The following is a 144,179-nucleotide window of genomic DNA, read 5'->3' on the forward strand; positions in this document are numbered from 1 at the left end:
AATTAATTTTCAGAATAAAATAAACCGAATAATTTTCAGTCCAATGCGAAAAGCTCCAATGCTAATATTGTAAAGGGCGGTTGAACATTGAGGATTTTGTCCCTTGGCAAACGCTGGCTAGAAAGGCTTAAGGCATTAGGCTTAGCGCAATAGAGGCTATTATCGTGTGGCTAAAGCGCTGATGGAGGTCCGTTATGTGGCGGCAGGTTACGGTTACGTCTATAAAAGAGGTCGGCGTCTTCTTCACAATTTCATTCGGTTTGAGACGCCCCGGCTGCGTGCTTGGTGATTGTGTCTCCGGCCCATATCGTGTGCTTTCGTGACAGAGTATTTCGTTTCTATCGCGCCGGCCGCGGCAAGCTAGCACTCTTAAGCTTATCAATCGCAAGGTCTTGTGCTCGCTTCTGTGTACCGGGACACTGTTACGTGCTGTCTAAGAACTTGGTGCTTCGACGTGGTGCGAAAAGGTATTGTAATTATTCTAAATACGAACTGATAGTTAGTTAAATGTAAGAAAAGAAAAACTTCGAAGACGATTTAATACTTGTTTATGTATTTAACGAAATTAAGTATTTTTTTAACAATTACTTATATTTCTGTTTCCTTAAAAATGAAGCATACTTATTTTACATCTTTGTAAAGTAAGTAAGTAAAAATATGCAAGCGTCTTCTGATTGAATGCAGCCTATATGTTGCTCTAGGCTACGCTGAAGGAATTCGTAAAAGTTTCACAAAAGTTTGTACAGTAGTTTCAAAGGTTAGCGTTTTCGAAAAACATCTATTTATAATTTGTATTTTAGTGTTCAGCTACATTCCCCTTCTCATCTACAATCGGTTTTTTGAAAAATATCTCCAATGTCAGACGTTGACTTTTCAGTTTTATTATAGTACTAGCTGACCCGACGGACATTGTTCTGTTCATTAAAAAAAACTCTTTCGGGTGGAATTTCGTACGACGAAATTTCCTATGAAATTTCAAGTGTCTTCGCTTGGTTCCCGAGATATCGTGATGAGTCAATAGGAGGTTCTCTTTTGTATATAGAATATAGATATTGTATGGATTTAATTGGCGTTTCACATTATCTTCATTGACTTTTTTGTCTAAGGCTGAGATAAAGACTGAGAGATTTCTCAGACTTTATTTACGTAAAACTTAGCTGAGTGTCTTAGCATAAGATCGGTATAATTTTAGCTGTTAAATGAGTATAAAATGAAATCGAAGATTATGCTGCCGGTTAAGTTCTGCTGTTCGGGTTGATTCCAGCGGCCGAATTCCACCACCGGACACTACGTGCAAAGTACCATCCGCACCACATAAACGTCTGGCATTCCACAACCGCGTGTTTCGTTAGAAATTTCTTGCCTCGCACAGCCACTTTGTGGAATTAATTACCGGCTGCGGTTTTCCCGAACAGATACGACTTAGGGACCTTCAAGAAAAAAGCATACTCCCACCTTAAAGGCCGGCAACGCATTTCTTGACACACCTGATGTTGCGGATGTCCATTGGCGGTTGCCTCACCTCTCCCCATTCCGTGAGTCTCTTGCCCGTTTGACCCCTCTTATATAAAAAAAAGTATAGAATAGGTACGGTTTATAGATCTCAGGATAAGAGACGCAGATAAAGTTTATGACAAGAGATAGTTAAGGCGTCGCATTAGACATTAAATTGGAGTGTAGCGCCTTATATTAGAGTGCAGTGATCTCATTCGCACGAACGGCCGTGTCTTTCCGTAAGAGCGATGCGAACAAAGTAAACGCGCATTATTGGTACGAAGATGGTAAAATGATTGCCGTCATTACCGGCGAATTACACGAGTGAGACGCTCCGACCCTTTACCATTATATGCAGTTGCGTGCGTTATTCCGCTCCGATTAATGATTAGCCGTTTTTTATTTTACGTAATCATAGAAAATGGGACTGAATTACCTTGGAAAGGGAAAAACTTAGAAATTCCTTATGCTAGCAATTTTAGCTTAATAAGTCAATTGCTGTCAGTCCCTGCGTTTACAAGCTCCTGTCAAAAGTCTAGCGTAAATCATTCAAATTCAAATATTTTTATTTAAAATAGGATTTAAAATCACTTATTGAAAGTCAAAAACTACCTTACTTACCACTGGAAAAAGTATGCCTCAGGCCTGAGAAGAACGGGCGCAAGAAACTCAGCAGGGTACTTTTTTTAATAAAATTTATTATTTAATAACCGCTCCATCCCAATTTAGAATGTCATTTATGTTATAGTAGCTTTTACCCCACAAACATTTTTTTACAATACGTTTGGATTTCGTACTACATTTGTTTTGCACATTTTCTGGGATCTTGTTGCAAAAGCATAAACATCGCTCCAAAAGACTCACTAACTCGACTTCCCCAAGTAATAGGCATTATAAGTTTATGTTTGTTCGTAAAGATTATGGTTATAATTGTTTCTAGAAAAATCACTTACGTGCCTATGTACATATATAACATTATCAAGAATACATTAAGAGGCAACAGTTAATATATTTATTTCTATAAATTTTGTTCTAAATAATTCTTTAGGACCTAAGTTATAAATATCGCGAAAAGCCTCTTCTGCAGCAAAAAGATGGCATTAATATCGGCAGCATTACCCCATAACAATTTACCATAGAACATAATACTATGAAAATAACAAAAGTAAATTAGTCGCGCCTTGAATTGTATTGAATTCCAAATGTTTCCCGTATAAAAGCCTTATGTTCTAAGTTAGTTTACACAGTGTACACCCGGCTTTAGCATCTAGTTGCATTTAAAAATAGAATTATGTATTTCTGTAACGGCTAACGTGTATCAATAATTATGTCGTTAAAATGCTACTTAACGTGATGGCCACAAAAAGTCAAAATAGTAATTGGAGTTAAAGAATTTCTAAAGCTGACTCTAATTCAGGTTTGAAACTGGTTTTCAAGCAGGGCTCATACAGGATACTTGTTATTTAATTTTTAATTATCACAATGGAGTTAAAACATGGTTTACATTGTTAGGTTATAAGCCTTTGACTCTCAGGACACGGTTTACTTTTATTCTTTTTATCTCTGTTGTATCCTTATGAAATAATTGATTTTCTGTTTTCTCATTTCTTTTATTGAAACTCGTACGCGCTTTTCTATAATAAAAGAATATTAAATTCTGTTAAAATTTGACAATGGTAGTATATGATATCTCAAAAATTTAATCCGACAGGAATTACTTGCATAGATTTCTAAGTTTTTTCTTTATAATCAGAATCGGTATTTAAACACAAATAATATTACAAAAAAAAAAAAACATTCTATACATACAATCTTTACACATTCGCAATACCCGTGGTCAAAATATGCGATACTTTGAGAATGATGCTCTACCGGATTATTCCATATAAACGAATTGTGGGTGTAAATTCACATTTTCACGTTATGTCCTATATTAAAATGCTGGTATCACCAGAGGAATTTCTCTGAGCACTCCCCGTGATATATTCGGTTGAAGAGGAGATGAAGGGAAAAAGACCCAACATCTAAACGCAACGCCTAAGAACCAAGCTAATCGGAGATGACTTGATATTATTCACCTTAACACATTCCACTCTTACCCTAGTTGGCAAGCTTTTTTGAGGCCAATTTGGTCTTCTCTTCCCCGTGAGCATGATCGTCACTCAATATATCGACGTCAAACATGCCAGTACAGGCTCTGGCAATTAGGCCAGAGTTTAATCGAGAAGATACGACAAAGGAAACCTTTTAGCATCAATCGCACACAAGCAAGCAAGCAAGCACTATTCCGAGATTTGCACTGCATAGTATCGATTTCAGAGACAAGTTTGTGCCGGTTCTCTTCCACGCTATCTGCATAGAAATTTATACCACAGCATACCATTGATATGCGGAAGTGTAGAACAGTGTAGGGCATAAAACGCAGCCTTGCGGGACGCCAGCGTTAATAGGTTTTAAATGCGTGACCCATTTGCATAGCTTCTCGATAAGCTAATAGGGAGGGAGCTTTGCAATAATCTTCTTGTACCAAATCCAATTGAAGCCTCTCGGTATGTTTAGACTTAGCCAAGAGAAGAGGAACTTCGAATCAAACGCTTAAGACCGTCGATGTGCGAGACATACAAGAAGATCATCGGCTGAGCGATTACTATGGAAACCGTACTGGCAATCGCAACTCAGCTCGTGCTCCTTCAGGTATCCCAAGGACTGGCGTTTGGTTGATTGATTCAATAGGCAATCTGTAAATAATTGAACTGCATTTGGTTTTTGTGAAATTATGCATTATAACAGAAGTCAGAATCTCATCGAAGCGAGGTTACATATATATTACATACATAATTCGATACCTGAGATCCAAAGAGTAAAAATTCAGAAAAGGGTTCCAAAAGAACTCTTGTTGTTACGAGTATGAAAAGAAAATATTCTAGATTTATGAAAAAATATTGAAAGTAGCAACCAAATTGCATTCACTTATCGACTTGTTTCTCTCTGGTAATGGTGGTTATTATATATGGAACAACCTCTCATACTTATCTTAAGCTTACTGAATTTTAAACTTGTAACACTTGGTTTGCTCTAAGTCATCGTTATCTCTTTAGTCGACTCAAGCTGACTTTCCCAAACGCTACATAGCCCATCGTGACAGCTCAGTCTAATTCGATCCCCACAAAATAAAGTAAGTAATAAGTTGTCAACCCAAATATTTAAAAACACCTAATATAACCATCGTGTTAACAGGTATTTGCACTAGTTATCAGATAAATCAATCTTAACTACATAAACAATTCAGTGTCTTTGACTTGGGCAAAAAGCGATCACATGTGGGCGCACAAACTTGTTGAATTTTTTGCGAGCAATGCACGACGGCCTTGACCGGGTGTTCCGAACAAATCCATTGATCTTGTCAATTATACATTGCTGCTTCGTTATATAATAATTATTATTGTACGAACGATATTATGAGAGTATACAAACTCTCATACCGTGTTGAATCTCTTTGGATTAACCTGATTTTCATCGATTAAAGTAAAGTAAACTAAGCATTTATTCATGACTAAACACATAATATAAATACATAATAAAATTAACGAAATAACAAAATAAAAACATAAAACTCAACATTTTTGGAATTGCAACTAGGATAACCCCAATTCCAACACTGATTTTCAGTAGATACCTACCAAGTCGCCCTGTTGACAGCAGCCAGCACGGTTTCCTAATATTAATCGGGCAAATCTCATTAATAAAGTAATTTAGTATCTTGTTTTCTTTTTTTTTCATATATTTCTTTCGTTTAATATCAACTCTTATAAGACTCCACCTGATGTCAATACCCTCCACCTGCCACTTGTCAAGACAAATTTTTAAATAAAATTATTAAATCAAATCAATCGAAATTTTCTCTGTGTAGAAATATCGAAATTAATGTTATTCTCGAATTTTATATTCTTATTTATTACGTAAGAATAAACGGTATTATTATATGCAGAAACAATGTACAAAATTAATTGTTACAAGGGAAAGCACTTAGCTTTTTAGATTTGTTTTTAAAATGAGATGGTTGCTAAGAATGTTCACGTAAATGTTTCGAACGTCCGTTTATTAGGAACATAGAAAGTGTATGATTCAGCGGTTAGTCATTTTGCATGGAGATATTTAAATTTGGAGTTATCCTTAAAAGGACATTTAGCATAATAAGATTGTCATCTTATGAAGTACATTTTAACTCTCTGAAACATATCTCAATACGAGAAAGACTGATATAAAGTAAAGTGACCCACTTTACTTTATATTTTCAATAAAGTGATCACCATCACGTTACTATAACGTGCCACAGAGTGTAGTTTATCCACTTATTCCAGATTTTTTATAATACTATTCTTATATTGTAAGTCGTATTATGCTAAATTACATGAATCGCTTAAAAATATTCTTCCTTAATTTTAATTGAGAACTCTAACAGTTCTAGATTCATCACATTATCTTATGTGTTTTATTTTTGGGTTTGAATGAATGAATGAAGCCTCTTTTCCAAACAACTTAATGAACTAAATGATAATAATTATATTTCACCTAAGATTTACTATATCTTATAATAATCATGGCTTGCTGGTCCTCCGACATAGGCCTCCTCCAGATCTTTCCACATTTTCCTGTTGTAAGTTGTTCTACTCCACATTTGTCCAGCAATCTTTTTGAAATCATCTTCCCATCGTATCGTTTGTCTCCCTCTATTTCTTTTTCCAAATCTTGGAAACCACTCTATAATGTCTTTTGTCCATTTATCTTGTTTGCTTCTTATCACATGCCCTGTCCAATATTTTTATTATATTGCGTTTAATATAATACAAATATTGAAACATAATCGATAAGTTATTAATATTATAAAGTAGAAACCAGTCAGAATGTAATGGTACAAATCCTGTTTTGGAAGTTCATTGACTGTTGAGATTTTTTTTATAAAAAAGGTGCATATGATGTCAGAAGCGTAGAGACCTTTGTCAAAACATTACCTTCATATTTTATCTAATGTCGGCCATCATTTATTACGAAACGATTTATAATTGGGGATTATATCACGAAAACTTCTATCATTGTTAAAGAGAAATAAATAAAGAAAAAATAATGAATCGAAGGGAATCTTTAGGCTTATTTTCAAATAAGATTTCGAAGAATTTAATTTAAATATATATAAATCTGAAACAAAAAGCAAAAATCAATCTCGTTACAAAAAACCAGCTACAAGTATATTAAAATGCCATTCAGTAATGTCCACACGGTAAAATACCATCTAAATTATTTTTTGAAATATTTATAACTGGCAGAACTATTACTCTCTGATATTTCTTATTAACAACGTAAGTATTCCTTTAGTAACAATAATCTCAGCGTTAGAATAACATGAACGAAAAATAACAGTTACTCTCGCCATTTACAGAACGGTGTTCAATAGAATTCGGGTAAATTTGAAATATAACAACTTTCGTGACACACTCTGCTTGCTGTATCAATTATAAGACGTATCGGAGTGGACAATCACTAAATTGAGATCTGTTATTAGATAGCTGACTAACTGTGCTCGGCACGTGTAATGAGCCTCGGTAAATTTCAAATAAAATCTTGAGACATTACGGAATTGTAAAACGCTTGTGGGTCAGCACGCTAGAGAGGGCACTAGGTCGAGGAAAGTATGAACGCGCGAGTATGGTGCACTGCAATTACATACAATACGATCTCGGTCTCACAATGCTAAACCCATGCTAGAGTTATTATTTTCGTACACGAAAATAATCAGTTACCATTAAGTATACCTATTTCCTGTCGTAACTTTCGCCTGAATAGAATTTAATATTTATTTCATTTGAAAGTAAACCTTTATCATCCAAAAGGTTAATTTATAATACATCAATTAATTTAATTAATAGCTATTTAGATTTATGATTATTAATCATTATCATTATAAATATTTAACATTATTATGTGATAATAATATTGTTAAATAACATAACGTTTTGTTGAGAGGTGTTATTTCTACCTGTGTAAAATTAATCAAATAACGACTTTTTAGGCCTTAATTTAAGTTTTAAAAATGTATCGCAAATAACTTAGTTATGTTACGAAATAAATATTCGAATATAAAAGGTGTAAAAGTGGTTTTAACACTAATAATAATAATATATCTGTTAATTTTCTTATCAGAAAGATCTTAAAACTAATATAGTACATTAGTGATACATTTTTAACAGCTGGTATTTGTGAGGAGCTGGTGCCTGAAGTATTGATATTACAGATCACCAAGAACCCTTAATAAAAGGTAATTAATTGCCAGGGAATATAACAGTTTCATCTAAGTGACATATTTGATCACAATTTGCACAATTAAAATAAACATTTTTTGTCGTTTCTTTCAGAGGCGTTCGTTCGTTTTGACATCTTTTTTCATTTGAATTTTGTTTGGTTATCTATGATGTTGTTTTCTCATGTGTAGGAATCAAATTATTGTTGTTTATTGTGCCATCTTATTATGAAGTTTATATGAGTGCTTTCTAAAGGCTAATGGCTAAGCTAAAGATAGATAAGGAAAATTATAATCAAATTTGATGTCAGTAGTTCTAATTTAGGCTTTGTGGCTCCGGACACTTTTTAAAAACGATTAATCTCACAAAAATTCATATGGAAATTAAAATGGTCTTAATTTGAGGATCAATTCCTAAACCACTGATCGTATCGACATGAAACTACCACCATTCGATGCGAAATCTATCCTAGATGGTTTATGGGTACTTGTTTTTCCTATTCCAATGTTCCTTCATTAATTTATTTCCTTTTAAAATTCGCACAGCGAAGCGGGCGGGAACTGCTAGTTAGCTATATATCTTAATATATATAAATTACGTGACACGTAGTTTGTCCGCGATGGACTCCTAAACTAATGAACGGATTTTAATGGGGATTTCTTCATGAAGTGCATTTAGTCCAATTTGAGAGATAGGATAGTTTTTATTTCGATTTGGGACCCATAATTACTTTTATTTTCAATATTTGTTTTGTATGGGCATTCTTTCTATGAGAAAATTTATTGACGCACGGTTTGACAGTTCTGCTGTGAGACAATTTCATTATTACAACAGAGAGCATATTTTACAAAATAATTATTCATGTTATGAAATATTATTGACAATTCATAAAAAATCTGTATTTTATTTATTATGTACGGTACAACGTCTATAATATACACATAGTTTAGATATATATATAATTTAAATTGGTTAAACTGTGAATATAGGTTTAAAAGAGTAGAAATAAGTTTCTTGCCACTTCTCCGAAGCTTTGGTAACATCTTTGACATTCATAAGTGTCATTAATAAGCGATTAAATATTTTTGCTTTATATCAATAATTGTTAACACAAAAACTATAATCTAAGCATTCCTTTTTGTCTATTTCACCGATCTAGCAGGTGTTGCTCATTTGTTTTATTATGTTCTATTCGCGTCTATTATTTGAGTTCATTATCCTCTTTATAACATCGGCGCGGTTAATGAAACCGTATTATCGGACTACGATTGTACTTGTACCTATACTTTGTATATTTGAGGAAAATAAATAGCAACATTAACATTAGATATATTCAAAAAGATTTTATTTATGGTGCTTTTGTTTTGTTGTATGTTTGTTACCTTATACGTCCGAGTTTCATGGATCCGTATTTACTAATTATGTCAGTAATCACCAACATGTTCACGAAGCATCCTTACACAAATAATGAATTCAAGCTCTAAAGGTTGATGCATCCAATATACGATATTTTATATTTATACAGTTTATTCTTTATTACTTTTTAAGAAATATTTGAAATTTAAAATGCCTTTAACTTTGAACATGATTCATATATTGGATGCCGCACCGTACAAACTAATTTCATATGTTTTTACAGGTGTTAAAACACTCTATTTGATTGAAAAGAGTGGCCATTCAGTTTCTTGTATGTCCTTCTCAAAAGCTTTTCTTAGTAATTTTAAAGAAATATTTATTAAGCCTAATTAAATACAGTTTATTTGACTTTCACTTTCTTTACATGGTATATAGGTAATGGTACAGTCCTTCGTAACAATTACTACTTCTTCGCACTACTTTGGGGTCACTGAAAAGTATAATATAAAAAAGAAATTACTAAAAAAACCGCCTTCAAACATACATGTTCTAACAAGATAAGTAAAAAGTAATAATTAAATTATCTCTACATTTCGATATTGTTGGTATTTACTACCTGAGAACAATATATTTCGTTTTAGCATTACATTGGGTAAATAGTATAAGTTTCATGTATTTTTATATTTAACTTGGCTTTGAAAAGCTGCAGAGATTTGTTTTACTTTTATGTTAACCTTTTTTGGAGTATATATGCACACAAGTTTGTGTTTTTTATTAAGATTTATAGTCTTTAATTATCACAGTTTTGAGAAAATGTTAACAATATAAGTAAACTTAACAGTAACAGTATGATTTAACTTAACTATTTACTTATTATTATACTATCACAAGTAAGTGTAATCACCTACCGTGAAATAAGCCCTATGTCAATAGCTAATTTGTTATCTGATGTTAAAGTAATTATTTCTGAATCTATTATAAAAATAAGTTTTAAATAGTAAAAAAAAGTTGATTTTCGGTGTCAAGGCAGTGCGATGGAATCGTAGTTGCATGCAATGTCCAGCGAGGCATGACGGCTCTAGGGAATGGTGTCATAGATGTTGCCCTCAAAGCCAATGTAACGTATCGTACACGAGCTCAGACCATGACTTGACCGACACAATCACCGAGCATGCCCGCTAGAAAGTTCACATTGATGATATGTAGCACCTCTCATGCCTAATAATTGATTTTGATGTCACTACTCTCCGAGTTTCAATGAACAGGTAACTGATGAAGAGAAAGTGTTTATTTGTAAGTGCTCTACTTTGCATGAGTATGAAAGTAAGGCGAACTTCTTTTATTGATTATAATTGGACGACATTTTTTTGGTGTATGCATTGAAATGCAATTTTACGATCTCGTATCAATAACGGAATACTTTTCCAAATTTTATTTATATACCTAAATTTATGCACGATGTGGAGAACGGATACGCCCCAGCGCTTGCGTAGTTCGGAGTATGGACGTAGAGTTTGTATTACGAAATTCAAAAGATTTGATTGTAAAGAACGTTTGTGTGTAAATATTACTATAACATAAAAGACTTTCTTAATGATACATCAGATTGGGATTGCAGCGACCACTCTTGGGCTAATAAATAATAAATTTTATTCTACGATATAACATTGTAACAATATTTTTATAAAAAAAAGAAGCCCGCTAGTATCGCCCCGAAACACCGCGCTGGGCAGCAATCCACATCTTTGTTGTACGTGGAAGAAAGATATAACACAAAACGAATAATAATAATAGTTAATTGTCTTAAGTCAAGAATGTTGTTTGTTCACGTGTAAAATTGTTCCGATACGGCTCGCAGAGTGACAGCTGATGATCGGCTACAGATTGTATTACAAATATTACATAATTGAACCGGCCACGGCTTGTTTTGTTGTTCATATCGATAAAGTACCACGCCTATTGGCGCCTACCGAATCAAATGTATTTGTTTTGGACGTAGAGACGTGACATGTCAGATAAGGCTGGGAGCTGTCAGTCATGGCTTAACAAAGTTTATTCTCGCAGTAATTTATGGTATACTTTGTAAGGTACTTTGGTTATTTATTGGAGAGCAAACTTCTTTAGATAGGTACGCTAAGTACTTTTATTTTGGCATATTATGACTATAGACTTACTAAATACTGGCGTATAGACAAACAGGGCGTGCGAGAGAGAAGAATGTCTCTAACGGAGATACAAGATAGAAAAGGACAGTGAATTTTTTTTTTATCACACACATAGCAACTATCATTACAGGTATTACCTAATGCGACAGTTACAAACAAACAAGTATAACAAACACAGCAAACAACAAACAAATCTGTAGTTACTGTAACTGATTTTGAATGACAGGTCAGGTTTTGGGTTTTAAAAAGAATCAGGAGCGGCACTGCAAAGTCATGCTCGTCTCGTCCCTTATCGTCATAAAAATAATTATAATTTTAAAAAGTACTTTTTTATAATTATTAGGCGTTCAGGTAGATGCTCTTGGACGTTACGGGTTATCCTGCCTAAAATCGGCAGGCCGTATCAGTCGTCACGCCAGCATTAATGAAGTCATCCGCAGGGCATTTGCCGCTCTTAATATACCAGCTGTTTTTAGAGCCAAATGGTATTTACCTGCCGCGACGGTGTGGGACGTGACTTGCGCCGACACTCTGGCTCCTTCTCATGTCCTAGTTACGTCAGTTGGTGCTGGGGCTTCTGCTTCGATTGGCGAAGACAGCAAGCGTCGCAAATGTGTCGGTCTCAGTGAGTCATACATCTCTGTGCCGTTTGGTGTCGAGACACTTGGCCCGTGGAGCCCAGAGGCGCGGAGAATGTACAAAGTACTATGTTCGCGCCTCAATAAGGCTACTGGAAACCCAAGCGCTGGCATCTATTTCGGTCAACGGATCAGCCTAGCTATCCAACGCGGAAATGCTGACAGTATTCTTGGTACGATTCCCCGTAACAATAGTTTTAATTTTATGTAGTCATAGTATTGTAAATATAATAATAATAATAAACGGAATAAACTTTCTTAATAAGTACATATTTTTGTGAATTCGTTATCTAATAAGACTAGTGAAATACTCGAGACGATTGCATAGCAACGCGTCTTTTCCCCGTAATCTGAAACTCGCCGTGTGGTTAAAGCGAGTGGACGCCGGCCGCATAACGTTTTTATCTGTCATCTGTGTAGTGGACCGTATATTGTGCTCTTTGATTCAATGCTATCTCTGTTATTATTATATCTTATTCGTTTTTATGTAACTTTGCTGGAATGTGACGCGAAGGATAGCTAACGCGTATCGACAGACGACAGTGTAATGACGAGGTGGAAAAAATAAAATGATAGTTATGAACTTTTGGAGTGACAATAACATGTTTTTATGACAATAAGAGACAAGCGTAAGAGCGTCAACTTGAGACATAAGCTGTTAAGTCTCATTTCCCCAGTAATTTCACTAGCTACGGCGCCCTTCAAATCGAAACACAGTAATGTTTACACATTACTGCTTCCCTCCGACTGGTGAACCAACATTATGCATCTATGAATGCGACTGTAGGCTATTTTTTTCTATTTATGAACACTTCAATCAACAAATTTTCATTAGTCCATAGGCCTAGACAAAAACAGATGTATGTAGTAAGGAATGCTAATCTCTATATTCTCATAATTTTAGTATATTGCCTGGCGAAGCGATAACTACAATTATACTAGGCGTACATGAATTGTCCTTCACTCATATCGGTGTCAGGTTTCATATCAAAGAATGCAGGATAGTATGAAAAACCGCAACCATCAGATATAGTTACTAGTTACATAATAATTACTGCATCGTCTCGGTCGGCGACCTCCCCACTAGGACCTGCTTCCTTCTCCTGTCGCCGGGACAATATATCAACTGTCAACGATCTCGCGACGATGTCAATGTCCATACTCATCATTCCTTCTATCAAAGTATTGCAGAACTCAGGAAGTTCTATAAATGTAAGAAATGCGGGATATTTTAATTAAATATAATAATAAACTGTCGACCCGACTGATTTGACTTTGTACTGTCGAAAAGAAAATATAGAAATAAAATAAGGAAGTTATAAATTTGGAACTTATAGGAATGTTGTTTGGAATACATGTGTTAGCAGAAATAACTAACTTAATATATGTTAAACGTTCAAATTCTAGTACACAATAATAAATTTAAAAAAAAATCAGCTCTTTCTTTGAGATTTACTTAATAGATTGTATACGTCGAACCACGTGAATCAATCTGCCAATTGCACTTGATTATAATTTTGTACCATATAATAAAAAAATATTTGACTATTTGTAAGTATCCCATTTATTATAAATGTCATGTCAGAAAACCAACGTAAATAAATCGACGCTGGCCTTCAAATGCTTCTCACAATCCCCAGCAATGGTGGTGTGAAATTGAACCGCATTCATCTAGGTTTACGATTATCCCATAGATGCGCAAAAACGCCATGTCGAGTCATCTTGACGATCTCCGATTGTTTCATACTCTGTGATGGCCATTAACCGACAAACATTATCAAGACGACACTTTCTATCGATTCTATGAAACCTTTTTTTGTAAAAGCAACACAATTTCTAAATTATTTATCACGCTTTTGCAATACCAAAGGAATCACCTTTTTTGTTCAGGAAGTAATCGCTCTTTTAGAAGTAATAACGTCGCGTTATTGTTATTGAAAACCTTCTGGGAATATTAAAGACACAACTAAGGATGGCTAATTGAATGAAACAGTTCTGGAATAAATTTCCTAATATGATAAGAGGCACATGAATACATCCTCAGGATACCCAAAGCTATCAAGCTGTTAAAGCTTAAGAAATTGTATATATTTATAGCAGGCAGTTCAACGATATAAATCAATTCGAGAGAAACCAACACAATATCAAACAATAGATAGATTGAATAATGAATCCCTAGCGCTTAACATAAAATTTTCTCGTACCTCGTTCTTCATTTACCTTCAAAAGACATAAACGCGCGCACTCCGTTAGTGTAATAATATTCAAATAGATGTGGACAATAATTTATTGCTTTACACCTTTTTCCAATAAAAATGAACATTTGAAATAAGCTTTCTAAATAATAATTATTGTTTTATAGGCCCTTAAATTTACTATATATAGGTTTATAATTGAGTGATGGAGTAATCATTCAAAACGAGAGAAGAAATCGATGCAATAGTTTTAATTCGTTTATAGTTTATGTATGTTGTTGAAAACTTTTTTAGGAAAACACTGTATTTTATGAATATTGAATGAGACTGAGCTGTCACGTGCAACGCTCTTTAAGGTAAAATCGGCGCAAGTCGAATAAGGGAGCGTGATTAGTCAGTGAAAAATAAACAATTATATTGATATAATATTGTAAATGAAATTATGAATAAAGCACAAAAAAAAGTTGTATTTCATATTGATAGAATCGAATTGATGTAGTTTTTACTTATGTCGTGTTTTGGATTTTTAACCGAACGCGTGAGCTTGAGTGTATTCAGATGTGACAATATATAAACGACAAGTGCGTAGGTCGTAACACATCACAAACTAAACTACATTTTTCCGTAATATCGCATTCGACTTAAGGATGGAATATTGAACATAAGCACTACAAGTACATCGTTTTCAGAAATAGGTTTGGTGATAGTACTGCCTCGGTGAGACGCTGCACATTACCTACTAGATAGATAGGGACTTAAAATAAAAATTTGTAAAATGATCGATATTACAGTAATAAGTACGCATCATCCGGTTTTATCGCTGGAAGCGCAACTCTCTTCCAGGCAACCCAAATACATACATGATACAATAAATAATTAAAAACAGGTATCTTCATATTAATAAATTGACACCAAGAACAGGCATAAACTTATAATGTCTACAACTTGGTTAAGTCGAGTTAGTAAGTCCCTTGTGGGGCGATTTATATGCTTTTACAACAAGATCCCAGAAAATGTTCAAAAAAAAGTATTACGTTATTCAAAATAATTGTTAAAAACGTTTGTGTGGTAAAGGATACTATAACATAAATGACTTTCTTAATGATACCACAGATTGGGAATGGAGTGACCGCCCTCAGGCTAAATTAAATAATAAGTTTAATTGTACAATATTACTTTGTAAACATATTTTTTCGATGAAAAAAAAAAGCCCGCTGAGTTTGTTGCGCCCGTTCTTCTCAGGTCTGAGGCATTCATTTTGGAATGGTTGGTAGTTTTTGACTTTCAATAAGTGCTGTCACATCCTATTTTGAATAAAAATATTTGAATTTGAATTTGAAAGTCAATATATATTTATGTTAAAGATAAGAAATAAAAAAGTAAATTTTTGAAAAATTATTAACATTATACCTAATTCCATTTGACCGCATACAACGATCACGTCATCTCTGATCGGCTTGATTCTTAAAGAATCAGTTGCGTAGAAACGTGTTTTTTCAGCAACTTATACCGCATATAATTTCACAGGCATTGCTTAGTGGGGTTGTTCGGGTTCAAACCAGAAGTCGAATTCCATCACTGCACTTACGTAGAATGTGAAATGTCATCCGCATCATATTAATGTCTGGTATTCTACAACCACGCGATCTGCCTCGCACAGCCACTTTATGGAATTAATTACCGTCTACAGTTTTCCCGTATACCCTAAGCCATATACTTAGGGATCTTCAAAAACATTCTACCACTGGGAGATTATGGGTACCAAAACGGCGCCTATTTCTGCCGTGAAGCAGTAATGTGTAAGCGTTGCTGTGTTTCGGTCTAAAGGGCGCCGTATCTAGTTAAATTACTGGGCAAATGAGACTTTACATCTTATGTCTCAAGGTGACGAGCACAGTTGCAATGCCGCTCTGAAATTTTGGGGTTTTTCAAGAATCCTGATTGGCACTCCATTGTAATGGGCAGGGCGTATCAATTACCATCAGCTGAACGTTGTGTTCGTCTCGTTCCTTATTTTCATTAAATGAGATACAGCATACTCCTTACTCAAAGGCTAGCAACGCACCTCTTTACCCCTTGTCTTGCAGATGTCCACGTGAGCCTTTTGCCTGCTTGCCCCCTCTTATATAAAAAATATCCACATATAAATTACACTACTCAATATACATATGGTACTACCATTACTGTATAACATCCATATGCCAACAATTCCAGGGTTCAAATAATTGTAACTCAATTTAAAATCCTTAATATACAACAAAAACTTAATAGACATCATTGTGCGCACTAATTTGTAATTACAAGCGTTAAATTCATCGTAATAGCGTGTCGAGGTATCCGTTTGTCAGTTGTTCGCGAAAAGAAACCTAACGGGCCATTGCGCCGGTCACATTGAACATTCTTTTGATTTTAATGTTGGTAACTAAACAGAACACCACTTATCAAGATTACTCAACAACTCTTGGAACAACAAAGCCAATACGCGCTTCGATACATATTGTTATTTTTAACGACTCATATAGCGCAGTGGTTAGTGACTCTGCCCACTTAGCACTTTCCGGGTTCGAATCCTGGTAAATTCTCTCTGGTAGGTTCTCAACAATTCCGCCGGTGGTTAGGGTCACAGAGTGAGAAACTTCCAATATTAAGATTGTTAATATTTTACTTTGGATATTTTGGCGACATTGCCCGACGCCTTCTCAGTAATTTAGACGAACTGATAGTCATAGGTAAGGTGGAGGGCAAAATATCACGGACGATCACCTAGCTGCTGTTTGGACTAGATTAAAACACCCACGGGGCTACCACTAAAGTGGAAGGCTTTAGTGACCAACTTACAAAAACTTTGAAGTAAGGACACGACCTTCAGAAATCAAGAATGCGTGTTTTGTTCTTTTTCAATTTTTGTGACGTGCACCTTTTTTATGGAATAGACAGATAAACGAGTGTACCCTGATTAAATTAAGATTAATAAATTTTACATATCACAACATAATGTAACGGTTGCAATCTTATTTATACAAGTATATGTTATCTTAGACATTATTCGAATACAAAACTGTGACGACTATAAAAAAATTCCATGACTTAATTGGTCATTAAATAATGATCAAAACTATTCATTAACATCTTCATTAGGTTACATATTTGACAGATGCCTAAAAGAAAACGGGAAGTAATAAATATTATAACCAATAATATTACCGTCCAATCAAAGTCTCAATAAAATGCATAACATATATATTATTATATTATAATCGATAGCAGGAACAGCATGCATTTAGAATTTTCTTTAATTAACGCAATAGTTACACAGTTAAAAAAACACTTTTTAAAGCATTAAAACGCGTGTAAATGTAACTGTGATTCTATATTAGATTTTGCGTACAAGTTACATTTAGTGCCTCGGAGGTGGTATTATGGCCGTTATTGCCAAACTTCATAATGATAACTATACTATTTCGACTCATTTCAACCGCAGTCCCCCTGAAACCTGATCTGGAAAGGTAAAGAAACATCGGGTTAGCTATAATAATAATAAAAATTTAACTTTTACGCAAAATCTAATGCAATAACACAGTTATAATCCTTTAAAAAGTGTTTTAATCCCTTAAAAAGTTTTTTATTTAAGCATCTGCAATTAAATTCAAATGCAAACATTTTTATTCAATGTGACATCACTTATAGAAAGACAAAAACTACCACCCATTCCAAAAATAATGCCTCAGAACTGAGAAGAATGGGCGCAATAAATTCAGCGGGCTTTTTTTTCCATCAAAATATGTTTACAAAGTAGTATTGTACAATTAAACTCATTATTTAATAGCCTGAGGGCGGTCGCTCCATTTCCAATCTGTGAAAGCATTAAGAAAGTCATTTATGTTATTAGTAACCTTCTTCACACAAACGTTTTTTAACAATTCTTTTGAATATCGTAATACTTTTGTTTTGAACATTTTCTGGGATCTTGTTGTAAAAGCTAACAATAAACTTATAACAAGTTTATGTTTGTTCCTCGTGTTAACATTATGATTGTCACAGTTTCTAGCAAATTCCTCAACATATAGAACATTATCAAAAATGTATTGAGAAGCAACAGTAAAAATGTGTATTTATTTAAATTTTACTTTTAATGATTCTTTAGGAATAATCATGTTATTACTTGTAGTTATGAAATTTAAAATTTGTGGAACTTATTTTTTGTAAGCAGCGCTTCGCAAAGATAATTTATTCCATAATTCTCTTACAATACCGCAGTTTCCATAATTACATTCACATGCAACCATTATGCGGTAGCAAGACTTCTGCTTATTGGCATCATTCCCATGATTTTATTTCATTAACGGACGAGGCTGCATTTTTCCATAATTATGATAATTACAAATGAGGTATTACGTGTCTATGAAGATAGTTTAATCTAAGGTTTTTCTATTTTATATATTACTAGCTGACCCAGCAAACGTTGTATTGCCGATATTAAAATATACAAAAGTAACTGTTGATCGTAGATGACTGAAAATTTGAAGTTGTATGTATTTTTTAATGCTGACTCATAATCAAATAAAATTTAAACAAAAATATCAAAAAATTATAAAAAAAATTGACATGGACCACCCTTATCATTTAGGGGGATGAAAAATAGATGTTGTCCAATTCTCAGACCTACCCAATATGCACTCAAAATTTCATGAGAATCGGTCAAGCCGTTTCGAAGGAGTTTAACTACAAACAACACGACACGAGAATTTTATATATGAGACTAGCTGCCCGGACAGACTTAGTTCTGTTAAAAGTTAAATAAAAATAAAAATTAAATAAATATAGCATAGTTATTTCCGATCCCTTTATTTATGTCTATTATTATATTCATTTATATAACATGCTGTAAAGGGCTATATTAAATGTACAATGTATTTAAGGTGTGTTAATTGAATAAGAATTAATGCGGTATTGTTTTAAAATCCCGTCGTAAATAAGCCATTATTTCTCGTAAAAAGTAAAGGATTAATAAAATAATTTTTGTGGGTTATTCCTAAGAGATAGACATATACCATAGCGGACTTTATTGTAGACCTTTTAATGTTGTACAATACTGTAGTACATTATTTTGAGCTATCTCGTAGGGTTCAGCCAGCGTTTGTAAGCGCAAAACAATGTTTTCCTTACGACATCACATTAGAAACAGAATTGTATTACAAGTTCTTATTTTCAATTAAATTTACAATTTTGTTTGAATAAATATTATTTCACGTGTAATATCATTTACTTACTTATGAATACAAATCATTTCAATTACAATATATGCAAAGAAAAATACTTAAACGTCAATTACTAATTGACTTACACGAGTAAGTCAAAAAAATGTAAATTTATAATAAAAAACATAGTTATACATATAAAGTAGATGCATCAATCCTAACATACCGTAAATAAAATAAAGGCATTATGCGAGCATTTTATTAGCTATTATATAATATAAAAATTATATAATAACGTTAATTTAAAAAAAAATAAAGAAATAAAAAAAGCAGAATTTCCGGTGAGAGGATCATCCAACAACCACAAGAAGCACCCATTCACGAGCATAAAGGCATCGCCTCCCTCAACCATATTTTAGGGAAGGGAACGACCCGACCCACGTCGCCGCCACAAGCATTAGCATTAAGCGAGCATCACGATGGATGTAACTATCTTGTTCTTGTACCAGAAGTGCGTAAAGATCTCACTCCAAAAAGTATAAAATATAATATATCAACGATAAGGAATTTTGAAATCATATATCAATCGCCATCTGCCAAGCTATGCTGTTGATAAATGAAGTACCTACCGACTGTAGTGCGTCTAAAAATATGGCACGGTCAGTAAAACTAGTCTTATGTTATGTCGGTAGCTGATACATAATTGACGTAATGCAAACAGGTTTATATCAATTCATCTCTGACTCCACACTGGCAAGTTGAGTGATCTATTTTGTTTGGTATTACTGTCATGACATATTCAACAACCGATTAATTTTCACCGACGATAAAGTCGACGAACTGTTCAAGAAAAAAAGGGCGTGAGAAATTCTGTGAGCCTTTGAAGTTATGCTGGTTTTTTGGGTATTAGGAGAACGCAGGAGTTTTTTTTTGCCTGATGTTACTAAAGGAATCACAGAAGCTTAGCTAGAAATAATTTTATTTGTTTATATGCTTATTAGGGTTGCAAACGGTAACGAATGAAACCCTAGTACTAAGAATAAGATGTCTGCAATAGAAGGGCATATGATAATTGCCAGGTATTTTACTTTTGCTACTTTAAGAACAAATAATCTATACCAAGATCGAAGTAAAGTAAAGAGTCTATCAATAGAACATCTTCGTGATAACTAAGCGATACAAAAGGAAAGAGGTGTATGGTACGCTATGTGATAGCACGTATATAATAATTTTATAAGATTATTACAGTCATATAAGAAAGTCGGTCCATCTAAGGATGTAAGGGTAACATATATAATATCGGCCGCGTAATGCTAGAACAGATAAATATATTATAATAAACATTAATCATACTTACGATGCGGTATTACGTCGAACAAAATTTAATTACAATAGGGGCGGGGCATATTATCATGTTATGGTACGCCGTAGGTACAATTATGGGCAGACATTTTCGTACTATAAGCAACTAGACTCCCAATTTCCTACTAAAAGTCATCAAAAAATGTCCGAGTGGCGTGGTATATTCTTCGTATACACATTAAAAGAAACAGACAACAATAAAACATTAATTCAAATTGATACAACATTAATTCAAATGTTCAAAGTCTATTGTATAAAACTCTGCCTAATAGAAGTAGGCAGAGTTTTAGTTCGGACAATTTTTATATTTTATCGTTGTTTATTGTACCAATGTCGACATTGTAATACAAAAAAAAAAACTTAAGCTTTTAAAGTCAACAATCAACAAGTAAATCTTAGAGATTGTAGATCATCAACAGAAAAAAAGTATGCCAAACGTGATATTTTTATATAAAGTACGTTAAGAGTCGCCGAAGCAATAAAGTTCTGTAAATACAAAAAGCATCGCTGACAATAAATAATATCGACAGAGATTTCTAAGCGTGCAAAAAGGTGAGACATTTTTAATATTGTTCGAGTCACGATATAACCACAATATTACGGTGTCAATGTTCTATGAAACCGTAAGTAGACGATTTTCTCATTTACATTTTTTTTTTTTTAAATTTACACAAAAGCTTAGTAAAGGCCAACCGTAAGCATTCACATGCTGAATGAATGAATTTATTTCCATTTAGAGAATGATTCACAGTATCTGACTATTATGTGCTGTAAATGAGGGCTACCATTGTGTGATTCAGATCTTGGTCGATAAATTGGGCTTAGAAGTAGATGTATTGGTAACTAAATTATTGTTTTATTACCCAACGGCCACGAAAACCGATTTTCTGCTTGAATGTAATATGTATGTTAAATAACTGTTATAAATGGTGATGTTTCATATCAATTCCGCTAAATTTAACACTTAATCATGATATATAGCATTTTAAACAGCAATTTCCGCAAAATTAAGCCTAATTCTATTAATTTATTTGAATAAAGCTTAAATTTAGCAAACAATGGTGATGGGGACGCATGGGTTATGTTATGTTTGTTGCATCACTTTACATATCATATTGTTATTGAAATGATTTGTAGGTACAACGATGAAAATGTAAATCTTGATTTAAAAGAGTGGCAATGAGTTTCTTGCTATTTCTTCTCATTAGCTCAACCCTTTACGAAGTAGCAGTAGATTCAATAAGAAGAAAAAAAATTGTGTGTGTTATTTCCGTGACGTATATGAATAAAGTGATTTTGATATGATTTGATATGTATAAATGAAAAATTGTCTGCTTATAAAACAGACAGAAGTAATTATCAACAAACGAAATATAACTATTATTTTGTTCTACCTTCATTAAGAAGTAATGCCTACAATATATTTGTTGTATTTTGGTCCAAGCATTCATAATTTTAATAATATAAATATATGTACTTGGTGGGTTCAACAAATTTACAGTTAAGTTATTATAAATTCAGAAAGTTAAAACTATTTTGAATACAAACCTCTGTAGTCTTTCTAAAATTTTTAAATAAACTTGGTTAAGAAATTAATAACTTTCTGAACTAAATAAGTAATGCTGATGCATTTCGTCAGGGTGAAACGTGATTACCATCACTATATTAAAATATATTACAATCTGCACCATTATATACATTTCTGTTGACTGGTACCAACAAAGATTACGTCGAAGGCGGCAGTCATGTAATGTACCCCTATATAAGGTAAGATACACACGACATCCAAAACTCTTCAAACAGATTACTATCTCTTTATCACTTATGTTCATCTGGTACCAATAAAGACGACCCTTACACAGTCTCATCAAACCCATAAAATAAATCTTACTTGAACTCGACCACAGCGACATCTAACGTGTGTAGTTGTAAATATAAGCCATCCAGAGACACCCAAATAGACTCACAAGATTCCATTATATTTACAGGGAATTCGGTGGAATACTTAAATAACAAATATATATATTTCATAAGGTAGTAGAAAATCATACAACTCGGTAACACTTAAACTTTGATTAGAAATGATAGGGCTATGTGGTATATTATATGGTATATTTTTATATGAGAACACTATGTGCTTATCTTTGTAATGACAGTTAATAAATATTATAATAGTCACTGATATTTGAATATCAATGGACCACTGGAAGAAACACACAGTTTACAGAAATTTTCTTGCCTCTAACATTCAAATATATTTGACACAATATACATACATATAATCCATGATTCTGAAACAAACATCCATAATCACGGGATTCGAATCCGGGACTTCTAGTTCTGTGGGCAGGGTCACTGGACTATATTCTTTTTTTATTTATGGATTATCAAATAAATTGTGGCGAAATCTATTTTTATACTAGTTAACCCGGTAAACGTTGTTTTGCAATATAAATTATATATGTAAACCTTCCTTGAGCTTCAACAAATCTATTACAAAAGATTTCATTGAGATCGGTCGAATAGTTTAGGTTATTAGGGAACATACAAACATACATTCTCTTTTATATATATATATATATATATATATAGCACGCATGCCATCGCTGAAAACCTACTCTAATAGCGCTTGAACTTTTTTATACCCCTCTTCCATAAAAAAGACACTCAACTTTCATCTAACGGAATCGTAATTACTGAAACATTGGATGTCAATTATTAAAATAACTTACCTATATTAACAAGACGGAAGGAACAGGTTAAACGAATGGATATTTATACAACTGACTGGCTTTTAATTTAAGCAAATATTGCATAGATCACCGTAGAAACGAGAAATGTTAATGAAGGTTATATGTGTTTGTGTTACCCAGCGCCGAGGTAACGTTACTCGACGTGGGCATAATACCTATTCCAAGCCGACCCTCTGGTTAAGATAATATGGTCTACGGACCGTTATTTCCTGAGTAGGCGGGTTTTAAGTTGTTTACCTCAGATTCAGACCAATGATGCTCTAATTACCAAACATAAATATGGTAATCGTGAGAGGAATTCCTATTTCAAATTATCAAGCTTAAGACGCGCTTTATAAGATGGTGTGTGAATTTTTATTGTTTACGCAGCTTGATCCGTGGAAGTGCCTACAAATATGGTTAACCCACTTACGAGTGATGCTAAAGCTATTCTTGAGATCAAATACCATGGATATCATATTAATTGTTATATAAATTAAAGCCTTACACATTGCATAATAGATTTCGTAGCCATTTGTTAACCGGCATAAAAAAAGGAGGAGGTTCTCAATTTTTATTTTCTCAGAACTTTTTACTGGGTGATTCGATTTAGATAATTCTTTTTTTATTTGAAAGCTGGTGGTTCCTATGTGGTCCATTGCAATTGCATAAACAGGTGGTCTAAAATATCAATAATCGTAACTAGAATTAGAACTATTAATTAGATTGTATACAAATATGCATTTATTTTTATACTTTTTAGTGCATATAATATCTATTGTTTTGGAATAGTGTTTTTGAAGTTGGTTGACTTTTGTTACTTTTTTTTTAAATTATCGATAAAAAGATGCATACAAATTAAAGTTGTGTTTGTACGAGCGAAAGCTTTTTAGGTATTGTTTTATGCATAATATAAATATATATATCTGTTCACATTAATTTCCGAAACCATATTTTAATTCACAATTAGCTTCATGTAATTTCAGACAAAAGGTACAAGCAAGATTAAAGTAAGAAAAGTTACGGCGAAGTTGCTAGTTTTTTTTTAATAAAAAAGTAGTGAGACGAGAAAAATATTACAGTGAAGGTCAGGATCCTTAATTGAACTGTATTGCAATCAAATTGAGACATAAATAAGGCTTTCCACGGATGATATAAATCTTCCAAAAAGATTGTTTCAAACCCAAAAATCATATTCTCGATATAAAGTTAGATATAATTTGTATAGTAAAGCAAAGCTGTATTTAAATTTGTGTTGGAAACTTTAAATATATTACATTGGTATTCATTATTTGTGTTTAGGTAACAATATAATAATGCATAATTACCACACATTTTATCTAGGGACGGAAAGTTTCGTAGTATCAATGGATATGGTGTTTATCTACAATTAGTTATACAATTAGTAATAGTTAGATACACTTTTGTTGCTTTTTTATTAATTTTATTGTAATTACGGCTGGTAGACCGAATACCAAATAAATAAATAAAAATAAATGTAATTGAAGGCAATTGAATCACGGTACAAGATGTATTGTGCAGATAGTCATATTTGAGATACAATCCGGCGCGATATAGCCTAGATCAGTGATCGGGATGGAGCCTAGGAAGAGCGGGAGGAATGTGCTCGCAAGGTCATTGCGCCCTGCGCGGTCATGCACATGCCTCTCTCCCTCTCTCCGTGCAGCGAGTAGCAACTATAGCCCGCGCCACCAGAGCCGAGCCTCTAGCGCGATCTGCTGCAGATAAAAGGGAAGGTAGCGAGCTAGAATACTCTTTCAAATACAATTTTATTTTACGTTTTATACGCCGAAGCGATTGTGCACGAAGGTCCGCCGCAAGCAATATTGTTCCTCGTTCTAATGCTATTTTCTCAAGGCATAACAAAATGAACACTACGTTCCTACCATTATTTACGACCATTGCCCCAACGTGGAACCAGCAGGGACGATTTATCACGAGCCCTGCGCGCGCCGGAGTTCCTATTATATATTTGATCCGAATAGAAAATGTAGTCTATTTACGTGCCAAAGATTTGAGGACATTATTTTGCTTAAAACGTTGACACATGATCGTATTTTGTCTTTCACATTTAAAGCAAATTTTGTGATTATTCACGACAATGTTCTCTACATTAAGTTCAAATTTAAATATATTTATTCAAAATAGGATACGAAATCACTTTTTAAACGTCAATAACTACCAATTTTTATTACGAATTTTTGAAAAATCCAATAATTCTTGAGACATACGATGTTCAGTCGCATTTGCCCAGTAATTTCACTAGCTTCAGACCGAAACACAATAATGCTTACACATTATTGCTTCACGACAGAAATAGGCGCCGTTCTGGTATCCATTATCTAGCCGGCATCCTGTGCAAAGGAGCCTCCACTGGTGAAATAAAAGCTTTTGTTTTTTATGAAATTTATATTTTTAAACTAAATTTGTAGTACAAATATAATTTTTGTTTTCAATCATATTAATTATTTTTGTCACTTATAAGTAGATAAATAAGGAAGGTTTAGGTTGCAATAAAATTTTATTATCTCATTGAGTTTTTTCTAATTTTTTTGAGCGTTGGAAGCTAAGTGTTCCCAATTCCCCCACTTTCCCCTAATTAACTAAAATTAATTTGGCAAATAAAATCTAAAACGAAAAAACACGAATCTTACTTTAAAGATTCAAATTTTAAAATAGAATGTATATCTCTACGTCAGATCAGATGCAAAAATATAGAGTCTATTTTATGTTAGAATATTTTGCGTAAAATACAAGTGGAGATTTATATGGCAACACTAACAGCACGTCTTGTGGTTGTCTGTGAACTTTGCCCGCTGTAGTTTGCGTTCAAAGACATCCCGATTTATGACTGACATTATTGCATCTATTGCGACTATCATTAAAGTGGGTAATTCATATTTTACTTACCTTAATAATACAGACAGAATTATAGTAATTTATAATTAAATCTCTGGTACTACTAGTCCGATTTGAATAATTCTTTCAGTGTTGGGTAGTCCATTTATCGAGGAAGGCTATAGGCTATGTTTTTTTTTTTCAAAATTAGGGATCCGTAATAAAATTGCTATTTTGTAACACAATCGAAAACCTATTTTTGCGTGCGCTGCAAAAACTATTGACAATAGAACAAAATGATGTACAGGCTATAATATAGGCAATATTTTATTACTTATAAAACTATCACGTGAATTATACTTTATATGGCAAAACAACGTTTGCCGGGTCAGCTAGTGTGTTTATAAATTTACAAGTCTTCTTGAGAATAATGAGCCAATATTATAATAAGAAAAACTGGAAATAAATGTAAAAGTGTAATCATTTTCTTTTAAATATGAAAATTGAACTATAAGTCGTTTATGTGGATAAAAATATCTATTTTAGACACAGGATGAAAGGAAATAATGAAAATTGATTCTTTTGTAAAATAGATTCACAAACATAATTAAATTTTATTATTTATTTACATTTGTAATTAAATAAAAATAATATTGCAATTAAATTTAAATATGAACATATTAAGTTATAATATAATTATTTTCTCTATATTCTAATATTTTTATTTTCCGACATACATCCATAATTCTGATAAATTATTGGCTCAATAAGGTTTGAACAAGACAAGCGTCACATCATAAAATCATCGATTGTCAGAAAGTAGGTAGTACTTAATTATATCCATAAAGTTTTACAGTTAGGTATGTGACAGTTAAGATAACTCAATGCTTTTACATGGAACAGACATTAAAAGAGAATAAAATTATGATAATTTATTGCCAAAAACGTTACAATTCTAATTATAAAACGTGAAAGTGGAATTTTTGCCATTCAATTAAGATAAGATAATAAAATTTGGGATTGAAGCAAGGATATTTATATGAAAACGAACGGATGGGTCACCTGGTGTTAAGTGATCACCGCCGCCCACATACTATTGCAACACCAGAGGAAACACGGAGAGATACGCGATTTTTTGAATTTAAGCTTCTTTTGGCGCGTTAGGGAAAAATCAGATTGAATTTTTTCGATGCGCGCGCACAGCGTCACAAAAATTCGACACCATGACGTTGGCTGGTCAACTAGAATATCTGTATCATACTAACTACTAAGCCTCTTGTAACTCATATGTCTTCTGAACCAATGGACGAGACTTTAATAAATTTCAATTTATACAAGTTTTAAAATACAAAAATTCTCTCTAATTGTATTAAAATAATTTTATTATATCTAATTAAACGTTACGCAACTAAATTATGCGGGATAATAATATTTTCATGGGTAGTATTTAATACCTTATTATTACCATACCAGTGGGAGGTTCCTTTGCACAGGAAGCCGGCTAGATTATGGGTACCACAACGGCGCCTATTTCTGCCGTGAAGCAGTTATGTGTAAACATTACTGTATGTCGGTCTGAAGGGCGCCATAGGTAGTGAAACTACAAGGCAAATGAGACTTAACATCTTATGTCTTAAGGTGACGAGCGCAATTGTAATGCCGCTCAGAATTTTTGGGTTTTTCAAGAATCCTGAGCGGCACGCATTGCAATGGGTAGGGCGTATCAATTACCATCAGCTGAGCGTCCTGCTCGTCTCGTTTTTTATTTTCATTAAAAAAAATATTACAATATTGCTTCTTCTACAAACATAAAATAGCACGAGGAATATTTTTTAAGGATTTTTGTTTTATTGCGCCAAAGAAGATTAACTTCTTGTCCTAAAGTTTTGTTATGCACCTATTCATGATCCTATTTACCTTACATTCTAGAATGTTCCTGTGATATATTTGCGCAATGTAAGTTCAGCTTACAACGTGCTTGCTACTAACGACATCGTGCGGACATTTCCCATTACCGTCGGGTTCAAAGCTTATGTAATGAACTAATAATTTACATTTACAAAATTCTTCACACTTCCTACAATTCCTGACTTTGGTTATAATGTTATATTATTAGCTTCACCTGTATGTATATTTGTTTGTAACCGACTCATTTGGGCCCGATTTTGACCCACTTTAAAGGGTCAGATATAATTCAAATTTGGTAGATTTATCCCACGGACTAGTTAAAAAAGAAGGACTCCACGCCGTGATATTAGCAAGTGAAGCACTTTTATGCTAGTGTGTGTGGGGTTACGGGGTATACCAGTACATAATTTTTTCTCCCTTAAATAATCATATATCCAGAAATACAAAAGTATTTCTGGATATATGATTAAAAAAAGTGTAAGAACAAATGATATAAAAATATCATTTGTTCTTACACTTTTTCACAACGCACGACGGCATTTTTAAAATATTTTGTTGCGACGCAAACTGATCTGTCACAGACGATGTCAAATCTCATAATGGCGGCCGATCGGCTAGTATTAGTGTAAGTATATGCGTGGGGCTATGTATTTACACGTTTACCGGCTTGTTTTGGTGCCTCACTGTTTATGTAAGGTGACACGGAGTCCTTATTTTTTTACTCGTCTGTGATTTATCCATGTATTGTTTATATGTATTCCATTTCCCAATTTGCAAAACAAGATTTTTCTGTATTTATATAATTTTCAATTTCAAAATAATTTTAAATTTTTTAGTTCGGTTTTCTATAAAAAGCGTGTTTTAGTTTTTTTTAACTACTATTTATTATGCTGAGATTTTACCGATTTTGGCGTTACCGATAACTTTGAAAGTTTAATATTTAATAATTTCTTATTCACAGTTATTTTTACCATGCCATGGTAGAAATTTTGTCATTTGTCATTACTTATAACAAAATAGAAACAATATTTTTACCAACAAGCCAAATCTGACAAACACTTGGTTTGTCATATTTCTCAAATCTAAATATCCTATCCCGCAGAGTAAAAAAACAATCAAAACCACTATTTTTCTTATATAATCATTAAAATAATGATAGTCAAAGAAAACCATTAAAGACGCTGAGTTCTTTAGAAATGCATGTATGCAAATACTTACAACAGATTGTCAGTTGGCAGCGAAGAGTCCGTTCTGTTGCTAAGAGCAACATTGTATGTCGTTTGTGTCATTGTCTCCTTATTCAGCCAGGTAAATACTCGAGACTGTCAAGTGGCAACACTATCTCCAGTCACTAGGTACTACGTGGGCTCAAGAATGTGAAAACCTTGTTCAGTGTCGCGTCGCGTGATGTCATTGCAGTAAAACTTACCATTCTTTCAATGGGGCTCCATATTTGTGCCAAATAACTATTGCTATTTCATGAAATTGAAACTTATAAAAGTATTCTGTTTCTATAGCGTCTGTAATACGTCTTAATACATCCAATAACTCAAAACATAAATTAAGGTTAAAAAATTGTCATTGTGGATCCGAACGGAGAGGAAACTTAAAACGATTAAATAAGCTGTTTTAAATATATTTTTGGGTTTCGGCATGGAAAATTTAAATTTAATTATTATCATTGGTTTATAAGTTTAAGCTCTCTCTCGGTTTGATTTAAGCTGAAGCTTTCAGTGCGATAATGCTTCTTAAAAACCTTAAACTAAAGATTATTGTTAGGACCTAAGTTGAAAATACTACTTGATTTGACTCAGCAGTTAAGAATCCGAATACTGATGCAAGTTCAAGTTTTATAATTCTGCATTCTTTTCTCTTCTAAGCTATTCACAGCTTCAGCAACCTAGATTAAACTGCCCACTAGAAGTCAATGAGAATTTTTATCCTCGATCATCTTTTTAACCTTTTAGTGCTCAATATTGTCGTCTGCCATATATCTGACGTTTTAAATATTTATTTGATATTGTACCTAAGAATGGAAACAATAGTTAATTAATTTAATAATAGTTTACCTTGCCACACTTACGCACTTTAAAGTGTGTACAAAGTTATTATGTATTAATAATATATACCGATATCTAGTTATATTATGCATAAATTATCCATACAGCCCAGTGGTTAGTGGCATGACCTGTGCTAGAGGTCTCGGGTTCAAATCTCGGCAAGTGCACATATTTATGTTATGAATATGGATTTTTGTTTCGAAATCATGGATGTATTTATGTATGTTTAAGTATATTAATCGTATATCGTATATATTGTTTTGTCTTGTAAAACAAGATTTCAAAAACCTACCATCAATTGAGCTTGTCCATTGGTGGGTTCTTAAAACAAATCGATGTTCTGTGGTGACATTAATATGAGTTGACCGTAAAGGTAACAATGGTTATTCTAATGAATTCCCAGGATCGGTTATGAGCTTTCTAATCAAGGTAAAGCGGTACTTAAGTGGGACCCGAGCCAAGCGTTATTTGATAAATACGTATTTGAAGAAACTGTTGCTATTGCGCTGCGCCCGAAGCACAACTAGGCTTCGGAAAATAAGCTTATACAAATCAGACCCTGAAACATTGCATGATATTTTAGAATGAGTTAGCATGTTATTATGCTGTAATGGGGTTATTTTTTTTATTAAGACGAAGAGTAAGCGGCAAACAAGCAAACATGGTGTTTTTAGACAAGTTTTGTGGTGAACGTATAGCATTTCGAGCTATGAACACTACTTAATCCTGTTACACATATCCTTAAGTCTTATTTGTAGGTTGCTAATGCTTGCTGTTGGTTATAGTTAACACTGCCGAGCCTTTTGAACTACCACTTTTCTTTGAAGTTAAACAAGTTTTTTGGCATGGCGTGACGCATTTTTTTGGTACTTCTCTCAGAAAAGTTATTCTTATAGCTTGTACTTTTTTGTGTAGGTTCATTTATACAGATTAGTAGTGAATAACGAGGATTGTAAGCATATAAACTGTTTTCCACCTAAGAATTTTGAAAATATTGGCTTTGTTACATAGATGGCGGGCCGGCAGCTGTAAACTCATATCGCTCAAGGTCGCTGGCATTTAGTGTCGCCTTAAAGCAGACCACATCATATACAAACAATTATCTTAATTACAATAAGTAGTTCTAAAGTAAAGGACAATTATAGTGAACATAAAAAAAATAGTCCTTAATTACTTCAGAAAAGTAGAACTGAAACTATCCGCTTCAGTAAAAACGAAAACAAGCATGAAAGTACAAATTATAAATTTAACCTTTTAATTAAAATAATGGAACCTAACCTAACAATAATCATCTTTTTAATCTTCTGGTACAAAATTTTATCGTCTGCCGTTTTGAATCTTTATTTGATATGTGACTAAGAATGTAAACATAATTAATTGGAGTATTTAATTAATAAGAAAAGAAAAGAAAGGAAAAGGGTAATTAATGTTTTAATGTTAAGAGTTTATTCATTACGAATAAAAAGGGAACCTCTCTTAAATACTTTTTTAGTAGAACTCAATTAAACTATAAATATTTTAATTCTCATTATCACATCGCTTTTTAGGGAAATCTAACTAATGTACTTTATTCTGCCAAAGTTGGTACTTCTGTTGTAATAACTATTTAAAACACTATTAAATAAATGATTATTATTTATAATCTATTTGAGTTACAACACTTTAGTACTCGTTTATTTGTACTGTAGTGTTCCGGTTTGTAAGGTGTGGGCGCTAAAATTATAGTACTGAGACATTGCATATAGTACAGTTTGTTAAGTATAGCTTTATTGCACGGGACAATTTCATGCCGTATGCCAGGTCCACATACAAGGAATGACGGCGAATGAAAACGAACTAAAACGGAAGAGTGTGTGTATACGATGTTATATGCTTTACAACATTGCCGCAAAATGTGTATAAAATAAATGTGTTACCAAATTCAAAAGAATTCTAAATAATTGTTAAAGGTTACTATTAGGTAAATGACTTTCTAAATGATACCATAAATTGGACAAAGAGCGACTGCTCTCAGGATTTTAATTAATATAATATATTGTAAAGATATTTCGTAAAAACGAAGGAGACAGACAACTGGCTTTTATGCGCGGCCCGTTCTTCTCAGGTCTAATGCATAAATTTCGAAGGGGTGCTAGTTCATCAATCTTAAGAGCTTGAATTCATTGTTTGTGTATGGATGTGTTGCCAGTGATGACTTACGGTACGCAGGAGAGATTCCCTGTGAGATCGAATCAGAAATGAGGAGATCCGTAGGAGTATCAATGACACCAACATAGCCTAAATGATTGTGAAACTGAAGTGGCAGTGAGCAGGGCATATAGTTCGACGGACAGACAGCCGGTGGGGCAGAAAAGTACTCGAATGGCGACCATGTACTGGAAGACGCAGTGTTGGTAGGCTCCCCACAAGTTGGACTGACGATCTGGAATATGTTGATCTGGAAGATCGCCGGAATATGTTGGATGAGGGCAGCGCAGGACCGATGGTCGTGGAGATCTTTGGGAAATGCCTTTGTCTAGCAGTAGACGTCTTCCGGCTGATGATGATGATGTAAAGATGATTCGTGAACATGATACTCGTTATAACTCATAATTTGTAATTGCATCCATCAAATACAATTGTTCATTACTTATAAATCATTGTATAGGTTGGATGCGATCAATTAAACTTGTAAAAGGTCGGAAGAACATGGAGGCTCTATACAGGCATAGTATTTTGAACATCGCCAATATTTTCTATATTCACAGCTTGATCATTTTACAAAATATTTAAATACAAAGCAAATGATTTGAACAAAATCACTTAAACTTTTCTACTTTGCCCGAGCAGAAAAGTTTAAGTAAGAAAAAAGAGTTAATATTTTAATTTTTCAAAAAGCTAATAATTAGAATTATGCTATCGTAAACATGATAGTTTGAATCATTTCTCTCAATTACGAGTCGAATCTTTATAAATTCCTTATTTACTGCAGCCATTGACACGAATGTCACTTTCGCTGCACTTAAAGCGGCAATAACTAAAATGACAGGACGTGAGGGCGTGAAAGGTGAGTTGTAAAAATTCTCACGCGTTTCGAAAATAATGGCCCAGTTGTGAGATAATTGGGTCACGGCACCTGGCAACCTGTCACTGTCAGTGTCAGCTCACACGCATTGTCTCGTGCGTCGGCGGCGCGCCGGTCCCGTTACACGGTCAAGTTCGGCGCATTATTACGTGAATCGCGAACGCTACTTGGGCTCGTACCACAGACAATATACTAGCGTAAAGACGAACAAAGCGTGCAACAGAGATGAACATCTAAAATATATACACATAAAAGGCGTTTATTTTTTCAAAATTGATTCCTTTAGAATTCTTTTTGATGTCATTTCTAATATACACTGGACCTTCGGAAACAAGTGGCGCTCTGACGTCTCAACGCAACGCCAAGTGATCCAGCCGTTCACAGAGTTCTGTGCGACGAGGAGTCTTTCTCAATAAAGAAAATAATCAACAGATATCAGGTCCTTTTAATACTTATATATATGCAAGCCCTCAGCCAGCCGTAGTCTCGGTAACGCAAGCTTGCGTTTAAATTTGGCAGACGATTTCATGTTTTTTAGCACAGAACTAAGCCTGATCTTCATTACCAGAATTGGCTTACTTCTCCGTTTTTCAAACAGTCGTTTTATATACTATTTATATTTTATATAGGAATCGATAATCGATCAAATTGCGGAGGATGTTAAATGTCTATTGTAATTTGTACTTTACGATAAAATGTGTATAAATCAAAAAAGAAAATCTTACATATGATGAATTTCATTCTCTCCTCGTCTCGTCCCTTATTTTCATAAAAAAAATATATGACTCTATTTCGATAGTAGGACTAAAAACATTGACATTTGTAACACTGAGTCAAATTCATCTATTAAATATTGTTAGTTCATAGTTCTTGCAATAACTAACACTCAATATTATTTCTAGAATAATCCATCGTAACCAAGCAATCTCATAATGAGACTACTACAACGAATGAGTTTATAGACACGGCTTAATTCTCACGCGGAAGAGCCCAGTCTAGCAATCATACCCTTGAAAGCACTTTATAATTATTTAGACTTTGCATACATACCTCGACAAAATTACATAGATAGTTTCCGTTTACTCGCTAAATACTCATTATAGTTCAAATTATATACAAATACGCGGTGAGAAAATCTCAGACTGAGTTTTAACTTCGGTTTAGCATAATGTTAATATTAGCTAACAATGAACTATTTTTATGAAGCACTACACCAACAGTTATATTTAAGATACCAACACTTTTTGCATATAACACAAAAAAAGGGATTGCTTGTAACTAATTCTAGTAGGCTTCATGAGATACATAAAGTCCCAGTCACTGTTCGGGCATTATCTATAAATAAATTTAAATGTTTTTTTAAAAATAGCTCTGTCGTAAATCCTACTAATCCACAGCTGAATATTTAAGTGATTGAACAGCCTGGGATTAGATTTTGATTATTTTATAGCAATAGCAATGACAGTATAATATTGTATATTTTATTAAAAAGAGCGCAAAAAAAGAATGCTGGTTGAGTTTCTTGCCCCACTTATTCTCTCTCAGAGCGGTAGTTTCCAAAGCGGTAGTATTATCTAGTATATGTGTAATGATATCAAAAAGAATTCTAAAGGAATCGATTTTGAGAAAATAAATGCCGTTTATGCCTTTCATATCATTTGATTTAATTATTTCCGCCATAGAAGCTTGGACGAATCAACCAAGAAATAACATGCGAACAATTTTCCCGGATGAAGCCGCAGGCAGGAGCTAGTCATGTAATAATTTACGAATATCACACGCGCTTCAATACAAAAGTATAATAAACAAAACACAATAGAATTGAATGTAATGTTAGTGGGCTACATATCTTCGTACGTGCAAATTATTTGTTCATTTAATTCTGACGATAGAAAGTAACAGGCGACCTGATATTGACAACTCACTTCCTTCAATTATCAAGTGTGACCGGACCGGCATCGAACAACAATACGGGGGCTACAGCTATGGGGCTTCCGGTGAAGTAGCACAACCGACGAGGAGAGAGCACATCTATGTCACGCTATTCAAATTAGTTTCGGGCCTTTTTACATAAGAAATCTGACGGCTGGATTTCAAAAATAGAAGGTTCTCTTTCTGATCTAGATCGAACCGGAATGTAATAAAAACGGCCGGCGAAGGAAATCGTGACGAGATAGATTTTATTTTGTTTTCACAAACATTTCTTTGAGCATTGATAAATCGACATTGCTGTACTGACCACAAAGATAAACTTGTTATGCCTACTACTGGGTTGGGTCGAGTTAGTAAGTCTTTTGTTGGGCGATGTATATGCTTCTACAATATGATCCCAGAAAATGTACAAAACAAATGTGTTACGAAATTTAAAAGAATTGTTAAAAAACATTTGTGTAGGAAAGGTTACTATAGCATAAACGATTTTCTTAATGACATCACGGACTGGGAATAAAGCGAACACCCTCAGGCTCTTTAATTATAAATGTTTATTGTAATCCATATTTTATATAAAAAAAAAAGCCCGCTGAGTTTCTTGCGCCCATTCTTCTCAGTTCTGAGGCAGTCTCTTTTGAATCGGTGGTAGTTTGGGACGTTCAATAAGTGATTTTAAATCCTATTTTGAATAAAAACATTTGAATTTGAATTTGACCAAACACACGCGAGCAATGTCCAGCAAAAGTTACACAGTAAACTCATGTTAATGGTGCAATAAAAAAAAACTACGCTTAAATAAAACCGACTTCAAAAACTAAAATGTATAAAATAACTTAATAAAGATTTAATTTAATACATACAAGATTTAATTTAATAATACATAAACCTGATACCTTTAATATTAATAAAATGCTACCTATTTAATTATAAATTTAATTGTAACTAAATTTAGAAAAAAAAAAATAAAGTCCGCTGAGTTTCTTGCGCCCGTTCTTCTTAGGTCTGAGGCATACTATTTCGAATAGATTTTAAATCTTATTTTGAATATTTGAAAATTGATCAAGCAATTTCCAAGGTAGGCCGGTGTAGATATGCAGAAAGGAATTAGCTGTTATTATACAAATATAGCAGTTGTATTGTATAGCGATTATAAATAACTTACAGTATATCCGAAGCGCAGGCCATTATAAAGGAATAAATACCACAGAGCGAGTATAGAATTTAAACACAGCGTTATATAACAGGAATTGTTTTTGCATAAGCAATAATTTTGCTCGACGTAGGCGAGAGTACATTGAAGAGTCATGAGTTGAAAGCTATGTTTACAGTTGTACTGAATATTACAATGTGCGGTACCACCATTGAGATAGATCCTGCATACAACTTGAAGAGTTTCGAGTTTTTGCCGAGGCTAGACATAACAGACATTAAACTAATGTTACATACTTGACATTGTACATAAATTAGTTGAATTGTATCATATATTACGGCGCTTAAGAAAGACGCTTTCTTCCATATTCATTCACAGTTGATGCTTCTTAATAATCAAAATACTAATAAAAAAGTATTCTGTTGGTTTTAGGAAACCACGGTTAAAGTGAAACTTTTTTTTCACATTATAGACATTTAACTAAAAAAATAGCGTGGAGCACAGGCACAAATGACTTATAGTCTATACACTGCACGGTCAGCTGCTGCGAACTATAGGCGCCGCCCGACCGTCACGCGACATGCAACACAGAGACGAAAAAGTTTGAGACGATGTAATAAAAGTTTCACTTTAAAAAGAAATATCAAACATTTTAATATGGTTATTGAAAGTATATTTCTTTTAGCGCGCTTAGCAATATATGATGAGAGTGAATTTTTAAGATACGCGGGCGCACCGTCACCATTTTCCAAAGTTGAATGAAGTTATTCGATGAATAACCCTTTGTTTTATTATAGTATTAAGTGATATCAACATTTAAAAAAATATAGCAACTGAAACTGACATTACATAACAACAGCTAAAGATAGTTACCCAGACATTAGGGAATAGAGGTTAGAGAAAAAACCATAGAGATACACAACAGTACTTAAGTATAAAAAAGCTAAAAATTATATTTAGGTCAGCAGAATACCGCCTGTCAGAAAAAGTACACTATCAGATAGAAAACTGATAGATCGTGCGATGAATGTGAACTCGTAGTCGAGCGATTACCAATTTGATAGATAATCTGTGTGTCACAGTACGAACCATAGACTTAGAATACACTAGCGATCTGACACACCTATTAGTAGTGACCGCTTTTGAGTTATCAATGTGTGCGTTGGCCAGTAGTTGAATATTCAAAGTACTTAGGAGCTAATGCGAAGCGTGGCTGATTTTTTATGACTTGTCAATCAAAATCAGCTACAAGAACAATAGATTCGCTCTCCTAGTCTATCTCGCTGTATCTTCTTCTATCATATAGCTTAATATCTGTAGTTATCTAATTCGATTTCTCAGGAAGCGCTGCATTGTTTTGAAAATCTGATAAGCTTATAAGATTTAAGTAAAATATTTTACTAGTGTTGGACTCGGACCACAGAACTAAATAAAAGAGAAAACGTTATTAAATAGTTAGGAAGAGAACCGAGTTACTCTAAATCGATTAATCGATATTGTCATTACAAAAACAAATAAATACAGAAACACAAATAAATAAAAAATTAAAAAATGACTCTGTCGTAAGTCCTACTACTCCACAGCTGAATATCTAAGTGATCCGACAGTCTGGGACTACATTATGATTATTTGATAGCAATAACAATGACAATACAATATTATATATTTAATTAAAAAAACGCAAAACAAAATGCTGGAAGAGTATCTTGCGCGCGTCGCTTCATTGTGTGTCTTCTACCGCATTTATCACGGGGAGTGTTCCGAAGAGTTGTTTCACCTGATTCCTGCCGCCGAATTCCACCTTCACACGATACGCCACATATTAGGATATCACCCCCACCATCTGGATGTGTGACGTTCCTCCACAGTGCAGTTTTCAAGGAGCTTTCTTCCACGTACTACAAAACTGTGGAATGAGCTTTCTTGTGCGGTGTTTCCGGGATGATACAACATCGGCGCCTTCAAAAAAAGTGCGTACACCATCCTTAAAGGCCCGCCACACTACTGTGATTCCTCTGTTATTGCAAGAGAAAGTGGACGGCGGTATTCACTTAACACCGAAGGAAAATCTGGTCATAAAATTCTGAATGTTCGTCGAGTCAGAATGGATTTGAAATTAAAACCAACAAGCTGTTTGTTGTAGATTTTTTGATTAAGTTAATTTTTAATCACATTTTCGGTCTAAATAGCTCATAAACTTAATGCTCATAAATTTCAAAGTTGTATGATTTACCATTTAACACCACTTCAAAAGAAGTTGAGTTTTAATAGTGTCATTAAAATGGCATGGCCTGGAAAACCAATGCCACTTTTTCCTAAAAAGCATTATATCGCATGAAATAGAATGAAAAGAAATAAGTATTTTAAAATTTTGCATTACCACATTATTATTTACCAGTGTAGAGCCTTCCTTTGCACCGGCCGCTGGCTAGATTATGGGTACCACAACGGCGCTTATTTCTGCTGTGAAGCAGTAATGTTTAAGCATTACTGTGTTTCGGTCATAAAGGCGCCGTAGCTAGAGATATTACTGGGCAAATGAGACTTGACAACTTATGTCTCAAGGTGACGAGCGCAGTTGTAGTGGTGCTCAGAATTTTTGGGTTTTTCAATAATCCTGAGCAGCAAAGCATTGTAATGGACAGGGTGTATCAATTAAGATCAGCTGAACGTCCTGCTCGCCTCGTACGTTGTTTACATAAAAAAAACTTTAAATTCCTCATTGATCTGGCATCACGAACAAAATTAACCAGCCATCGCTTCCCTCGCACATAATATCTTAGACAAGCTAACGACCCACACTCCGCCAATATAACAGCTGTTACTGTTACAGCTATTATGTGACATACGTGAAATACGTCAGCGGTTCTAATTGTACTTAAGAGAGTGCGTCCATCACGCCCTGTTTAACTCCACACGCCGCTCTTAACGGTTACAATCTCAGTTATAATAATTCTGTAATTCACGAATTTGTTCACTCGTGACATAATACAGTAACAGAACAGAAGCGTAACTCAGCAATCCCCTTAAATTTATACCTATGTCTGGGCGGAGAGCTAGGGTTGGTACAAACAAAAATATTGATGTCGAATAAATATTCGAATTATGAAGATTGCCCTGTGCTTCCCCGAGGCATAACGAGAATAGGGTAGTCCCAGGCCCAAGGGTGTCGTAAGAGGCAACTAAAGACATTTACCAATGGGAGGCTTCTTTGCACAGGACGCCAGCTAGATTATGGGTACCACAACGGCGCCTTTTTCTGCCGTGAAGCAGTAATGTGTAAGCATTATTGTATTTCGGTCTGAAGGGCGCCGTAGCTAGTGAAATTACTGGGCAAATGAGACTAAACATCTTATGTCTCAAGGTGACGACCACAATTGTATTTTTGGATTTTTCAAGAATCCTGGCATTGCATTGAAATGAACAGGGCGTATCAATTACCATCGTCTGCTCATCTCGTCCTTTATTGTCATGAAAAAAAATATATTTTTAGCTCCTGAATTGAATTGCTTTTGCAAAAAAGGTAATAAACCGCTCCAAGTCTAACAACATAAGTTACTTATTGTATATGCATAATTCATTATTCAAAAATCATTAAAGTAGGTGAAATTTTTGTAAATTTTAAGACTTTATATGCAAAATTTAAATTATCTCCAGTGAAAGTAGCCGTAACTAGGGCGATACTGATATACACAGTCAATTTACAGTTTCCGACGTCAATTAACTTTTCTCATATTGATTGCGTATTGATTACAAATATATACATTTTAGATTGATAGTCTAACAAGCGGTATGTTTGTTAAACGCTTCAAACCAAGCGGAACAGTGAATGATCGAAAGTTGATCGTTTCATTAAACATGTATTAAGATTTCAGAGCTGAATGCAAAGAGTGCTTGCAAGAGGTTCACTTTCTCTGATCGCCATTCAAGTTGCTGATGAAAGAACAGTGAAAGCGATATTGCAAAAAATAAATGAAAATTCGTGTCGCTGCCTTTCCTGTGGTATCGTATAGGCACGTTGCTTTCTGAATCGCCCTACATTCAAACTGCAAACTAAATAATCAAGTCACTAAGGAACACTCGTGTTTATTGCAAATCAAATGCTTACGACCATTTAATTATTGGTAACATCGCGTGTTTTGCGAAAATTTTCTTGCCTCCCGCAGCCTGTTATGTGTAATAAATAACAGGCTGCGTCTTTCCCGAACCGATACATAAAGATATAAATATAAAATATTGACACACTTTTACACAAATTATCTTGCCCCAAACTAGTCATAGCCTGTACTATGGGTACAAGACAACGATATATTTAATACAATATACTTACTTAAACATACATAAATACTTATAAACATCTATGACTCGGAAACAAACATCCATATTCATCATATAAATGATTGCACCTACCGGTATCCGAACCCGGGACCTCTAGCTTAGTAGTCAGGGTCACTAACCATTCGGCTATATAGGTCGTCGATAAACCATACTTATGCATATTTCCAGCTTAAAGACTGGTAACGCATTTCTGGTGTTGTAGATATCCATGGACGGTTGCATTACCACGTTCCCCATAGCCCGTTTGCTCCCTCTTATATAAATAGTAGAATAGAAAATAAGTATGGTAAAATACGTACTATTTAGCACAGTCATCGACCGAACACCGGCCTGTAAAGTGTCTTAACTTGTTTAAATAAAAATATTTTTGTTCCAGGCGTCGGTGATACCATGAAGAACAAATTATTCGGCCTTGCGCCGGTACTGGTCCTGCTATTGCAATCTTCATTAGTGTTAAGTAAGTATAATTCATTTAATATATTATATTAATTACATTTGGATGTAGTTCCTGAAAAACGTTCCAAGCCACAATCATCACATTTTAAGGAATTGGTGTTTAAAGCTTAATAAATATTAGTGTATTCCATATATGTGGGTTGGGCTAGTAAGTCATGATGTCATTTAAAGAGTGACAGTAGGGCTGCTATTTTTTGTCAGTCCGTTAATATGAATCACGTGACCAGTTTTGTGTTCTTAACTCAATTTCGACATGATTGTGGTTTGGAAAGTTTTTCTGAAATTACGTCCAGTTGATGAACATCCTAACCGTACTCTCACAATATATATATATATATGAATATAAATTATTTAAAGGGAGTGAGAGGAGTTTCTTATCAGTTCTTCTCTCCATGCCAAAGCTGCTATTCGAACTGATGTAGGTTCATGACGTTTACCAAGTGTTCTTGCAATATGTTATATTATTGTCACTCCCCTATGGTAAATATTTATATTTCTATTCAAATATATATGTATATATATATATGTAAAAATAAATATTTTATTTCATTTCACAAAGAGATTGAGACAAAGAGAAAACTTGTAAATCCAATCTATCTCTATCAATATACCTATCTATCCAAAATGTCTTACAAAAATATGTCACAGCTTCCAAGAAATCTGAAATAAAGTTAGTATAAAGTTCGCTTCGACGGCTATTGCTCCAACTCGAAACTCAGGAGCGCTGAATTTCCTAAAAGCTGTTTTAAGTCAATCTTTAATAGCATCCTCATTTTATCACGCGGTTTTACGGCACTTTCATCTGAAGTTTCATCAAAAGTGAGCCCGATCCTTTTATTCTAGTCTAGTTTGCTTTATAATATTTATTACCACGCTAGTATTTCTTCCAAATTTCATAATAGCATAAAAGTTACAGGCAGCATACATCATCTTCGCGTAAAAACTTTGACATTGTAATGTATTTTTTTACATAAACAGTGGAATATTTCTAAGAAATATTATATGTGTTAGCCTAGATTATATTCTACTAAAGCGATTCATATTAAAATCAAAATATTTTGAAAGTATCTAGAAGGTCAGAAGAATATTCTCCCTAACTGCTGAAATCGCCAAACAATATATTGAAGTTGACAATGGCCTGCATCTCTCCTATTCGCACGTTTAAGGAACGCAGAGATCGCACTGCGATATTTAAATGTCTACAACGCGAAAAATCTTTCGGTATAAATACTTGTAAAGATCAGATCTTCTTATATGATTTTGGAATGTAATTTGTATGAAGCTGTTCTATATATCTATTATTAGTTAGAAAATTTATTGAAGTAGGCGTTACTTTGCGGAAATCCATAATTATACAAATGATTTAAGTTTTCTTTGATGTTAATTCCGCCAATATTTGTTTTTAAACAATTCGACACGTGTTTCGCCTCTACACGGGGCATCCTCAGGACGTGTTGTCTCGCCAAAACCTGGCACGAGTCTTCGTGTCAGACAACAGGTCCTGAGGATGCCTCGTGTAGAGGCGAAACACGCGTCGAATTGTTTAAAAACAAATATTGGCGGAATTAACACTAAAGAAAACTTAAATCATTTGAATATATTATTAGTAATATCTTAAAGGGGTAAAGTTTGTGAGGTTGTAGTGGAGTATTCTGTGGATCTACTGAACCTATTTTGAAAATTCTGTTACCAATAGAAAGCCACATTATTTGTTACTATCATAGGCTCTATATTAACCAAAAACTGAAAATATTTTTAGTGGTAGTCGGACTTTCAAAGTAAGTCAGAGAAAAGACAGTCGAACTAATATGTTTTTCTACGAACGCTGCCTCAACGATGAGAGATATAATATGGTTGTTTTGAATATTAGGATATTTAAACATTCGAACACAACTAATACTATTTGCATTTGACTAGCAATCGCGATAAGACCATGGTATTCAACTCCTGTAGGCTCCAGAAAAAAATGTCTTAAAAACTCTTAAAATAATATCAATTTCAACAAGATTAGGTCTTGTCAGCCTCTTAACAATAATTTTTTTTTATGAAAGTAAGAGACGAGACGAGCAGGACGTTCAGCTGTTGTTAATTGATGCGCCCTGCCCATTACAATGCAGTGCTCAGGATTCTTGGAATATCCAAAAATTCTGAGCGGCACTACAACTTCGCTCGTCAACTTGAGATATAAGATGTTAAGTCTCATTTGCCCAGTAATTTCACTAGCTACGGCGCCCTTCAGACCGAAATACAGTAATGTTTTCACATAACTGCTTCATGGCAGAAATAGGCGCCGTTGTGGTACCCATAATCTAGCCGGCTTCCTGTGGAAAGGAGCTGGCTGGCACTGGTAAACTAATAGCAAAATAAAGGGTGTCTGTATAATAGCTACCTGACTTTAGCTACTGTCGTCACAAGCCCTACTTTCCATTATTCCACATAGCTTCTAAGTCCTAGTAGACACGATAACACAAATTGCATGCCTTAGCTCTCGTACCGCTATTGTAAAGTACGTACTTCAACAAACTCCCGCTATTCTCGTGAAATCTCTTCCACGCAGTTGCACATTACTTGCTTCCTTAAATATTAGAATTATGGCTCACTCACTGTATAAGGGTACTTGTTGAGCACTTGAACGAGTTATTATTGGCTCTGTGGATCATAAAAACACCAACAGAAGGTGTCGTCCATTATAGTTAACTGTTCAGTTCTTTAATAGTTCGAACAGTCTATAAATATGTATTCTGAATGAAAGAAGTCAATGGGATTTAGATTTAGTTTTAGCTCGTTAACTTTATGTTACATTTTATTTTATTTATTCAATCCACCAGTGATAATTACATTAACGGCCGTTTTCAATAACCTATCTATCCTTAGTTTAACTTACCAGAAGTACACTAATCTATCCTTATAAACTTACTTACATATCAATAACCTATCGACATAAAGCATTGAACTATAACTATCGATTTTGTAATTAGACGGTGACAGCAATGTATCCGTAACTTGAGATACGTTATTGAAAACGGCCGTAATACAAGCAACAATACAATATTCTATCTAAAGTTAATTCTAAATGTCTTCATTATCTTTTAAGGCAGATACAAACACAATGCAATTATTATTTATTTGATTGGTTTATTTAATAACATTAAGCTTGTTAATGAAAACCAATCAATTTGGCTGAGGTCACGCTTATCTTCACGTCTGGGTTGAAATTAAAACCAATTTAAGACGGATTGGTATCATTTGACTCGTGTCCCTGTTTGATAGTTGCCTAACTTGAATGTGATTTTTGTCTGCATTTTATATTTAAATTAAACTTTAAAAGTGAACAGATCTAAGATTTCTCAAGTTTTGGTTGAAACATACTAAGATTTTATGATAATGCGTAATTTGGACGGATGGGTAAGTGGTAAAGCGCTGGGGCGTTTTCCGAGAGGCGCCGGATCGATTCCCTCAATGTCCATAAATGGTATATGAATAACATTAGTAAAAAAAGGGTTATGAATGTAATAGATACATGTTTTACCATTTACCACCATTTCGGACAAGTTGAGCCTAATGAGAAGAAGTGATAAGAAAATCACTGTCACTTGTTTAACTCAATAATTACAGATAATGTTAGTAGAGTTAAGGTTCAAAATATATGAAATGAAACTGAAATTTCTAATCTTTTTTAACGCTTGTTTCAGGTCGAATAGCATTCGAAAAACTCACGGATGTAGATTTTTCTGGAACGGCGTACTATACTGTACGTAATCTGTCATTGTACGAGTGTCAGGGTTGGTGCCGAGAGGAACCGGATTGTCAAGCTGCCGCCTTCAGGTAACTACACTCATAAATAAAGAAAAATAAAATACCGAAAAGAAATACTCTTTATAATATCAAAATTGTACTTCGATCCTATGTTAACTTACTTAAAGTCACATAATATTATTAGTTAAAATTCTATCATCTACTTCATATTTTTAGTACACATCTGAAACAAAATAAACTATTTAAGTTAACTAATTAACTTATTTTAGTTGAAACTGCAAATCTTTCATAAATTTTGCAACTAAATGTCAATCTTACAATGCAACGAGTTATATACATTTCTAAATATGAATACGAAACATATACCAAAAACCCAATTCAAATACCTTTCTGTTGTTATGTTTTCGTCAGTCTCTCAAAAGGCTGGATCATTTTTTTTATGATAATAAAGGACGATATAATGCATTATGAAATACCCAAAAATTCTGAGTGGCACTACAATTGTGCTCGTCACCTTGAGACATAAGATGTTGAGTCTCATTTGCCCAGTAATTGCACTAGCTACGGCGCCCTTCAGACCGAAACACAGTAATGTTTACACATTACTGCGTCACGGCAGAAACGTTATGGTCCCTATTATCTAGTCGGCATCTTGGAGGAGCCTCCAACTGGCAATGAAATAGGGATCCGAACAAAGATAAAGTTCACAAAAATTTGGACAATATTATATGGTCAGATTGCTGCTTTAACGAAATATATGCGCGTGAAATAGCGGTTTGCCGCTCTTAAAACAAATTTTATTCCAAAACCAAATTGCAGGCATTAAATGTAGCGGTTATGTAGATATAAAGAATCCCGTTTCTAATAGTAATCATTTGACATAGTGAACTTTCCAGCCAGTAGTTGCGAATTCAATCGTAAATCGTTATCAATTATTGTAACTGCACAAATGCCTGTGTCAATCAAAGAACTGATAAATAATTTTGAGGGGCACAGATATCTGATCACGAAACTAGCCCAAATGTCGAGATAATATCGGATAGACGTGGAGATTCAGTAATCGACAGGCATCGGGGAAATCGTCGGTGCGGCCAACTCGGATAGCAGAGGTCGAGTATGTGTGTCAGCCTACAAACAACCTCTGCTCAGTAAGAACATTCCAACGACACGGTGTTGGTTAATAACAATGTGTTTCACGGCGCTCGCCACAAACCGTGTAAAAGCGGAAACCAATCTCGGTCGGCTCCAAATTGGATAACAGTAAAAGTGATCGCACACATTTTCCAAACATCATTGTTACCGATGAACCAAATGCAATTTGATTTTCAATATCAATGGCAGTAAAACCTACATTCTATTCAGTGATTTTATTTACTGCAGTTTATTTGCTGTGAACATAGAATTAGGGATCGTAAAAATAATCATTAGCTTACTGTTTTTATGACAATAAAGGACGAGAGAGCAGGACGTTCAGCTGATGGTAATTGATACAACCTGACTATTACAATACGGTGCCGCTCAGGCTTCTTGAAAAACCCAAAAGCGACACTAGAATTATTGCTCTCATCATTTTGAGACATAAGATGTTATGTCTCATTTGCCCAGTAATTTTGATAATAATAATAAATGCAATTTAATTGTTTCTGTACAGCACATACATAACACAGCAATAGGTTCGATACAAAATCAAGAATAGAGGGAAAAACGACTTGTACATCGTTAAGTAGAGCTAGTATTTAAAGACTTATTCAAATTAAATGGTAGCAAGATTCAGTAGCTTTTTCCATAAGAAATTCTTCGTATTGAGCTTAAATTTACTATATTATTGTGGGCATTCATTGGTGAGTTTTTTCTATAATTTTGTAGTTATCTTACATTTGCTGTAACATGGTTCGTCATGCTCGCTAAAATAGCGTAACTTGCGGCGGTATCGTGTATTGGGTCATATTTTTTCCCTCAAATATGTGCGATGGGAACGATGGCCGATCCATGCGTCAACAAGTGCATGAGTTCTACTCGTGGTGCCTGGTCAACCTGGATATCATCCCCACCATCTGGATGTGTGGCGGTCCTCCACAGTGCGGTTTTCAAGGAGCTTTCTTCCACGTACTACAAAGCTGTGGAATGAGCTTCCTTGTGTGGTGTTTCCGGGACGATACGACATGGGTACCTTCAAAAAAAGCGCGTACACCTTCCTTAGGCCGGCAACGCTCTTGTGATTCCTCTGGTGTTGCAAGTGTGTGGCGGTGGAATGTGGGTGGCGGTGATCACTTAACACCAGGTACCATTTAACCCGTACGCTCGTTTGTCTTCCTATTCCATAAAAAAAAACCTGTTATAGTTTATAAATCATTGTATTTGTTTGAGGTGGAAAGAGTGGCCGTTGGGTTTCTGGAATGTTCTCATAAGCTCTACTTTTTCCGAACATATGGTAGATTAAGTTATTTAAATAAATATTTATAATTACGATTCAAAACCACTTAGTTTAAGCCTATTTTAATAAAGTTAATTTGACTTCGACATACGATCAAAACTTCATTAAATTACGGTAACACGCTGGCACGTTTTTCCTGCTACTCCATAAAACATTATCAGCTCTCGAAATGCTATTGTCAGGTCTTGTCACGTAGCAAAGGCTAATAACATATTTGCCTTCGTTGATTCTCGGTTCTCTGTATGCAAATATACTTTTTAGGTCAATATGGACAGCGATGTATTAATATAATCAATCATGAAAGTGTCCCCTGTCTTGTGATGTGTGTTAATTATGTTCATAATGAACATTATTAACCTACATGAATCGATCAGTGACTGAGAGACAAGATATCTTATTAAGATGTCTAGAATTATGTTATAAACCCGTGACTATATGAGTTGGATTATTTTTTACATTCATTATTTTCTATATGTAATGCACAGACAGACATGGATCCAAATAGATGCCGCGAGTGTATGTACTTCGCGTGTCAAAAAGAAGAGGTAATGCTCTTCCTTTGACGTTTTTAATTTTATTTTTTATTATGTTTTATAATACATTGCCAGTTTTAGTAATAAGCAATACATTCAGTACATCAATACCGATTATTGATGTACTGGAAACATCAACTAATGATGAGGTGAGTGGCTAAACGTTAGGCTCGATTCACTGGCATTTTTAACGTCGTCACAGTAGGTACAAAAAAGGGCACACTTGATTTTCATACAGACGGAGGGATTTGCGTTATCTGCTTGGATCTATGTCTGTGATGTAATAAATCTAAGCAGTTTGTTGTTTTGTTTCCAAATTACATTTGTGTAATTAATCCCAGAAGGTCACTTAAAAAAAAAACAAATTGTTTAGATTTGAAATAGCGACATCTCAAATCCATTTCCTAATTTGCAAATATTGGGGTTGAGTAGGTTATCAACTGTTAAGTAGATCCTGTAGATGGAGCCATAGCCTGAGAGCTGAACAAGACATATCAAGATTTATGAACAATACGTCACTCGAATGGTTGGCTCAGTGGAAGAGCGCTCCCACGGAACGCGAAGTCGCGGGTTCAACTGAAATTTAATTTGTGTAATGTAATGAGTCTTTAACATTTTCAATAATGCTATTAGATTTTATGAGGTTCTAGATTTTTTTCTATGGAATAGGAGGACAAACGAGCGTACGGGTCACCTGTTGTTAAGTGATCACCGCCGCCCCAATCTCTTGCAACACCAGAGGAATCACAGGAGCGTTGCCGGCCTTTAACGAAGATGTACGCGCTTTTTTTGAAGGTACCCATGTCGTATCGTCCCGGAAACACCGCACAAGGAAGTTCATTCCACAGCTTAGTAGTACGTGGAAGAGAGCTCCTTGTAAACCGCACTGTGGAGGACCGCCACACATCCAGATGGTGGGGATGATATCCTAACTTGTGGCGTGTGTCGTGCGAAGGTGGAATGACTAGATCAAAAGACACGCAAACTTTCAATATAAAATATAGAAAATTACTAAGATCGTAGAAATTTTCTATAGACTGTTTCACATTTATAGTATGGAATTCTAAAGATGATTGAATATTTCACAAGGAAGCAATATTACCGATCATAGAGGTCAATTTTCGACCGCAAGCCATGCTAGTTAAAATGATTACGTCCATAGTAGTAGCAAAAGTTAATGAAATTATTTCCAACGGGACATACAGAGAATCGATACGTTAGGTATTCGATTCAATTAGTTGAGAGCGAACATTCTTGCAACTGTAATTTAGCATTGTATCGGGATTCAATCTGACTGTTCACCGTACAAATGACTATGAAAAGAATGCGATATTGACAATCGGTAGTTAACTGTTTCTCTTTGTTAGTACACCAATTGGCTTTAATTGGTTCTTTACTCAACGTTATAGAGTTCTTGTTTTTAAAACATTATCTAGAAATGCAATGGTTGGTGTTGCTGAAAGTAGAGTTTAACAGTTCGCCGTTTTTCGACGGGTTCACAGCTGTCACAGTCACTTTAGACGTATAACTGATCTAAGCTTTTTACTATAAAAATGTATATCAAGTTACATTGGCCTACGTCATTCTAGTTGAAAAAAAAAAACTGAACTGATAAATCTATACTAATATTATAAAGCTGCAGTGTTTGTTTGTTTGTTTGAACGCGCTAATCTCTGGTACTACTGGTCCGATTTGAATAATTCTTTCAGTGTTGGGTAGTCCATTTATCGAGGAAGACTATAGGTATTTTTTTTTTCAAAATTAGGGATCCGTGATAAAATTGCTATTTTGTAACACAAGGTGTAAAATCGAAAACCTATTTTTGCGTGCGCTGCAAAAACTATTGACAATAGAACAAAATGATGTACAGGCTATAATATAGGCAATATTTTATTACTTATAAAACTATCGCGTGAATTATATTTTATATGGCAAAACAACGTTTGCCGGGTCAGCTAGTATTTTATATGTAGCTATTAGTTTTACATACACCTATGAATTATTCAATAGTATTTTAACTAAGCATCGTATTATTTCGAAACCAACATGCATTAAATACCATCTAAAAGTCTTATCAAGTCCATCATTAGTAGTGCAATGGTAACCATTAATTTAGTATTCGATCAAAATAAATCGTATTTGCGAAGTGAGATGAAACGCATCGATAACAGTCGGAAGCTGTCTTACAACGACCACTGTCTGTACCGAATGATTGATGTCATGTGAACACACGGAGCGCCGGTGTTTAATGATAGCTTACGTTTTTCAACTGTTGGCTAGGTGATGCATAATTTGTAATAAATATTTGACTGTTAAGGCACTTCTCATCGAGTTGGCTTGTACGTTAGTTTATTAAAATTCATTGCTCTTAGTTGCGACACTCTTGACAGAGATAATAATAATAATAATATTGACACACATTTCACACAAATTATCTTGCCCCAAGTTAAGCATATATAGCCTGTGTTATGGGTTTCAAGACAATGATATATATAATACATTATACTTACTTAAACATACATAAATTCATATAAACATACATAAATACATTTAAACATCCATGACTCGGAAACAAACATCCATATTCATCATATAAATGCTTGCACCTACCGGGATTCGAACCCGGGACCTCTAGCTTAGTAGATAGGATCGCTAACCACTCGGCTATACAGGTTGTCAAGTGGATTCGAGGATGGTTTAGATTCACAATTGAACTACCTCTGGTATTGGTATCACCGGTTAGAATTTGATCTGTTGCCTTGCATACACACGCAAATACGTCTTACATGTGCTATATTATTGATATTTTCGTAAGTACCACTAATTTTCTATATGAAAAACAGGAATTTTTAAAATCGATTATTTACGCTTTACAGTCTTCTAAAATGTTAAAATAAGCTTTTTTGAATAGCTAGAAAACACACAATTTGAGATTATGTATTAGAGATTGAGTTTACTTATTTTACCATCAATCATTATTTTCTATTGTTAATTAAATATACGTTTCTAGTCTATAATAATTGCGATTTGCTTAAGAAACTGTCTTGGTTGATATAAAATTTTGAGTAAATTGCAGATTTAATTGCTGGCTATAAATTCTCTTTAAATATGTATTTTGAAACGCAAACAGAATACCTATAAAAACTCTTTTATTTGTTAAAATATTTATGATTTAAACAATCAAGTTAATTGACTGATGCATTTTTTTATTTTTGTGTGACTGCTTTTAGTATTTCGGTAATTAATTGGTAAATAAAGATAAGGTGTGTCTGAATACGCCTTTATCTGTTAGTGTAAGTGTGGACTGTATAAAGCCCTTTGGTTCATATGAAGAGCAACATCATTAATTAAAGAGTGCAAGACATAAATCAACTTAAACTGCTTAAGTGGCCTTAACTAATGGCTCTAAGGTTTAAGTACCGCTAAGATAATGGTGTTTGAATATAAGAATACATTGAATACTCAAAGATCTGTCAATAAACAGCAGCGAGGCTGTAAATGTTAACAACATGATTAATATGATAAAAATTTATTCAAACAAAATAAATCTTATAACTATATTTACAATAATATGATAACATTAAATTGGTACACTTTCCCGTTATAAATATAATTTAATATTAGTTGAAGTTTTTTATGTACTGGAAGAATTGATGTTTTCTTTTTTCAGTATTTTTTCATTTGATGATGATGAATACCGAATAATCTAACGTTAATTTTTGACTATAAATCCAAAATTTGTTGAAGTTTCAGGCCGTCTAGTTTAGATCGAAGCGGTGTAGCTTGGCTTAATCCAAGTGTATCACTAGTGATATTATAATTAAACTGTAGATTTTCAATCGACTTCATTTCTTACAATTTAGTGACATTGTAATGTCATAGTGATATTGTAATACAATTATATTTTGACTATTTTACTGGTTGTTAGTTTATGAGGCCGTCTCTGATTGGTCTGATTATTGTATAGTCATTATTTTTAGTAACACATACTTGTAATTAACTAATTATTATCTAAGTGAATGTGCCTTTGTTCATTAGTAGGTCCCAAAAACAAATTAATACTGTTAATCAAAGCGTGCCGCGGCAGCGGCCGGCGAGTGGCAGAACCGAATCGGCCCTGGTTCACTACTATTGCATACACGCTCCAATGTTTATTATTATTGTTTTGTAATTTGCTTACGATAAAAAATCGACCTATCAGAACGCTGAACCAAGAACTGCTAACTTCATTTGTAATATACACATATTTATTACAATATCACTATACTGTACCCATGACATTACAATGTCACTAAAACCAGGCCGTTAAATTGTAAGAATAAATTCGATTGAGAGTCTACCGTTCAATTATAATATTAATGTTGAAATTGTAATATCACGGCTTTTACAATATATCTACGACATATAAACGAATCAGATTCAAGAAATTACAGGAGAAACTTTATTCCTTGCAACGCGCTCTCCGTATCAAAGTTAAGACCCAAACTTTCGTGAGATATGTTTGACTACTTCCAACAATTATATAATTTAGGTGAAAGCTAATAAAACATATGATGTTTTACGAGCAGCGGTTGTCCTTGACCGGACCTGCTAAACTAGCTTAATGAGTCCACATTTGTAACTAACATTAGATTCATTTCAAAACTAGCGGCTGTCGACAGGTCGCCTGAACTTGACTGAATGACAGCGTAAATCATGAATGGGGTTACTAACAATAACAATTTTGGTACTTGGAATGATTGGATGGTTTCTTAGATTCATTAAATTTGTTTAATTAAATTGTAAGCGTGCTTCATATAAATATTATAAAAAAAATATTATATCCATTAATTTAAGAAATGTATATCTATAATACATTATAATAAATAATATAAACAAAATTTAATATAAAAATGGAATTTATTGTTTCTATTTTTTATTTACTATTCTTTTACTCTCTTATATATACAGGGTGTCCCAAAGTTATGGGACATGAAGGGAAAGTACCTTAAATATCGAAGATAGGGTATTTTACTGAAAGAAGACTTTATGTTATTTTTAAAAGTTAGTACATCTGCATTCAAAGATTTTCTAAAAATTACCTGCCTCGTCTGGGAATCGAACCGACTGAAATGTAAAAAAACACCTCTACTTTTATAATGCCAATAGAAACAATGGCCAAAAACTAATAACTCTTCTTAAGTAACATAGTATTTTAAAAGAAAGGAACAACGTAAAATGAATGTTTTCCTACTTGGATTGGTACGAATGGACCGATTAGATGGCCGGCCAGATCCCCGGACATTACAACATTAGATTTCTTCTTTTGGGGATACGTGAAAGATATGCTATACAAAAAGCGATACGAGAACGTGGGCGAGTTACAAAGAGAATTGTGCCATATCATATCGAGTATTCACCATAAAATGATAAGAAAATCAACAGGTAGCGGACTCATTAAAAGATTGGCGATTTGCGTAAGACAAGAGGGATCATATTTTGAGCATTTAATTTATTAATTTACAAAAAAATACACACTTAATTGACTACTTTCTTTTAAAATACGATGTTACTTAAGAAGAGTAAATAATAAATATGAATAAAGATACAAGGTTTAAGGTAAGGACAAAAATTGTTGTTTTAACTTAGTCTTAAATGCAGCAGTAGAGGAGTGCGAAAACAGGTCGACATTAATGTGAGAATCCAATGATGAACACATTCTGTGAAGAGGCGCGCGATTCCCAATATTGGTTCTAGGAGTCAGTAGGTTGAAAGTTCTGTGCGTACGTAAAGACCTGGCAGGAACATTGAATGGCAAAAGCTCGAGAAGTTCAGGACAAGCTAGATCATCCACACATATTTTTCTTAAGGTGACACAGTCTATTAAGTGACGTCTTTGGCTAAGTGAAAGTAAATTGTATGTTTTTAAAAGTTCGTTGTAGTTAGCCCTACCACAATTCATACGATAGTTTAAAATGCTTAAAAATTTCTTTTGTACAGCTAAGTATATGTTTTATATAGAGATTGTTTGCGATAAATATATCTACATTCCTAAAATAGTGTATGATTTTCTTTTATCAATCATATTAAGCCTTAAGTAAAGAAACATCGCCTGTTGTTTTAATAAATAAATGTAAATTTGTAAATTTATACAAAAAGAACATACGTTCATAATAATTTATTATAGTTAAGTAACGCGCTGCTTAAATTAAATTATCATAAATCGTCGATTATCATATCATTATCAAGCTGAGTCTATAAAATTGACAGTTTTATATTTAGCCGCCACATTATAGGGAAATTTCGAATATATTTTAAGGGAAATGTTCATAATAAACGCAGATAATTACGTCTCAGTAAAGATTTATCGCGAAAGTTCCGAGTTAGTTTAGTTATAAAATACGAAATATCTGGTTGAAACGGTAAATAGATCCGTTATCTGCTGGTTGGAAGTGTAACGCGCCGATCTCAGTGTCATTAAGATGGATGCAAACGCACTTTCATTACAACACCTCGCTTGGAGTGTGGGACTTATATAAATTAATTGACGTCTCCATTATTTGCATATTCCGTACCTACTCATTTTAATTTTGTTAGTGTACAAACAATATCTTCAAATAAACAGTTAAAATCGAGAAAATAAATATTGCTTACAGAACTTTGGACCCATTCAACAGTCGGTAAAAATAAAATAGGGGAGGTCTTTGCTTAGCAGTGGGATGAAATAAAATTAGAAAATTGTTCAAGGGCTAAATACAAAAAGCATATTTTATGTAATAGAAAAAAGGTGCGTGGGACAAGTTAATACTAAATACAAGTGAACACCACAGGAATAATATAATAGAAGTGGGTGATACGTGTTTTTGTAACCATCACGTCGTTATGACTAGCATCGGTCTTTTTACAAAAAAAAAAGGCAAAAAATTCTCATTTCAAACCCTTGCTACATATTTCTAACGATGTCCGAAACAGCTATGCAAAATTACCCAATGCTTCTGCCCTGTGCTTCCCCGGGGCATAAAAAGAAAGGGAAGTCTCAGTCCTAAGAGTGTCGTAAGAGGTGACTGCATTTACCAGTGGGAGGCTTCCTCGCCCAGGATCCCGGCTAGATTATGGGTACTACAACGGCGCTTTTTTCTGCCGTTAAGCAGTAATGTGTAAGCATTATTTGTTTCGGCCTTAAGTGCGTTGTAGCTAGTGAAATTACTGGGCAAATGAGATTTAACATCTCTCAAGGCGACGAGCGCAATTGTAGTGCCACTCAGAATTTTTGGGTTTTTCAAGAAACCTGCTCGTCTCGTCCCTAATTTTCATTTGAAAAAATAGGATAACTTACAAGGCTACTACCTAAATATAATGTTAGGACATTTTAAATAATGACGTCATAGCATACAGCCTGACAGACTGACTTCAGCGCCTTTAGGACCAAATTAGTACAATTCAAATGAATCAATTAAAAAAATCAATCATTAGGTATGTTTAAATAAATTCCTATACATAATTCTGAATTGTATAATAACTAGCCGTTCCCTGAGCGAATTGTAAAAAGAAGGAACGTTGGGATTCGAAATCATAAATTTCGCATCGAATGGTAGTAGTTTCATGTCAATATGATCAGTGGTTTAGGCGTGATTGAGCCTCAAACAAAGACCATTTTCATAATATATAGACTAGCTGACCCGACAGACGTTGTTCTGTATATATAATAAAATAAAATAATGTTTTTATATGAATTTGTCAATAATATATCATAACATCAAAAATTACTTCGTAAAATATCCACCCTGCTGTCGTAATGAAATTGTTTCACAGCAGAACTGTCAAACCGTGCGTCAATAAATTCTCTCATAGAAATTATGTATGCACACATCAAAGGAAAAACAAATTTCTTGTTTTTATTTAATTTAGCAGCATTTTTCACCATTTATTCACCTTTTAAACCTTCCCTGGACTTCCACAAATAATTTAAGACATAAATTTGCCAAGTCGGTCCAGCCGTTCTCGAGTTTTAGCGAGACTAACGAACAGCTATTCATTTTTATATATATAGATAGACATATATATAAGACAAATCCTATAGCTCAGATTTGACTTAACATTTTTGTTGCAGTTTTGTGCTGAACCCATTAACACCAGTCCAGGAGACGCGGTGCTTGCTGCAGAATGACACACAGGCCAACAACCCGATGGCCACTCCTCAGGTATTTATTATTCTTGTTTAAATATTCATTTTTTGTGAATTTTAGTCCATTGATCGAGGGAGTTGACTTACAAAACGTTCTATATTATGTATAGAACGTCATTGCTCCCTGTTGTTAACTATAATGAAATTGTTTCACAGCAGAACTGTCAAACCGTGCGTCAATAAGTTCTCTCATAGAAAATATCTCCAAACAAAAAAATAAAATAAAAATAATTGTGGGTCCCAAATCGAAATAAAAACTATCCTATCTCTCAAGTTGGACCAAACTGCACTCCATGATGTAATCCCCATTAAAATCCGTTCATTAGTTTAGGAGTCCATCGCGGACAAACAACGTGTCACGTAATTTTTATATATTAAGATAATATGTATATATACTAGCTGACCCGACAGACGTTGTTTTATACATAATAAATAAAAACCGTTTTTATGAATTTATCAAAAATATTTGATAACATCAAGAATTATTTCGTAAAATATGCGCCCTGTTGTTATAATGAAATTGTTTCACAGCAGAACTGTCAAAAAATATACATATGTACATACAAAACAAATATTAGAAATAAAAAAAATTATGGGTCGAAATCGAAATAGAACCTATCCTATCTCTAAAGTTGCACTAAACTGCACTCCATGAAGTAATCCCATTAAAATCCATTCATTAGTTTAGGAGTTCATTGGGAACAAACATCAAGCACGTTATTTATATATATAAAGATAACACAAACTCAACATTTTCCCATTCTAAAGAAAAAGAATAGAAAAATGTAAAAGGAACTATTCAATAAGTCTAGTAAACTTAATTTAAATTAAAAAACAAACATTAACTCTGTGACATAATTTCGACTGTAGGGTAATGGGTAACCATTACGTGAGGTAGGGCTTGATGACTTACGGCCGTTTTCAATAACCTATTTATCCTTAGTTTAACTTACTAGAGGTAGACAAATCTATTCTTTTACGCTTACTTACATTACAATAACCTATCGACATAAAGCATTGAACTACAACTATATTGGACATAACTATGGACAGATAAGATCTTGTCATTAAACGGTGATAGCAATATATCCGTAACTAGAGATACGTTATTGAAAACGGCCATTATTCAGTTATTATTAAACAGTGAGTTAGTGACAGGGATAATCTCTGGATCTACGGAACCAATTTTGAAGATTCTGTTACCAAAAGAAAGCCTATTTGTAAGACCGTAGTAATCCGAAAAATTTAAAACAATTTTTGGTGGTAGTCGGATTTGCAAAGTCGGAGAAAACGGTCGAACAGTAACTTTACTACTTAGAGATATATTAGAGAAATTATTTTGTATAAGTATCTGCATGTGGCAGCATTGTAACAACCAACCAACTACTATACTAATAAATATAAATTACGTAAAAATTCTTGTAGTATTAAGAAGAAACTGAAATCATACATCTTAAGTCACAAATATATACACAAGATTTATCTGGCAATAATGTTATGTAGTTAACGTACCTAGATTTAACTCTTTGTTAGCATATATTACAAACCCATGTGGTTTTCTGATGCTAGCTATAAGTATTTTTTTTGTACACTTTTGTGTAAATAAATAAATAAAAACTTAATAATACCTAAGTATAATAGCCCAAACACATGGTCGGAATTGGTACGGCCGGACCATCTGACGGCTTGGCGGACGTCGTACTCGGTACGGTGTGGACGGTAATAATTATAAACAATTTGTTATGTTTTTAAAGTGATAACCCTCACTTATAGGAATAATACACAACTAAAATTTGAAAGCAACAATTTATGAACGATGCGGGTCTCGAACCACAACCTGAGAGTTGAACAAAGCATACAAGATTTCATTACGATACATCACTCGAACGGTTAGCCCAGTTAGAAGAGCACTCGCACGGAACGCGAGAGGTTTTGTTTTCAAATTTTATTCGGTAAAAAATTATAATTTTATGCCATAGACAATGCGGCATGTCATCGAATATTGTGCGCTACCGGACCGCGTCCGTTAGTTCGGCCGTATCAAATCCGATCATGTGTTTAGACTATTACACTCAATACATAACACCGTTACTAACGTAGAAATAGAACTATATGACAGTCATGTTGACCTTTGAGAACGGGACCTTAACAGGCAGAGATATACAGTACAGGAAATCTATCCCGCTTGAATCAATAGATTCAGTGATAAGTCAGGTATAGTCATTTGAATTCTGCCAATTAAACTGGGCGATATCTAATTAAGTATTCAGATTTAATCGGTCAATGAATAAAGCATTCAAGACTAACTACCAACAGTCCGACTCCAGAAGACTCTTGCCTTCAAATTAATTTCCGGGGCACGTAACTCATGTAAATATTATGGGAGAGGTATAAAACTGCCGTCTTTGACTGAAAAAAACTTAATCGTTTTTTGTCCGGTTATATATATTCATATAAACCTTCGGTTCCGGGCTTTCTATACATTGAATGTCCCTTGAATACCAGGCGATTGTGGCGCGCGAATTTTTGCATGCGAAAGTGTATCTGTGCGAACAAAAGAACGCTTATAGTTTGGGTGATTTAAGTAAATTTATTTGAAAGCTATTGAAACAATCTACTATAATAAGTGCAAATTATTTTGTGTCTTCATTCTATTTGACACAGACCTTTCTTTCGAAATAAAAGTACAAAGTTGAAAAACAGTTATATTTAAGAATAAACGAGTATTCTCAATGATAATAGTTTTTGACAGAATCGTAACTTTGACTGTGTTAAAATCATCCTCAATCATCTTAAAATTGGGTTGAACCAAGTGGTTCCAATAAATTATCAAAAACTACCCACTTTAAACAATTATGCAAGTGGAAAACTCAATAAATGTTTGCAAATAAATAAGGTAACACCACGATAAATTATCAGCTACGTGAGGAAGCATAAAAAATAAATTATCGCTAACGTTGTCCAAAAAATAAAGTTAAAACTTGTATATAAAGTATTTATAAATTTGATGTTATGTAAATCAAAACTCTCATTAAACTCAATATAACAATGTTATAACATTAATATTCCTAACGCGATAACTATATCAAAAACATTAGTGACTCAAATGTCCCTTAAGCGTTTCTAAGTAGTGTTACTGCATACAAAATATCACTTTTAAAGCCAAAACACGATAAACACGTACAAATAGACGTTGCTTTTTCCAAAGTCATGACTTTAAACACCGGTATTATGCACATAAGTAAAATGTTATCGTCATGAAATATGGTTCCACTATTGTACGCAGCTTCTTTGTATAAATAAAACATAACACAGTTAGCTGTTGCAGACAAGTTTCGCGACAAGTTTTTATCTCGCCATACCATATCCCACATGTTTCAGATAACTTCGTGCAGAATAATCTAACAATTTATCGATCTGCGTATACAAAATTGAAATAACATAAATTATTATTGTTCATATTATTTTTATGTTATATAATACATATAATAGATGTTTGTTGTGGATTGTTATTTTTTTGCATACAAAACATTTTAATTTAATTTTGCGGATTTAAGTTTCAAATAAAATTAGAAAAACAAAATTTTATCAATGATGCGGGACTCGAACCCACAATCTCTATCTCAGTAAAACATTTGGTATTTTTAACAAGATTTTCTTTGCAAAAATTTCTCAAATATACAAATAAAATATCAAAACCAGACCTGTTAGTAGACCACGTAATGAGAAATAAATAATGGACAATTTGTAATGTTTTTAAAGTGATAACTCTCACTTGTGAGATTAAAACACAAATAAAATTTTATGAACGATGCGGGACTCGAACCAACGACCTCTAGCGTTCCGTGCGAGTGCTCTCCCCCCAACTGAGCTAACCGTTCGAATGAGGTATCGTCATAAAATCCTGTATGCTTTGTTCAACTCTCAGGTTGTGGCTCCAGGATCTACTTTACAGTTGATAACCTGCTCAACACCAATATTTGCATATTAGGAAATTGACTTGAGATGTCGCTCTTGCTAATCTAAACAATTTGTTATGTTTTGAAAGTGATAATCCTCATTTCTTCAATTTTTGACATTCGTTCATAAACATTAGTTTGCAAATTTTATTTGTGAAATAATTGACAGTTTTTTGAAGTAACCCTTTTTGTTGCAGCGATCTGTAAATACTTACTACATGGTAAAATTGCAAGTAAGGACGGAGAGTGTTTGTCTGCGGCCGTGGGCGTTCGAACGAGTGCCGGGCAAAGCCCTGCGAGGCTTGGACAATACTATAATCTACACCTCGACCAAGGAGGCATGTCTTGCTGCCTGCCTCAATGAGGTAATGTATCCTATTTGCTAGAATTACTACATGCTATAGCTATCTTCATGACCATCGTTATTTTATATAGATCTAGTCGTGATCGGAGGTAATTTGTCTTTCCCCGTTTATTTTCCACTATATCTAGAAAACTAGTTATCTTTCTATTTGCTTTATGATCGTGCTCCAGTTAGTACATAGAGAAAATCGCCTAGGTATTTATTACAGATATACACGATACTATCTATAGGTGTAAATTGCTTGATAGTTTCAATACATTTAAATTTCTAGTTTTAACTTGATGCCTCATCGAATACTTTTTTTAATGAAAATAAGGGACGAGACGAGCAGTACGTACACCTGATGGTAAAGGTGATGCGCCCTGCCCATTACAATGCAGTGCCGCTCAGGATTTATGAAAAACCCCAAACATTCTGAGCGGCACTATAACTGCGCTCGTCACCTTGAGACATAAGATGTTAAGTCTCACTTGCCCAGAAATTTCACTAGCTACGGTGCCCTTCAGACCAAAATACAGTAATGCTTACACATTACTGCGTCATGGCAGAAATAGGTGCCGTTATGGTACCCATAATCTAGCCGGCATTCTGTGCCTCCCACTGGTGAAACTTGTTCAATTATTATTTTCAACACACTTGCTCGTAAAGTCAGCCTTATTACATTGTTTTTAGGGCCATAAACCGAACTATAAAATACACGTGCATAATTATATTACACACTAGTGCATTATAGAATTATCCCTACAAAGTTAAGTTCGTACCCAAATTCAAATTATAATTGAGAGTAAACAGAGCATTTTCAATTTATCCGGGTAATACAGTTTTTTTTTTGTAACAACAAAGAGGTTATATACCGTTGTAAATCCATTACAGTTTTGAAAATTTATAGAATACATGTTTTTTTTCCCTCGTAAGTGTGTTGAAAATTTGCGTATGAAACTCGTAAGCAACTTGCTCACTAGACAACTGGGCTGATTTAAGCCCTCGCCTGCGGCTCGGGCTCAACCCACAACCTCCTGTATAAAGAGCAACTTAGCTCACTTGTATCATAATATACTATTAATAATAAAGCCTTTTCTTGAACTAAAAATAATACAATTTCTTGTATCTAACTTATATAAAATCCAGGTAGTCTTCAGCTGATTACCAATTGGCAAGCCTCCTCCAACCTTTTCCACTCCTTTCTGTCTTTGGCAACCCGGCTCCAGGTCACTCCTGCAAATTTGTCCAGGTCATCCTCCCATTTTTGGCGGGGTCTTCCCCTTTCTTTCTGGTTTCTTATGGCATTCCTAGTATACCATTCTGTGACCTTTTTGTTCCACTTATCCTTCCCTCTACTAATATGTCCAGCCTACTCATAGGTCTCGACCATTTGTGCTTTTCCTGATGTTTTCTAATATACTATTATGTTAAAGTAATATTTTGTTCGGTACAGAAAAAGTTTCCGTGTCGTTCAGCTGAGTATGAGTATGGCAGCATGAGATGTGCTCTTAGTGATTCTGATCGTCGGACAGCGCAGCACTTTGTCCAACTAGTGGATACACCTGGAACTGATTACTTTGAGGTAACTACTTATTTTTTTTCTAGTTTAATCCACTTCATATGCTTACTCTCCTAGTCTTAGATATTCTAATAAAATATTTTAATAAAAGGTTAAAATATATTTAGTGTTCTAGGAAACAGGACTTCTAGGAAATCGTATCTTCGGTATCTTTTTCAGTTTCGGCTGAGATCGAATCCAAATGATTTTCGAACACACACTTAAAACGAGTTAAATGAAATAGCAAACGATAATTAAAGGTTGTGAAAAAATTTATTGGTATACAGATTTTGGAATAATATTGTCAATGGTAGAGTAGAGTTTAGGTGCGGCCGAAGATTGGGTTAACTATCACCCAAAATTAAAACTTTTGCCGTACTAAGATTTTTTTATGCATCTTGCCGAAACCGGAGCCAAAATGGAATCTTCGGTAGGTCAGTTAAAAATTACCCGTAATATTTTATGTTTCTCCACGTCTGAGTGGTAGTTATATTTAACTAATAAATACCGATGGACATCGAAACAATATTCACAAACGAAAATATCGCGAAGTGCGAATTGAACTTTTTGGCACTTTTTTGTGAATCTTCCGATATTAGTATTGGTGAGAGAAAAACTCGATGGTGCAATAATTATATATGTTTAAGGTGGTAGTGATCACCTATCGCCAAGTTTGCCTCACTCTCAAATGGTTGATATAAAAAAATACAAAAAAATGTTTATTTTCGTTAAAAAAAAAGGGAAAAAATATACGTAAGTGAAGGTTCGACGTCCATCTAAGCATTATAGCGCCTGTGTTAGGAGACTACGTTTTTCCATAGCATACATATAAAATATTTGGTACATAGCTTAGCCAGTTTTGTAGATATATATTTAATATATTAATTATACATCTATTCGTTATTTTTGAGGTTTATATAACAATATTCCTCTGTAAATACATATGTAGATATGTGCTTAAAAGACTAGATGATATTTTTAAAATTACCGTAATTATAAATCGTTAAACACACTTTTGATCAACTATTTCGAAAACTGGATCTCCTTTCTATTAAATTGAGAGATATTATAAACAATGGCGACTAAATAAGATCGCAGGAACCAAGCTTCCAACACTTTTTATTATTTATTAATTGTTTTAAGATAAGAATTACACAATGCTTAATTATTGTTAAAAATTCCTTTTACCTTCGCTGATATAATTTGATTTATATCGTGTCGTTATGCGAGAACAGACTACGCGCAAGAATTTTCTCGCCATGAATAGGGTAATGTGTTTCTCAGCACAGTTAGCGGCCCTGATTCCGCGCAAAATTGAATTCCGAGAAAGGAAATACACGGGAAACATTAGAATAGATAGCTGTGCTAATAACATTGTATTTGTTAGCGGTAATGTACTTGAAGTGATTGTGAGTGTGTGGTCTTGTAGAACTTGTGCCTGAAGGCGACACAGGCGTGCAAGGGGGCGAGGATATTTACTGCGCCGCGTGTTGGCGTGGCTGAAGATAAGGTGGCGCAGTATGCTGGCCTGCATTACTACACGGATAAGGAGCTACAGGTATCTTATATATAGCAGACTTCATTATCATAAGTCCTTTAATAACTTAGCTCGATAGGTTTTTTTTTATGAAAATATGGGAGTAGACGAGCAGGGCGCTCAGCTGATGGTAATTGATATGCCCTGCCCATTACAATGTAGTGCCGCTCAGGATTATTAAAAAACCCAAAAATTCTGATCAGCTCTACAATAGCGCTCGTCACCTTGAGACAAAAGATATTCAGTCTCATTTGCCCTGTAATTTCACTAGCTACGGCGCCCTTCAGGCCGAAACACAGTAATGTTTGCACATTACTGCTTCACGGCAGAAATAGGTGCCGTTGTGGTACCTATAATCTAGCCGGCATCCTGTGCAAGGGAGCCTCCCACTACTAGGACTCACTGAGCACAAATTCAAGAGCGCAATATCTTTGACAAAGAAGACTTACTATACTATAGTAGATTATATAGAGGATAATGATGCATGGTTATTGTAAGGTTCTGCGCAGGCCACCTAAAATTGTATAATATAATATTAAGTATGCTAAGTTCAAGTTTGTTATTAGTTCTTCTCTTCATGGAATAGCCCCTTTACAAACTGATGTAACATCATGACGTTTAACAAGTGTTCTTGCAATATGTTATGTTATTATCACTCCCTATGGTAAATAAATATATTTCTATTTATTTAAGTCTCTATTCAAAACGACATTTAAAAACTGTCATGCGTTCACAGAATGTAAGTGAGCATATTGTTATGAGGTCACGATCAACGTTCTTAAAGCACATGTGCTCTTTTATACTTTAAAGTCAAATTCGATAGAATACGGTAACAGCATTAGAAGCTATATATATTATACAAGCTGTTCACGCTTCGCTGGGCGAATTTTAAAAGGAAATAAAATAATGAAGGAACGTTGGAATTCGAAAAATAAGTATATGCTATAAAGTATAAACTATCTAGGATAAAATTCGCATCGAATGGTGGAAGTTTCATGTCGATACGATCAGTGGTTTAGGCGTGATTGAGCCTCAAATAAAGACCATTTTCATTATTTATATATACAGGATGTCCCAAAGTAATGGGACATGAATTTTACTGAAAGAAGACTTTATGTTATTTTTAAAAGTTAGTTATTCTGCATTCAATGATTTTCTAAAAATTACTTGCCTCGTCTGGGAATCGAACCGACTTAAATGTAAAAAAAAAACACGCCTACTCTTATGATGCCAATCGAAAGAATGGCCAAAAACTAAATAACACTTCTTAAGTAACATAGTATTTTAAAAGAAAGGAACAACGTATATATATATAGAAGATTATATGATATTTCCACATGCATAGAAAAGAACAGTTTAACAACCTTACACAAATATTCTTTAGTAAAATAGAAATTAATTTATATATTATACAATTTTCCTTCGTATGTCTATTAAAATCACAATATATAATTAAGCTTGACAACTATTTTGCAATCTGTTATGCAGGCAGTTTTAAAAATGCCTTATTTGGTGATGCGATGTAAATATTTAAATTTAAATTTGAGCTTCAAATGCTCAAGGCTCTATCTATTTATTCTTAGTATAATAAAGATCTCTTCTTATAGAGTATATTAAAAATGAAGGGATGATTATGTATGATTAAATCAATTATTTCTTACATAAACCTATTAATCCTAATAAAGTTATCGTGAATGGGAAAACGGACCATGAATCAGACGCTATTAGCGCAAGCATTCATATTATCCAGTTTGTAAATACATTTGAAATATTTTATCCAACCGTCATCCTCGAACAGAAAAATAAAATACAGACAGCGCGGGAATGACGTTTTTGTAATTAAAGTTTTGTTCAATTTTCACAGCGATATTAGTCCTGCTATAAGAAATATCATTATAACAGAACAATTCTTGTTTTGCATATATTAGCTTTGCTATTCTTGGCGTCAGCTGTACTATTTTAATCATAAAACGATTTTTATGTCTTTTACGATCGTCTTTGCCCACTTTTACTATAAATTGCAACGTGGTTTTATTCGCGTCGAATTATTCAGTTGAATTATAGGTATAAACATACGCAGTTCAGTTATAAATAATCTTAATTGATGCAATTTTTTTTAGAATACCGAAACGTTTATCGTCTGTTTCATTTGTAACTCTTTATTGATTACACTATTCTTTTTTTTTAATGAAAATAAGGGACGAGACGAGCAGGACGTTCAGCTGATGGTAATTGATAAGCCCTGCCCATTACAATGAAGTGCCGTTCAGAATTATGAAAGATCCAAAAATTCTGAGATCACTACAACTGCGCTCGTGAGACTGCTCGTCCTTGAGACATAAGATGTTAAGTCTCATTTGCCTATTAATTGCACCAGCTACGGCGCCCTTCAGACCGAAACAGTATTGCTTACACATAACTGCTTCACGGCAGAAATAGACGCCGTTGTGGTATCCATAATCTAGCCGGCATCCTGTGCAAAGGAACTTCCCCCTGCTTTAAAACACAGATAATATCCGAGATATCTCACAGTTATTTTAAATGAATGATGTGACTTCTTCTAGCATTTATCAATTTTTTTCCATATGGTGGGTCCATATGTTTCTCTGTTGAGGTAAATCAGAGGAAATAAGTATTAAGTAAGCAACTTAACCAAAACCAATAAGTAGTCTTCACTTAGTTTAAACTAATTTTAATATTTGTTCAATTTATTACATTTTATTATTCTATAAAATTAAAGACATGGTTTTGTCTAGGTCACTTCGGAAGCAGCATGTCGCTTGGCTTGTGAGATAGAGTCAGAATTCCTGTGTCGATCATTCTTGTACCTCGGAGCTCCGCATTCTTCAACATACAACTGTCGTCTCTACCATTTGGATCACCACACCTTGCCTGATGGACCTTCAGCTTATCTCAACGCGGAAAGACCTCTCATTGACGACGGGGAACCTATCGGAAAATACTTCGAAAACTTCTGTGAGAGTGAGTACATACCTACTCAATATTTAGATCAAAATCTGTATTTTTTTTATTACAATAAGGGACGAGACGAGCAGGACGATGGTAATTGATATGCCCTGCCCATTACAGTGCAGTGCCGGTCAGGATTCTTGAAAAACCCAAAAATTCTGAGCGGCACTACAATTATTGCGTTCGTCATCATGACACATAAGATATTAAGTCACATTTGCCCAGTAATTTCACTAGCTATGGCGCCCTTCAGACCGATTTATTTTTCTCGGAGACGCGCGTTCTTTTTATTATTTAATAGAATGGATATAATAGGTACTACAAAACTCCAAGCTACATTTTGATGCATTTTAATGTTTACTTTATCCACATAAAATACATAAAAAACGCCAAATTAGGTTTTATGTAGGGTTATCGGAAAAGTAATTAAGTGTTGTATTAAAAAATTGCGTACTAGACACAAAAAGCTTATAGTTTCAATTTCAAAACAAAAAGTGCAATTACCAGTGTGATGGCGTCTGGGATTAAATATGAAAATAAGAACATATTACTGATAATACTGAACTGTGCGCGTCTTGTAATCATAAATTGCTTGACAACGATGTACACTTACTACACAGATACGTGGCATGGAAGTGGCATACATAATCTGAATTAATGATGTTATTATTTTCTTATTCTTTGTTCACAACAATGTTAATGGTTAAGATAATCAGAGTGCGTGGTGTCTTTAGAATTATAATATCAATGGTGAGATTGATGAAACTTAGAGACAAGATAGAATTATCCTGATGGAGCTCTTCTTTTATGACAATAAGGGACGAGACGAGCAGGACGTTCAGCTTATGGTAATTGATACTCCTTGCCCATTACAATGCAGTGTTTCATGATGCTTGAAAAACCCAATAGTTCTGGTTGGAACTAAAATTGCGCGCGTCTATTTGAGACATAACATGTTAAGTCTCATTTGCCCAGTAATTTCACTAGCTACGTTTTTTCCTTCAGGCCGAAACATAATAGTGCCCTCATATTACTGTTTCACAATGTCTGCTACCCATAATCTAGCCGGAATCTTATGCTAAGGAGCCTCCCACTGGTAAAGAAAGGTATGTGTAAGAATATAACCCTGTAGGTGTTAGTTAGGTATCAAATTAAATAATCTAAGAGGATATGATTAATATTTATAATACGCCAGTGCCGGAAGTTTCTTTTGACACAGGGACGGATGAAAACGTGAGGGAAATATTTAATAGGACTATCTTATTGTAGTCGTTATTAGTAGAGCTGCGTCTGATAATAACACGTTCATCCGTTTGTTGTAGGTTTATAAATGGAGTCAAATTAACTTTATTCAATTCTACCTTCGCACGACACGCCACAAGTTAGGATATCATCCCCACCATCTGGATGTGTGGCGGTTTTCAAGGAGCTTTCTTCCACGTACTACAAAGCTGTGCAATGAACTTCCTTGCGGCGGCGTGTGGTGTTTCCGGGACGATACGACGTACCTTCAAAAAAAAGCGCGTACACCGTCCTTAAAGGCCGGCAACGCTCCTGTGATTCCTCTGGTGTTGCAAGAGATTGTGGGCGGCGGTGATCACTTAAGAACAGGTGACCCGTACGTTCGTTCCTTCTATTCCATAAACAAAAATTCAAATAGGCTTTAACTATGCGCTTTTGAATCGTCATTATAAATATTTAATTTTAATTATTGAACCATATGTTCGGAAAAAGTAGTGCTCGTAATAAGAACACAATAAAGTCAAACATGTCTTGTTTCTACGAAAATAGAACATGCATCACTTAAAACACTAATCAAACAAAAAAAATTTACAGAATTACGGCCTTTGAAATAAACTGACTACACCGTTATGATAATTCTGAAGTTTTTCGAATGTCAAACAGTCTTGCAAATAAACGCGGGAAACGTTACACGTCCGAATAAACCAATCATAAGCAAAATGTCTATTCGTAAACATTTAGCATATTCTTGGTTTATTCTCAGATATAACTTTATACCAAGTTTTATCTAAATTTAAAGAGATATTCAGAAATAGCTAAAAAAGTTTTCTTCTATTCACATCCAATAGCTAATTTATATTGTATGTATACATTATTGCATAAGAAAGACGAAGTAAGAAATGATTAACAAGAGTGAGAAAAATATTTTACTTTCATACAACTTCTTGTACCTAATTAATTTTTGGTGTCCCGTGACGCTTATTTGTAACGTCTTAATAGAGATTCGATATTGCTCAATTTTGATTCTGTCTGTTGGTGGGCCGCGTCAGACTCAATGGGTCTAAAAAATTGTTTGAAATTACTTTCTCCAACAAAAAACATTTGATCTTTATTGTTGTACATTTTACTTTTTAATTACATTTTAGAATGCTGATATGTATGTTTCCATACAGTTATATTATTCATTATGTAATGCAGTGTTATAATTGAGAAGTTCCCTTTCAATTATTTGATTAATATGAAATCTGGGGATAAGAATAAATCGAGACAAAATTGCGCAATAGGTGTGACTTTCACATGTGGATTTTTGTACGGCCTTGCAAATAAACTTGGTATAAAGTTATGCCTCAGAATAAACCAAGAATATGCAAAATGTTTACAAATAGACATTTATTTGGACTTTTCACGTTTCCTGCGTTCATTTGTAAGGCTGCTTGACATTCGGAAAACTTCAGAATTATCATTGTAATGACAGTGTTGTCAGCAATATGGTCAACATTATGACGTCTATAGTCGACATATATTATTGGTTTATTCTTAGGTATAACTTTATACCAAGAATGGTATAATATTATAATTCGCCTGGTATTATCTTCCCTTTCTTCTTCATATTAAGTTTATTTGAAAGGCCTGTAGGGTTTTGAACTTAGCTAAAATTAAGATCAATAAAATAACAACATAAATTTTCTCTTCGTAATTTTAAGTCATATATATATCTCACTTCTGAATTTTGAATTTTAAAATCTTACGCCACTCGGGATATGCCCCAGCGCTTAGCCGATCGTACAAACGAGTCCAATTAAAGAATTCAACAAACATACCAATATTTACAATTCGGAATTTCAAGTTGGCTAAGTGGTCAAAGCGCTGGAGCGTATCCAGAAAGGTACCGCCACCTTTCTGGAGACGCTATCCCGCATCATCTTAAAATTTTGGTACGTAAATTAAGTTTGTAGTTTTTTGTATAGTTTGGTTCATCAACAGTGTAGTATATTTGCATAGCTTGTTTATTTATTTGGAAATAAACACAGAAACATCCCTATAGACGAAATAGATAACATGAGAAAGAGATCAACCAGGAAAGAAATAAAAATTGTAGTAATTACACAAAATCTAACATAATCACATTCCTACCATAAATTTACAACTTAGCCTAAGAAATATTGCAAGGACAAATTTAATGGTGACTTTCAACTTATCATGCAAATGATTGAGATATGTTTTATTAAATAGTGTTCACCTTTCCAAGCAAAATTTTAAGATGCGCAGGAATTTCTTTTGTGTCATAGATGTAGACATCTGACATTCATATAGCAAATACAACAGATCCAAACGGATCCAAAACGGAGTGAGATATTTCAGATGTTAATTGCATAAACCTCCGCCGGTCGAGTTTATTTTAATCTATACTATTAATATTATAAAGCTGCAGTGTTTGTTTGTTTGTTTGAACGCGCTAATCTCTGGTACTACTGGTCCGATTTGAATGATTCTTTCAGTGTTGGGTAGTCCATTTATCGAGGAAGGCTTTAGGCTATGTTGTTTTTTTTTCAAAATTAGGGATCCGTAATAAAATTGCTATTTTATAACACAAGGTGTAAAATCGAAAACCTATTTTTGCGTGCGCTGCAAAAACTATTGACAATAGAACAAAATGATGTACAGGCTATAATATAGGCAATATTTTATTACTTATAAAACTATCGCGTGAATTATATTTTATATGGCAAAACAACGTTTGCCGGGTCAGCTAGTATTAAATATTGCGACCGATAAATGCAATCTCTACTTTGCGATCCTTAAATTAAGTAAAAGAAATTTAAGTGATTGTTATTCCATGAGTAATATAATTAAACCACCCTTAATGATTGACATTTTTTCTGTAATACAAACAAACGTATCTAATATTTAAAAAAATGCAAAAATGAACACTTAAATAAATAATCTATGTTTAAAAATAAATTCCTCTGGCCAGGCAGTCAACAACTCCTGAGGATGCCTAGTACTATATATACCATATCTCCCGGTGGATAGTCGATAGTTCAGCGTGTATTCTGCATTTAAACTATCTATATAATACCATTTTATTATTTTAGTCTATTATTATATTTTTTTAATGACATTAAGCCCTGCCCACTACAATGCAGGGCCGCTCAGAATTCTTGAAATACCCAAAAATTCTGAGTAGCACTACAATTGCGCTCGTCACCTTGAGACATAAAATGTTAAGTCTCATTTGCCCAGTAATTTCACTAGCTACGACGTCCTGTGCAAAGGAGTCTCCCACTGCTTAATTATCTTAGTCGCCTCGTTCGACACTATTCGGGAGGGAGGGAGATCCCCATTTTTTATGCCCCGGGGATGCACAGGGCATAAATAATGTTGCTAATTAATAGAATTATTATTGAGAATATATTCTACAATAAATGCAAAGTAATTTATAATTATGCAACTTCTTACAGTAACGTTAACGGAAATTAAATGCTTAAGAGTGTTGTAAGTTCAATTAAAAGGAACTTCTCACCTTATTCGTGGGAATATTTCATTGTATGTAGACCCACAGATACAGTAAATACGGTAAACTTGTACATATTGAGATAACACACTGTGAGAACCTAAAAACCCTGTGAAAAAGAATTATTAATACAATTATTAAATTATTACAAACTTATAAAGATATTTTGATAGCAACTTATATTAATATAACATACAGTGCAACTTTTTGCTATAAGTCTTTCTTAGTCTTATTCCAAGAATACTTAGGGAATAAAAAAAAATGCAGATAATAATAATGATTTTATAATAATAGTAACAACTTTATTGGCAATATAATTACACTGCTAATCATAAGTCGTAAGTTATAATATAACTTTAACATTCACTTTTGTATCTTTAACAATTAAAAATATACTTCAACCTAAGTTAAAAAATAATAATGAAAAATAAATGATAAATAAAACAGACATAGTAAAATTATAAAAAAACATAACATTGAGGAGCAGTGCAATCACTTTATTGCTGCCAATCGGAGGCCCACTCAGTATACGGCTATTTTCTAGGCTAATGTAGTCTAGAAAATCGAAAATCGAGTTAAGTCTTTCTTTCTGGCGATGTATATACTTTAACAACAAGATCACAGAAAATGACCAAAACAAATATATTACCAAATTCGAATGAATTGTTAAATAAAATTGCAAATGTTTGCTTGGACAGCAAGTTTTCAAGGGGACTGCGGTTGACAGGAGTTGCGTTTTAATCCATAAAAAAAGTATTTTGATCAAATGTGTTAGACTCTTTAATCAAATGTGGAACAATCGCTTTAATAAAAAAAATACTAAGTGTCAGTAGGCTAGTAATTACAATAGCTGCAGCACCATTCAAGCCAAAATGCAAATTTTGTTGGTGGGGCACAGAAAGTGGGCAAAAAAAGGCACAGTTGTGTGTCACCTATCTACCTGGCATCCCGAGCTATGAAACCTCCCACTGGTAAATTCTAATTTCCTGACTTCTTCCCCCCAATAAGTACTTACACGTCGAAAACTCCGTTACTATTTTCACAATCTGGAAGTGTCTCTCACATAGTAAACTGTATTCTGCAAATAACTTAAAGACCGGTAATTTCAACGAAGGCGTTGACTTACCGCCAGATAAACATAATTTATCTCGTCATTTATCGTAATAGTTATGTTCTAGACGTAACATTGACAAAACTTGATACTTTCCAGTTTACTTACATAGAAATTTATAAAGAGTACATAACAGGTGTTCATGAGATATAATCGAATGTTCCGCTAGAAAAGATCAAGAATAGCCACCTTATTACGTGAGTCGGCTGCCAATAAGTAAAGATTGCCATCTCTCGTATAGATCCGATTCACGACAGAAACTAATACCGCTATGGAATATTCATATAAATCCAGATCCAACATTACCGTTACTATGAATTCAATCCCTTGAATTTCCGTCTCGGTAATGAGAAACGTAATTGCAACAGCATGCTAGATTATCTAATACCAGTAACCAATAGACGGCCAGTATCAAATGAAGTGCGGTGCCGATTTGAAATAAATCGAATTAGAGATGAAAAGGAGCATCGCTATCGGTTACACGTACACATAATTTCGTTATGTTTACAATACAATCTAGCTGAATCATGACAACGGTTGCATTTAGGTGCAAAAAGTTACAAAGCGATCGCTGGAGTCGGCCGCGGCCGGTGGCCACAGACTCGCTCGTGCGTGCCTCGTAACGGTGTTGCTACAACACCAAATTGAAAAGATGTTTTTGCGGTGCGGGCGCCGCGAACTCCGTATAGTCTTCGTCCAGTTCAATTCCGGATGAAAGAATTGATATAATATACTATTTGATGACGACAATTGTATGCATTGATTAACTTACAGTGAGACGGATATGGAAATTCTTTCTTAAATTAACTATTGCGTACTTACTATAAATTGCTAGAATTAACTGTTTTAACGCTGTTATAGTTTCAAACATTTTATGCGCTCTTTTGTCAATTCTATTTGCACTATTTCGTTATAATATCTGTAGTAATATCAGTATCTTATTGTCAATGGGAACTATTGTTATTGAATCGATTGTAGTCAGTCATTTAGACGTTGTTTAGTTTTTTCTCACTTTAAAAATATTAGTTGAATTAAAAGTGAGAACAGTTACTTTTCTATTAAGCATTATTGAATCATAAAGAGCTTAATGAGTGTAAGTAAACATACTTACCTACTTAAAGAATGATACAGCCTTGCGTGGCCTTGCCAATGAAACCTGCGGGGGTCAGTGGCCTGTTCGAGTCTCTTGGTTATATTACTTATTAGCGCTAATGTGATCCTAACTATCTTGAAGACGTTAAGTAAATCTATTTCTTGTATATCAATAAAGCTTTCGTCTTTATAAGAAAACGTATATACAAGATAATCAATCAGAAAATGTACATTGAAAAGTTCAAAAGTCTTAGAAAGACATTAGTTTTTTTAAATGCTTTTAGCATTTCGTTTTTGCAGTTTGCATTCGAGTTATTTAATATGAAATAAAATACATGTGTTAAAAAATTTATTGTTTTACCAGTAGGACGTACAAGGAAGCGATAATGTGCAAACATTATTGTGTTTTGGCTTGTAGCGCGCCGTATCAAGTGAAATTACTGGCCTAATGATACTTGCTAGATATAGATAGCTACGGCAAAACCATGAGACAAGATTAAGGACTATTGTACCAATTTATCAGATCGACACAACAACGTTTTTAAAAAAAGATCATTGCTAACAGCTGCACAAAATAAAGCACATTTTTAAGCTTGTTTCTTTTTCTCTTGAAGGAAATAGTTTGAAACGAATTTATCAAATTCAAATACTTTTATTCAAAAAGGATATGAAATCACTTATTGAACGTCAAAATTCCTACCCATTCAGAAATGAATGCCTCAGAACTGAGAAGAACTTTCCTTAATTTTGTTTTATTTTTCTGGGATCTTGTTGTAAAGGCATATACATGGCCCCAGAAAGACTTACTAGCTCAACTTAATCGAGTAGTAGGCATAATCACAACAAGCAATCTAAGCTTGATTCATTTGAGGTCACAACGGTAGATGTTTTCAACTTGTTTGCAAACGTACAAGCACTGAGTTCTAATCTCCATCAACGTATTCTGTAGTTAGTTAGCATGCCTTAGATAATCTCGATATCTCACAGTCAATGATATTTATTGGATGAAGAAATTTATGTTGATGATATGGTAACTAGATTTCTTGTAATATATCTTGGCAGCTTTGCGTAGTAGCAAATTTGATTCTTCCTTATCACTTGTTATCAATGTTAATTCCTTTTGAATTGTTCTTTACGCCAGTTAAGTCACTTCGGAAATTAATGGCACCCAAAGGGAGAAGAAATTGCGTAACACACTCTCCTCTCTATTTTTGCTCTATTATTAAAACTGTCATTTATACTATGCAATGCTGTATTTGTAGGGCGTTCAATAACTATTATAATGGTAACTTTTATTAAATCTAAATATATCTTTTTATATTTCGGTATAGTCCCCATTAAGCATAATACTCTTCGAATATCTTTCTTCTAAATTATTTTCTTATGAACTCTTCATCCTCACATATAAATTCCTGTACATCAGCAACTACAGCTCCAATATCTTCGAATCTCGGTCCTTTCAAATAATCCCTCAATCTTGCAAAATGTTAAAATAAAAAAAAACATTTCACATTCAAAATGCGTCATTTCCCTGACCTAGATGAAGAAAGTGATTTTGATTTGATTATTCATTTTATTAACTTGTGCTAAGATGGCAACGAAATTTCACATTAATTAGATAATTTGGTATATATTTCATCAAATAATGAGAAAAAATCATAGTGAAGCATGGTCTCTTAAAACCTAGCTAAAGCGACTAATTATAAATGTGAATGTAAGTTTGTTTTTTACGCTTTAACCTCTGAACCGATTTTGATGATGAAAGACAGACTAGAGCTTTGGAAAGCATATAGGCTAATTTTTATCGCCAAAAAAAAGACTTGGGGGGTTGAAATAGTTAATAGGAGATGGAAGAATTGAAATAGGGGATGGTATTTCGTATGGAAGCTCAAACAAAGTCACGTTTCATGCTTATTTATAAATTCGTTTTTAATCATATCTTTGTGATTAAGCAAGGGTAAGGATAGCAACAACATAAAGTAATTTATAAAAATAAGCAATTTATAACTAACCGTAGCAGCTTGTAGATATGAATTATTAGCAAAGTATTCTAAAAAAAAAGGTTAAAGTAAATATTCTACGCGGTCGAAGTCGCGAGTAAAAGCTATTTTATAAAAATGTTCTCAAAAGAAAAAATTGCTTCCAAGATTATGTGGCTACATTGAACTATATTTAACTCAAGTAAACGATATTCAAGTACATTTCCTACCGCAGTAAATCTGCTACCGCCATGCTAAACTGCATTATAAAACATTTTCCAAGCGTGGGAATAATTTATAACAGCAAATGAAGCGTTACAAATACTGGACGCAGTCGTGTCATCGACTCCAGCTTATAATTGTAAATACGGACTTATAGCCTAAACACATGATCGGATTCGGTATGGCCGAAACATCGGACGCGGTCTTTAAGCGGACAAAATATTTTTATTTCTACAAAATCTGGTAATGATAATAATTTTGTGCAGTGATAAATGCGAAATACCAATAAATATGGTCTGCTATCGGTCAATCAGATGGTTCGGTCGCGCTAAATCCGATCATGTGCATATAGCATCACATAGTCGAACACGACAGCTTATTATTGATTTGGTGCAGCCGGACCATCGGACTGTGCTGTGGGCGCTTTATACGAGTTAGTCCGGCGTCGTACTTGGTACGGTTCGGACGGTAATAATAATGATTTTGTGCAGTGGATTATGCGACTTACCATCGAATATGGTCCGCTACCAGACCGCGTCCGATACTTCGGCCGTACCGAATCCGATCATGTGTTTAAGCTATTATGTTATCACTTATAATTTATGACGATGTTAGCTTTGAATACAAACAACATTAACGTATTAATTGTTTTCTTGTTATCGTTAATATTTATAAGGCTTGATGGCCGGATATTCGATCGGAAGCGATTAATCAGGATTGCAGTTTTTATATTTAAATTTTCTTTTGCGAGTGGCGATTCAAATAACTATACTTGTAAATACGTCATACCTACTCACCGAAATAGTAAAAACATTGCAAATTATTCAAAAGCTATGAGACAGGTATAACTTGACCGTACGACATATCTTATACTGAAAGGCAATGACGTTCTATATGACCGGCAAAAGTGTGCTTAAAGACAATGTAAGTACATTTTTCTACTGTCTTGTTTCAACAGTCACTGTCCAAATAGGGTTTAAAGTCAATATACGTAACCTAAATAGATTATTGATATATGTTTTACATTGCTGCTTATTGACCAATAATATTTTAAACAACTAGAGTAAATGCGGCAATGTATACATAAGCAGTCGAGCTTATAATGATTTAAATGTGGCCTATTTCGACGTGCATTGTATGAATAGAACGTCATTGCTGAAAGGATTTAAAATCTGAGAGCGATAATTTGCAAACAAGTTATAAGGGAGAGATAAAAACACAATAGTAATGGCCGCTAAGTTAAACAACACGAAAATTACAACAGATCTCTAAAATTTTTTAGTACTTACATCATTGTGAGATTTATATCATTATGTGACAGGTGACATTGGGGGTCTATATAGACACCTACATCGTTTTTGTTACGTTTACGATCCAAATTATATTGTCATTGATACGGGCAGATGTCCCATAAAAATGTTGTGTGCTTATTAAGACCATATTACAGAAGTGTGAACCTCGTCTTGTAGGGGTTCAAAATATGTTAAATTAATTGTGTAAAAAATTACTGTGATTAATTACACCCCGACTAGTCGCGCTCCCTTATAGCCTAAACACATGGTCGGATTTGGTACGGACCATCAGACGGGCCGGGTAGGACGGTAAAAATTATAATTTTGTGCCATAGACAATGCGACATACTTACGAATATGGTTTGCTACCAGACCACGTCCGATGGTTCGACAGTACTAAATTCGATCATGTGTTTAGGTTATTAGTCAACGCGAGTCAAAGAGAAATAGTAGTAATGACAGTATGGCGATTGGCGACGAAGTATAATCCGGCTAAGTTTGAAAGCGAACAGATGTTTAAAACGTAGTGGACTTCGGCTATCTCCGTTTTTTACAAGATTATAGCCGTCATCTGTCAATCTATCAATGACTGCACGTTTAATACAATCGAGTGAATCGTTTTTTTCTTAGAGAGTTTCGCTAGGCTGCATTCAACATCCACAAAATATAATTCCATTATTATCTATTAACTAGTGATGCGCACTTTGAAAAGATAAAATAACTGCAATAATTACGTATAGCTAATTGGATGGTGTATGTAGAAGTATAAAAGTGTTTTCTTGAGTCGATATATTTAAATACAATATTATAGTATATGTAATAGAATGTTTATTATTTTAATAGACTGTATATTTAATTGCGATATACAAGCTATATAGTAAATTCTACCAATCCCGTAATTAATTAGGTAGTTAGAGTTTGCAAATCAAAATGAATTATTTTCTACAGTGGTGTGGAATTATTGTTGAAAAAGATTTTATTAACTGTATTGTTTTTTCATATTTTTGGTTTTCGCCGATCCAATTTACAACGAAAAGTATTGGATATATCGCAGGCTCTTAACAGTATAGGTACCAGTGGGAGACTCCTTTGCACAGGATGCCGGCTAGATTATGGGTACCACAACGGCTTCTATTTCTGCCGTGAAGCAGTAATGTGTAAGCATTATTGTGTTTCGGTCTGAGGGGCGCCGTAGCTTGTGAAATTACTGGGCAAATGAGACTTAACATCTTATGCCTCAAGGTGACTAACAAGGTTATTGTAGTGCCGTTCAAAATTTTTGGGTTTTTCAAAAGAATTCTGAACAGCACTGAATTGTAATGGGCCGAGCGTATCAATTACCATTAGCTGAACGTCATGCTCGTCTCGTCCTTTATTTTCATAAAAAAAGGATTTCTGAAAAGCTCAAGCAAAAATTTATATGAAAAAAAAATAAACAATTTTTTTACAGTGTCGCTTAAAAGACAAACTACAAACCGATTCAAAGTATCAAGCCTAAAGAATATGAAAGCCTTAACAATTTTTAACCTGATTCCTGCCGCCGAATTCCACCTTCGCACGACACGCCACAAGTTAGGATATCATCCCCACTATCTCGATGTATGGCGGTCCTCCACAGTGCGGTTTTCAAGGAGCTTTCTTCCTCGTACTGCAAACGTGTTTCCGGTACGATACGACATTGGTACCTTCAATAAAAGCGCGTACACCTTCCTTAAAGGCCGGCAACGCTCTTGTGATTCCTCTGGTGTTGCAAGAGAATGTGGGCGGCGGTGATCACTTAACACCAGGTGACCCATACGCTCGTTTGTCCTCCTATTCCATAAAAAAAAATATGAAAACACTAGGTTCTCTATGTTTACCCAGCCATAACTATTGGCTAAGTTAATACTATGAGTTATGAGTCGGAGATTCTATATTAGCGCCCTTATTATAGTAACAGTTGGGATAGTCGCCGTTCCGTAACAATGTTGGATAAACAATGATACTACTCAGTTACGTTTACGGAAGTCGTGTGATGTACAGTTATATCTAAGAACTGACTTCTACAATGTATACAAAATAGGTTTATTACGATTGCAACAATATAAACTATACCACCACCTTGTGGTATGGAACTTCGCTATCGGGCTTTTTAAGTTAATATTTTTGTAATGCAATTTTATCTATCCATTCTAACTTTCTAACTTATCAAACAATAAAAAATACGGGTTGCACTCATAAGCGAACACTTGAACATTAACATTGTTCAAAATGAATATTTTGAAATGTTTAGGGAATAATTTCACACGAATTGCTTTATTTATCAGTATTAAAATACTAGCATTTATGTGGTTCAAAACAATATTCATTTATTGCGCTATCGTACATAAAAATGAGAATTTATATTACATAAAAAATTTAACACTTCAGAACTATTACATTTATTTTACATTAAGAAGTTTATCTCTCAGAAAAATCAACTTTCATCCATACTTTCGACGATAATTTGATCAGGTCACGTGTCCTGACGCGAGTTTAACATTTTATACCCTTCCCAAGAAAAGTGCCCAACGCCGCTAAAGAAGTTTTCACTTCAAAAACATTAGTATCCAAGTTTTATCACGATCTTCAGGTTACTAGGTATAAATATTTTTATCACTTTTAACTGCTAATAATACCGAACGCCCGTGACAATGTCGTTTGAAAAAACGATGTTGAGCTCTCTCGAATCTAAGTAAATACACAAATAAAATTTGAAAACAAAATTTTAAGAACGATGCGGGACTCGAACCCACGAACTGTCCCGTTCCGTGCGAGCACTCGAGCCTAAACTCTAATGAAATTAAATTAAAATTTTGTTTTCAAATTTTATTTGTGTATTAATCAAAGGCCTGCAACGCTCTTGTGATTCCTCTGGTGTTGCAAGAGAATGTGGGCGGCGGTGATCACTGAACACCAGGTGACCCGTACGCTCGTTTGTCTTCCTATTCCATAAAAAAAAATCCAAGATTTGAGGGTTAAGTATCACTTTAAAAACACAACAAAATATGTAAGTAAATATCCGTCTACAAGTGTTCAAAACTGTTACAGATTTAAAAGTTAAATTTTCTAAAATATAAATTATTACCAAAATCAATTACAACCCGTAATCCATACTATTAAGGATAATATTTCCATAATCTTCTATACATCATACTTTGAAAATAACGTATGCCTTACTTTAACACTTCGGAGGCTAATTTTCCAAATATTTAAGTTTAATTACGTAATTTTAGGAAATATTGTTGCTAGTAGCCCCAACGGTTAATGCTGGGTTCATCTACAGGACTTGCATAGATTACTGATCAATTTTCTGGAAAGTTAAACCTTATTTAAACCTATTTCAGTCACATGTAGGTATATAATCTGAGCATATCTAGTAATACTAGCCGCCTCTCATTCCGCGATAGCTGTTATAAAATCGCAATCATCATGCATCCGCAATTAGCCTACACTACAGCGAATGTAGGATGGTCGTATCTATAACTGCGTGTGAAAATAGTTTTCTAGATGCGAGCTTTGCACGTCCCACTAATAACCAGGCACGTTGCTCTTAGATATTGCCGATATCACAATCTTATATCGACTTAGAAGATACACGGCCTTACAAATTCAAATATTTTTATTCAAAATTGGATTCAAAATCACTTATTGAACGTCAAAAACTACCACCCATTCAAAAGAGACTGCCTCAGACCTGAGAAGAATGGTCGCAAGAAACTCAGTATCAAATATACTTGGCATAAAGTTACAGCTGTGAATAAACCAAGCATATGTAAAATTTTGACGATATCGCTGACAACACCGTCATTACAATGATAATTCTGAAGTTTTCCGAATGTCAAGCCGCCTTGCAAATAAACGCGGGAAATGTTATACGTCCAAATAAACCAACCGTAAGCAAAATGTCTATTTGTAAACATTTTGCATATTCTTGGTTTATTCTCAGATATAACTTTATGTCAATTTTATTTATAAGGCCGACAGTAGATTATTAATAGATTCCACTTGCCATATACAGAGATTTTTCTTATAATAAGCTTGTTAAAAATAATTTCCATTACATCGCAGAGCCAGCTGCTAATCCAAGCGGAGAGCTGCCAGTGACAATTGAGCATCAACAGGATCCTAACACGCCCAGCAACTTGACCAGGAACGATGCTAATTGTGACAAAACCGGGACTTGCTACGACGGTAAGTACTTCACTAATTACGACCATATTTGCTTTGTATGGGACATGTTTTTGTAATGGTGTATTCAATTAAAGAAGTATATTAAAGCTTCTTTGACATAGAAGGCTTAACATATTATAGAAGATAATAATACCACGTAAAATTGTATTTATTTATTTATGAAAGCCCATTACAATATAAAACTTTTACTTATTTATTTACAATATTTTATATTCTTCTTCCTATTCTTCTTAATTATTCCGTCAATTCTATCTTCTTCTTCCATTCGTCTCTCCATCTAGTACCCGGTCTCCCTCTTCTTCTTTTGGCATTTATTGGGTACTAGTTTGTTGCTATACTGCTCCATCTTTCGTTACTGGCCCTTGATATGTGGCCTGCCCAATTCCATTTTGTAGTTTTTGAGATTCTAATTATATCTTTTAGCTTAATTTTTTCTGTATTTCATTCTAATACTTAATAAGTTTCTTTTCATATTTCTTGGCGTCAGTTTTAGTCTCTTCGCTTGGTGTTTATTGTTATTGGTTCACCGAGGTATGTCTATTTATTTACTTCTTCTAATTAATAATAATCTATCCTTAAATTCATGTGTTCTTCCACGTTTTTCATTACTTTGGTTTTTTCCATGTTCATTATCACTCCTGCTTTCCTGCTTTCTTCTTTTAGATCTTCTAACATTGTCTGTAAGTCTTCAGGTGTTTTGTAAGAAATGCATATATTAATAAGTGAAAACTTTGTATCCCTTTTTTAAAACATTGTATAAACAAATTAACGTCAAATGAAACACAGCTCAAAGTTTATATGGTGAAGAAGTGCATTAAGCTATTTTTATTAATTATTAAAATATAGATAACAAACATTATTGCTTGATTGACACACACGGATAAGTCTTTGACAAATAAACCCTAATTAAGTTAATACTTAAATGAATTATGTTCAATTTTCGAACTCGGAGGACCACTAGTTATAAGTAGGGTTAGAAATTTTAATGATTAGATTAAAAAGATGAGCTGGGAGTTTCTTATCAGTTCTTCTCCCCATGTCAAAACCCCTTTACGAACTGATGTAGCTTCATGACATGTTATTACAATATGTTATTGTCAATCCTATGGTAAATAAATATATCTCTATTCTATTATATAATTTTAGTGTCCGTGCACTGCAAAGATACAAGAATCGCCGTTCAGGTTCATACGAATAAGCCCTTCAATGGAAGAATATACGCCCTGGGTCGGTCAGAAACGTGTAACATAGATGTGGTGAACAGTGACCTGTTTAGACTGGACCTCACAATGGCCGGACAAGACTGTAATACACAGAGTGTCGTAAGTATACTATAATAAGAGATGCTGCTTAAAATCTCTTCAATAATTTACGAACTAAAACTATGCCATCAAAAACATTGTAAAAAAAAACAAGTGTTGCAACTCTTCTCTTCGTTCTTTTACCGTAAAATGTTGTGAGATTCATGTAGTAGGTGAATTTATTCAGTCCCTACTTAACGGTCTTTCTGTCTTAAAAATTACTTAGTTAGGTCACTGGGTAAATCTTGGCTGTTTTAAATAAACAGATTAACTTGGCCATCGCATGAAAACATAGTGTTTTTTTAAAGGAAATGTACCGCACAAAATATATATATAATGTTAAAGGTCCAAAATGACTCGTACTGCTTCGTGAAAGGGATGGTTGCTTTTGTACAAGAAAAATTATACAATACTAAGTTTTTTTATGACAATACCAGCAATACGTTCAGCTGATGGTAAGTGATACGCCGTGTACATTACAATCCAATGCAGCTCACGATTGTTGATTGAACCCAAAATTATGTGCGGCATCACAATTGCGCTCGTCACTTTGAGACATAACAATGTTAAGTCTCATTAGTTGTGGTACCTACCTCGCTGGCATCCTGTGCAAATAGACCCCTAATGGTATATTATATGTATTGCCCTTAAATAATTTATATAGCAAAATACAACCGATAAAAACAGGCCAGGTTTATTACTTTAGTGTGCGTGACAAGCTACGTCTTACATTTGTATGTCACTATATGTTAGTGTGCGAGCATTGCTCAAAATAGTGGTAGTTAACCTAAATTTTTTAGACGATTTCATAGCTGTAACAGTCTATCTAGGAGTTTAAAATATAATCTAAGGTATTGCCTTCAAATAAACAATTATTTCTTTACGAGTAACGACTAATATTTATTTCGCTTTATAATTTTTGCTACTTTGATGTCTGTCGTTTAATGGTGATAAGTAAGACGTTGTGATACTTTCATGTTAATTTGTTTTATTGCATTTCTCACCGTTTTTTATTCGATTTCAGACTGGAGTCTACTCAAACACAGTAGTTCTTCAGCACCACAGCGTGGTTATGACAAAGGCGGATAAGATTTACAAAGTGAAGTGCACTTACGATATGAGTTCAAAGAACATTACATTTGGAATGGTGCCAATCAGGTTTGTATTACATTCTCAGCTACTCTGCACCTATTTTATAAAATCTAGTTTTAAGGGTCTAGTTGACGGCTCAACTTCGTTGTTGGGCGCGGCTAAAATGTATGCTATCTCATCCAACATCAAGTACGAAAGTGATACATGCTGTAAAGCTGTAAGAAGCTAGTGTGCTCAGGCACATACACTAACACAATCCGGTATAATGAATTTTATTCATTATTTTTATTACTTTTTTATTTCAATACAAAGCTAGATAATAATGAGTCAAATAATCAATTTCGTCGATTCGTCAATCAAAGTAGTAACCGCCATACAACGTTTGTATGAAAGAATGATCGACTAGCGGAACCTTAACGACATCTCCGGAAGACGTTATGTCAGCATCTAATAATTTCCGATATATACTCCTCTCAATATACACTCCTTTAATAAGGGTATGATATAGCCATGCTCAGGTAAATTATTTCGTGTCTGAACATAATATGCAAGCACTTAAATAGGCTTATATAGTGATAAACCGTTGAATGCTTTTTAATTTGTGCCTAATGGAGGCAAATGGCCTCTTTGCGCATGCTGCCTTCATAAACCTTCTGTGAATTCGTAGAATGGATAATTTAAATGGAATATACACTCGATGACGAGAGTAAAATTCTATTAACCCAATATTTCTGTTAACTCTGCAGACTGCGTTATAAATGAAACATTTTAAATTCATGGGCAATCGCGGGCAGCATACAAAACACTTTTACTGCTTTCTATTGGATTTAAATAATGGAGTTAGTCTTTAGTGCCGTTATAAATATACATGACCACGGCGCCTATTTAATAATCATGGTCCTTATCACAGACTTACAATATACTAGCGTGTAGAACATAGGTTCTCAACGTGGGCGATAACGCCCCTTTGTGGGCGTTTGAGACTTTTGGGGGGCAGTAAAAGACACAGAGAAAATTAGGGGGCATTGAGATGGCGCAGACGGGGCATGGGTAGATTAAAAAATATAGTCTAAAAAGGCAAAAAAATACACGAAAATACTCTAGAAAAAACATATTCACAAAGTGGGCGGTGAGCAAAATAAGGTTGAGAAACTATGGTGTAGACTAACGGAGCCGGAACGGAAACCTTGTGTTTTCTTTAGTGTTAATTCCGCCAATATTTGTCTTTAAACAATTCGTCACGTGTTTCGCCTCTACACGAGGCATCCTCAGGACGTGTAGTCTCGTGCCAGATTTTGGAACTTGCTACTAAAGAAAACTCAAATCATTTGGATAATTATGGATTTCCAAAAAGTAACGCCTACTTCAATAAAAGAAGCATGAAACAGCAAGATAGAAAAGAAAAGCGAATCTATTGTTGTCTACTGTAACCGATTTTGATTGACAAGTCGTAAGCAGTCAGCCACGATTGGCATTAGCTCCTTAGTATTCTAACGCACAAATTAACAAATTCAAATTGGCCATGCATTTTCGGGCTGTCCGATCGTCTTTACTCTAGTATATTCTAAGTCAAGGTCCTCATTGTTTCGCGTAATATAGAAGTGGCTTAATTTTTGTATGTAAGTGCCTTAAGTTTAATTCCCACTCGTCCGTAGTTACTATGAGTTACATGAGCACTTTTCGTATTTAATTATCTTCTCAATCGTTCACTCTTGTCAGAGTGGTCGTGGTTGCCAAGATGACACAACATTAGTCGCCGTTGGTCTCCACAGTTATGGGTCGCACTGCCTCTCTCGCGATGCTCCTCCACTTTTGACGGTTTGCTGCATTGCGGGAGCATTCCATCCCAGGTGTCTCGGTCACTGTTTTGATAAGGTCCGTCCATTGCGTGAGTGAGCTTCCTCTCGCTCTTTTCCCCTCCACCTTGCCCTTGCAATCAACCGCTCAATCGATCCTTAATTTCTGGAGATGTGACCAAAGAACTTCAGAATTCGTAGCTACACAGTCGACGATAGCCTTTCTTTTATCTTCAGTTCTTTTAAGATGGAATTGTTGGTTCGGAAAGACGATCTTCAGGAGTCGTCTCCTTTAATTTTACTTAATTTAATTATAGGTACTTAGTAATATCTCTTATATATTGTTATGATAGCATTGTCGAACGAAGACTTTCTCCAGTTTTTTTAACAATAGACTTAATTAAAGTTAATGTTTATTTTATCCAATTTATTTTGTGTAATTTACTTTGTATCGGCATTACTTTCAATATTATAAAGCTGAACAGTTTCGTTTGAACGCACTACGCACAACTTTGATTGATCTGCTATTCGCAATTGAATAATTATATTTGTATTTGATAGTCAGATTTATAACAAATACTATCTATACTTTCTATACTAATATATAAAGCTGCAGTGTTTGTTTGTTTGTTTGTTTGTTTGTTTGAACGCGCTAATCTCTGGTACTACTGGTCCGATTTGAATGATTCTTTCAGTGTTGGGTAGTCCATTTATTGACGAAGGCTATAGGCTGTTTTTTTTTTAATTAGGGATCCGTAATAAAATTGCTATTTTGTAACACAAGGTGAAAAATCGAAAACCTATTTTTGCGTGCGCTGCAAAAACTATTGACAATAGAACAAAATGATGTACAGGCACATATGATATGCCTATAAGATGTACATATTTTATTACTTATAAAACTATCGCGTGAATTATACTTTATATGGCAAAACAACGTTTGCCGGGTCAGCTAGTAAATAATAAATAGTATTAAACAACTAGTTATTCGCCCATGTCTCGCTTCTACTATAAGAACAACATTTAAGCCTATTTTGAGTGTAATTAATATCCACCCAATAAAGAAACGTTTAGGAAAAGAAATTGAAACCTTGGATTAAATTATTATAGTTTTCCGAAGGATATCCTACTTTATTGAAAACAAAATAAGGCCCATGTTACATCAAATCATTTCTTTATTTTGGCTCTAAATAATATCTCAGTTTATATGGTACCTACGTGAATAAATTCGGAACTATCTTGTCCAACTTTTAGAGACCCGGAGATGATATCCATCACGGCTGCTCCCGAAGCCCCCCCACCACGTATCCGCATCCTGGACAGCAGACAGCGCGAGGTGGAGACTGTCCGCATTGGAGACCGACTCACCTTCCGCATCGAAATACCAGAAGACAGTGAGTACATTGACCTTTACATGAAGGCGTTAAATACCCCGTGTTGACAATAGGATAGGCCTATATAGGCAGATATCACTACTTACTATCAGGCAGACCAATTGCATCCTACTAATACTATAAATTGTGAAAGTTTGTATGTCTGGATGTATATTTGAACTTCTTTAACGCAAAAACTACTGAATAGATTTTGATGAAACTTTACAATAATATAGCTTACACACCAGAATAACAAATAGGCTATAATTTATAAAAGTATAGTGTGAATTATACAAAATATAAAAGAAGTGTGATTGTTACTACTGAATACAACTAGCGCCATCTCTTATCAACTAGCAAGCAAAAGATCAATACAATTTATATATGGCAAAACAACGTTTGCCGGGTCAGCTAGTCTTCTATAATGAAAGATGATTAAACTAGGTTGGCGCAGTTTCTCGTCGTACCGCTTCGCTGCAGCGTAAATTTGAGCGAAGCGAGGTAAACAAGTCTGTGTACAAAAACAAAACAAAATTAATGAAACAAGATTTGATCAATCGGCTCAATTTTTAAATAAATATAAATAGCGCGGGCTAATTTAGAATAATTTGTAAATCATGTTTGTTTTTAATTATAATAATTGAATCAAGTCGAAATTCAAATTTCTGTCTGGCAAATGACAATAACCTAGAAAATTTCGAAAGCTTTCTATGAGTTCAAATTTTTTTTAAAACGGGGCAGACATGGCCGAGAAACAATTTAACACAGAAATCAATTGGAGTCACCACGTGGGAGCTCCGCTCAGCTTAGCTGCGCTTCTCTCAATAAGTTTAATTAAACTAAATAACAATGATATTTAAAAGTAATACTATAATATCATTGCTAAATAATATTGCTATATTGCTCTTTATATTTTCAGCTCCGTACGGTATTTTTGCACGCAGCTGTGTTGCGATGGCTAAGGATTCGAAGAGCACTTTCCAGATCATTGATGATGAAGGGTAAGCAACAATACCTACTTAAATAATAATGATTGAAAAAATATTTGAACACAGTAGGTGCCAACATTATAATTCAAATACCTACTGGTTGGTTCTGCACAGGATTACCGTACCAGAAAATACACACTTACATTTAAGGTGCCTCTTTGTATTTAAAAAAAAGTAATTGTTAATAAACTATGAGGTATCCACACAGTAATGTTTTTAATAAAAATCGAAGAAGAAATCTACAGAAACCCAATATATCATCGATAAACCAAACAGTGGGTGTTTTTACGTTTAAGTTTGCTATCACACACAAAAGGTTTTTTAAAAATGTAGGTACATGATATAGTGCATATCTTTATAAATAATAAAGATAAAAATCTTGTACGGCAACATCTCCTGAGGATGCCGCGTGTAGAGGCGAAACACATGTCGAATCGATTAACGACATATTTGGGCAATAGATATTATTATTATTATAAAGGGGTCGAAGTATAAACTATATAATTGGGGGTATAAAGCCTCGCCAAGCGGCAAAATCAGCACCAACCGTTCGACTTAGTTCTGAATGCATTCTCTTAAAAGATAATTTCAAAAATCTGGTCAAGATCACCGGAGTAAGTTGGATGAGGGCAGAGCAGATCGTCGTGGAGTCTTTGGGGGGGGGGTCTTTTTCGAGCAGGGGACGTCTTCCGACTGGAATGGTTGGAAAACATAATTTAATAATCTGTTTATTTTCAGTTGTCCAGTGGATCCCTCAATATTCCCGGCGTTTAATCCGGACGGCAATGCTCTGCAGTCAGTGTACGAAGCGTTCAGGTTCACAGAGTCCTACGGGGTCATCTTCCAGTGCAACGTCAAATATTGTCTGGGGCCATGTGAACCTGTGAGTAAATTATACGAAAACTAGTTTTTCACAATATTAGCCCTTTATTAATAACACTATTTAGTCTCGCTCTTGTGGCGTTTTGAGTGTACTTTAGTAAAACTGAGTTTTAGTAAGTACCTACCTAACATTCCAAAATGTACGACTTACGCAATTCCTCTTATAATTATAGAAGTAATTAATACGTTTTTAAGCTATTAGTAACTAACAGTAAATTCATTGTGTTATTTGTCACTTAGATCGAAACACATCTTGAGACGCTTGTAGGTACTTCAACAGTTTTCTAGACCAGGTGTTGACAAAATAATTTACACTGAATTTATGTTAATAACGCCATCTAGCAAATCATTGAGACACTCGCATTGCAAACTGTGGTTTGAAACTTATAAGTTTGTAATGAATTAGTGCTAGTTTCTAAGAGATGGCATTAATGGTGTAGATATGTACCCAACCTCATCATCAATAATAAAATTATTGCTACAAGAGAATCAACATCAATGTAGGTAAATAAAAATAATTGTATTTTTGCAGGCGGTATGCGAATGGGGCAGAGAATCTATCGAGTCTTGGGGAAGAAAGAGGCGTTCGCTGCCACAGAATGAGACTGAAACCGCTCAAGAAGAAGATATGAACATATCACAGGAAATATTAGTTCTCGACTTCGGCGACGAGAGACAGAGCACAGACTTCCTCCGCTCTGATAAACCTGGGGGCACTGCGTCTGAGACCAACTTTGGTGGGGGTGAGTATACATAAATTTAAAATAATATAAATATTTCCAATACGGCTGATCTCATTTCAATAGCATTTTGACTCGTGGACAGCTCGGTGCGTAGACCTCGCTTCATTGTGTGTCTTCTACCGCATTTATCACGGGGAGTGTTCCGAAGAGCTGTTTCACCTGATTTCTGCCGCCGAATTCCACCTTCGCACGACACGCCACAAGTTAGGATATCATCCCCACCATCTGGATGTGTGGCGGTCCTCCACAGTGCTGTTTTCAAGAAGCTTTCTTTTGTACTACAAAGCTGTGGAATGAGCTTCCTTGTGCGGTGTTTCCTTGACGATACGACATGGGTACTTTCAAAGAAAGCGCGTAAACCTTCCTTAAAGGCCGGCAACGATCCTGTGTTGAAAGAGAATTTGGGCGACGGTGATCACTTATCACCAGTTTGTCCATAAAAAAAGGTCGTTTTATAAGGAGTAACTCCGCTTACATTTTATTATTATTCCGCTCGAACCATATGATCGCATGTAACGCAGACCTGCTCGAGTTGTCGGGGATCCAGTGCTATGTGAACGGCTAGACCACTCGGCGTTCCGTAGAGTTGACACTTCATTGTGTGTCTTCCAGTTCTACCATCCCTACCACCTGGTTGTCTGGCGTTCCTTTACAATGCGGTTTTCAAGGAACTTTTATTGCTACGCTTTCTTGTGCGTTATTTCCAGGATGATACAACATGGGTACCATGTCGTATGCGAAGCATTTTCCTCCAACGCAATTCAAATACATCAATATGCGGGCACGGTCAGCTTTTTGGAGGGTCCACGTTTCAAACTTATTCCTACCTAGCAATAAACTTTTATTGATGCAAATTAATCTTTTTTCCAGAAAAAACTGTCACAATCGTAGAGCCGTGTCCAAGCAAAGGATCTGTTCTACTGCTAGGAGTTGCATGCGCTTTGCTAGTGCTGTTGTACATCGCTACGATCTTTTGTTACTACATGCGCAAATGGATGGCCCCGCCCAAACACTTGTAACAAGATTGCACAATATCTATCTAGCTGGCATCTTGTGATAGACAACTTACATTCCAGCTAATTTGATCCGTCCATGCATTTATTAATAGCTACAGCTATATAGTGTAGAGAATGTAGTGGTGTACCTACTTAATGTTGTGTAACCAAGACGACACCACCGCGTCGTCATGTTGACGACAAACAGTTGCATTTATAAGCATTTATTACTTTAAGATATTCTTAGTTAAAAACTTATTGTATTGAAACAGCATTTTGCATTATTTAGTCAAACTATGAGTGAATTATTCCAAAATTAAATTTCTAAATATACTGTTGTTCTGGTTTAAGTCACAGAGACAGGCGCAGTGTGATGCGGTTGTGCTATTTTCGCAGTACGCTTCATCATAAGTCATTTTGTGATGAGTCTCAGAAAATTTTGTTACTCATGACACCGCTAATCATCAGATGAACCATAGAAAAATAAAAACAGATTTTCAAAAATGGTTTCTTCGTGCTGCATCTATGATACTTAAATTTAATTCAGTTTTTTTGTATTTGATTCCATTAAAAAAATTTGAAAAGGTGATTTCTCTAATCATATTTTGAAGTGTCAGGAAAATTTCTATATAAAAACCGATTGTATTGTTGTTTCCATAAAATTATTTTAAATGTAGGTTTTAAGTAGATGTTAATATTTAAAAATTATTAAAATGTTATTGGAATAATCTCTTCAAATTTTGCTATTCTGTAGAACTAGCGAACAATTTCATGAGATTATTCTGAACGATTACAATACATATTGGATAAATTATTTTATATACTGAACTTATTGTGGAGAGTTTTCATGATAATAATTATTAATAATGCTGATTAATTATTATTAATCAAATTAGTTATGTAAGAACATTTAATGTATACTAATAGATTAGAATCTATACAATGGTACCTTGATATAAATTGTAAATATCCATTTTACTGTCAAATATGTGTCAATTCTAAGATTACTCGAAGCTTTGGAATACTTTATCTTTTTGAACTTTCAGTTGGGTTTTGTCGAAATGATTCAAAAGTATAATTTCCCTTAACCCAACTTGAGATTTCTTCTTATTTATTTACAAAAACTACTTTTTGAAAAGTGACTTATTTATAATAAATAATTTGTACAAATTACAAAATTTTTTTATTTCATCACATGTAATACTCTGTTAACAATATTATATTCTCAAAAAATAAAAAACATATTAAATACCTAATATAACATGGCACTAGAAATCTCAATTTTCTTGTAATTCTAAACCGCTGTAGTTAATAATTTATTATAAATACTATTTAGAATATCTTCCTGAAGATCTACTTCCATATCTTCAGAGCTACAACTGAACACATTTTCAAAGTTCTTTAAAAACATGGGAATAATTTTCTCAGTAGAGCAAACTACGCCAGTCTCTTTAGTGAGGGAGGTGACACCCTTATCTTCTATGCCACAAGGTGTGATGTGGTCAAACCAAGTTAGGTCATTATCGCAGTTGAGGGAGATACCATGTGTTGTCACATACCGAGAGGCATGAATTCCAATCGCAGCTATTTTATTGTCTTCCACCCATACACCTGTATGTGGTGATCTAGATGCCTTCAAACCTGGAAATTGTAATGATAATAATTACAAATATCATATCTGCAGGTATAAAACATAAAAAGTAATTTTTTTTATGACAGACTAAGGGACAAGACTAGTCTTTCAGCTGATGGTAATTGATACACTCTGTCTTCAATAGTACAATGCAGTGCTGCTCAAGATTCTTCAAAAACTAAAAATTCTGAGTGGCACTACAATTGTGCTCTTCACCTTGAGACATAAGACTGTGTTGTTATTGTTGAGAGGATGTAAAAATGCAGATGGACTTGTTTTGAAATGTGGAATTAGATGAACATTCCATAATCTAAAGATGTACTAAAAAGGGACCAAGTAGAGGTGGTCGTTAAATCAATAAACTGTTATTATTAACAGTTTTATATTCGTTAACGAATTAACTGTTTTTCTTCAACGAAAAAACCTGTTGAACATAATAAGCTAATAAATTCAATCAATGTCTTCGCCCGTAACTCCCAATAAATTAAGAAATTGAATGCCTTGCTAAAACAGCTTAATTCAAAACAGTTGACGAATTTGCGAACGAAAATGTTGACTTGATATTATATTGACGAATAAAAACCTAATAAAAACCCAAATAATTAATAAATGCATTAACCGATTTTTCAAAACCCGTTGATGATTTAACAGTTTTTTCAACCTGTCAACATTGACAAAAAATAGTTAAATTAAATTAATTTAAAAACCTTCAATGACACACCTCTTGGACCAAGGGTACTAATAATAAAAAAGCAGTTAAGTATGTACATAATGGTATGGTAATACAATTCCTACCCCCTTCTATTATGATGAAAAACATCCACAACTCGTAATTAAGGAACATCTTTTGTGAAACAGTATAGTATGCCTATAGATCAAATACTAAAAGTTAATTAATTGTACCTACACTCAAATAAAATGCAGTGTGCAAAATTTGATTAATATTGGTTTAGTAGTTTAGTAGTTTGTCACAGACAAACAATGTGACAAGAATTTTTAATAAATTAAGATATTTAACTTGCAGAGGTCTAGCTTAATTTTAAGATTGAGAGGTGAAATAATTTAAATTATTTGAGCTGTGAACGGAAAATATATATAATATCGAAATGGCTTATCTGTATAATATTTGTATGTATGAAATGATTTACAAAGGGTAAGTTTAGATTGTAAGTTATGGAGGCTCAAGGATTCAAAGGGAATGCAACAAATTTGGTTTTGCAATCAAATGCAAAAATATGTTTTCGACTTATCCAGGTTAAACCTAAAGATATTCTACTGCAGTTAACCTTCCCAAATGGGCAGTGCCCCATGGCACTAGATTTTTGTGTGCAGTGTACAGCACCCTACTCCCTCACCAAGTTCAGACCGTTATTTTGTTTATAAGATTGTTTATTTTGCATGGTCTCATAGCTTGCTTCAATGGCTTTCAGGTACATTCACTCAAATCATTCTGATTATAGGCAATCTATTAATACACATAAAATAATACACATTGACAGAACACTGGGAGTGCCAACATCGCGCGATCTGAGACACACCACACAATTAGTTTCCCTGAATGGAATGAAATGAAAAGATGAAAAAAAAATATTTTGTAGATATTATATTAAATATGCAAAATATATTGCCAGAAATATGATAGTTATTAAAAATTGATACAAAATTGCAGAAGGACAAACTCTTACCTAATTCTTCACACAAGTTAATGATGGTTTGTTCCAAACTGTTCACATACCACTTTACACTGGTTTTGTAATGCTTTAGATTTATAACAGGGTATGCAACTAACTGTCCAGGACCATGAAATGTAATAAGACCTCCACGGTTGGTTTGTTTAAATTCAGCACCTAAACTTCTAAGCCTTTCTATTTCATCTTTAGGAGTTTCATCTCTAATACCTTAAAAATTATATTAATATTAATAATTTCTAATTAAATCATATCTTTGAATAAAATAATATGATATTCATATCAAATGGTGAACACTCACCAACTGTGTACACTGGTTTATGTTCTACAAGAAGTATTGTATCGAAGTCTGCATTTACTCCTTTCACCATGGAATCTAAGTGTTTCCTTGCAATACAATTCTGAATTTTAAAAGCGGAATCATAACTCATCAATCCTAACCTCCATACTTTTACCATTTTTGTTTAGAATTTGATTGTGAAATAATTAAGTTTATTGAACTTGTTAATTTGAAAATGATAGAAAATCAGCTATTTTTGATATTGCTAGTTACATGTGATGTATTATTATTTTGCGATTATTTTTATCGAATAAATTATACTTTAAAAAAAAACAACAGAATAAAAACAAAAACAAAATGCTTAGCCGTCACATTTTTTATTAATGATAGATGACACATGTCGAAGTCAAACAAACCACAGAGTATATATAATATTTAATTACGAATAGCTTAATATGAATATATCTTCAGAAATATAATAATTTATTTTGCACAGTTTTTATGATGTCATGATTTTAAAAATCATATGGATTAAAACATCTTTTTATATTTTATCATCTTCATCATAAGAATATTCTTTTAGTGCGAGTTCTGCTACTCGCCACAAGATGGGGATTATTCAAAATTTAAATTAATGTTTAATGTTCCTTACCGAAAATAAGTAATCGTACCTTATAAATCTTTGAGTCTTAAATAATATTATAGTCGAAGTTATTCAATATTAAAGTCAATAATATAATTAATAATGCATTTTATTTTATTTTATAGCCTCCCAACATGTTATGATACGTGAATCTAATTTCGACAATTTAATAACAGTAATAAGTAGGTATTCATTTATTTCAGGCATAACCAACCCATAGAAAATACAAATGAAATAAAGTTAGGTACAATTACATAAATACTTATTACAAATTTAAATTAAATTAATTGAATTACTATTTATACAACTTAAATGAAAAAAAAACATTTTCTATTTTTAGCAATATGGACATGGACAATATCTTTTATTAATATCATTGTTATTAACATTATTAGAGACAGTCATCAGAATTTCGTTTTTATTCAAAAACCTAAATCATTTTCAAATTGTTCAAAAATCGAATCTAACATTTTTAAAATGTACCTATAACATTATTTTTTACAAAACGGGTTACAATAAATTATAGAAATAGAATGATACCAAATAGTGTTGGTACCTAGGCATTACAAAATATGTGCGTTGTGGAAATCTGAATTCTTTATAAACACACCCTATTGGTTTTCTAACTTTATGGGCTTCAGTTGATCAGTTTCCTCGTGTTCACGGTGCGTAGTGTGGCGTATCGTTTGTTATGTAAGCCGGTATGGAATTCGAACAATAATGCTGTTAAATGTTATTTGAAACTTATAAATGCAGCAAAGTTTTCTAAAGTAAATTAAATATTCGAATAGAACATTATAAACGGTATTTACACATGGTGTTATTTAAATGTGATTTTTTTAATAATAATAAATAAATAATTACTTACTTACTATTTATTGCCGCGTGGTGTCGAATTGTTGATTGAAACTCTATGTCCTGTTTAAGCAAAGTGTTGGCAGGATCAGAAATGTGGAATTCGTTGAAACGATGACAGCTGGGGTAATTATTAAGAAATACCTACTTAATATTAATTCATAGAATTTTTCAAAGACTTAACAATAACGCGCTTTTTGATTGATAGTGAATAATGTTAAACGATTTGTAAACCTTTTACTTTATTACAATAATATTTAACTAGTTGACTAAAAACTCATTTATTTTGACTGACTTCAAAAAATGGAAGAGGATATAATTCTTTCTTTCAATTGAAAGGTTTACATACTTCTAGAGGGGTCCCATTAAAAAATTATTCGACCTGATGATGATGAAATCCATGAGAAATTGAGAGAACACATCAAATTTTGTAGCAAAAATGTTCAACAAAACATTTGCGTGCAAAAGTATTATACATTTGGTGGAAACTGCTGAAAATAAATATTTTTTTCATTAAAGACAAGGTATTTAAGCGACTGTTTAACCAAGAAAATAAAATATTTTAAATTTCCTTAATTACCTATTGCCTACAGGAGGTATCATTGTTACTGAATGACCTGATGAAGCCAAAAGGTAGATTTGGGAACTCACTAATCAGAGATTGGGGTTATCCAAATTGTTACAAACGCATCTTTTAACATGCTTTTAAGATATATCCATATAACAGTTTTTGAAGGTGGTTTTCACTCACAAGCCGTAAAACCCAAAGTTTTACTTTAAAAGTACGTATAAAAGGCTTAAATTTAAATGAATTTACTAAAAATTAAATACTTTAGAATTATTTTTAATGTCACTTCTAACACTACCACCACTTCGGAAACAAATGGTGCTCTGAGAGCGAAGAAATGGTGCCAGAAACTCTCCCAGCATTCTTTTCTTGCGCTCTTTTTTATATTTGAAGTGAAACTGTACATTGAATTAAGTAGTAAAATTTACACATTTTTCAGACTTCCAAGTATCGATGGTAATGCAATAACCTAGTCTGTCTTTCTTTACTACTTACTTGTTAAGTATATCTGTTTGTATGTAACGCAATATTTCATTCAGGGTTAATTTTCAGCCACTTCAAAACGTCGCATTAATTTGAATATTTGCATACTTACATGGATCGATGATAATTCAATCATTTAAAGTCTGACACGTCATGTTTCTTACAAGGATAGTATGATTTTTAGCGATTTTTTGAAGTCTCATACCCAATGACGTCTAATGTACATCATTGCTGATTCCCGGTAGTTTTGCCATATCAAGGTGCATGCTCATTCACGTGAATACCAAAAAGTTTTTTTTTGTAGCAAATTTTCATCCTTTTTATTATTATTTTTTTAAATACTTATTGAAAAATATTTTCTACCTTATACTTTGGTTTTCTATTAAAGCTTGTTTTTATAACTTTTATCAATTGTATGGTATATTTGTAAATCGAAACTGTAAAAAAGTATAGTTAAATTATAAATATAAAAACATGTGTGCAATTTACACGTGGTAGAATTTCGGGAAGAGGATAATTGTATGTTTTAGTAATGATCATTGTGATACAAAGTTTGACAACCTATGTTGTTTGCAAGTTGCCTAACAAGTTTTAATAAAATTAATAAATGGCCACCATTCAAATGAAGCTAAATTTTTCTTTTTAAAATTAAAATGGTAGTGTTATGTATTGAATGATGGTAGGGAACCCTTAAAGTGTACGACTGACTCGTACTTGACCGGATCTTTCATAATGCTTTAAAAAATTAATCAATAATGTTTCCCACAATTTTATAGGGGGTGTGCACGTACAAGTCTTTGTTCTATGCACTTATTGTTATCTGAATACCCCGCATCACGAGGTAGCCGGTAGACCACTCAAATACCCTTCAAATTACCTCCAACCTACCCACTTAGATTGCTTACTAAATTTACCCACCTTTTATAATTTATTTAAACGTAAAATAATAGTACACCATAATATAACCTGAGAGTTATAACGCGTTTCTATATTACGCGATTTCATATCTCTATATAACGAGGAGATGTCCCAGATAGTTATTACTGTACTGCGAAATTTATGATGATTTCTACTAGCTTCGCGTACCTTTGCACGTGTTTCAATTGTCTTATTAAAAAATTAAATTATTCTTATTAATATTAAAAAAATTACGTAGTCGTAAGAACTCGTTATAGTAGATAAGTTCTATAACGCGGAATCACTCTACCGCTTTATAAGGACAATAACCTGTATATTGTTTTTCTTAACCGTGGCTCTGTCTATATAGATAACTTAATGCTGTAAGTTTCTTCTTAAGGCGACACTAAATGCCAGCGACCTTGAGCGATATGAGTTGACGGCTGCCGGCCCGCCATCTATGTAACAAAGCCAATAATTTCAAAATTCTTGGGTGGAAAACAGTTTATATGCTTACAATTTTTCTGAGAGAAGAACCAAAAAAATGCGTCACGCCATGCCAAAAAACTTGTTTAACTTCAAAGAAAAGTGGTAGTTCAAAAAGGCTCGGCAGTGTTAACTATAACCAACAGCAAGCATTAGCAACCTACAAATAAGACTTAAGGATATGTGTAACAGAATTAAGTAGTGCTCATAGCTCGAAATGCTATACTTTCACCACAAAACTTGTCTAAAAACACCATGTTTGCGTGTTTTCTGCTTACTCTTCGCCTTAATGTCTGTGCCCTTGGGTTAGATTAGGTTATGACTCATTTAGTACGTAGTGAAATTAGTTTAGGTTATAGATTTATAATTCAATGTGATTCTTGTGATTTTCCTGAATAATTTCATAATTATCCGACCGAGCCAACGGCCTTGAGGTATCTAGCGGAGCTAGGCTCTCTCGCACAAGATCGCCTTTTTTTAAATTCAGAACTAGAGGCATTTTTAATTTATTACAAACAAAATAAAATTTTCCTTACAAAACTATGCCATGTTAAATACTATTAAAACAATTAATAAGTTTTATTGAATTTTATTGTATCTACAATTAATAAATTTTATTGACCCCAACTGTAAAAGTTTTAGGGTATTTCGGTGCTTCTTTTTGCACTGTGTATAAAAAATTGAAATGTAAAGAAAAAATGAATTTTCTTTTCAAATTCTGTGGATATATTTTTTTTGTAAAAATATATGCTTTATATAAACCGTCAAGAAATGGTTTTAAATATGCGCTATTTTGGTGATTTCTTGGGATAGCGGCCGTTTTAGAAGGTCTAAACATAATGCAATCAATTCAAGTTCAGCCGCAAAGGATCGTTTACAATATGGAATGAAGTAATCCCCAATAATATCCGTTCATAACTTTAGGTAGGAGTTTACTGGAAACAAATATCAGGACACTGGATTTACATATATAAAGATATATAAATATGTTATTATAGAACTAGAGAATTCTATTTTTGTTCTTGTTACCACGCCAAACAAGTGTCTACGAACCGCACCGGATATAAAAGTGCTTCCCGTTGTTATTTATAGCATAAGTACATTCATCAGCAAAAATAATTTCACTAATAAATATATTGTGTAAACACAAATTGGATGAAAAATTTCGAAACTTACTGTGTTATTACAAAAAAGTTAAACATGTGTTGAACACTTGTTTTAAAAAATTTCTATTACAAATCTGTGTCTTTCTGCTATTTAACGTTCAAATATCTTTAGACATTGCTTATATTAGACACGAGTCGAAGCTTGTCTAAGGTGTGTCTAACGGATAGATCATATTTATATGGAAGATTAATTAGATTATATGATGACAGACAGATGACATCTGTCAAAAATTGCATTCCGTTCCTTTATTTGTTCCTGTATATCACCTGTAATCCCTTTTGTCTGTTATCTTCAGTTTATGCTGTTCTTAACGATGTTTTAGTTTAAATACTGGCTAAACACTGTTTCGTTATAGAAAAAGATAAACTCCATTTTATACGTCATTAATGTTAGTTCACTGTCTAACAAAACACGTATCTAAGCCATGTTTAAATAATTTATGAGTAATATCACCGTAATTGTTTTATAATTAATATATCTCTTAGCTGGTATCGGTAAAAAGGCAACGTACCTAACTTGTATAGGGGGTCAGAAGTGACCCCATTTAAAATACGGGATATACAAAACAAATAAATACAAATAATTAATTTTCTGTTGCACTAACTAACTAGCAATTAATTAACTATAAATTAATTTTAGGCACATTTTACTCGGAGATATATATTTTTTTTAAATAGCCTAGCATTATATCGTTTTATAATGTTTTGTAAAACGTACCATACAAAAACTTATTTCTATAGTTTTCTTATATAACGTTAATTAAAATTATAAATTTTATTCGAATATTAATTTTATCTAATTTTGTACGTAACTGTACAAGCGTAGGGGATGGGGTGAAACGTGCGCATACGCAGTTCATTGACTGGATAATGTCTCTGACATTTATTAAATGTGAAGGAAAAATGTAATTAAACCCTTCTCAATATTTATTTAAAATTATTGTTCAATTGATTCCTACTCGCCAAAGCTTTGGCAAGCATAATTGAAAGAAAAAAAAAAATTAACAAAAGTCAACCGACTTCAAAAACACTATTCCAAAACAATAGATATAATATGCACTAAAAAGTTTAAAAATAATTGCGTAATTTTTACAATCCAGTTAATTAATCTAATTCTAGTTACGATTACCTAATGTTATTTTTGGAATCGGTGTCCTTCCGCCGCGACATGCTCTCGCCTCTCGTCCTCTCACGACTCGAGCACAACTCACCTATAACTATGTATGTATGTAGTTACAAATTTATCTTGGATGACACCGACTTGAAAAATTACAATAGTCGTAACTAGAATTAGATTAATTAATTAGATTGTAAAAATTACGCAATTATTTTTATACTTTTTAGTGCATATTATATCTATTCTTTTGGAATAGTGTTTTTGAAGTCGGTTGTTTCTTGTATTTTTTTTTATTTTATGATTTTTGGTTTTTTTTTTTTTAGATTTGAAGCCAACTAACAATTTGTTAAATATATGTAGATATACTAAATTTTTCAATGTAGCAATGAACGTAAGCGCTTTGCAATTTGATTACAGACAGTTAGAAATTCTGCCACAGATCGCACCCTTACTGTAAGTCGTTAAGGCGTCCCATTGATCATCATATTCGACTACGACAATTACTTGACCATAACTATGTTATGGTAGATGAATTAAATATCCGGATAGCATAATAAATATTCGGCCGTGTATCGTTAATTAGCCCCTAAGAATTGAAGAGTTCCGTTACTTTGTTATGGATTCCAAAATCAGCACTTAACCAAACTATCTTTGAAGTATATTCTTTCCAATAAAAAGAGAATCATCGAAATCGGTTGACGCGATATTGAGTTATTCGTAAATTTATCATCCACTTTGCTATACGTATGTGTAGCAACTTTAAGACTTATGGTTTTCTCATGGATGCCATTGTCAGATCTGGACAAAATTACAATGGGACCACACGGGAAGCACCAGCTTTTAAATAAAAAAACATACCGACTTAATGAGAACCTCCTCCTTTTTTGAAGTCGGTTAAAAATTAATTGATTTTGCGTTTCTCATGCCATTCCGTAATAAAATGATTTCTATGTAATTTGAGCATTAGGAGCTCTTCTGTCCTTAGATTAACAATATACTATCGTATAGACAAACAAAGCATGCGAAACAGAAGATCATCCCTAACGGAGATACAAGCAAGATAGAAAAGGAAAGCAAATGTATTGGTACTGTAGCCGATTATTATTGAAAAGTCGTAAACAGTCGGCCACGCTTGGCATAGGTAATGCCTTAGTATTTTTAATATTGTTCAACTAGCTAACGCTCATTTGACAAATCAAAATTGATCACGTAATATCGGGCTGTCGGGTCGTCTATACGCTTTTATATTAAAAGTCTCTGGTTCCTTTTGTTTCAAAATTTTTACTCTTAAATCACTCACCACGGCGGTTTTTTTTTAAATCGAAAATAGCCAGTACTCCAAAACGCCATTATATGGTCCATATCATGAATAATAATTTAAAACGATTTTATTTCACCAACTTTTAAAATGACAAAATAAGTCGTTAGAATATGTCTCTGTTTTGAATTATGTATGGGAGGATTTAGGAGATATTCTCGTTGGTTGCCATGACAACGAGGAAGACGCAGGAGGCTGCACGAGCCGTGACGAGCATCCAAAGTCCCAAGATCGATGATAGCGTAACACTTTTTATAATTCCTGAGACGCTTTAGATATTATCGTTCTCTATCCCGAGTTTTGCAATACGGTCATCTCAGCAGCAAGGTTTTGATTACTAATAATTCTTACGTTTATTTCTGAATTTTTTTATTCAATAGGATATAATGTCACTTATTGAAATTCAAAAACCACCATACATTCGAAAAAGTATGCCTCAGACCTGTGAACAACGGGCGCAAGAAACGCAGCGGGTATTTTTTTTTATTAAAATATGGTAACGATGTCATATCGTCCAATAAAATTGATTTTTAGTAGCCTGAGGGCAGTCGCTCCATTGCCAGTCTGTGGTGTCATTAAGAAAGTCATTTATGTTATAGTAACCTTTACCACACAAATATTTTTTAACAATTTTCAATTTCGTAATATATTTGTTTTGAATATTTTGTGGGACCTTGTAAAAGCATGTTTTAACAAGCCTTACTAACTCGACAGGCGAGTAGTAGACATTATAAGTTTATGTTTGTTCCTGGTCTTAACATTATGGTTATGACAGTTTCTAGCAAATTCAATTAAGTACCTATGTATATACATTACATTATCAAGAACATATTACAATATTATTCATAGTACAAGTTTAAAATTTGTGTGCTATGTTTTAGCTGTCAGTGACTTCTCGATACCAGACATAATTAAAATAGTAAAATTAAATTCTAAAAATGAAATAAAATTAAAATACAAAAAAAAACATAAAATAACTTTATATATATATATATATATATATATAATATATAGTTAAATAATAGTTCCTCCTTTCTTTTTGTTGATAATATAATGAATTTAACAGATAGCAGTCATTTAGGTAAACGTATTCTACTCATTAAACATATACATTTTAGCCATTGACATATTGGATTAACTTTTCTTATACAAAAGTATTAACAGTGTCTATGAGAACTCTTTTCTTGTGTCTATGTTTAATTTTAGAGTGCCTAGATGCCCACGTAAACCCGTGAACTTATTTGTAAAATCTTCTCGCAGAACTAATCACCTGTGTCGCGATTCTACATAATTGTAAACGATTATCAATGCTTAGACCTATTCAGAGATTCGTTGCCAAAGTTTCGCAATAGTGTTAAAAATATATTATAAATAAATAATTAATATTTTATATAACTATTTCCTAATTTATTTAGTAATAAGACCTTTGTAACTTCGCATTATTATAAATGTAAAATTGTAATTACCACTGGTGAATCTAAATAAATAAATAAATAAATAAATAGCCATATATTAGTAATTAGGCGTAATAATATGGAAATAAATCTCCATTACACATTATCTACTTTATTGTAAAAAATTTTGAGGTAAGCGCGTACAAAAGTTCAGCTAAATCAAGCATTGGGAAAGTAGATAAAACCTTACATGAAAAAAATGATTACTTAAGTAAATATACCGGACAGATGACACTAGAAAAAAATGAGATTTAAGATCTTGTTATTGAGATATTGCAACTTTTTATCACATATTTACTTTACATTGTAGGTATATTGAAATAATATATATAAGCTCTCAATAATAATTGTCATGAAAATTATTACCTTTTCCTATTCAATTTACGTAAACTGCTATTTCACTAGTTAATTAGTTGCTACGAATAACTTCAAACGACTGCACAGTACCTTTTTAAGCCGTATGGCCGTGTTAATGTAATAATGTCAACAATTGTCGTAAACTACGTTCCTAAACTTCAGTTGCTGTTTCGGTAGAATTACCACGATTTCAAAATTTGAGGGTTTTTTCTACTTAAATATCTTTTGATTTTAGTAACGTGTCCATAGCAGGGAAATATATTTTTTTACTCCCACATATTTTAACACATCACTTACTTTTTATATATTCATTTGTATCTGATTTACTTCATATTATATTGTTAAGGATGTCACAATTTTTTTAAATAGCAAAATGCAACTTTGTAGAAATTTGGTACTATTTTTTGAAATAATTATGTTTGGGCTCACTTATGAACCCGTTATGTGCAGTGAAACGATTAACTGGAGCATTGAGCCCACTATGTATAACAATCTCTTTCGGGCTTTGTTTCTTTGTTCGAGTGAAGCCACCTTTTTTTATACGCTTTATATTAGTTTCACGTATATGTGTGTATGTTTGTAACCGACTTCTTTGGGCGCGATTTTGACCCACTTTAAACGGCTAGATTTCGTTCAAACTTTGTAGATTTATCGAGGACCGATGACATTACACGAATTTTTTCAGAAAACGGTTGCCTAGTGTGATGGACATTCCTTCAGTGGACAAAAATTCGATTGCCTGTTAGTTGCAGAGAGCTGAAAAGACGTGTTGTTTTTTTATATTTAATTAGGACTCCCAAAATTTTTTACATTAATACACATATTTAGATGTGCAGCTTATTATAAGAGTCATATCATTTTCGAAAAAAAAAATTAAAAAAAATGTAGTATTAAAAAAAAAAAATAATATTTAACAAAAGTGGTAAACTATGAATATGGGTATTAAAATAATATGCCTACATCGGTATTATTAGTGCATAGTTATTACAATTTATAATTTCAGGTGAAGAATCAGTAAATTATAATTCTCTCTCTTACGATTCTCTAGAATAGCTTATTTCTTGAAGATGAGCGCGTTAGTATGTACATTTCTTTTTACTTTCGACTCTCACCCAAGGGGCAAGCAGAAATTACCGAAATTCCCAGCATATTGAACCGTTTCCAATAATCATTATTTTTTAGGTGATGTAATATAAAAGAAATTAAACCTTTTCATTATATACCGTGTCATATGAGTTTTGATATAGATAAAATACTAGAAGTATTAGTTATTTATTCAACTGTTGTGTAATAAAACTCATGTGATACTATTATCACACTCGGCTTCGCCTCGTGAGATAAATCCACATTTGTGTTTTAATACCTAATTATCAACAGTTGCATACAAGACTTTATCTACACCCAAAATATGAATCCTCTAATAGATTCTGAAACAGTTAGCTTACTGCTAACATTAAAACAGCCAGTCCTAGTAGTAACCTTATATCATCCATTACTGATAATATACAAATAAATTAAGTATTAATGAAATAATTATTTATTTTAGTAGTAATTTACATTTTGTATAGTGCAATAATTAAAATTCACTTGAATATTATGTTCCTTTGGAAATTAATCGCTCATTTTTTGTAAACAAAACAATAAAAATATAATAGAAAAATGGCGGGGATTCGAATAACCTACGTATTTTTACGGCGCGCGACGTTCCTATGGTGTGGAACGCGCGTAAACCTAAATGTTCTTTTTTTGAAATTCATGCAGATGCCACGCATCGAGCAATAAGAATGTAGCTGTCTGTTAAAACTCTTTGAGCATGAAGGGAATGAAAAAAAAATAGGAGTGTTGTTATGAAATTCAGTACAACATTACAACACTCTTTTGGATGATGTAATGGTTATTATAACATTGGGTGTTTTAATGTTGGCAATAACCTAACTGTTTCAGAATCTTTAATAGAGGATTTAAAGCATGGGTGTACATAATGATCAAGTCAAATCAGTCTCCACTTGAAGCAACTTAAACATAAACGTTAATTTTAGCTTATAAATATTAAAATTATTTTTGATAATGTTATTGTTAATTATTTATATACAAAATTCTTGTGATATTATGGTGACACTATTTTCAACACAGAGATGGAGCAAATTAAGTCATAAAAAGTACGTTTCCTCAGAAGTGTTATTTTGTGGTCGTCGCAACGGGTTCAAGTGAATTATTGCCTTTCCCGGTTTTAATTATTCACAGAACCTTACGGACAAAATTTACGAACTTTTCCTAACATCTGCTTTACATTTCTGTTATTTTCACTTCAATCTTCTAGAGATAAGTAAAATATGTTTTAGGTGTTATGATTATTTTAGGATACTACATTAAATCAATTTTGATTATTGTATTTTCAACTTCTTAAGTAAATTCCTTAGATCATTTAAACGTATAGACTTTGACAGCTGTGAAAAAGTCGAAAAAAAAAAGACTTTAGAACTAAACTCTATTTTGAGCAATCAAATCATCATACAAATCGCGAGTGTAAGACGTAGCTTGTCACATACACGAAACTAATATTCCTGGCTTAATTTTGTCGGTTGTCTAACAGCAAGAGACTCTATCTAGACATATAAATTATTATCTAAGGTAGATTATTTGGACTGTTCAAAATTGGAATATTTTTTTATGGAAGAGGAGGACAAACGAGCGTACGGGTCACCTAGTGTTAAGTGATCACCGTCGCCCACATTCTCTCATTCCCGCGACACCAGAGGAATCACAGGAGCGTTGACTACCTTTTAGAAAAGTTTATTTGTGAAGGTACCGATGTCGTATCGTTCAGGAAACACCGCACAAGGAAGCTTCCGCAGCTTTAATGTACATGGAAAAAAGTTGCAAATCGCACTGTGGAGGAACGGCACACATCCAGATGGTGGGGATGATATCCTAATTTATGGCGTGCCGTGCGTAGTTGAACAAAGCAAACATAATTTTGTAACGAGGCGGTTCTGGAACGGTTAGCTCACTTGGTTAGAGCACCGGTACGGAACGCCGGAGGTCGTGGGTTCGAATCCCACATCGTTCATAAAATTTTGTTTTTCAAATTTTATTTATTTGTGTATTTATCCTAGAAGTGAGGGTTTTTACTTTAAAAACATAACATATCGTTGATTATTATAAAATTAGATCTGTCTCTTTTTGTACATATTTTGTACATACGTATTCTGGAACATCTGGACCGACTTTCATGAACCTTTTACAAATGCCTTGGAGCAACATTGAGGCTGTATTAGATTAAAAATGTTTTTTATTTGCATGGTTCACACCCTTATTTACGTGAACGAAACTGCTGGTACAGCTGAGTATGTAAATTATTGTGGATGAAAAAAGTAGTTTCAAATTTTTTACATGTGTCTTATCTACTATCTGTATGTTTAGAAGTAAGATTTGTATCTGCTAAAATACTTGATAGTTAAAGTGAATAAAATCAATTACGTTTAAAAAAACCGACTTCAATAACGGAAAAGTATTCATGAAATAACTAAAAATTTTATTTATTACATCTCTTATGAAAACCTTTACCTTTAATATTAATAAAATACTATTATTTATATGTGCTACCTCTTGATAGGTTTTAAGTCGGTGCCAAGCCAAATGTGATAAGTAGTACATAAAAAAAGTATGTGCGTGTAATCTTTACGCGCGAATCGCGATTGAAATAAAACTTAATAATAATTAACTTTAGGAATAATTAACAGGTAAATAATATATATATCATTAAATAAAGCTGTATTACCAACTAAGCACTCACGTATTAATGAAGAGCTAGCAGCATTGTTAGATATTTTGCTTTTTTTTTTCTCGGAAACGCTGACGATATAACTGCTTACTTTGAGCAATGTTTTTCATAGCATTTTATAATCATAAAAAAATGCCTTTATTAACATATAATATAAATAATATTATTTTATAAAGTGATTAAATTATTAAATCTTTCGTGAATCATTATTAAATTATTTATTAACACGGCTTTACTCACGTTTTTGTCGGTGTCGGTAACGACTACAACTTCCTCTTACGAGTAAGAGGTGGGACGTTATCGCGAACCCACCACATTCACCTCCGAATGGTCCGAAACTAGTCGGTACCGACACCGACGAAAACGTGAGTAAAGCCGTTAATAACTAATTTATCAAGTGAGATTTTATATATTTTACAAAGAATTATATAATGTTTTATTTTGATTTTATTATTCATCAGAAAATAACCACTTACACTTTTTACAGGTCAAGTCATTATCAGGTTCTTGATTTTCTCTTTTATTTTTTATTATTTATTGATGAAAGCAGATGAAAGAGTAAAATGTTCCTGGGATTCCGCCATTTTATTTGACTGATTATTATTTTCATTTTATATTCTATTTATAATTAATTAAATAATACTATTCGCACATTTTTAATTTTCACTCATTAAATAAAAGAATTGATAATAAGAAATTAAAGGTTATAATATACCACATATTACCCATCTAGCAGATAGACTCAGCTCTGCGGCATATGCAGTAAGAAAGATTAGAGAGTACACGAATGTTGCGACCGCTAGATTAGTGTACTTTAGTTATTTTCACAGCATCATGACGTACGGTATATTACTATGGGGTCATGCTGCTGACATTGATATAGTGTTTGCACTGCAAAAGAGAGCTGTTCGTGCTATATATCAGCTTGGTTATAGACAGTCTCTCAAAGAAAAATTTAAAGAAATAAATATTATGGCTGTTTATTGTCAGTACATTTATGAAAATTTAATATATGTTCACAAAAATCGTCACCTTTTTGCTCTTAATAGTGATTTTCATTATTATAACACTAGAAATAAGGGATTGCTTGTAACTAATTCTAGTAGGCTTCATAAGATACATAATAGCTTTAAGGGTAAATGTATACACTTCTACAATAAAGTCCCAGCCACTGTTCAGGCATTATCTATAAATAAATTTAAATGTTTTATAAAAAAAAAGGCTCTATCGTAAATCCTATTACTCCACTGCTGAATATCTAAATGATCGGACAGCCTGGGACTAGATTGTGATTATTTTATAGCGACTGTACAATATTGTATATTTTTATTGAAAAGAGCGCATAAAAAAAGAATGCTGGGAGAGTTTCTTGCGCCGCTTCTTCTCTCTCAGAGCGCCATTTGTTTCCGAAGCGGTAGTAGTATCTAGTAGTATAAGAAATGACATCAAAAAGAATTCTAAAGGAATCAATTTTGAGAAAATAAATGCCTTTTATGCCTTTTATTATTAGTACATATCAATATGACGTTGTTATTGAATACTAACAAATATGGCTGTATGGGCTCGAACCCTTTGCCTGTCCTTATAATGGGCGAAGAAACCAAAAGCAACGTCGCAAATGTCAGACTGAAAACTTATTTATTATTTATTACAAAAGTAGTAATAAATAAACAAATTATACACTTGGAGGCTTAAAAAAAATATTACTGAACAATTTGAAATATTTTTTAAAAACATAAAATTATAACGGTTTAAAAAATTGTTTCAATTGACTTTTTTACTGAGTATTACCTCCGTCAGAAAAAATTCTGAGTCACCCCCAAGTCGCGCCTAAACAAGTTTTACTTCAAAAAAAAAATACCGATCGAATTGACTACCTCCTTTTTGAAGTCGTTTAAAGAGAAGCTATAATTAACTAAAGTTAAAATAAAAATGAAGACTTGGCTGTATGGGCTTTTGATCCCTTTGCCTGTCTAGATGGACGAACAGAACCAAAAAAAAAATGTCAGTGATTGTGCGGATTATCTGTGCCGTGAAATAATCCATGAGGTAGAATTAGAAACGTGTAATTTGAGCGGGAAACCTGAGCAAATAGAAGTTACACAGAACGAGCTGGCTTAACTAGAAGCTTTAAAACTTTTGTCAAACTGGTATTAATTAATGAGAGCTCAGTATCATGCGATTATGAAATAATTAAAACGCTAGTTAGTCTAAACTATAAAGGATAATTTTTGTATGGAACCTCGTACCATGTTGCATCAAATTTAGACATTGCTTTAAAGATACTACACATATTATAATATTAAAACTTACAGACCCTGCCAGTATTCTTCGTACCGTTTCCCGTAATAATAGTTTGAATTTAATGTCATAATAGGTATCTAGTATTGTACATGATATAACTATAAGATTTGTTTTGTTTGAATAAACTAATGTTTTATTACCAATGAAAATATTAGTATATCGCATAGTCTAGTCTGTAATTAATATAGTTAGAATATTTGTTTATTCAACTAATAAATAATTTATTAATTATAAGTTAATTAGTGCACTTCATTCCAATAAAATAATATTTGTCTTATCAGAATCGGTCGCCAGAGCGCGCGGCCTGTTGATATGAACGCATCGGTTCGCAGTTATACCTTCGATGAAACAATTCAGGTAAGAATTTTAACTATTTCTCACTCAAAAAACTTGGTCTAAAGATTACAATATGCTATATTCATAAGAAGAACATCATTGCACCCACCAGTCAACTTGAATATCATGACGTGCACTGTCAGTTGTATTTTATTACTCATGTAGCGTGAAACTAACAAAAAACTTCATTGAATTCTTTCTATTCTCAAGATGTCATGAAAATGTCAATCCATACAAAATGTATGAGAAAATAAATGTTTTTATAATAATATTTTTTTGTGATTCTTTCGATATTTTATTACTTATTATCCTATTCTGGACTAAGAGAAACCCAAAATATCTAACAACAGAAAAAATGGTCTAGCCGTTCTTGAGTTATAAATGGTGTAACTAACACGACTTTGTTTTATATATATAGATAATTAATAACTCTGACAATGCATTAACATTCATATAAAAGCAAAAACTTCTTATATCTTGTGTTATTTTTTAGCAAATTATTTTCTTAAACAGAAGACGATAATAAGCAAAGTTTTACGCAATAATATCTACAAAATCGCGCCAATAACGTGGGGGGATTCGCCAGATGTCGACACGTTATGTAGGTCGCTCGCTGATAAATAGCCGTGAACCCCGAAGAATATCGTATCTTGTGGAAAGGTTCTACGACGATAAGGATTGATATAGCGCGTCAGCTGAAAATGAAAATACGAAACTGTTAAGAGCTGCTTGAGTTTAAATTCAAATAAAGGCGGCACAATGTTTTTTTTAACCGACTTCAAAAAAGGAGGTGGTCCTCAATTCGACTGTATTTTTTTATGTTTGTTACTTCAGAACTTTCGATTGGGTGAACCGATTTTTTATATCTATTTGTATATTGAAAGCTGGTGCTTCCCGTGTAGTCCCATTACAATTTCAGTCGGTGTCTGCCAAGATAGGTTTGTAACTATATTATGCATAGTTATAGGTGAGATGTGCTTGTGTCACACGCGCGACGTCAGTTCATTATATTGAACTATAATTGTAACTACATTATATTGTGGTAATAATTTGATTGACTTTATTAAATTTATTTTGGAGGACTCTAAAAAAAGTTGATTGTTAATTTGTAGAAGAATACGCAATTATTTTTGGTGCATAGGATTTTTTTGAAGTCGGTTGTTCTTTTTTTAATTACTGTGTAAGTTATTTGATATATTTTGTTAAAACAAAATGAAACACAATAAAATCTTTGATATTCGTTTGATAGTAGAATGGTATATTACAATTTGGGGCGAACGGTAATTTTATAATTTAAAATGACCTACATACTGTTCTAAATCAAATCACACCTAGTTCATACCGAAGCTACTGATAAAAGCTGACCAATAAAGCATTTATCACAGTAAATTACTTATAATATGTACAATTTTTGCGATCCGATTTTATTTATTTTTTTATAAATCATCTACACGCTATTCCGAATCACATAGCACCAGTTTTATATTCTTGAGAGTATTGACAAAATTTGACCAAAAATGCATTTGGTAAGATAAATATTAGGATTTAAATTAGTATTTTTTTTTATGCAAGATGTATTTTTAATTATAACTTATTTAACAAGAGTTTCGTGATCTTGGTGTAGCTTCCATTACGGTGAAGGGCAAAGACAGAACAGATTCTATAAAGTATGCATTGTCTATACTCTGACAGAGCTAAAGGAATGACATAGATTAAACGGTATGCGTACAGAGAACAAGTACTATTTTATAGACATATTTTAATAACTAGCTGACCCGGCAAACGTTGTTTTGCCATCTAAAGTATAATTCACGCGATAGTTTTATAAGTAATAAAATATTGCCTATATTATAGCCTGTACATCATTTTGTTCTATTGTCAATAGTTTTTGCAGCGCACACAAAAATAGGTTTTCGATTTTACACCTTGTGTTACAAAATAGCAATTTTTTTACGGATCCCTAATTTTGAAAAAAAAAACATAGCCTATAGCCTTCCTCGATAAATGGACTACCCAACACTGAAAGAATCATTCAAATCGGACCAGTAGTACCAGAGATTAGCGCGTTCAAACAAACAAACAAACACTGCAGCTTTATATATTAGTATAGAAAAGTATAGATAAATATGTATAAAGTCAGTTGCTAAGCATTCTATGTTCAGAATACTTAAGATGACATAGAAATGCTAACATTCATAATGTCTCTGACCAAAACCATTTTGAAACAAAAGAGGGATATGCGGTACGTTGTGAGGCATTAAATAAGGTAAACGTAACAGTGTCGGCTAATGTGTCGTTACGAACCACCCTGGGAGTACAATCCAAAAGCTACCCACACACAAATTTAAACCTTATTAATATACACACAGACTTCAAATTTACAACATGCCCTTGAAGGAAATTGCTTTTGCGAACTGTCCTGAAGTACTTCGAGCCTTCTCGTGGTAGAATTAATTTTCAACCTTATTATCTAAATTGTTAGGTTAATATTTGATCATCGTAGTTAACTTCGACCGACAGGTGAGGTCAACGATGATGTGCTGAAAATGTAATTTCTGCGAATCGAAAAGTTTTATTACTTGAGTAACTTTAAGCTAAAACTATGTTATGAATAGCTATATTATTATTTTATAATGCTATTATATAAAACTTCTTTAGCTTCTTTCTAGCTTCTTTAGCAACTATTCCGCGTTGGGCACTTTTTGGTAGGTGAAAATCTTATGGGTACGTGCACATGACTAATAACGCGATAAATTAGTAATTAAAAATCTTAACATATATAAATCTCGTGTCACAATGTTTGTCCTCAATGGACTCCTAAACTAATGAACGGATTTTAATGGGGATTACTTCATGGTGTGCAGTTTAGTCCAACTTGAGAGATAGGATAGTTTTTATTTCGATTTGGGACCCATAATTATTTTTATTTTCAATATTTGTTTTGTATGGACATATTTTCTATGAGAGAATTTAGTGACGCACGGTTTGACAGTTCCGCTGTGAAACAATTTCATTATAACAACAGGGATATTTTTACGAAATAATTCTTGATGTTTTGAAATATTATTGACAATTTCCTTTAAAACAGTACTTTTTTTAACCATCCACAGAACAACGTCTGTCGGGGCAGCTAGTATATATATATAAAAATATAAATCTAAATTATTAGACACTTTTTGGATGGATGAAATTCTCGTGAGTTCGCGTCACCGAAACGCTTATAGCAGTGTATCTGTAGCTATACAGCTGACGTATTGTGCAACATTAGTTATAAGTAAAATTGAATGGATTTAGTGAAAAGTTCAATGTGCATATACTGTGCATTTTTGAAATAGCATTTTTATATGATACATATAAATGCTATAAAAATAAATTGAAATTAATATTTTAATTGTTTTTATACATTCTTAAATTTTATTACTAAAAGTTCTAAGTTTTCACTTCTACCGGCAGCCTCTACAACTGTATTTTTTTACTTATTTTTATCTCTAGTCGTTTATTTGATGGAACGCCATAACTTCCATAAAAAATATTTATCAATTTGAGTGATTCAAACGCCATTTAAAGGTTCTGTTTGACAAAAAATACATAAATGTTTAATAATTATAGATTTATTAAAAATATAAGAAAAAATATGTATATCCAAATGTTAGTGATGTTAATTGAGTGTAAGTTCCGCTAAGTTTTGTCACTAGACTCTGACTGTGAGTCTCGTGCCAGAATTTGGTGAGTCAACATCTCCCGAGAATGCCTCATGTAGATCAAAACACGTGTCGAATTGATTAAAGGTAAATCTTAGCGGAATTTATACTCAACAGATTTGGATAATTATGGATTTCCGCAAAAAAACGCCTAATTCAATAAAAAATATATACCTACGTGCAATCTGTTGAAGGTATAATTAACTAATTTAATGTATATGCTAATCTAGAATTTTTTATCATATATTTTCGTTTAAAAATAAATTTATTTCATATTATATCGTTTTGCTAGATTCTTTCAGTGTGACCGTTTATTTCCAGCGAAGTATTTCCACGCCAATGAAAACCATTCGAAGGTCCATCTCTTTCACTCATCTTGTATCACATACTCTATATCTTTCGTTCCATAGCTTTCTATCCATAGATATAGAATATACTACATACTATTTACAACCTGACGGCCCGAATAATGCGTGACCAAATTCGTTTGGTCAATATGTGCATTAGCTAGTAGTTTTCTTATTCAAAACAATAAGGAGTTCAAGTCCAAGCGTGGCTGACTGTTTACGACTTACAATAATTGTTATATTTTGTATCTTGCTGTAACTCTGTTACTTTATGATGTTATATGTTAGTATATGATGTTCTTGTCTGTGTTTATCTATGCGCTAGTATATTTGTAAGTCTATGTTTCTATCTATTTCTATCGCCGTCATTTGTTATATTATGTAGACACGACCTAATCCGATAATGCTTTCAATTCTGAATCTATGTTTCTAAATCTACACTAATTATAAAGACGATATATGACACTTATATTAAGTATAATAATTATCGAGAACCTCGGATACGATATCCATTTTGTTGTAATCATATTTTGGCGTAGCGCCTATATCGTCTCGCTTTTTCGTTTCCTCGAATTTCAAATCACAACGATTCCAAGAAGTTTTCCTTCAATTATATGACTGATTTTAAAAATAATTCCACTTGTAGAATGCTTGATTATCAATCAGTATTGACTTTATTTTTGATAGATCATTGTTAGAGTAGGTATTTGCACAGGTCATCTAGGGTACATTATACTAAAAATGACATTCCTATAATTTCTTCTCCACCTACTATATATTCCGTAAAGCAAAACAAATTCAGCTCTGAAAATCCAGTTTATTTACTGTTATCACTTCTTTTATCAAGGGCCAAGGATTTATTATGATTCCACTATCTGGCGAGCGGAGATTGGCTTCCAATTTGATTAGCGTGTTTCTGTGGCAAGGGTTGGTTATTCTGTGTCGCATTAAGGAGGCGCGGTCCAGAAAATCGAATTTTCCGCCACATGCCTTCACATATCCGTTACCTTTGAACCTTTGTTGAAGTTTTCAGAGCGTGTCGGAAAACAAACGTGAAATGTTTGCTACCGCTAGTCAAAATATTTGCTCACAACAATTTTAATAACAACATTTTATTAAAACTAGGATTTTATTACAAAAAAATCATTGCTATTTATAATGATGATTTTTATGTTAATTCCGCATAGTAATATCAATTATAGCGGTAGTTATACATAAGATCATAATTTTTAACATTTTAAATTACAATTCTGGCAATGTGGACATTCTCAGAATTTATTGTTTACTTCGTCTTTCGTAACAGATTACTTTGTTTTCAAATTCAAAAATATATATATAATCATATGAAGGGATATTAAGGCAAAAGACAATTTTTGTACATTACCATTTTGTCATGGCTAAAAAAAATTGAATCCTGAGAGGAAAAACACGCTGCAAAAACTCGTCCAGTATTTGATCTTATTTTGTGGGCTCTTCAAAAATAAAAATATTGTACCTACTATCACTGCTCTATTATTTAAAGCAAGCAATTATAAAAGTGCTTATAGTGCTATATTATATAACTTTAGATTTAATAACTAGATATTTTTTTTGTTGAATAATGAAAATCAGTATTCACAACAATCACTATTTGTATTATTGTATCAGCGACATCTAGTAGCGAGTAGAAATTGAAACAACAGTCGTAGTCAGAGAGTACACAGAAATAATTATTATGTATGAGAATACAAAAAAGCAAAGTAGAATAGTGATTCAGAGCTATATATAGTTACATAATATTTATTATAATTTATAAGTATATTGACTGATAATATTATATTCATATAATTTTAAGATCTTCATAATTTCATGGTAGTAGGCAGTTAATTATTAAATATATCGAAGTAGATTTTAAAAATGATTCATTAAAATTAATAATTAGTATTATGTTCCTATCTATAAATTAATGTACTAATTGTATGTAATTGTTGTGATAAAAAAAAAGTGCGTGTGTACTTATGTTCGCACGAAGACGTTATCTACTACTTTCTTCTCATTTCTTTTAAAAAACAAAAATCCTTAAAAAATATTCCTCGTGCTATTTTACGTTTGTAGAAAGAATAATATAAAATTATTCTTTCTACAAAGAACGAACGAAGGTTCTAACCATAAAAATATTAATATACCGTTTATTTTAGTTCAATAACGTTTATTAAAATATCTTTAAATTATTTTTAATGCAATTAGAAGGGATTATATATATTCTTCAACATATACATATAGAAATGTATTTAATTCTTCTCCATTGGTTGTGATCAATATAGATATGAGTTACAAGAGGGTTATGGTAGCTAAAGTTATGATACAAATGGTCCAGGTGAAAATTACTAAACGTCAGGGTGTCGAAATTTCGTGACGGTGTGTGAGCGTATCGTAAAAATTCACTCTGATAATTTTTCCTCACGCGCCAAAAGAAGTACTATAACCAACTACAACTTCAAAAGTTTTAATTGGTCTAAAAATATTTTTAACATCTTCTATTTTTTATTTTAGGGTCGTGACAGCTGTAAAGAAGTAAGAACAGCCGTCTATATCTCCAAAAGTAGAGGTTTTGTAACAAAAATAAGGGACGAGACGAGCAGGACGTTCAGTTTATAGTAATTGATACGCCCTGCGCATTACAATGCAGTGCCGCTCAGGATTCTTGAAAACCCGTACAATTATTTTCACCTTGAGATATTAGATGTTAAGTTTCATTTGCCCAGTAATTTCACAAGCTATGGCGCACTTTAGACCGAAACATAATAATGTTTACACATTACTGCTTCACGGCAGAAATAGGCGCCGTTGTGGTACCCATGATCTAGCCGGCATTCTGTGCGAAGGAGCCACCCATTGGTAAAGAGGTCGTGATTTTCTTTCACAATAATAACATTTTCGTTTTAAATTTCAAAATAATTATAACACAAACAAAGAGTTAATGTGTAATATTTCGTTATTGTTGTCAGTACATTTATGAAAATTTAATATACGTTCACAAAAATCGTCACCTTTTTGCTCTTAATAGTGAATTTCATTATTATAACACTAGAAATACGGGATTGCTTGTAACTAATTGTAGTAGGCTTCATAAGATACATAATAGCTTTAAGGGTAAATGTGTACACTTCTATAATAAAGTCCCAGCCACTGTTCAGGCATTATCTATAAATAAATTTAAATGTTTTTATAAAAAAAAATGGCTCTGTCGTAAATCCTATTACTCCACTGCTGAATATCTAAATGATCGGACACCCTGGGTGTGATTATTTTATAGCGATAGAAATGACTGTACAAAACTGTATGTTTTTATTGAAATGAGCGCAAAATGCTGGGAGAGTTTCTTGCGCCGCTTCTTATCTCTCAGAGCGCCATTTGTTTCCGAAGCGGTTTAGAAATGACATCAAAAAGGAATTCTGAAGGAATCAATTTTGAGAAAATTAATGCCTTTTATTGCCAACCAGCAATCTCCATTAAATGTCTCCATTCGGTAATTAACATTCGCAAGTGTCGCTCTGTTGCGAGGTCGAGCGTCGCGCCACGCTAAATCACGGCTAGTGACAGAATGCGCCATGTATAATAGGCAGTATTCGGCTGCTCCCGCCGATCGCTGCGAAGATAATCCACCTGTAATCCTATTATCAATATGTTAAAAACAGGAAAAGTGTGTATGTCTTGCTGGTAATTTAATTTGAAATTCTTTATTTGGCTACTATGACCCACTTAAATGTCATATAGTAGTCATACAGTCAGATATAATGAATACAGAAATAACATAAATTAAGTACATAAATTATTAAAATAAATGAATCTAACATTATAATTATTAACCAAATTCCTCAGTCCCTGTGTGCAATGTGCATTTCACAAGAGCGTTTATATAAACACAGTCGAGCCGATCCGCCAGTGAAGCTATAATGCCTTAGTTCAGGGGTGCTCAAACGGTCGATCGGGATCGACAGGTCGATCGCGAGTGCTTTCAGAGTCGATCTTGAGAAAAAAATCCGGTATAGTAAACTAAAATCGGTAATTACGTACCATCTTATGAAAAGTATACTCAGGACATGCAGTGTCATGCAGATTCAACATCCAAAGTCGCTCTTTAGTTAAGTTTGGAACTTTAGAACGCGTTTGTTTTGTAAGAACCAATAAACTCGCAATTTTGAATTATAATTATGAGTTTTTTCATTGACATTTTCGAGCAGACCTACACTTACCTTGACAAAAACAATGCATATTGTGCGCAAAGGTAATATCTATGTCATCGTGACACTCTACCTAGACGACAATCCTTCATCACACATACTTGAAGCCTCCCAGAGCCGATCGATCGTAGTCTAACAATTTTGAGGTAGATCGCCAGCAGTTCAAGCTTGAGCACCCCTGCCTTAGTTGCTCCCGCGGAACCGGTGACGTGCCTCTCTTTCGCATTATTGCGTAGAAACAGTCAACACGGGCTTCGACATCGCTGAGGCGCTGCAATAGCGAGGGAGCCTCAAGAACGGCCTGTAAGCGTTGCTGTACTGGACCCGAAGAGCGCTGTACGATCTTTGCGTATAGTCAGTCCACAGGCTGCAGGTGTAGAATGAGGTGCAGTAGGTCCTAAAAGAGTAATCTTAATATCTAAAGAGCACCTTGCAAATCTACGGATCACCATATTGGCTTTTACCGACATCGCCCTTCGTTCCCGCTCAATTAGTAACGTAGTAAGATATTTAAACGAATGATAATGAATAAACTCAAAAATCATACTTTTTTAAATGTGAGAGTGGCATATCACTGAGTAACAGGGGCTGTATTTTATTAAAAGATTTGTATCAATCGTAACCAATATTGGATTTTTTATTTATTCAGATAGTTACACTAACAATATATCATTAAATAATTGTAATGTAAGTACATAAGGGATAGTACAATAAGACATAAATTTTCATGTGTAAACAGCATTTACAAGTGTGACAAACATAACAGTGTTGAACAATTTATACATAATAATAATATATAAGATTCTCGTGTCGCGGTGTTTGTAGTTAAACTCCTCCGAAACGCTTGACCGATTCTCATGAAATTTTGTGTGCACGTTGGGCAGGTCTGAGAATCCGACAACATCTGTTTTTCATCCCCCTAAATGTTAAGGGTAGTCCACCCCATTTTTTTTTTAATTTTAAGATAAATTATTTATTTTTTATTTTTTTTATGATACAACTTTAAAGAATACATACAACTTAAAATTTTCACCCATCTACGATAAACACCTATTTTTCTATTCCGATTTTTATATTATTCTGTTAGATCCACAGATCTGCAATAGGGTTGCGAGATGGCAATGGATTTTTTTATTTATTACTTTGCTGGGTCAGCTAGTAATAATATAATATTCACACACTCTTACACAAATTATCTTGCCCCAAACTAGGACTATCTGTACAAGATAACGATATATTTAATATAATATACTTACTTAAACATACATAAATACAAATAAACATCCTCCATGACTCGGAAACAAACATTCAATTATTTATCATATAAATGATTGCACCTAAATGATGAATATGCGCATAAGAAACATAATCTGTGTTATTAATAAACGCGAAGTAAAGTTATTCGCAATTTAAAACTATTTGGCCTTACAGATAACATAAAGTTACACCTGAGCATGAAACAAGCATATGCAAAATGTTTATAAAAGACAATTTGCTTATGATTGGTATAATAATTCCCGTGTTTATTTGCAAGGTCAAGTGAACATTTTGAATATTCGTTGTTTATTCTCAGGTAAGGTTTATTTGTAAGGCTGAAAGTCTTTATCTTCATTGTCACTACAGAATTACATGACAGGGAGAAGTAATTTTAAACGTGGAGTAACTTTTTAAACGGAGACAGCACAAGTTAAACAAGCACTGCTGTTGTTTTTTTTTAAATTGATTGATTTGCAACACTTTGTGGTTAATAAGAGCAAGGAGTTATATTTTGAAGTGAAAACTTTTTATAAAACGTGTTCCTCAACGGCCAGCATCGCTTTTTTAATTCATCTAATGTTACTTAAGACCGTAGGCAGAAGTGATCACTCAACATTAGGTTACATAGGCAATCACGTTGACGTAAGATAAAGTATACACATAAAGATAAACGTTAAAACCTCATTTGATTCTGTGAATTTAGATGTAATTTGGTGTCCAGGCTGCCCCAATAATATAAGTTTTTGAGATCGGTGATATCCATTTTCCCCAACCAGAGGTGCCCGTGACGTCATCTCCCCTTTAGATTTTCCGATACTTTCATTATATCGGTACATTGCTCAGTGCGAATATTCACAAGACGATATGACACTTCTCAAAGTTTTACAAGTGATAATATAAGTTTTGTTCATTTGAATGCCTACCTTTTTAGGGTTCTGTAGCCGAAGAATAAACTGTTTAACGAGAACCCTATTACTGAAACTCCACTGTTAGATCATAAGTCCGTCTGTCTATCAACATGGTGTATCTCATAAACTTTTTGACAGACTTTGCTGCTATATCAACAAACATTAAAAACAAAATGGCTGCCATTTCTTATTCCATTCCATTCTTTGACAAAGTTATTTGAGAACATAGTGCAACATATGTCTTGTCTTAGCTTTAATTGTTAATTCCTTAGATAATTTTATACGTCTAGATTGACTGTGACAGCTGTGAGAACGTCGAAAAAAAATAGTGGCGAACTGTTAGATAACCTCTATTTTCAGGAAACGCACGCACGCTTAAACAAAGAGATAGGTATTCGTGAGTGTAAGACTTAGCTGTCATGCACACTAAAGTAACAAACCTAGCCTGTTGTCATGCGTCAAATCAATGCTTCTCGTTTGGGTAAATTAATTTGTACTTCTATTTGTGTCTGCGTCTTTAAATTTTTTTTGTTATTGAATAATTACCTATTTTAAGTTTTCTATAATATAATTGAGAATTTTGTCAATATTAAAAATAAATTTAATGAGTTTAAATATCAGTTAAACATTACAAAATATTAAAAACTCGTCTAATTGTAACTGTCTTACATTTAGTTTTTGCGTAAAAGTTACATTTTTATTATTATTTATTTAACCCGAGATTTGCTGACCTTTCTAAAATAAATCACTAAAACAGTTTCAAGGTAAATTTAATAAACTTGTAACTTTAATATGCAGCAAAATAATATTTTTCAAGAAAATAATAATGAAAAACGAAAATACAATTCAAAGGTTTGACGATCCCATAGAATCAGAAGAAATAAACGATCCCCATCTTACAATAGTAATCCCGAAAGTAGTCGGGAATGTGACGATGTGTTCACAGGGTGCTCTACAAGATATGGCTTTTATATTTATTGCACGACTTATCGGTTTCATAAGAGACTGTTTTTCGATATATTATTAATGGTTGTGAGGATTTGGATATTTTCAAATTGCTATGAGGAAAATGAAATTTATTTACCAAAGGGAGTAACAATAACATAACATATTGCAAAAACACTTGGTAAAGTACCAGTGGGAGCTTTGCACAGGATGCCGGCTAGACTTGTGAAGCAGTAATGTGTAAACATTATTGTGTATCGGTCTGAAGGGCGCTATAGCTACTGAAATTACTATGCAAATGAGACTTAACATCTTATGTCTCAAGGTGACGGGCACAATTGTAGTGCCGCTCAGAATATTTGGGTTTTTCACGAATCCTGAGCGGCATTGCATTGTAATGGGTAAGGCGTATCAATTACCATCAGCTGAACGCCCTGCTCGTCTCGTCCCTTATTGTTATAAAAAAAGTCATAAAACTACATCCTAATAATCCTAATTCCTAATATAATATTAGAAATGTGAAAGTTTGTATGCCTGGATGTATGTTTGTACTCCTTTAAAGCAAAAACTACTGGAATGGATTTTGATGAAACTTTACAATAATATAGCTTACACACCAGAATAACACATAACACATTTAAAACTTTAATGTTCCATTTCGAATAGCAAAATAATTTAAAAACATTGAAAATAATTAAAAAAAATAATGAATGAAAGTGTTGGAAGGGGTAGACCTAGTCGGATGTTTCAAGATCAAATCAGGGACGTCTTGAAAAAAGGCCAAGTCAATAGTACCCTAAACCGGAGAGCAGGTATGAAAGGAATAATGAAAGTGGACGAAGCGAAAGAAGTATGTAAGGATCGTAGCAAGTGGAAAGAAGTGGTCTCTGCCTACCCATACGGGAAAGAGGCGTGATTTTATGTATGTATGTATGTATGTGTGTATGAAATGTTGACGAATAAATAATATACTTTCTCTCTTTTCAATCTCTGGATCTACTGAAACGATTTTAAAAAATTTCTTACACGTAACGAGCGACATTTTTTGTGAATGTCTTATGCTATATTATATTAACCCGAAAAATGAAAAGACTTTTTCGTGGTCGTGGTTGTCGGCTTTAAGTAAGTCTGAGAAAAAACGGTCAAACACTATAAATAACTTATATGGCAGAGAAATGTTTGCCGGGTCAGCTAGTCAGTTCATAAAAGGGCTTTGACATAGGGAGAAGAAATACCATATTACCAGTGGGAGGTTCCTTTGCACAGGATGCCGGCTAGATTATGGGTACCACAACGGCGCCTATTTCTGCCGTGAAGCAGTAATGTGTAAGCATTACTGTGTTTCGGTCTGAAGGGCGCCGTAGCTAGTGAAATTACTGGGCAAATGAGACTGAACATCTTATGTTTCATGGTGACGAGCGCAATTGTAGTGCCGCTCAGAATTTTTGAGTTTTTCAAGAATCCTGAGCGGCACTGCATTGTAATGGGCAGGGCGTGTCAATTAGCATCAGCGAAACGTCCTGCTCGTCTCGTCCCTTATTATCATAAAAAAAATGACAAGAAACAGCCTAGAATCTTTAAATCATATAACAACTTAGGCTATTTTATATAATATTATACATTTTAGGATAAAACAGAAACAGACAAGAACCATGCATTATTATCTTCTATACAATCTACTATACTATGGTAAGCCAAAAGAAAGCTGTCAAAGAAGATTTATAATCTTCTAATATATAAAATTCTCGTGGCATGGTGTTCAGCTTTGAACTCCTCCGAAACGGCTTGACCGATTCTCATGAAATTTTGATTGCATATTGGGTAGGTCTGAGAATCGGACAACATCTATTTTTCATCCCCCTAAATGTTAAGGGTGGTCCACACGATTTTTTTTTAAATTTTTTCGATTTTTTTTTTAATTTGTTTGATTACAGTTACTTGTTCAGAGGATCAAACGAAACTACAGAATGATATCCATCGTGTAATGTTATGGTGTAAAAATAATTTGATGGAACTCAATGCGTCCAAATGTCATTTTATAAAATTTTCTAGGAAACGAAAGAAATTGGAGAGTAAATATCATATTGATGGCATACAAATAAATCAAATAAACCATATCAATGATTTGGGTGTCATTTTAGACGAGGAGTTGAGATTTGATAAACATATTGACAAAATAGCTCACAAAAGTTTTAAAATGCTTGGGTTTTTCTTACGTAACACCAAGGCTTTTACATCAATTCCTACGCTTAAAATACTATACTATTCCCTTGTAAGATCTCAGGTTGAATACAATTCGGTAGTTTGGTGCCCCTATTACAAAACGTACATCACTAGGATTGAGTCAGTTCAAAAGAAATTTATATCCAAATTGAGTTATGTCACTAATAATTACACTATTATAAGTTACAAAGACAAATTAAAATTTTTCAATATGAAAACCTTAGAATTGCGAAGAAATGCGTCACAAATTCTTTTCTTATATAAATTATTAAATAATCAATTAGACTGTCCATTACTTCTATCTAAGATTGGATTATGTGTACCACCTTATCCTTGTCGTATTAGTACATATCTGCCAGTACATGTACGATTTTTCAGAAACAATTATGGCTCAAATTCACCTATCCAACTTATCTCAAAATTATATAACAGTAAATTCCATAGTAATAGTAGTATAGATATAAATTTTAATACATTTGGAATTTTAAAAAATACGCTTTTGAACCCTTATAATTTGGATGTATAAAATTATAGTTTTTAGTAATAGAAAACACATATTGTAGTAGTATTACTTAACTAACAATAATAAATGAAGGCAACGCTGTGCATACCTATAAGTTAGATATACAAATATAAATATAAGAAATTTTATATTATAAGTAGTCATAATATTAATTGTGTGTCTAGTTGGTAAGCCTTTTCTAATAAATAAATAAATTATGAGTCAGCATTAAAAAATACATACAACTTCAAATTTTCACCCATCTACGATCAACTTTTGTATCGCGATTTTAATATCGGCAATACAACGTTTGCTGGGTCAGCTAGTTTGATATATTTTCATAAATTTGTGCTCAGTGAGTCCTTGTATGCCTAAAATGCATATGGTTTCAAAAATAAGTCAGTTACAAAGAGGTGTTTGTGCGACTAAGGTGTTTGTGATAATATGTGACAATCTCACGAGCTCTACTTTTTCCGAACAGACGGTAGATTGAAAAGTTGCTATTTTTAAGCTGTTATTTAAAAGAAATATTTATAGTGATTGAATAAAGTTTATTTGATTTTGACTGTGACTAAAATCAAAATCAAAAAGCCGAAGTATTGCCACAACCGAAATTTGTACATAAATATCACACTTATTTCTTTTTTTTTTTAATAGAGCACCCTGTATGTTCGTTGCAACGAAAGATGCAACGAGGGGACAAGTGCAGCGCCTTAATCAAACCCAAACAATTTATAACCGCACCGCACCGCCTGCACTGGCGACACGCTCAAGGGTGATTTGCCATTTTTAGGGTTCCGTACTCGAAGGGTACCAAGGGCAACCCGATTACACTGACAGTTGATTTTGACTGTGTATATGTGTTATAATTTAAACCAGTATTGGCAATTCCACACTGTCCGCCGTGCAATTTTTTTTTGTGACATGTGTGTTTAAGTTTTACTTGTTTGGATTGCAGAATAAGTTATATAGAGAAATGAAAAATGTATGTATGTGGACAAAGGCCTCCCCTAAGATCTCCACGACGATGGCACTACAACTGTGCTCGTCACCTTGAGACATGAGATGTTAAGTCTCATTTGCCCAGTAATTTCACTAGCTACAGCGCCCTTCAGACGGAAACAAAGTAATGCTTACACATTACTGCTTCACGGCAGAAATAGGCGCCGTTGTGGTACCCATAATCTAGCCGGCATCCTGTGCAAAGGAGCCGCCCACTGGTAGTTATAATTGCTGTATATTATTAGATTTGAATAGAATATATTTATTTACTATGGTGGTTATGGTAATAATAAGTAATATCTTATGGGATGTGACTCAGCCGGATGATGTCCACTGCTGGACAAAGGTCTCCCCCAAAGATTTCCATGACGATCGGTCCTGCGCTGCCCTCATCCAACGTATCCCGGCGATCTTGACCAGATCATCGGTCCATTTTGCCTACCAACACTGCGTCTTCCGTTACGTGGTCGCCATTCGAGTACTTTACTGCCCCAACGGCGGAGAAGAAGAATTATTATAATTTTCTACCGGTACAAGAGGCGAGAAAATTAATAAGAACTATCTGCTTATTTTATAAGTATCAAACTTAAATATATAAAACTCTTAGAGATATAATATTTAAAAGATTATTAGTTTGTTATTATCCACACTACTTGAAGTTCAATGTCATTCCATTTACTACAGAAAAGGTTGAGCTTAATGAGAAGAAGTGGCAAGAAACTATGTCACAATTCTCGTAAAGTATAAATGTTGGAAAAAAATATGTTTACTATTTACCAATTATCACCACTTCGGAAAAGGTTGAGTTTTAATGAGAATGGGAGAAATCAACATTTACAGCCTCATCGCTTCACAATTATTATTTTGATTTCAATGTATGGCAAGTGATGTAGCAAATGCATCAATCCGCGCACTCTGTGATAAATAAAAGTATTATGTTAGCATTATAAAGATTATAACGATATATATATACATGTTTTCAACAAGTTTTACCAGTGGGAGGCTCCTTTGTACAGGATTCCGGCTAGATTATGGCTACCACAACGGCGCCTATTTCTGCCGTGAAGCAGTAATGTGTAGACATTACTGTGTTTCGGTCTGAAGGGCGCCGTAGCTAGTGAAATTACTGGGCTAATGAGACTTAACATGTTATGTCTCAAGGTGACGAGCGCAGTTGTAGTGCCGCTCAAAATTTTTGGGGTTTTTCAAGAATCCTGAGCGGCACTGCATTGTAATGGGCAGGGCGCATCAATTACCATCAGCTGAACGTCCTGCTCGTCTCGTCCCATATTTTCATTTAAAAAAAAGTAGTTACCATTTACGAACATTATGCATCACCAGCGGTCGCCTCCTTCAACCGTATTATCTTAGGAAAGTCAACGACCCGCCCCATGACCCCGGCACAATTCTTAAAGTTCGATTTCATTTGAAACAAGACAAGTTTTAAATGAACCTATAATTCTATATTTTAAAAGTTACACAGAGATATATATTATGATTAAGTTCTATAAATAAAAAAAAAACAAATGGATCGTATAAGTTTACTAAGACGATCCAATTACAAATACTTAAAACAAAGTTATAATAAAGTTGTAATTTCGTGTGAATTCCTAAGTTGTACGTTCATTGTTGTTAATTAAAACTTAGCTAAGTATAGTCTACACTTACCTCCTCGACCTTAATCAGGAATTTACGTGTTCTGAATTATCTAGACGCTCTGAACTGTGTCTAGACCTAATCAACATACATTGAACACATCTGATATGGTTATGTTAATGCATAAAACAGAATTCCATATTTATAACTAAGGGAACAATATTTTCTGTTTAGATGTGTCACAAATCTGCAATACCCTAATTAAAATATCTATCCCCATGAAATATATTAGTCATCATAATAATAAATACTGTCCCTAAATATGAATCTTCGAATTAGTATAGATCGCTTTTTTCTATAGCCTGAATATAAGACCAGTCCTCTAAAAAGTAAGTGACGATAATATAAAACAATAATTTATAAAAATTGGTTAGGTTAGGTTATGTTAGAACAGTTAAAACAACGCACGAGCCGAGCGTAGCGGGCCGTGGCAGCGGCCGGCCAGTGCCAGAAACAAATTCTAGACGTTTCCCTTTCTTTTCTCCCCATAAAAATGTCCCAATCCTTAAAAATGTCATAATTAGAGATTAGGTTAGGTTAACATTTTTATATTGTTTGGCGATTGAATATTAGTGACACTTTTATTATTTTGAAACCCATTATAATTATTAGATTATTGATAACATTTCAAGTTCAAGTTAACATTTCCTAATTAATATTTAAGTAAGCGTTTTAATAATATTTGTTGATTCAATTTAGGTGACTGATCTACTATTTTAGGAACAAATATTATTTATTAGGTCACTGATAAGATCATCATAAAACAAAACGAAGAATAGATGGAATCTGAAAAAATATTTTATAGTACTATACACAATATTGTGTCGAAGTCATTTAAACTAGGGTAAACAGTTATGGTATATAGATAGGGTACGTAGATAATGATGCATGGTTCTTGTCTTTTCTTCGGGTTACCTGCTGTTAAGTCATCACCGCCGCTCACATTATATTGCAACACCAGAGGAATCACAGGAGCGTTGCCAGCCTTTAAGGTAGGCTCTGTCTGGCTCTACGCAGGAACCGCCTAAAACTGTTAGTTATTATATTAAGTAGGCTAAGTTGTTGTTTAAAAGATGGGCTGGGAGTTTCTTATTAGTTCTTCTCCCCATGTCACAGCCCCTCTACGAACTGATGTAGCTTCATGACGCATACAAAGAGTTCTTGCAATATGTTATGTTATTGTCACTCCCTATATATATAAAATAATATATAGATATGTATTTCTAACGCTATGTTTTAGATATTTGTAATATCTAACTAGTGGAAGGCTCCTTTGTACAGGCTGCCTGCTAAATTATGGGTAGCACAACGGCGCCTATTGGCCGTGAAGCAGTAATGTGTAATATTGTGTTTCGGTCTGAAGGGTGACGTGAAATTACTGCGCAAATGAGACTTAACATCTTGTCTCAAGGTGACGGGCGCAGTTGTAGTGCCGCTCAGAATTTTTGGGGTTTATTTAAGAAACCTGAGCGGTACTGCATTGTAATGGGCAGGGCGTATCAATTACCATTAGCTGTACGTCCTAGTCATCTCGTCCCTTACTGTCATAAACAAACAGTGTCTGTGTGTGTACTTATGTATGCACGCAAGAAGTTATACTTCTTTGGCCTAACGAAGCTGTCCTATCAGTCCTACCTGTCTATATCCTGTGTAGGGAGCGGGGGGCACGTTGTTACAGGGGTAAGAAGTTACACACGTCTTTTACCGGGATTTTAAACTCTTTTATGGACATAATTGGACTCATTAGTTTTCTTATAACATCGTGCATTAGATATAAAAACAATCAGTGACCCGCCAAGCGCTGTGATGCTAGGTTGTTGTGTGCGTGTGTCCCGATTTCCACCAAGCAAGTAAAAAAATCCTTTACGAAATTTTTGATTCCTGATGACTATATTTTTTATTTTGTCAAACTTTTTAACCTTGAACGTTCATAATAAAACTACCTTTAATTTACAATAATGTTTTATTCTACTATCGATATCCATTAATGATGACTTCAATTTATATTATAAAAAAGCGCCATGGGGCAAGTAGTTACAATTGTTTGGGGTAAGTTGTTACATGTAACAAAAGTATTATCTGGTATTGTACCCTTCGTTTTCTCATTTATAAATTCTACATATTCTCAGTTTTTACAGAATGAGAAACTATAAAAGAAAAACAGAAAGAGGTACAACTACTAAAGAAGTTTATGAATCTGCTGCAGCAGAAGTACTGCAGAATAAAACGAGCATTCGTAAAGCAAGCGAGATGTTTAATTTGTGTCCGATGTCCTTATCCAGGTATGTCAGAAAAACCAAAAACAACGAAAGTTGTTCATTGGGTTACGTTAAACCTAGATTGGCACTCTCAGAAGAAACAGATCATAAATTAGCTTCTTATCTACTCAAAAGTTCAGAAATATATTTTGTTTTACTACCAACAGAAGTACGCAAACTAGCATATCAATGTGCTCTAAAACTCGACTTAAAAAATATTCCCCCAGCTGGCATAAAAATATATACGGCTGGGTCAGACTGGTTTAAAAGTTTTATGGATAGAAATCCTCAACTATCTCTACGAACACCAGAAGCTATATATTTGAGTAGATCAACATCGTTCAACAAAACCAACATTAAAGATTTTTTGACAAACTGCAAGGCTTGTTCCAAAAATATGAATTCACTGCTTCGAGAATATGGAACGTTGAAGAAACAGGTGTCACGACGGTACAGAAGCCTAAAAAAATAGTTGCTGCCCGGGGTCAAAAACAGGTCGGTGCGATCATATCTGCCGAATGAGAGACACTTATTACAAGAGTAAGTAATGCAAGAGCATGTGCCATAAATGCTGCTGGCAAATGGAATTCAGTTCCGCCGATGTTCGTGCTTCCCAAAATGAGATACACGGATCTTTTTCTTCGTACTGGACCAGTAGATAGTAGGAAGATTGGAGTGGGCAATTCTTCGGGAAGGATGACAGAAGTAGAATTTTTATATAAGATTTAATAAACGTTCCTGCCGAAGTGATTTTCTACAAAAAAACTTTAATAATTACCATGATAGCTGATATTATAATTACTCATAAATGTTAGAAGACTGTATACAGTGATCTCTATTGTTTATATCGTTTTGAAATACTAATAAAAAATATGTATCACTGATGATTTTGTTTATTTATCTACCGTAACATCGTGCCCCGATGATGTAACAACTAGCCCCAATTCCGGGATAAGATGTTACAATCTACTTGTTTAGTTAAATTCTTCATTGTGAAAAAAATACATAAATTTTAATAATTTTTCAGTCATATTTTAATAGCTAAATATACATACTAACATTACAAGTAATCAAATGTATAATTTATTTGATAGCTTTTGTCATATTAACAACTATCTAAAAATTGTAACAACGTGCCCCCCGCTCACTGTCCTAATAATGAACGAAGAAACCAAAAAAAAAAATGACGCCAACGTCAGCAAATTTTAGGAACCAACTTCAACCTGTTACTTTTGTGTTACAGTGATGCGCGCGCTTCTTTAAATTTCACTCTCATTATTTTTTCATAACGCGCCTAAAGAAGTATAACTTCAAAAAGAACAAATTAATTATATTAATATCATGAGATAGAAAGGATGTAGTGTTATATATTTTAACGAACCACTTTAATACTAGAAGGAGGCGATTAAAAATGTTTACATCCAACACGAAATGCGATCTTGTAAGGACGAATCCATTAAAATGTGCATACAAAGTGCAAGTCACGTAGGGTGAGTGGGGTAACCTTGTTGTAATTTATACGTGCACCCATGTGTAAAATGGATGAACGTTGCGGTAATTACACCTAACTTATTTCAAAAACACTTCAGTTTTTTTACGTGTTAGCACAGTCGTTTATAAGTTGCTTTGTAAATCAAAATAAGTATTATGTAAGTCGAAGAAAGGTTTTCTTAAATGAAGAATTGTAGTTGAAGTATTAGCGGTTAAAAAGATTAGACAATTAACTGACATAGATATTTTAGTTAATTTTTGGGGTATACAAAATAGATGACGACCGATTCACAGGCCTACCAAATATATCGTACATAAATTTTATCATACTAAGTAATAATAATTATATTCCATTGCCATCTGCACCTCTATTGCGTATCTGTGGATTGTATAGAATAATATTTAAACCACGGTACAAAAACAGTTGTTGATCGTAGACCGGTGAAAATTTAATGTTGTATGTATTTTTTATTGGTGAATCATAATAAAATAAAAATAAAAAAACTGTCAAAAAATATTTAGGCGTAGATAACCATTATCATTTAGGGGATTCAAAATAGATTTTGGCCGATTCTCACACCTGCCCGATATACACACAAATTTTCAAACAAAATGGGCTTAGCCGTTTCGGAGGAGTTTGGTAACAAACACCGAGACACGAGAATTTTATATATAAGATGTCCTGCAGTTCGCGCCGCCGCCGAGACGCCGATCTTTGTGCTGCAGAAGAGGGCTATTCGCAGTATATATAACCAAGATTGTAAGAATCATTGAGAGAGAAATCTAAAAAAAAGCATTTTAAATGTTGCATGTCATAGGCACATTAGCAAATTTGCAAAAAATTGTATTAGAATTCGAAGCTATCCATAGTTGTCACGTAAACTAAATTATATAAATGAAACATATTTTTATAATAAACAATCGAAGGTGTTATAATGATAGGAATAACTCAAACGAAACTAGGAGTTTGAGTTAAAATTGTTTAGTTAGTTTTGTTATTCAACATTAGTTTTTAATCCTAATATATTAAATATACTATTTAGTTGAGAAAACGTGGTTTTCATTCCATTGGCCCATAATGTTTTTTCAATGTCACGAAACTAATTATGAGCAAAGTCAGTTCAATGATACAAAAACGAAGAAATCCATTGTAAAACTTATTTCGTCATATTAAAAAACACAATGAAAAGTTACTCCAAGTTTTAAATTACATTTCCTGTCATGTAATTCTGTTTTGACAAAGGTAAGACAAAGTCACAAAGTTTTAAATTTGGAATAACTTTCGCGTATATTAGTAGCACAGAGTATGTTTGATGTTATGTTAACTTTCAAGAGCTTGCTAAAGTAATTAAAGAAGGCGAGACTGTATAATGGAATTTCAAATGTTTTGAATCTGTTTTATCAAAAGCTAGAAGGAGGTAATTGAAGTTAAACGTGCAATCAACTCACAAAAGGCACTAAATAGGTAACTCGGCGTTCAGACTACGAAGATGTAAAATAATTGCACAAGTGCGCATCCGGAAAGTGAACGGCGGACGTGACGTAGAGGGGTGGAGGCTGTATGTACGACGAGGGAGGACGCGGCAGTGCGCCACGCGCGCTCGCTTTCAACACGCGACGGAATATATCCGAAATACTTTTGTTTATGTGTACTGTGTCCGGTTTTACGACAAGTTGCTCAATAGTGATGTGCTAAAGTGATGACATATCTGTGGGAGTGATAACATATCATTTTGGATGTATTATTTAGGTGGGTTTATTAAACTTATAAGTTCGAACAGCATTCTATATTTGAAAATTATTCAGATGACAGATGATATTATAAAGATGGTATTTGCACTGGTAGTTTGAAAACTCTGCATACTTTTTGGCTTGATAACAAATCCTTTTAGAACCTAAACTAAGAATATAGTTACAATAACATTACTTTATAAGCACAACCCTTAAGGCCAAGCAAAAAACAGAATTTTTGCATTAAATGGCGAAGTTTTTTTTTCCAGACAAATCTTAATATATATAAATCCAAGTGTCCTGATGTTTGTTTCCAGCGAACTCTTAAACTAACGAACGGATTTTAATAGAGGTTTCTGCATGGAGTGCAGTTTAGTCCAACCTGAGAGATAGGATAGTTTTTATTTCGATATGGGACCCATATTTATTTTTATTTCCAATATTTGTTTTGTATGGACATATCTTCTATGAGAGAATTAATTGACGCACGATTTGACAGTTCTAATCTAATTCTTGATGTTATGAAATATTATTGACAAATTCTTAAAAAATGTATTTTGTTTATTATGTACAGAACAACGTCTGTCGGGTCAGGTAGTGAACTTATAGTTTTTTGTTTAGAAGGGACCCGACAAAGCAATATTGTAGAAGAAATGTTGTTCTATACTTGTTTCCCTTAATTCAGCTAAGATTTTTTTTAAATACAAAGAATCAATTAGTTCTCGTCATAAAATGATTGGCGAAGCTCTACTAGTGACTCATAGTTCGGACTTGTTTGTCGTCACTGCCACTAGCTAGACTAAATTGAATACAAGCATGCTGATTGAGTGTTTGATAACGAAATTGAAATTATTATGAACTTATTGATTCAAACTGCAATAATTTTGTTTCTGTATTGTAAAGTTTCTCATAGTCTGGTCGTTTACGAGTGGGAGGCACAGGATGCTGGCTAGATTATGGGTACCACAACGGTGCCTATTCCTGCCGTGAAGCAGTAATGTGTAAACATTACTGTGTTTAGGCCTGAAGAGCGCTGTAGCTAGTGAAATTACTGGGCAAATGTGACTTAACATCTTATGTCTCAAGGAGACGAGCGCAATTGTAGTGACGCTCAGAATTTTTGGGTTTTTCAAGAATCCTGAGCGGCACTGCAAAAAAACTAGTTTTATACATACAGAGTAATGTATCTGCTATGTCCCAAATCTTTTTCTGAAAACTGTCATGTCATGAAAACTCATGACAAACGTCCAACTCAATGCGACCTTTTATTAAATTGTACTCCTCAAGAATGCGCTTAACCGGGGCGGGGACTGTATTATAGTGCCGCTCACAAAATTTGGATTTTTGAAGAATCCTGAGCAGCACTGCATTGTAATGGGCAGGGCGTATCAATTACCATCAGTTGAAAGTCCTGCTCGTCTCGTCCCTCCCTTATTTTCATAATATATGTACAAATATTCAAGTTAATCGGATTATTTTATGGCAGTAAATATTATGTTGAATGATTTAATTAAATAAAAGAGAGCCAGGCTAGTCAAATTCAAAGTCAAATAAACTTTATATCATATAGGCTTATGCTAAGCGCTTTAGAGCTGTCATTACAAATATTTTATTTAAATCACTTAATCTAAATCATATGTTCAGAAAAAGAACAGTTCTTGATAAGAAACTCAACGTTTACTCTTCTAAATCAATTCTTATCATCTTTTACTAGAGTATTTTTCAAAAGCTGTAATATATATCTTTAAGGTGCTGCATTCAATATATGAATAGCAATAATAAATATTTTAAGAAAATTAGGCAAATTAGGCAAATTAGGCATAGTCTATAGTATGGGTGCCAGAAAATTATTTTTTTTATAACAATAAGGGACGAGACGAGCAGGTATTTAAGCTGATGGGCAGGGCGTATCAATTGGTACATTAATTATTAATTACAATGTAATGCCACTCAGGATTTTTGAAAAACCCAATAATTCTGAGTGTCACTATAATTGCGCTCTTCTCCTTGAGACATGAGATGTTAAGTCTCATTTGTCCAGTAATTTCACTAGCTACGGCGCCCTTCAGACAGATTGTGTTTCCACAATAATGCTTACATATTACTGCTTCACGCCGCTGTGGTAACCATAATCTAGCCGGCGTCCTGTGCAAAGAAGCTGAGTGAGTGATGAATGAGTGGTGAGTGGTGAGTGAGTGAGTGAATCTGTCTATTATATATTTAATACGATAGACATACATAAATACATATTTAATCATCTGTAACTCACAAACAAGCTTTAATATTGATTTTCAAACATTTGCACCTACCGAGATAAAAATCTCTAAACTTCAAGTAATAATGTATCTTAATATATATAAATTACGTGACACGTTGTTTGTCCGTGATGGACTCCTAAACTAATGAACGGATTTAAATGTGGATTACTTCATGGAGTGCAGTTAGGTCCAACTTGAGAGACAGGATACTGTTTAATTCGATTTGCGACCCATAATTATTTTTATTTCCAATATTTGTTTTGTATGGACATATTTTCTGTGAGAGAATTTATTGACGCACGGTTTGACAGTTCTGCTGTGAAACAATTTGTTTATAACAACAAGTAGCATACGTAATGAAATAATTCTTGACGTTATGAAAAATTATTGACAAATACATTAAAAACACTATTTTATTTATTATGTACAGTACAACATCTGTTGGGTCAGCTAGTAAACTATATATAAAAACTAGTGGAACCGACAGACGTTGTCCTGTACACACGTCTTAAATTTGAAAAATCGGTCCAGCCGTTAGGGAGTTTTAGGTTTAGGAGTTCACTAACATACACATGAGCAGGAGAATTATATTATATGGACGGAATTGACATTGACACACACATCTAAATCGGTCCAGCCATTTAGGAGATAGTTCAATAGTGAATCTAAACCATTCTCGAATCCACCTGAAGACACACACCAATCTCAAATTCACTGGAACAACCAAAAACTTCATCAAAATCGGTCCAGCCGTTTAGGAGGAGTTCAGTGACATACCGTGTGTATGTCACTGAACTCACACAAGAAATATATATATTAAGATGTATTCCTAATAATGTCAAATGTATAGTAACAACATAGCATTATCATTAAGTAGGAAGATTATTCAAACCTTACATAATATTCATTCAGTTACGCAGACAATTATCGTTGTGGCATGAAATATGAATAATATAATGCGCTTTATTTGATATTCTCAAGTAAATTGGTACCGGGATGAGGCGGTGAAATTATTGGATGCAGACGTGACCGCCTCGTCGTGTTCCGAATAACAATGCCGTGTCTTGTGTACTTTTATCTCTACTAGCTCTACCTATATCATCCCAAATAGTTTTAAGTCTGTCAGTTTAGATTTTTGCGTAAAAGTTACAATTTTATTTTAGTTAATCCGACGTATCAAGACCTTTCCAGATCTCGTTTTCAGGGGGACTGCAGATGAAAAAAAATAACTTTTACGATTTTAAAAACTGTTACAAATACACGCATTTAAATCCTTTAATAGTGTTTTATTTAAATTATTCACAAATTCATAAAAAAAAAACAGTATTTTATTTATAATGTACAGAACAACGTCTGTCAGATCAGTTAGAAGGATATATTTATTATGTATCTCAATTATAGTAATTTCACTTTCCTAAATAACATACCTATTAACCATCCTGATTTCTCTTGTATTTTTGGAGTCTTCTTTATTCTGTTGTCGATCAATATATTGTCAGCAGTGCATCCCGCACTTTTTTTTGTGGCATGGTAGCTTGCGTGTTCTCGTTGTGGTTTTTGACCAAGCTTTTGTTGTTATCCTTCTTGTTGGAAGGTTTTGTATTGTGGTACTCTATTAGGGCTGTTTCGTTGTAGACGGACGCTGGCTAGGGCGTCTGGTGTTGGGTTTTCTAGAGGTAGATGCTTTCCTTCTGCTTGGTGGCGCTGCTGTGGATATATTAACACCTACCCACAATAATTGTTCGTCATGGGATATATAATTACCATAATAATAATAATAGTAATAATAAACTAATAATAAACAGTAATGTGTTACATTACTGTGTTTCGGCCTGAAGGGCGATTCTAGTGCCGCTCAGAATATTTGGGTGTTTCAAGAATCCTGAACGGCACTGTATTGTAATGGGCGGGGCGTATCAATTACCATCAGCTGAACGTCCTGTTCGTCTCGTCCCTTATTGTCATAAAAAAAGCGTATGTTACTTAATTTGAAATTTGAAAGATACCATTGAGTGTCAAGATGTCACGCACACAAGCATCTAATTGTTGCCGCAATAAAAAAGCTATTGTTCTTAGTTAGTGCGGTATCTAGTTGAGACCAATCCTATAGAATACAAAACAACAAAGATTCAGTGTTAACAGTGAGAGAACAAAACAAATGTGTCACGTAGCGATCGACCGGCCCAGAGAGCTCTACATTCGTTTTTGATTAAACAAATCGTCCGAACGGTTTATTACTCCCCCGGGCTAATATACTCCTCTCTGTTACGACTTTTAGTGTTCACTAGCTTTATAAATTAAACAACAATGTATGTTCAAAAGTTAAATCATATTGTTTGTTTTGTATTGAAGTATTTGATTGGATTCAGTTACATTTTTAATTGCTTATTACCATAAGTCTACTTTACTTTAATTCCATAGACAATGTTGGTTCTCTCTAATCTGCCTCCTGACAACTTAACCTTCTCTTTGTTCAATAAGTTGTCAGTACTAAGGTGTTTAACACAAACGATCAGCAAGCCAGTTGATCTTCAAGAGTTGACCAGTATGGTTGCCTTCTAATACCATATTCGTACATTGTATTCAATTATTAAGTGAAGTAATTGTAAATTCTAATAAAGCGCTTATTGTAAACAAGACGTTTTACGACAAATAAAGACGACCAAAATTGATATATATGTCGTATGTATATTGTCAATGCCGTGATATTACAATAACTGCACTAGTGATATTATACTTAAACGGTAGATTGTCAATAGTTTTCTTTTTTACAAATTAACGGCAATGACGTTCTTATTGTATAGAACGCTTAGTTTTAGCGACATTGTATTGTCACGGGTACACTATGGTGATATTTTAATAAATTTAGATATATCACGAATGAAGTTGGAAATTTGCGACGTGGAGCGTCCTGATTGGTAAACTTATATTCATACGCAATTTGTAAAACAATAGTAAAAGAGGGCGTTGGTTCGAGTCCCGCAGTTCATAAATTTTCGCATACACACACATGAATATGTTTTTCTTAAGTAACGGACTACCTCAGTCATGCCAGAGAAAGTCCTGACGAAATCGCTAGAAACTTTTTAGAGATTATATGGAACAAACAGCCAGGAAAATAGATAGTCGTCTTCAATCATATGTATAATTTAGTAATAAGCTATTATTTTAACATTGTAAACAAACTCACTATGAGGGTTAGTTGTAATTGTAAACATCAGAATTTATTCATTCAAACGTAGATTGTGTTTTGATCTTCAAAGATGAGTATCAGCTGTGTTATTACGATAAAGGGTAAGTCTTGATACAAAAATTTCATTGGGATTTCTATTATATTAAAATAAATCCAAATTTGTGAGTTCCACTTAAACATTACCTCGATATTTCTCCATGCGCTTATTTTTCACAGGAACAAACGTAAACTTTTTAATTGTACTATATTTTTTTACCTCATCTATGCCTATATCATATATATGCCTATCATATTCACTGAGAAGTGGGTTTATAATTGGTAAATATCAATATAGCTTTTGGAGGTACTCTAGTAGGCTCTAAGAATATATTGGATAAATTAAATGATTTGAACAAAGATCTGAATATAGTACTGGTGGTGGATTTTTCTAATAAATTAGTATTAAAATCACCACATACCGTATACTTCTTAGACTCAGATATTTTTAATAAAACCTCCTTCATACACTTTCAAATAGTTCATATAGTGCATCTGGGGGTCTGTATATACTTACAACGATAGTAGATATTTAGTTCAGTTATTGAAACTATACTTCTTTAGGCGCGTTATGAAAAAATTAGGAATTAGGACATGAAATTTTAAGATGCCCGAGCATCACTGTAACACAAAAGTAACAGGTTGAAGTTGGTTCCTAAAAATTTCTAACGTATGCGTCTTTTGTTATTTTTTTTTGGTTTCTTTGTCCATTATTCGGACAGGAAAAGGGTTCAAGCTCATACAGCCATATTAATTATTTAATAATTAATTGTCAAAGCCATCTTTGCAAGATTTTTACAAGATTTGAAAGAAGTATAACTTCTTGCGTGCATACATAAGTACATACACACTTTTTTTTGAGTCACACTACACTCTATCAACGCAAACCATCGAGAGACACGAAGTGAAGGGCAGAACAAAATGGCGTTCGTGGTATGTTGGCACCAAACATGTTACGAAATTTGAGTTTTCCGGACTTACCCTATATCCGAATGTACCCTGATGCACCATATTTATTTATATTAAAGCCTTCAAGGAGCTTTCTTCCACGTACTACAAAGCTGTGGAATGAGCTTCCTTGTGCGGTGTTTCCACGACGATACGACATGGGTACCTTCAAAAAAAGCGTATACACCTTCCTTAAAGGCCGGCAACGCTCTTTTGATTCCTGGTGTTGCAAGAGAATGTGGGCGGCGGTGATCACTTAACACCAGGTGACCCGTACCCTTGTTTGTCCTCCTATTCCATAAAAAAAAGGTATTTTTCCCTTATTCGGACACATATTATAATGGCCCATAACAGTTAAGTGTATCCACACTTAACCGCAGCCATTTTAGAATATAGAATTTTCTAGAAAATGTATCCTTCCACTCAAGGACAAAGCACCTGAGCTTCAATAATATTGAAAATATTCATGCAGGAGAACCGTATGCAATTTACGATGACAATAATAAACTCTTTCAGGCGAACGTAAACTTGCAACGATGAAATATTTAGACACATCTTGTTTTGCTATTGAATTTATTTCCGAAAATTTCATCTAAAATAGACGAAATCTCTTAAACTATAAACCTGATTTTAATTCTTACGCAAACTTTTTATCAAGACGTAGAGCTTGTAGAAGGCTTTGAGCGTTATTAGCCTCTATTAGAGGTCTCAGAACTTTTAATAGTTTACGATGCTAAAGATTCGCACGTACCTATATCATTAAGTTTTAAGAGAACCCACGGCACTGACTGTCACTGTAACAAAAGTATAAAATAGAGGTCCACTTAAATTACGAAATATTTCTTGTAATCTAATAAATTAAACAGTTATTTTAATATTCTTCCTTTATTGTACTTATTTTTTTTAAGACAATAAGGGACAAGACGAGCAGGTCGCTCAGGATTCTTGAAATATCCAAGAATTGGCAGTTTGGCATTGGAGTGGCACTACAATTGCGCTTGTCTCCTTCAGACATAAGATGTTAAGTCTTGTTTTCCCAGTAATTTCACTAGCTACGGCGCCCTTCAGACCGAAACACAGTAATGTTTACACATTACTGTTTCACGGCATAGGCGCCGTTGTGGTACCAAAATCTAGCCGGCATCCGGTGCAAAGGAGCCTCCCACTGATATCTCATTATCACCTAATAACTTAGTTAATTTATTTTTCAATCATGAACATGATAATTTCATTCAATAAATTTGAAATCAATATAAATATTTTTGACTACCTAATAGATTTCATACGAGGGAACGTAATATTTAACTTTTTTGACATTTAAATTTAAAAACCGCTTTCAAATTTACGTGAACTATGATCATTTATACTTCTAGATAGACTACTACAGCTGTGAAAACGTCGAAAATTGAGGGTGATAGTTAACCTCTAGTTTGAGCAATGCACGCACATTAAAACAAAGTGTCATACAAATCGCGTGTGTGAGACGTAGCTTGTCACGCACACTAAACTATTAAACCTTGCCTGTTTTTGTCGGTTTTTCAACAGCTGGAGACTATCTAGACGTATAAATTATTTAAGAACGTGAACAAACACACAGACAAACTGTCAAAAATTCCACCAGTGGGGGACTACTACTTTGATCAGGAATTCAGTGCCACAACGCACTTTTCTTCGGTACAACAGTAATGTATAAATATTATTGTTTCAACTTGAAGGGCGCGTGAGTGAAATTACTGGGCAAATAAGACTGAACAAATTATGTATATATAAGCGACGAGCACCATTGCGATGCCACTTAGAAATTTGGGTTCAATCAAGACTCCTGAGCGGTACTGCGTTGTGATGGGCAGGGCGCAAGTACGTACCATCAGGTAAACATGTTTCTTAACATTTTCTTTTCTTTTTCAAATTTCTGAAAAAATGTATTTTTACCCTAAAAAAATAATTTAGAGATATGCCATTTCATTCTTGATAATGTTTTGAATGTACATAGGCACATAAGGGAATTTGCTAGAAACTGTCATAACCATAATGTTAAGACCAGGAACAAACATACTACTCAGCTAATTCGTAAATCTTTTGTATCACCCCACAAATTAAAATTAAAATAACCACAAAAAAATTTTTCAAAACAAATGTATTCAAAAATTCAAAAGAATTGTTAAAAGACGTTTGTCTGGTAAAGGTTACTATAACATAGATGATTTTCTTAATGACACCACATACTGCGAACGGAGCAACCGCCCTTAGGCTTTTAAATAATAATAATATTTATTGTAACTATATTTTTATGAAACAAAGAAAACCGCTGCGTTACTACGTACTGCGTACTTTATTGAACGGTACCACCCTTCAATAAAGTATATATAAGTTTTTGACTTTCAATAAGTGATATCAAGTCTTATCTATATATCTATAAATATAAAAATGAATTGCTGTTCGTTAGTCTCGCTAAAACTCGAGAACGGCTGGACCGATTTGGCTGATTTTGGTCTTGAATTATTTATGGAAGTCGAGGGAAGGTTTAAAAGGTGAATAAATAGGAAAATGCTGCTCAATTAAATAAAAACAACAAATTTGTTTTTCCTTTGATGTTTCCATACATAATTTCTATGAGAGAATATATTGACGCACGGTTTGACAGTTCTGCTGTGAAACAATTTCATTACGACAGCAGGGTGCATATTTTACAAAGTAATTTTTGATGTTATGATATATTATTGACACATTCATATAAAAACATTCATTTATTTATTATATGCAGAACATCGTCTGTCGGGTCAGCTAGTTTTGAATAAAAATATTTGAATTTGAATTATATTTCAGTATAGATTACTAAAGATATGAGGTTATTGTGAAATCGCAATTTCGTTGTAAGGACTATTTCGTTTTATGGTCCGAAACATACAATAAAGGAAAAATGTTGCGTAAACGATATTCCGGGCGGCGACATTCTGGTTCTGCTCGAACATTGACTAGCCCTCCTTTTGCTTTCCAAAATTGCTTTTTGTGCCTGACTCTAATATTAATTACTTATTATTTTCAACAATAACTCTACTTGAACTGAATTTAAAAACGCTTTTATCAAGTTATCTCAATTAAGCGGTATGGTATGAGTGCGAGGGAAGTAAAAATATTCGTTCACATATAATTTAGAAAGTCGGAAATGATCCTGTGATTGAACTGATGTTGTAAGAGTTTGGACGGTGATCAGCTACCATCATACTAAAACATAAAAAGAATTAACATAACAACCCACTAAAAGTATTTAGTATTTATTCAAATCATATAATATACAATACTTAAAACGATTAATAGTTATTTAAAAGCAACTGTTGTGTAATAAGGGATTTTAAAACACGAATGTGGGTTTAATAGTATCACATAAGTGTTTTAATACTTAATTATCAACAGTTGCATACAAAACTTTATCAACACCCATAATATGAGTCCTCAATAAAAGATTCTGAAACAGTAAGCTACTCCTAACATTTAAAAAGCCAGTCCTAGTAACCATAATATCATCCAAAGGAGTGTTATTATGAAAACGGATGATATAATGTTGTACTGAATTTCATTAAAACACTCGTTTGGATTATGTAATGGTGTCATTAGGACATTGGGTGTTTTAATGTTGGCAGTAAGCTAACTATTTTAGAATCTTTAATAATGTTTAAAGCATGGGTGTAGATAAATGAAATTTAAACTATTATTACCAGGAGATGTACCAGGAATACTTAACTGTCAGCGCTTCGGTTTTTAGTAGCCTTACTGAAGGCCGTCGACTGTACTTTGTATATTCGCCGTGATTCTGGGCCATACCGGCCAAGTGTCTCGACATCAAACAGCACAAAATTGTAAGACTTAATGAGCGTGGTATTTTTACGGCGTTTGCTGTCTTGGGCAGTCAAAGCAGCAGCCCTAGCCAATCATTTAAGTAGCTTAGACATGAGAAGGAGTCAGAGTGTCAACACAAGTCACATCCCACACCTGTGTCCTTCCCCATGCTGAAACCACTAGCGTCATTCCATCAGGACGCTTGCCATCGTTGCGGGTAAAATATATTAAGAGAATTTATTGAATTAGGCGTTACTTTGCGGATATCCATAATTATACAAATGATTTAGGTTTTCTTTAGTGTTAATTCCGCCAATATTTGTTTTTAAAAACAATTCAAACAACAACAAACGACAACAGGTCAAACAGGTCGAAATTTCGAAATTAGATTAAAGGAACATTAAAGGAACTAGGCAATAGCCGCATTTAGGAATAATGATCCCGAAAAATCACACTTCGCGAAACATTTAATTGATACAGGTCACTCACTCGGAAACAATAATAATTTTAATATTTTACATATAGGTGAAAAAGTATTTCGCTTAAATGTGTTCGAGCAATTAGAAATAATAAAACACAAAAATAACATGTTTACATTGCTGAATGAACAAACAAATTTAGTCCCATCACCTTTGTTACGTGTCTCTTCCGGGGGTAATACGTCACAACAGCCAACCAATCACAGCGCGTCATTTCATGGGACGAGGGTATAAAAGAGCGGCTTTCGGCTCATTTGATTCAGTCTCGTGCCAGATTTTGGCGAGACAACACGTCCTGAGGATGCCTCGTGTAGAGGCGAAACACGTATCGAATTGTTTTTAAAAACAAATATTGGCGGAATTAACACTAAACAAAACCTAAATCATTTGTATATTAAGAGAGGCAAATGCCCTGTGGACTTCATTAATGCTGGCGTGTTGACTGATACAGCCTCGATAGTGCGTAATAGTCAGTAAAATTATCTTAAGAAAACGATAATGTTATTACAACCGTGTAATGCATAAAGAATAGAATAAAAATTTATTGATAACGAACCACCACCACACAATTATTAAATAACAAACCAGAATGAGTAATAAGTTCTTAGAAATAACTATTAAAACCAATTAAATAATAGAATTTATTATTAAAAACGAAAAAGTAGTTACTGTGCGGCAGTGAATGTCACCAAATGGAGCTAACTCAGTAATAAGCTACTCTGCCAATGTAGCACTGATTTTCAGTAGCTCCAACATTATTGACTCCTGGAGTATCAGCGACTAGTAATTTTTTAAATTATGGTTATGAATATAATTGAATAGAAATTAAAATCAGTAAATGACGGCTGAAACAGAGAAAAATACATTTTTCAATTAAAATGCAATACTTTCTATAAAATTTATAAATTTGTTTGGTTTTCTCATAAATTTTCAAAAAGTCGAAACAATATCACGCCGATACAGTCTATAAATCTTTACAGACACTACACAGTGCAGTTGAACGGGAACTACAAATTCTAAAACTCTAAAGTACTTTTGTCAGTTTGAACACACAAGTTTTTCAGTCTCGGATTTAGTTTTATACGTTTATTTATTTACAATTAATCAATAGTTATTCAAATCTATCTATACATCTATGATTATATTATAAAAGAGGTAAACTTTATGAGGTTGTAGGGGGATATCTGTGAATCTACTGAACCGATTTTAAAAATTCTGTTAATTAACAATAGAAAGTCAAATTATTTGTGAGTGTCATATGCTTTATATTAACCCGAAAAATGAAAAGAATTTTTCCTATTATCGTGCGCAAAGTTCGATTTTGCGCATGCATTTGCGTTCGCAAAGTACCACTTTCCCACACGGTTTCGACGTAAGCATCGTACGTTGAATAGGGTCGAAATAAAGTTTTCCTTTGATTTTATTATATGGGTTTGTTTTACGTTCCAAGGGTGTTTTACTAAGGGCTTGTTGTGCCATAATTTAATTATTTCTTTTGGTTATTATATTGCTTATATTTA

At 33.6% G+C, this 144,179-nt stretch overlaps 2 protein-coding genes across 2 annotated transcripts; one reads left to right on the top strand and one right to left on the bottom strand.

Moving 5' to 3' along the window:
• Window positions 1-266: 266 nt before the first annotated feature.
• On the top strand, window positions 267-91,473 carry LOC126965670 (uncharacterized). Its single transcript, XM_050809384.1, has 16 exons — window positions 267-467; window positions 41,124-41,204; window positions 44,896-45,028; window positions 56,016-56,106; window positions 60,247-60,414; window positions 61,849-61,977; window positions 63,383-63,511; window positions 66,247-66,472; window positions 81,002-81,124; window positions 82,271-82,446; window positions 83,450-83,583; window positions 86,568-86,707; window positions 87,606-87,687; window positions 88,414-88,558; window positions 89,090-89,300; window positions 90,171-91,473. The coding sequence occupies exons 2-16, from the start codon at window positions 41,138-41,140 to the stop codon at window positions 90,317-90,319; spliced, it is 2,103 nt and encodes a 700-aa protein (XP_050665341.1). The 5' UTR covers window positions 267-467; window positions 41,124-41,137; the 3' UTR covers window positions 90,320-91,473.
• Window positions 91,456-94,260, bottom strand: LOC126965735 (putative lipoyltransferase 2, mitochondrial). Its single transcript, XM_050809492.1, has 3 exons — window positions 93,918-94,260; window positions 93,614-93,826; window positions 91,456-91,936 (listed from the first exon to the last, which is right to left on the bottom strand). Exons 1-3 carry the CDS (start codon window positions 94,072-94,074, stop codon window positions 91,590-91,592), a joined length of 717 nt encoding a protein of 238 aa, XP_050665449.1. The 5' UTR covers window positions 94,075-94,260; the 3' UTR covers window positions 91,456-91,589.
• Between the last annotated feature and the right edge of the window lie 49,919 nt (window positions 94,261-144,179).

This window comes from Leptidea sinapis, chromosome 8, assembly GCF_905404315.1.
Source record: "Leptidea sinapis chromosome 8, ilLepSina1.1, whole genome shotgun sequence".
Taxonomy (NCBI): domain Eukaryota; kingdom Metazoa; phylum Arthropoda; class Insecta; order Lepidoptera; family Pieridae; genus Leptidea; species Leptidea sinapis.

What these genes read in the sequence shown, in the direction of transcription:
- LOC126965670 (XM_050809384.1), top strand. Translation starts at nt 41,138, where the DNA reads ATGAAGAACAAATTATTCGGCCTTGCGCCGGTACTGGTCCTGCTATTG. An exon ending in TTGCTGCCTGCCTCAATGAG is followed by an intron (nt 60,415 to 61,848) that starts GTAATGTATCCT and finishes TGTTCGGTACAG; the next exon opens with AAAAAGTTTCCGTGTCGTTC. An exon ending in CTTCGAAAACTTCTGTGAGA is followed by an intron (nt 66,473 to 81,001) that starts GTGAGTACATAC and finishes ATTACATCGCAG; the next exon opens with AGCCAGCTGCTAATCCAAGC.
- LOC126965735 (XM_050809492.1), bottom strand. Translation starts at nt 94,074, where the DNA reads ATGGTAAAAGTATGGAGGTTAGGATTGATGAGTTATGATTCCGCTTTT. An exon ending in TAAACCAGTGTACACAGTTG is followed by an intron (nt 93,827 to 93,917) that starts GTGAGTGTTCAC and finishes ATAATTTTTAAG; the next exon opens with GTATTAGAGATGAAACTCCT. An exon ending in TAACTTGTGTGAAGAATTAG is followed by an intron (nt 91,937 to 93,613) that starts GTAAGAGTTTGT and finishes TACAATTTCCAG; the next exon opens with GTTTGAAGGCATCTAGATCA.